The sequence below is a fragment of the Watersipora subatra genome, chromosome 2 (genome assembly GCF_963576615.1).
Source record: "Watersipora subatra chromosome 2, tzWatSuba1.1, whole genome shotgun sequence".
Lineage (NCBI taxonomy): Eukaryota > Metazoa > Bryozoa > Gymnolaemata > Cheilostomatida > Watersiporidae > Watersipora > Watersipora subatra.
The window spans coordinates 6,516,027-6,633,362 of record NC_088709.1 but is presented as its reverse complement, the minus strand read 5'-3'; the positions used below and the strand labels follow the sequence as shown (position 1 = coordinate 6,633,362).

Below are 117,336 nucleotides of genomic sequence, written 5' to 3'. Positions count from 1 at the left end.
ATTATAAACTTCAAAATTGGAGGAATCAATCATAGAAAGTGTATCAGCACCAGATAAAGAACACGCAGTGATGTTGTGCTACCCTAACTCTCCCCCCAGGGCTGATACTCCCCCCTAAAAGGCCCATTAGGTTCGGCCCAAAATCACGTTTTAGGGGGGGTTTTCAGACCATGGGGCACTGTCAGTAAATTTGCTACTTTAGGGGGTGTTTCCACAAGCAAGCCAGTAAAAGGGCCCATGCTCATTAAGGTTTTATTCAGCCAAAGTAATACCAAGAAATTGCACCGAAATTCCAGTCTTCATTTTAAAGCAGATTGCTGCTGTTTGCTTGCTAACAGGAAAAAAAGAGACAGTCGACACTGCATCATCTTAGCAACCCTTTAGCAATATATTCAGAAAGAATGATATGATGTTTATTTCATTGATATTTATTATGTTTATCATTGTAAATGAAAATGATGATCTGATGGTTGTTTGGAATCAGTTTTATTAACCCTTTTGCGGGCATAAGCGACATTTTGTCGTTTTGCGATACTAATGTTAGTGGGCAGAGCAACTATTATGTCGCCACACGAACGGTTTATATTAATTGATTTATGGTTAGCTAATTGTCTTTTTTTTGTTTAATATTTTTACCAATAGTAAACTACAATATGTTTGTCTCTGTTAGCAACAAAAAAATAAGCCGTTTGCAGAAGAAAAAAACGATCGTTTTTGCAATACTAAACAAACGAAAAATCCGAAATAAAAACGTATTTAAATAAAATTGAAAATTTTGTTTGTAGCTTTTTTTTCTTTATTAATGCATGAATCATATTGGATGTTTAGCGGGGCGTGGAACCTGGGCGCCCTCTAGGGAACTCCCAGTGTTTAGGGGGTGTATTTCAAATTGATCAACCAGGTGATTAGGGGTACAATATCCAAAATAAAATTGACCAACCAGGTGATTGGGGGTACAATATCCAAGTCTGGGCCTATCCAGGTGGGTGTTTTTTTCAGAGGATCAGCCCTGGGACTCTCCCTAACTTAGTTATGGTTAAAAAAATGTGTGTGTTTTTAAGTATAACCATAGTTAAAGTTAAAAATTTTTAGGCTCAGCCAATTCTCAAGGTATATTATAGCTCTATTTCATTGATTCAATTACACTAATGCCATTATAGTCGACATTCAGCGGCAATTCAGTATAAAATCAGCATACAGTACAATGCAGCGATGTAATGTTCATGTAACATGACAAGATTGTGATCCTAAATGGTTGTCTACAAACAAAAGCTAAAATCAGATTACAGCAAAACCAGTGGCAGTCAGCATTTGTACTAAAGGACAAAGGCATTGTTTTTTTATTATTTTCTTAACTTATTTATTACTACAGATGTGCTCATTTCTCATATCATATGCATGATTTTAAAGCCCTGTAGGCTGTAGGACCCCACTCGGAGCTTACAGCACCCCCAGGCCCCCAGCTGTTTTAACCGCCACCACGTAGCGGTGAAGTCGCGTTGCGACTCTTGGTCGCCTACATCAACTTATCTCAACTTCACAGTTATGGTTAAAAAAAGGTTAGCACTACATCACTGAGAACATGCCAAAAGGAAGTCGAAGCAATTAAACCTACCATCCACCATCACCAAGGAACCACCAGAGAAACATTAGAGATGAATCAAAAGAGTCACAAACAGATTTGCCACTCCTGTCAAAAACTACTTAGATATCAGGAGTAAGTACCGAGCTCCACCCTACATGTCAACACCACGTGCACCAGCTAAAAACTTCTGCAAACAAAATATCTTCACACTCCTGACAAAAAGCATTGAACCTTAACACTCAACTTACATCCACAGGCTAGCCATCCCACATGCCAGACATCTATAAAAGAGAACAGCTCCAATGACTCACATCTCTATCTCCATCCCTTTCTCTCTCTCTCTCTCTCTCTCTCTCTCTTCCTGAGGGTCTCTGTGGACGCTTTTTTTCTGCCTGCTGAGGAGCCTTTCCCCAACCCCTCTGGAGCCTCCCTCTCTGTGGCTCTGGAGCCTCTACCCTTTCTCTACCTAAGGAGCCTCTTTTGTCATCATCATCTGATCCTTGTTTACTTCACTATCTCAACTACCGAGCCTCTACATATAAGGACTGCCATAACTCTTATCTGAACATCAAAACTCGCAGCTGTATGGACCGAGCAAGCAAACGTGGACAACCGTTCGATTAAGGAGGTAACTTTTATTAGCTATTTTAACCTCTTGTTATTAATATTATTGTTTAGAATTTTGTTAGCTGTGTATTGTATTTGTTGGACTTACAGAATAAAGAATTAACTTTTACTCATAAATATCAGTATTGCTTACAACAGCCTAACACCTTCACTTGTACCTGAACTAGTAATAATCAAATTAGTTCCCACAAGCTAAGCAAAAGTGCACAGACTAAACATAGTCAAAATAGAATAATATGACAAGAAATTTCGACACTGATGTTGTGTGTGGGTTCGGATTAGTTATTCATAACATAATTTCTCCACATTCATACATAACAACAGCATAGCCTAAATTCTGATAGGTTTTGTATCTGCAACCAGTACTTGGTGTGTGTTTCTAAAAGAATTATATGTTGGTAATATGTGATATAATACTTTTCAATAAGGCACAGATGGCATTTTCTTTTATAGGTTTGAACAGGGTCTAGCATTCCGCTTAACTTTCCATTTAATCCTATAGCAGGGCAAAGACAATGTTCCAACTCTAAACCAGACATTTTTAAATGAATTAAAAGCTATAGTTCGGTGGCCAAAATCAGAAGACAGTTTTCTGACTTTCTGTATCAACCACCAGAGACTATAGAAATGAGGTTAGAGATTCTGTCTAGAAGCTACATGTAGTCTTATCGACAAACTCATGAGAAGTATTTCTTCACTTCTCCTGGTCTTACTAGTTCAGAGGCCCGCTTACGAGATCTTCGGTATCCATGGCTTAGAACTCCTCTAGGAAACTTTCACCACCCAAAAGAGCAACTCGCTGGAGCATTGAGATAATGCCCATACCCTCACTAAAATGAGAGTTCCACTGAACTGATGCTGCATACAGTTTGATAATGTTGCTTGCAGCTGCGAGTTCAACTGGAGTCTGTCGGGTAAGCTGGGCTAAATGGTCTGATTTCTTCTGCATAGAGTATGCATTTACTTCATACTCTTTGGCCTCAGCCTCCTTGAACCAGTCGACCTTTCGATCATCATTTGCATTTCGGGTATCCATTTCCAATTGCCTCCTTGCTAGCGATTGCGACACTACTCTTAACTTTGTTACCACTTGCCCTGGCCTTGGTGCCTGTAGCTTCTTTGCCGAATTTGTTACTGGCTTCACTCCCATCTCACTGATTGCAGTGGTACCAGTAACAGTGTTGGAAATCTCAGCTGAACATGACCAGGCCTTAAACACCTGTCATTCCTTGAAAACCTGGTTAGTGAGGTTTTTCTCTATCTCTTGAACACTTGCCAAACTTCTAGCACAGACTGAGTGGGCTTTCAGTTGTGTTCTGTTGATGACCCTTTTCCTTTCATGAACTTCTCTCTGAGACATAAGGACAGACCCAAGGTTATTTAGGAATAACTACACCTTATGAAGCACGCGTTTTCTTACCACCTTACCTTTTGCAACCGCTGTGTAGCTAGTGCTACAGGCAGGCATCTTTACCCTTATCTATGTTTTTGGAGCTAGTGTTAGCTCCTGTTTTCACAGTTCTCTCTCATCTTTTTCGAGTGAAGGCTGCTTTGCCTGTTTCACATCTAGACATCAAGGACTCTACTTTGCCAGAGTAGATGCACACCGTCACCTTACACTCTTTGTCTGGTCAGCTGCTGGGACCTTTATTTATGGACATCATCCGTAACATCACAACTTCATTAGCCCAGCATTAATGCAGATTGCATTCAAACAATCAATAGTATCAGCTGCTTTAACTCAGTTGTGCCCAAAAGTTTATTCTCAATACTTTGAAAACATAGGTGCGTGACAACCACATATCAAGTGGTCCTAACTGCCACAGTTATAACACTCATTTCTAGGTGAAAGTTCATAATTATTCACACTTAGAACACCAGTCATTTCTAACAGCACTAGAAGAGTGATTAAGATTCCTATATTGGATCTTCTGTTCATTTATAGGATACTTTTACATGTACCAAAGTTTCTTCTACTATTGCTACTATCTAATATTTTGTCTATTACATTGCCTCATTCATTAATTTCCACACCTTCATATAAATTTGAATGTGAACTGGGTCAGCAGCTAGCATCCCTTGTTCTATTTTTAGATTTATTGTGATCAAATTCTATTTTTGAAACACCAACCCTTCTAACTTTAACCTTAGTACATTTTTGTGAGACATCAAATTATCGTGCATGTTTTCTGACTGTAGAAATATCTGTTACATCTTTTCAGTTTAAATAAGTTCAATTTAAATCAGTTTGTTGCATTAATTGTTTATGCCATGAACCTTTTCTTAAGCTATTAAATGTAAAATAGCTAAAGCACGTTTTCTGTTAACATCATTTCACCAGAACTAATAAAACTCACACACCATTATCGACCCCAAATCTTATCACCTCACCTTCATCAAATTCATCATCCCATTGAACGCCAAACCAACCTGGAGAATTAACATGCATACAAGTGAGCACCCTACCGTATCGATAATACTACAAGATATCCTATAGGCGTTATACAAAACCTGCTGACAGATAAATATCAAGCGAGACGTTTTATGGCTGCCAGAAAGTGTCTGAAGATTTAGGATTAAGGAGTGACGCTTTGTGTCTAGAATCTTATAACAGGTAAAACTTACGAGTACTATTAAGAATTTGAGTGTTGGAATGGAAGTATGTAGACTTCTCTATTTAGAAAGTACAAGCTTTTGTAAATGACTTGGAAAGATGCTGCTTACTGCATTCTGAGACAGAAAGGATTCTATAGCCGGTGCATAACCAAGTAACCGAACCTTTTAAAAATATGATGAGCTTTCAGGGTGGTAAAAAGGTATATAATACAGTTAATAGGCCTCTAGACTAAGGATTTATTAGAGCTTCATTTCAAACTCACCGCTGGTTCAAAATTGAAGAAATAGATGAAAGGTATTAGCACAACCACCATGCGCTCTAGATCATTTCGGCTAACTAAAAAGCAAATAGATCAACACTTAGCTACTAGAATTCTAGGAGTTGAAAATCTGCTAAACTGGATGGAACAAATGTGTTAACAAAGGTTATAACTGCATTGAAAAATGAAAGAAAAAATACTTTTATCTCTTTGCAATAAAATGTTATCACAAAATTTCCACGACTGACTTTGGTGAGACAATTATCTAAAAGTTTGCAAACCTTTTTAACCATTATTTTTTACTAGTTTTATGATAAACAAAACTTAACTGAACAAGCTTTTTCTGTTTTTATCTCACGAGGCTCTGTTTGAATCTCTTTTTATGATTTTAAAGTGTCGATACAAACATAATCAAATCTTACATATGAATGAATAGTGACACCGAGCAAACCATTTATTCACAATACAGTTTTTGCGTTTGGCTGTTCCCAACAGCCAAATTTTGTTGTGGGGTGCTTAAGGTCATGTCAAAAGCTCCACAGGTATTTCTGGGACCACTAGAGATGTACAGTGGTGAAAGTTCAAAGAGTTGTAGTAATCTTTATATAAAGCAAGTTGGTGTTATTTAAACTATAGGTAAGACACAATGAAACTAATGCTGAGATGGTAAATGATATGCTACAATATGCTACAATGTTAACTGAACCATAACTATTATTCACTGTCTCACACAATAAAAGAATATAGAATAGAATGCAAGCAAAAGTCTTGGGCTGTTTTGGATGAATCTGTGTAAGTGCTAGCATGTGAAAGCACATGAGACGTTTTGCATCCAATTTTATCATTTTCTTGGAATTATGTAATTACACAGAGAAAACTATAATGTTAAACTACAACTTTCCATCACTTTTACTAACCATTCTTTTGGCATACGACGTAAAATTTCAGCAGCCACATACATGTACCATAAAATTGCCAATATATCCTTACATTACATTTTTATAAATAGATGTAAAAAAGTTAAAAATAATTTCAATTATCTCTAGTTCAAGTTGAGTAGCTTACACCAGATATTTTATCACTCATGGTACCAATGGACCTACACATTACTGAGTCTGCACTTTTATTTCCGCGCCTAAATAACCATGAACATTTTTTTTACTCAGTAGCACTTTATTAATTTAGTTTATAAATATAGTTTACGCCTTCATGACTAGTTTTTTTTACATAGGGTTATATAGGTTTATATGACTTATTTGTTTAATAATACATACTATTATTCGATGTTGTCTGTCTATCTGTTCACTTTTTCTGTCACAAAGCGATATTTATTCTCTGATAGGCACACTGATTCTGAGGCTTCGGAAGTTGACTGATTTGATCAGCCAATTAGATCAGATTTGATTAGCTGAATGTTATGGTTATGAGAGACATATTGGCGACATTGTTGTATAGAAATATCACCAAAACAACATACAAATAGGGTGTGAATCCAGATCACAAAATATACATGCAAAACGGACAAACAACAAGATGTCCAAGGTATCAAAAGATCCAATAATTAGAAAAGTCACAATAAGCAAATTAGAAACTCCCAAGCGGAAAGAACCCCTCACAGAAAATGAGTCGATCACCCTGCCAGAAAACCACCAAAGAAACATCGGAAATGAATCAGATGATTGCACATATGAAGATCTGACATCTTCTGCCAGACATGACTTAGATACCAGGAGTAAGTCACAAGCTCATCAATATCTTCACATGCCTAACATAAAGCAGTGAACCTACTGCCACAGGCTAACCTTCCCACATGCTAGAAAAGTGGGAAGGTTCTCTCTCTCTCCTTCTTTTCCTCTCTCTCTCTCTCTCCCTGTAGAGCTCTCTCTCCCTGTAGAACTCTCTCTCCCTGTAGAGCTCTCTCTTCTTTTCAAGGGCTTGTAGAGCTCTCCCTCTCTCTTCTTCCCAAGGGCCTGTAGAGCTCTCTCTCTTCTTCTTCTTCTCAAGGGCCTGTTGAGCTCTCTCTCTCTTCTTCTCAAAGGCCTGTAGAGCTCTCTCTCTCTCTCTTCTTCTTCTTCTCAAGGGCCTGTAGAGCTCTCTCTCTTCTTCTCAAGGGCCTGTAGAGCTCTCTCTCTTCTTCTCAAGGGCCTGTAGAGCTCTCTCTCTTCTTCTCAAGGGCCTGTAGAGCTCTCTCTCTCTCTCTTTTTCTCAAGGGCCTGTAGAGCTCTTTTCCGAAGGCCTGCTTAGGGGATCTCGCTTCTGCCTGCTTAGGAGTCTCTCTCTTTTTCCTGCCTATGGAGTTTCTTTCCTCACCACTTGCTGAAGCTTTCCACCTATGGACTGTTTTGATTCTGGTTTGACTGTTGAGAGTCACAGCTGTACAGAGCTGAGCAACGAACATATAGATGACAATTGAGTAAGGGTGTGACTTTTATTACCTATTTTAACCTTTTCGCATTTAATATTGTTTTAGTATTTTGTTAAATGTGTATTTTAATTGTTGGACTATAGAATAAAGAAGTAACTTTTACGGGTAAATGTCAGTACTGCTTACAATAACTTAACACCTTCACTAGTACCTGAACCAGTAATAATCAAATTAGTTCCCACAAGCTAAGCAAAAGTGCACAAACTAAACATAGTCAGAATGGCAAAGTAAATTCAACACAGATGTTGTGCGGATTTGGACTAGTTATGCATAACATAAATTTTCCATAACCACTCATAGCATTTCCGGTGGAGATACCGGGTTCCTACATTTTCACTACAACATTTTAGTCATCTCATTAATTGAATGTACATAATTTTGTGGCTGCGTGAAAATTGGCACATTTAAACAACTGCTAATGTAATACACAAATAATAGGTTTAGACATTTATCCCATTATCATTTCTGACAATTTAATATTGACTCAAAAATTACCTTTAACACATGTATATAATATATACTCTATATATAATATGTATATTCTACATATAATATGTATATTATATATATAATATGTATATTCTATATATAATATGTATATTCTATGTTTTACACGTTACTTTAGATATTCTTGTATGCGATTTTTTGAAGCATTTCTACTTGTCCTTCAGTTTCTGTAGCGACGGAAGCAAAATACAAAATATTTTCATAAGACCATTTGCTCTAACACAGGATGCTTCCAACATACAAATCTAATGTCAAAATAGATAAACCTCTTATGCGAAGGCTTGACCTGTCAGCATTGAATCAATATTTCCATACCAGCTGTGCACTAACATTTTACCCATATGCAGGTGCTGTGTTTCTGTGCTGCATATCTTAAACTCCTTTGACCAACGAGTTAAGTCCATGACCACATACTCCATATTTGTATAATAGAGAATTGCTCTGTGGAAATGATGATGCATACATAAAACGTGTAACACAGAAATCACAATAAAACATAAGAAATGACTCGGAAGGCAAAAGGTTGATGAAGTCCTATATTGGTAAAAATAAGGTAATATCAGTTGTTTTTAACTGCAGTTTCAGTTGTTTCTTATGACTCTGAAGGAAGTCAATATTCATATAAAAATATATAAGCAGTGACAACAGTGACAACAGTCAAGTTTGCTCAGAGATTGAGATATTTCTTGTTCTCTTCAAGTAATGCGTGATACATCTTAGCTCCGCAATACCTCCTCCAGTGCTTTCTGCATGGGAGGGTACACTTCAGTCACCCGACTTTTTAGTGAAACCTACAGGAAAAAGGCAAGGTTTACAAGACCGCGGTATAATAGTAGTTCAGGATATAAAATTCACAATGGAGTTGTTATCTCACAGAATATGCAACTAGGAATTGTTCGCTCATAGTCTAGCAACTCCTTTACAAAGTGACTTAGAATAGAATGATTGCGCGAGCAAGACCTTCCATACAATATAAAAATAACTAGAAAGATAAGCAAAGCGAGAGTTTTTCTAGTGGATGCATACTTTATCTATGAGAGATCTAATTAAATTCTATGAACAGACAAGATAGACATTAATGGCAACAGCAAAGCCGAGTCTTGAAAGGTGCAGACAACATATGCCTTATCACAATGCTCGTGAACTAATAGTTGCCATAGAGCACAGAAATATTTAACAAACATGTTGGTATATTCAAATATTGGTTACAAAAAATGGTGAGCCTCTGTTATATTCTGTACCAGCCGAATTCCCGGCGTTACACAAGTATTAAGACAGCTTATAAACGGTGGCAGGTAACATAGTTTTCTGCCATTTGCCATTAGCCTGGCAATTGGTATTGGCAATTAGTCACTGGCACATTGCCAAGGACTAATTTGAGTACGCTACTATTCGTATTGCGTTTTATTGATTTTAATCGTGAAGCATCCTGGCAGTCAGATCACCTCAAACATCCAAAGCGATCGTAAATAATAGAAAAATACCGACACTTTATGATAAAATCTACTGAAGTCTTGAGCAAGGTCATCTTTAAGCTAAGACAATGAATTATGAATGAATTCAATCGGTGAAGGGGAGAGGTCAAGTCAGCATTCAAAAAAATCTTTTATCATAAATTTTAAAAAATCAACAATAAAAAGCACAACAAGCAATGAACACATATTTATGAGTCAAACTCGCTGTAATAATTTCCTATACAACTGTGATCAGGACAGCCTCAATGATATAACAACTGGGTATTGTCTACCCTTGTCCATAATGCATTTCTTTAATTCTCATATTTTTCCTGCAAATTCACAAATCTAATGCGTGTGAATATGCAGCTTCACTTAAGATCGTGCTCTACCAGAAGTTATACAAGGAAGAATCTTACAGAATGAACGATTCAACCAGGTGAAAGTGTACTTTCCTGATATTATTTAAAACTGCAGAGGCATGCAAATCTGTCCGACTATGAAATACCACGGTAAGTTTGCACCTTGTCTGCTAGGTGATCAGGCAAGATGTAAAGGAGCAGGTACATGAGAGGCAGCTCTGCAGAGCAGTTGCTTTGTATTGACAAAATACAGAAGCTGGTCTTTACAGCGCTAATGGAAGTTCATGCGTAGGACTTCCTGTGTTTTAGCTCATTAATAAGCATTTGCGTAAAGTTGACAACAAACACGCCTCATACCTGAACAGTGCTATTGGACGGTTGGCATGTGACCTCTATGAGACACCAGATGCCATTGGATAATTTGACTGACTGATAGAGCATATCATGGCCATCGATGTTACGTTTGGCTACGGTGAAGATATTGAAGTTCTTCAGCTTCTCTTCCAGGAGTTCTACAATATATCCATCATGACTTCTACAATATATCCATCATGACTTCTATAATATATCCATCATGACTTCTATAATATATCCATCATGAGTTCTACAATATATCCATCATGACGTCTATAATATATCCATCATGACTTCTATAATATATCCATCATGAGTTCTACAATATATCCATCATGAGTTCTACAATATATCCATCATGACTTCTATAATATACCCATCATGATTTCTATAATATATCCATCATGAGTTCTACAATATATCCATCATGACTTCTATAATATATCCATCATTACTTCTATAATATATCCATCATGACTTCTATAATATATCCATCATGAGTTCTACAATATATCCATCATGACGTCTATAATATATCCATCATGACTTCTATAATATATCCATCATGAGTTCTACAATATATCCATCATGAGTTCTACAATATATCCATCATTACTTCTATAATATATCCATCATGACTTCTATAATATATCCATCATGACTTGTATAATATATCCATAATGACTTCTATAATATATTCATCTATATCCATATATACAAAGACAAAGCAGGTTTGTGTGTAGTTCACCGGTCCCCAGCGGAGATACAGCTACAGCAAAAGTACCTGGACTAGCGTTAATGCCAGACACGCTACTCTGGACCTCGTTGCTCGCAGGAATGTCTTTCCAGGTCGTCAAATAAGCCTTTTTCTCCATGAGTCCATCGTCAGCAAACAAGCACTGCATCGGGATTTGCGTTGCAAAGTAAAACACGTCCACATTATTTTTTATGGCGACCTGGAAAAAAAGTAGCCAACTTTCTTAAATGGCTGATATACAATAATCAGTAATCAATATACAATAATGCAAGTTATGAAAAAGTAGGTACTTTCAAGTATATCTGTCGATTCTCTTTAACCGTTGCTGAATGCTCCTAATAAACCTGGCCTTTCCTCTCACCTCCTTTAGCAGTAATCTGTTCAGATATTTAGAGTTAAATATTACTTTGCACCAACAATCTATAGTTAGATGAAGGCTAGGTCAAGGTAAGTAATTATATGGACCAGAAGACTTACAGTAAAAGGCACCTTAGAGTTTGCGACTACTAGCCAGCTGTAATCACTATTATATCTTATATAGGTCATCTTATATAGGTCATCTTATACACGTCATCTTATACACGTCATCTTATACACGTCATCTTATATACGTCATCTTATACACGTCATCTTATACACGTCATCTTATACACGTCATTTTATATACGTCATCTTATATACGTCATCTTATATACGTCATCTTATACACATCATCTTATATACGTCATCTTATACACGTCATCTTATATACGTCATCTTATACACGTCATCTTATACACGTCATCTTATACACGTCATTTTATATACGTCATCTTATATACGTCATTTTATATACGTCATCTTATACACGTCATCTTATATACGTCATCTTAAATACGTCATCTTATATACGTCATCTTATATACATCATCTTATATACGTCATCTTATATACGTCATCTTATATACGTCATCTTATATACGTCATCTTTAGCTAGTTTTTGCTTGAAAAACTGAATTTCAGAGCATAAATTGCTTAACCCGAATCTTTGAGTAAATGTAAACAAACAAGGCAAACATTTTGAGGGATTTGTTCATAAACTATAAACTAAACCCACAACTATTTCTTTTGCTTTCCGCTTTCCCTGTTGGAGTTTGCCAGAGATGGACATTCAAGTTAACACGCTTGCTAGAGTAAACCTTTAAAGCTCAACTCACGAACGAATCGAATTGAATCGATTCTCTGGTATCTTTTACTTACTGTAGAATTGAATTGACTCAATGCATCCTACCAGTAAAAATTGAATCGAATCAGCTCTTCACTGTCATCATAAACAGATTGATATGATTCTCTATTTGCAATAAGCAAAACGAGTTAAAATGCATCAATGCTTCTTTTTATTACTACTGTATATGTGATTATCACTGCGTTGACAAAAGCCATCATCGACAGTGTTATCCTAAAAAAACCGATCTGCTATTTGATGCTTGCTGATGCGAAGATATCAGTGCAGTCCAATGTTGCCAGCCGCACACGTTTCCACAAGAACTTAATATCACTGCGTATATTTTATTGGTCGATAATATGTATTAATAATAATATAGTATAGTACTTTGCCACACAAAAATTTAGCATGTTGGGTTATCATTTTGCCATAAAAACAAACCAGTTAGTTGTTCTTTCATTCAGAAATCGCAGAATGAAATCACGGTTTTAAACTTTTTTTATTTCCGATTTAAGATGGATGAAAAAGAAAATTGTAAACAGCGACCTAAATGTATTTTGGCTAGAGAAAATCTTCAACAAATGGTCCTAAAATGTTTCCAAAAACTCCATGTTTATATTACACAATGTGTGTCTGTGTTTTGATCAAACTGCAACAATGATAAGGTTGTTCTTTCGCAGCCGGTTTTACATAACTACAAAAATATTGAACATTCCTTTTGTTTGTCAAAGCATTGATTCTCATACAGTATGTTTTGCTGATACTAAACTGTAGTAAGAAACTCTAACTTTAACAGCAAAAATACCAAGTGTTTGACAGCAAAGAATATTCAGAATGACTCAATTCCATCCAAGCAAGCAATAAAATCCGTAGTGAATGATTTGCTATATTTGCTATACAAACAATCGAGGGACTGAGCTAATGCGTGTAGCTAAGTTAGTGATTGTTGTTTATTGCTATTTTGATAGATTGCTATAAGTCAATTTCAGGTAAGAATTGATATTGTATTTATTTTCTCTATTTGAGAGAGTAAAATTGAACCGATTTATTGAAATTAGGATAAAGAATTGAAATATGGTGTTTTGCAGATAATTGTGAATTGAATCGATGCTTACACGACGCATGATGCAAAAGAATAGAGCGTTACATTGTTAATCTTTCGATGAGAATTGAGCCGAGTCAATTTTAAACCCTTAAAAACATCTCCAACGTTGGCCACCTTATATGGTCTTCCTCCTGGTACAGGATGTATCGTAACCACCCTCTCATGAGATTTGGCAGTAGCGTGGCTATGGTTAGATGCCCCTCCTAACACCACCGATGGTCCTTAGTGTCGACTGGTACCACCGACCTACTGACTATAAGCCGGCACACTAACCATTGAACCACGGCTGCTTCCTAAGCTATAATCTCAATAATGAGATAAAAACTTCAACACTTATTAATCTAGCAAAGGAAAATACCAAAACTAACAGATAAATAATGTATATAAACGAAAAATAAACGAACTATCTAACATTACAGGAAACAGTTTCAAAGTTACAGTCTGAACCAGAGTATGTACATCTAGGGTGCCATTGTTAATGCGGAGTGGTTATAGAGTACACTGACCTGTAGGTTGGTGATAGGGTTCATCCTCTGCACAGTGCCTGTGGTATGGAGTGGTAGACTAGCGGTACAAGTGCTGCCTGCTGATATCGGGTTAACTTTAAGGGCACTTGCTGGTACCAAACCGAAACTGAAACAAACAATTGTGAGTAACTCTATCACTTTGACGAATGGCAGCAAGTAGTGTGAACCATACCCAACTCATTCATTACACTCATCGTACACCTACAAAGCATCAGCAGTCAACTTGAGAGGTCACACAAGTAACATATGATTCATAAAAGCGAGGGCAGACCATCGCGCAACATACTTTATGTTCATTTGAGTTAACCTTTGAGTTATCTGCAATTATGGAGAATTATGAAGTTGAAATGATCATGAATATAGGATGCTGCTCTTTTTACCTCCTACAATAAAGTCTCAGGCAATCTTATACATCCATCTTAAGCTTATATTGAGATTGGCAACAATCATCTCTGAGATTGCCATAGATAGTAGCGTAAGTAAAGAACTCAGCCTTAGTTCCTCTTGAATAAAAGCGCATCTACGTGTGATCAGTTATAGCATTGATGCACTTGCAGGCCTTACAAAGACATAAAAAAAACTTATATTTTAATAGTCTGCACAAAACACTTCTCATAATATGAAATTTGAAAGTTACAGTAGTCGTTACTATAATAAGAGCCGTGTTCGTCCGAAGCCATACTTAGAGGTTAGGAAACTAACTTAGAGGTTAGGAAACTAACTTAGAGGTTAGGAAAAAATGCATGGCACAGGAATGGAACTCCAGCTGAGCAGCAAGGCACACTAAAAACTGCGCAGCTCTACCCCCTCACTGCATTGTGGAATAATCATGCGCATACTTATTACACATGATGATCTCTCACGACGCACGGGCCAGCCTACGAGTCTAATATAAACCTAGAGAGAACAATCAGTTATGCACACATATGTTTAATTATCCTAGCATACACTAGACACAATGTCTGTAGTAAGGTTGTTACTGTGTGCACCAGATTGAGGCTAATAATTCAGCGTGAGATGGAATGAAGACACTTGTAGTTGGCATGCGTAGAGGCAAGGTCATTTAAAGGTGAGCAAATGTGAGTAGTCGTAGTTCACCTGTTTTTGTTGAACTGTATGGCAAACCCAGAGAGTTGTTGCATAGAGCTGTTCGAGAGAGTTAGTTCCATGCAGACCTGCCCATGCTTTCTCACAAATGAACCGCGAACCTCCAAACCCTTTCCTTTATCCGAAGCCAGCCATACCTATAACAATTGTTTATATTTTATGTATTTAGCTAATAAGATATTAACAGCAATTTAATGACCTAATTTAATGACCTAAAAACCCATAAAATATAAGTGTGAAAGAGAAGAGTGTGGTAGCTCCTCTGTCTAACATGGCTTCGTCTGCCAAATAAACACCTTTATAAAATAAAGTATAACGATTATTGATTAATTTTTCGGGAGTTGTGTGCACATGTGCATTTATCATAAATCTCCCAATCAATCGCTTCACTCTTGTTTGGTCGTGGGATAAAGTAGAACGATTATTGAAGACTACTGAATGACTAACCTGTTGGGTTGGTTCCTTCACCAAAGGTGTGGCTGGGGCGCTGCTCGCAGCTGGGGGCCCTCCAAACCCACCAAGCAAATCATCCAGACCGGAAGACATACTTGAGCTAGGTTGTGTATTGGTTGGGGCAGGGGTGATTCCTCCACCAAGCTACGATAAACAGATGTGCTATAATTCGCAGTTAGGTTCACGGGTAAAACAGCCGGTCTGAACTTAACCAGATGTAACATAAAATAGAATGATCGAGGTCTTACCAAGTCGCTCAGTCCACCTCCTAGAAGATCCACCGTGCTGCTACTTTGCTGATTAGGTGGTGCTGCAGCGGGTGCTGCTGATGGAATGGAAAGGCTGAGCAAGTCACCTATGAGAAGGTCACCTCCGACAGGAGTAGTAGGCGCAGGGTTAGCATTGGGTATTGGAGTAGTTACATCCTCTTCAGCTAGCTCACTGCAGTTGGCAGCGTAATAAGTTAACCTTGCATAACGCAGATGAACTCAAGTACATTAAAGGGCCTCATCAACAGACTGGTAAAAATACCCTTCATACAAAACTTATGATAGTTACACAAAAACTCACGATGATGGTTGCTGTGTGAGGGGTCGGGTGGGTCTGTATGCTGCTCCATCCACGAATGAGGACAGAGGCTTGTGATAGACTGAGGCCAGAGTTCCTATGTTACTAATCAGCTCGCTGAGCAGGTCAGACTCTATTGAATCTGTTCGCTCTGATATGACAGGTTTCTCTGCTAGTACCACTTCCTTGGCTGCCTGCGGGCTGGTTGACAGCAGCCTCCAGTAAATATAGCCTGGGAGAATGTATCAAGACTAAATTGTGCCATCATGAAAATTATCCATCAACCTATCCCTGTGATTAGAAGATATTGGTTACCCCTATACCTGGTATCTAAAGGTATAGATTACCTCTATATTAGTGGTAAGGAGATGTTGGTTATCCTTACACCTAGCATCTAAACGTATTGATTACCTTAGCCTGTCTTGACAAGCTGTTGTTTTTGCGTAGTTGTCCCCCCCCTGTCGAGTGGCGAGCAACAACGGCTTGTCACAAGACGTACTGCACCTGATGCATCAGCTGCACTTATAGGGAGTTGTTCTCTTCCGTCTACGCGGCTTGGCCGCGATGTTATGTCGGTCGCTCCATTGGTAATCATAACGGATTTCACGCAAAAATTTATGTAGAAAAAAAAACAAGATTACAACGTTTAACCAAAGACCAGTTTCTGTGATAAACTTTAGTAGAACTTAAGAATAAAATAAACTTAAAATAAAATCCATAAGAACAAATAAAACTGACTGATACAAAAATAGAAATAAAACTGACTGAGCGCACAAATAACGACATGTTTCGTCGCTGTTGTTGCCTAAGTTCTCAAATTCTAATAATGTTTACTGCAGAGAGGGTCGCCAGTTAAACGTTCTTATCTTAATTTTTCTACATAAATTTTTGCGTGAAATCCGTTATGATTACCAATGGAGCGACCAGAATAACATCGCAGCCAAGCCGCATAGACGGAAGAGAACAACTCCTTATAAGTGCAGCTGATGCATCAGGTGCAGTACGTCTTGTGACAAGCTGTTGTTGCTCGCCGCTCGACGGGGGGACAACTACGCAAAACAACAGCTTGTCAAGACAGGCTATGATTACCTCTATCCCTGTGAATATGGACTACCCCTATACCTGGTATTCGAAAGTGTAAATAGCTTTCATCCCTGTGATAAAGATGATATAAATTACCCCTATAATTGTTATTTGAAGGCATAGATTACTTCTACCTGTATGATGATGAAATATAAATTACCCTTACACTTGTTATCTAAAGGTATAGATTACCTCTGTCTCTTAGATCAGGATTTTCTGACTCTTGAGTTGACATGCTGAGCACCTGTTGCACCAAGTCCTGACCATCAGATGGTTTCGTGAGAAACAGTTTCACTATAGCCGTCAGAATCTGCAGCTGAACCTGCAACATCATCAGCAACTCAAAATAGATGTTTCAAAACCAGCCATTCACCTATTTAATGGTTTAATAAAGTTGGCTAATAATAACAAGCCCAAAATAATCTCACTGAATATTTGGGTGGCAAATGAGAAGCCCTACCTGAGAGTTTTCATCATGGAATGAATCTAAAAATGTCTCGAGAAGTTCTGCTGCATTGTCAATCCTTTCAGCATACTCTCCTATGATCCATATAATGCTTGCCCTAGCCTCAGGTTCATCCAATGTATCGAGACACTCACACAAGGTCCCTATCACCGACTCGTACTTGTTTGGGTATTTTCGGAATATATCCTGAGTAGAAAAACAACATACATGTAATTGATGGCATTCAACGAGCTGTTGATCCTTGAGACTGCAAAGTCATGCGATCCGCACGCGTTTTGGCAGAAACCAAATCAGACAATCCTTGTTACCACAAACATACTGTTCTCCATGGAGTTATGTACAGAACACTATGTATTTGTTACTAATAGAGAGGTGAATGAAACCATAACACTTTTTTTCAAATTTGATGCTGTGCAGTTTTATTTTCAAGTGGGGAATGAAGAAATGAGACCTAACCCATCATAAACCCACCATCAAAATTCTTCAACAATATTGCAATTCAAAAGATATCAAACAGAATATGGCTAATATCAGCAGAACTATCTCATAGTAACTCAAAAACAGTTTGATTTCCAATAAAACTTAAAGTCAATACACATTAATACAGCTGCCCTATTGTTCTTTCTGCAATTCCCATCAAGTATGTGGTATGAATAAATACATAAGGAAGAAAATCCTACCTTTATCACGACGATAGCCTCCTGAACAACATAGTTGACCTTTGTCTGAATAAGGTCAAGCAGCGTGCTTACGCATCGTTCCGCTGCCACATCGACTTTAATAGCGCAGCGTCCTATCGCCCTCACAGACCTTCTGACAAAGTCTACATCCACTTCTGTAGCATACCTGCAGAGATGAGAGGATGCTCAGACCAAACACTCAATTAAAGACCTTATCAGTTGTATTATGTAATAGGCTACTGAGCTTCTTGTTTCAACTGGAGCTGATGAACTGAAATCTATGAAAATATATAAAAATCGCACGATTATACCAAAATTTTCTTATCAAACGCTCATGGAAACAATCCATAGGTTTATTAATGCATTTACATGTATGTCTGGTCACCAATTCTTTAAGATCGACTGGTGACATAGAACTGAACTGACATTCACCAGCTATTGTTCACCTTAATCTCTCAACCTGAGTGTTTGCTAGTGAGTCATCTATAGTAAGCTACAAGTTATAGTTTGTCGTTGATCAACTGTGGAAAAAATACATAGTTGATTCCTTTAAAAAATGGGGGGTTGCTTGCTTTCATAAGCCAGCAGTGATCTTGGCCTGGCACACTGGCACCTATACCTACAAATCTAGTTCATTCCTAGACTTGCTTCATAATATGTTATGAGGGAATAATATGTCATGTTCATAATATGCTAAAGCTGCCATAAATTAGATAGAATATTCTCATTAGAATACACTGTAATTCATTCACCTTGTTCAACGACTCAAAAACCTACAATAACTCCATAATAAATACTGCAGATAAATGCTCATTACAATTAAGCAAATACATAAGACGTAAAAACATAAATATTTTTTCACTTTTTTCACTTCATCTCAGAGAAAAGCTGCACAGAGGCAGCACTAGAGAGGCTCGGCATAACCTGCTATGACTTGAACTAGGTCAACTTCAGACTAACTTATCTTATCTGGTTTTATGTCTATATTGCTTTATTTTTATATTGTTTCATGTTTATATTGTTTCAAGTCTATATTGTTTCATGTTTTCTTTTCAATTTTTACATTCAGCCTTATCACTTTCATTTATTTAAGAGTTTCCTTCCCATAATGCCATCTGGCAGGCTCATTCCAAAACTGTGATGAGTCCTTGCCCCTGAGCGATGTAAGTTAAAAATTACGTGGACATACAGTCATAAACTTTCTTGAATTATGTACATGTATATATTAAGATTATGCATGTTTAGACAATATTTGAATAAGGATACTAAAGTACTTATTTGAAAATTCTGCAACAAAAACCTTCAAATGCAGAGTTCAAGGTCAGTACAAGGTCAGAGCAGTGGTTTAATGAAAGAAGAAAAGCAAAGATAATGGACTCACTCCTTGAGCTCAGCAAGCGTCTGGCTGATATTAGACTGATTGGTGAGACGAATCATAATGTCAAGTTTCTCCAACTTCACATAGATCGGGTCATTGTATTTGACAAAAAATACTTTCAGCTCGTGCTTGAGGATATCAGGTCTGAAAAAGGCCAGTTGCATGTGCTGATAACTCTTACCGATCCACCTATAAACTGGCTTCATCAACTACCAGCAGAATACACACTGATTAAAGGATAAACTGTCAAAACTTACAGAACAAGCAGAAAACATGGTGGCTGCACTTCACTACACAAATCATTAGTCTACCCACCGTCTCTGTATAATCAATGCTATATTCCTGAGAGCTATGTACTGAATCTCTGGCTCGGCGGATAGCAAAGTCACGAGTGGAGCAGACAACTTCTTCACGAGGTTAGTAACGAAGTCTGATGACTCGGGCAGGACATCCAGGAGCCTCATGATAACCTGGAAAAGAAATACCCAAGCCATTACATTCAGAATAATGAGTACGAGTAGCTCTTTGATTTCTTTTTAATTTGAATTGTCCAGGTGACAAAAGATAATTTTCAAAACACACTTCTACAAACTTGCCAACATGGATCAAGGGCAGTTCAGCATGGCACTCAATTCTATGGTAGTTAGAGAAAATAGTGTATTACCTAAGGTAATAAAAACTACCCTAACCAACTCATGCTTGCCTAAAGTGACAGTACAAACTAACTTCACTAATCGCTGAATACACTCTGGTGACCTTGCCTAAGGTGACAGTACAAGCTAACATCACTAACCGCTGAATACACTCTGGTGACCTTGCCTAAGGTGACAGTACAAGCTAACATCACTAACCGCTGAATACACTCTGGTGACCTTGCCTAAGGTGACAGTACAAGCTAACATCACTAACCGCTGAATACACTCTGGTGACCTTGCCTAAGGTGACAGTACAAACTAACATCACTAATCGCTGAATACACTCTGGTGACCTTGCCTAAGGTGACAGTACAAGCTAACATCACTAACCGCTGAATACACCCTGGTGACCTTGCCTAAGGTAACAGTACAAGCTAACATCACTAACCGCTGAATACACCCTGGTGACCTTGCCTAAGGTAACAGTACAAGCTAACATCACTAACCACTGAATACACCCTGGTGACCTTGCCTAAGGCAAAACCAGAAACTACTCCTAACCTCATCGATTCGATTGACCTTGCAAAAGATGACACCCAGAACCCCCTACCCTCACCAACTCAACTTTTGGTCATACGATCCATCTTGTTATAAAATACTTAAGTAAAGCTGTGTAAACTTTTACAAAAATCAGCTTTACGTTGAGGGTTAACTTTGGCTATACAATGTAAAATTCAAAATAATATCAAAAATTAGGAACATAATTTCAAGTTTCTGTAAGAACTTTGTTTCTGTTTTCTGTCTCCTTCATAGAAAAACACATATGATACCTAAAACAGCAATTAGTGTACAATTAGAGTGTACAATCACGGTGTACAATCATGGTGTACAATTACAGTGTACAATCACGGTGTATAATTACAGTGAACAATTACGGTGTACAATTATAGTATACAATTACGGTGTACAATTACTGTGTACATATACGGTGTACAATTACGGTGTAAAATTAAAGCATACAATCACAGCGTATAATTATGACGTGTGGTCTCATCGTACAATTGAGCACAAACAAAGAATAAATCCTCTCCAAACGCAGAAGTCTCCAAAGGTTGGGATAAATATTACAGATCCAGTAGCCATCTTTTTAACTATGATAGAGTGAGACAAGTTCCATAAACTAGCACACAATAATCTATAAGTAGCTGAATGCTGACCTTGACTGCAGAGAGAACAACGGCAGCATTGGCATGAGCCAGTCTGGGAGTTACTCGCTCTATGATGCTCTGAGCATCCCTTTCATCCTTTGGATGGTATCCAGCCACACAGTCTAATATGAAGACTTGTCCCCACCTGCGCACAAAGTAACGATACGTCGACATCTAGCTTAACAATCCTAGGTGAGAGTCAACCAGGTATAGTGCTCCCTATATAATATGCTGGTTGAAAAGCAGCACCAATAAACAGAAGGCTGTTATGCCCACTAGAACTGCATAATGCATGGATAGACAGCTAGGAACACACACAGAGTAAGAGTTATCCACTCACTCGGTGCACTCGTTTAGAGCAGTCAACAATTTATTAATCATAGTCTGAGAAAAGGACAGCAGGTCATGGGCTTTCGAAGAGGAAGCCTTGATTTCAGATATAGCAGCAACTGCATTGGCCACAACCATTGGGTTGCTGTCTGACAGCAGGTCCTGTAAGAGATACGAACTAGGTTGGTGGCAGCGACACAGCCGTTTGTAATGATATCTGATAATTCTCCTAAACTCACAAAATGATGAAGATACCAGCAACTGTAAATATGTGTGTATATATATATATATATATACGTATATATATATTAAATCACGTATATATATATACAGTCAAACATGGATAACTCGTCCACGGATAGCTCGAACACATGGTTAATTCGAACGGTTTCTTTGGTCCGTTCCCACGTAATGATAAATTGCTATAGATAACTCGAACTCAACACTGTTAATTCGAACTGTTTTTTTGCCCAACGGCTACCGAAACGGTTGTTATCGCTTTAGAAAATCACTTTATTCAAAGCCATAGAGGTAAACCTCATCTTTTCGTAATTCATAAGCGTTGTTATTACCACCATCGGCAAAATAATTTTGTCAGCGACTTTTCTAAAGGTTTGGTCAAATTTGATTTATACTGCTATACGATTAATAGCACGGGCTTGCCGGGTCACGCGCGCAAGGATTTTCGCCACGCACATACAAAACAAAAACAGCATGTTGTTTTGTTTTAACTGAACGGAGTGTTGCTCTTAACGAATCCCAGGTAAAGTAAGGGATTTTTCTTTGGTAACTTTTTCTTGAAGTTGCATAAACTTCAAGAAAAATCGGCAAAATTGATCGTGGGTAAAACGCTCAAAAGAAAAAGATGTCTTTTCTTTTGAGCATTTCAACAACGATCAAGTTTTGCCAATGTCAATCTAAAAAAACGTCCTGGCAATAACATCACCTCAAACAACAAACCAATCTCAAGTGATAGAAAAATCTCTATACTTTTTGATAAAAACGTTTTAAACTTTACATTAGAAGCATTTAATTTGAAACAAGCCATTTGTGCTTTTGATTTATATTATAGTTTGCATATGTACATGTATCTACTAATAAATAAGTAAATACATGGACTTGTGACAGTGCTCTGATAACTTGAACGCTCTGATAATTCGAACACTTTTGCTCGGTCCCGTGAAGTTCGAGTTATCCATGTTTGACTGTATATATATACGTATATATATACGTGATTTAATGCTATAAAATAATGAATGCAGAAAAGAAACAGTAGTTCTACTCAGTTCAAACACAAGAGAGACTGTGTTGCGCTAATAAGATATATTCTCATATCTTTTTAACATAAGGAGTACCTCAATTATGACACTTGATATTAAACGGGTTGGCAGTAAATTTCACACCAAACTGATGGTACTCGTGTCAACTTGTACAAAAAATATGCTTTATCAATATCTAAAACTGTATTGTATAGACAGAACAGCTAAATGCCTAGCGAGTACAGAAAGATTTCTTATCAGACTGGCTATATGACTAGCTTGTACTGTCAGAATGCTCCCATGGTCATCTAGTAAAACTCATTAAAGCACAATAATTACATAATTTTTTTATTGTGCATTTCAATACATCAGAGTCTTGGCTTTCGAGTGAGCTATTGTTTGCCATGGTGAGACAGACATTGGTTGATGTTTATAGGATTTCCCCAGAGCTCTACCGCAGAAATGTTTACTGGCATAGGCTCGGAAATTGTGACGTCACAATTTTCATATGCGGTGTTGTGTGCTCTTACCACCCATTTTATTGCTTACTGCTTATATTTATCAACTACGATAATGACGCTAGTGTCAGGCAAAGATAGGACAACTCCAGCGAACCAATGAAGATGACAAAGGAATCAGTGTCATTAGTTCTCCATGTACAGATTATTTTTATGATAAATAACTCAGATTCCAAGCACCATACTATGTTTTTCCGATGATATTATGCACTAGCCCTCTCATTTTATTGTGATGTTGAGGGTCGCGACTGAGACTAATTAGTTTCAAGCATTGCATGATCTCGCGAAAGTGCGATTGACATATAGTCCTAGGGCCACGCAACCCGCAGGTCACAATTTAATCGATGTGATTTCATTACCTTTATCAACTACAGTACATTTATTGAAGCTTAATTAATTAACCCAGAACATGTGTTTGTATTGGTTGGCGTTAGCACGATCCCGGGCATTGTTGATTATCTAGAATCCTAGTTTATTATTAGCGCTCTCTGGGTTAACAGCACCGATTGTTACAGAAAAGTGCAGCCTCAATAGCAGCGAAAGGGATTGACGACCTAAGGCTAAATAATAATTGTGACATCACATTTTGGGAACCTGAACCAAGTGTGTTTTTTTGCAGGACATACTTTTGACACCCCGTTTTTCATAGTTCTATTATTCTTTGTGTATTGAATATAGGCTCATTCGAAAGCCAAGACTCTGATGTATTGAAATATATAATAAAAAAATTATGTAATTTATGTGCTTTAACAAATTGGAGCACCTGCATATCTAGTCACAACACCTCTGAACCTAGTTGAACTATTTCTGTGACAAATCAGAGTACCTGCATATCTAGTCACAACCCATCCAAGTTCAGTTAAGCTATCTCTGTGACAAACCAGAGTACCTGCATATCTAGTCACAAGCCAGCATTCAAGTGTTGAGTTAGCTATGCGAATGCCAACTGAGAGTAGTTAATAATATATGTAAACAGTAACTTACAATAGCAGAACAATGCCTTTTAATAATGTACCAGGCTTCGGGTAACTGCTGAAATTTCAACTAACCTGAAGAAGCTCAAGGAAGCCCTGTTCCTCCACAAGATCAGAGTTGATATCATGCAGCTTTGCAACGCTGACAGCTGCAGTTTTCCTCACATAGGGATCTTCATCCTGCGAGTACAACCAGGTGTGAATTAGTTTAATTTTTTTAATTGAACATGCTGACTATGTCAAGGTGAGTGTGTGTCGGAGAAAAATAAAAGTTCTGTTTGGGTATTAAAGAATAGCTGAGACTTAGATTAGGTTACCATGTCCTATCGACAATTTGCCTCATCAACCAACTCGCCGCATCAACCAACTCGCCGCATCAATAACTCACCACATCAGTAACTCGCCTCATCAACAACCCGCCTCATCAACAACTCAACTCGTCAACAACTCGCATCTCCAACAAGTTGCCTTGTCAACAACTCACTTCAACAACAACTCGGATCAGGCCTCATCAACAACACATCGTATTAACAAATCATCTGAAGAGTGTTCCCTTGCCCAGACAGCGGTTCCCAATGTTGTGTGTGTGTATTGTGTGTATTTTATGTCATCAATTAGTAAAAATATAACATTAAGCAAAATAAAGATATAGTTATAATATTGATTAAGTTAAAAAAAATAAATGAAAGCTTAGTTCGTACTCGTTAAGGCATGATGAGGCCCACCCCACGTGCGCAGTAGCGCTGCAGCTAGTCGAGGCGCTGGGCCCATAGCAATTGGTAAACTCAAACAGCAGGTCTGAATTAATCAAGGCTTAGCAAATGGCTTTTAACATCAACTCTAAAACTAGTAAACGCAAAGGTTTTGTGTAGGTCTACTGGAAGACTGTTCTATTGGAACAGTCTTTCAGAAGAAGACTTTTTCAATAGTTTTTGTTAGCATTGTTCACGATAGAGTTTTTGTGAACAGTGCTAACAAAAACTCACTAGAGTGTCTATAGCTAACCACACTTAGCAAGACCCTTAGAAAGGTGAGAAGGGAGAATAGAAAATAGACATAATAAATGAGGTCTACTGCGCATAGCTTAAGGTAGCATACAACCTTCAGGCATTTCTTCAGAGGTTCTGCAAAGTAGTCCGTAGTTTCATCAACTCTAATGCAGCCCATGGTCCTTACCGCAAGAGCTCGGATTAACGGGTTAGGATGTCTTGTGTCCTAGAAAAAACGGAAATCTGTGAAATCTCCAACAGCAGATACCAGGTCATTTATACCTACACCAATTCTCACTTCTTTCATCATAGTACATTTTATTTTGGACTCACCTTGTCAAATGTATTCACAGCCATCAGTGTAAGCAGTCCAGGTTGGCTCTTGGCATAGTTTATCAAGTAAAGATAAACTAGCTTCTTAAGTTCAAGGTCATCTGTCTGACCGCAGTTGACTACATCGGGGAAAAGCTGGCTGTTAAAAGAAAATGAGGTGAGAAACCAGTTGTAATTGTAGAAATGTTGTCTTTTTACTACGAGTTGGCCACTTAAAGCTAATATAAAATGCTTGATGGGCGAATCAAATGGTCCCTTAGAGCAATGAATTGAAGCATTCCTACAATACATGATCACAGAGATGAGAGATACCATGTGGAATTATAAGCTGGGGCAAAACGGTATGTAAAATATCTACACAATAATATGTATCATTGACGTGAATCATATGCTGATATAAATGCAAAAAGAAGCTACCTTCAGCATAACAAGAGTAAAATGATAATACACGCAGACTGGCAAAATGTATGGCATATCAATGATGAGAAATAATTAAACCAAACATGAATATGGATATAGTAATTGTAAAACCATAAAATTTTATAATTTCAAATGCTATATATAGACCCAAAAATTGTATAAACTCAGTTGGTCTGTATGGTTTAGCGGTTCGTCGTAGTATGATATTGCCATATGAAAAGTTGAAATTCTGCACCAATTGCCAACACCGGTGCTAGTGGATTGTTTACACACCTCACATCCTTGCCAACAGTCATGCTAGCAATGACCTTCTTAATAGCATCCTTTTTCAAGTCTCGCTTCTCACTATTAAGTTCGGCCTTGAGCTCAAACAGTTCCCCTGAAGCAGACCAAATCACATGAAGCCACTTAATTTTAATGTTTCGACAAGCTAGCGGTGTCAACTAAGTTCATTTAATGGATTTGTCAATTCCAATCGCCAAACATATATTGTCAGCAGTCTGGCAAAAGCTAAAAATTGTACCTGTATATATTTTGACAAATTTTGTAGACCGGATTGATTCATTGAAATGAATTGGAAAGCTGACTACTAAACTAACCTTTTTTGGTGGTAGTGAAGTACTTGGAGTCTGTCATATCTGCTGTAAATCCTTTTGTCTATCAATAAATTACATTGTTTTAGAATTGAAACCTCTAATTTTTTTAATAATATTGGTTCAAAACTAATGAGCCAGTTATATTGTTTGACAACAATATAACCTGTCATAACAATGTTTGACCAAAGTAACTTTCGCATACAAGCCTACGTAGCCATATAATATATGAAGTTTATTGCAAGCGAAAATCTAACATACCGCAAAACCTCTATTTGAATGCCACCTTTATTTGAATGCCGCCTCCAATTGACCGCCACTATAGGAGAACGTTTAAAAATAGAATGCCACCCTTTAATTGAATGCCACTTCTATTTGACCACCACTTTAACATTTTTTAATCATTAAGAACCCATAATAGGAAGTGATTAGTAGAAAAATGTCCACAAAATGGTGCTAATAATGACTCGGTTACATCATTAACAATCAATTTTCTCATGATTGCTGTTTGTATCAAAGTTTAATTTGCAACTCAAAAGCCTACAGTTTTTTCTTTAAAACTTTGAAGGCAACGCCATAGAACTAATTAATAACTGTATCACACTAATAGTAGTTCCTAGTTTAACGCAGTCTTGATACTTTGACATGTATGAAAAACAGTTTACAATTACAATGGAATTTGCACAACTTGTACAACATGTGCTTATCCCGCATGCGGCTTAAAGTTCATCCTAATCTTTACAGAAGTTTTCTAAATAGCAACACTTACAAATTTTGCTCAGCTTAAAATATTGTTTGGACACTAATATCGAGCAGTCCAGCGGTGCAGAAGAGAAGTTCAGTTCAGCAAACAGTGTGGAAGGCATTGAACAGCCAGAAGAATATGAAATGGTTCCATACAAAAGCCACAAACAATGTCAATCAATCATTGCAAATATTTTTGTTTCACAATTGTTAATTTTTGTTTCTGCATGTATTATAATTATGGTTTGTTTATGTTACTTGTTCTTGAGTATATGTTTGCAGCATTTGAACGAGTAGTATTGTATAGCTTATAAATGTTCATAGCATATTATTTGATAGCATCATTGTGTTTATCTAAACTTAGCTTACAATGGATCAGCGCTCATAACTCCTCTATTGTATATAAAAAGCCAAATTTGGCTGCAAACTGTAGCAAACAGATCAATGAGTGCAATGAGCTTTAACGCAACATCGTCAAATATAGTTATGAAATAAAAATTTATTTAAATTTAGAATGAAAAAAAATTGAAAGTTCTAACAAATTGCAACAAAGGATATAGGTCCAACACATCATAGGTAGGTTAATATCAAGCAATAGATACGAACTCGTAGAGGTTTTTTTTAGCTTCCCGATGTATATTTATTTAGAGATCTACAGCAAATTCGACGTAAGTCATAGAAAATTTATTGTATCCAAAAGGGGTAATGTCACACCACTCAAAGAAGAAGCAAAATATAGGTGACATTCACTTCGCGCGAAAATGGATTAAATTAAACTTCCCAAAATTCTGACGAGCTACTTGAAAAATACAACGCCACCCTCCATTTAAACATTACCTTAAATTATAAAACACCACTCATGAGGAAGGGTAGAAAAATAGAGCGGTAGGCGAGTTAAATAGAGGTTTTATAGTAGATGTCAACAGGGGTTCATTTACATGCAGCCTACGTGAAACTTGTAATTTCTAAATACTCTTGCACATGTTGGAATGAAGGAGTATCTATACATAATTATTGTGGGATACATTGTTTATAACACACTTTGATATTTTCTACCACATCAGTGGGTGTGTCTCAAAAATATGCGAATCAATGGCAAGATCTTATGCTACAGATAGCCGACCTAACTCATCATTATTTCCTGGCGATAAATTAGCTTTACAAGCTTTGGTAAGCCACACAGAATAACTTGAATGCTACTTAGCAGCATGCAACAACCACAAAAATTAAGAAACTTTCCACATGCAACAACAAGGGCAGATATATCCTTTAACATACTAGAGTTTGTCCTCTGCAACTATGGCCATGACTACCTGAAACTAGCTCGCAAGAGGTTATTTCTTTTACCAGATTGTCTGCTGCAAAACTGATCAGCGAGAGCGCACAACCTTGAGTTACTCTGGTTCAATGGATTTGGATATACAATAGATGCAATTTATAATAATTACTGTTCACCAATCCTTGTTCAGACATATTAGTTGATGTTCAATAAACACAACTTTGTAGATAGAGTGAGCCATAGAATGAACATGCACAATGTCTGGCAAAACCTGCTATAAGTGAGATCCGGATAGATTCTGCTAGCTATACATTGCCATTGTGTATTAAACTACCACAAAATCAAAGCACATTTTTATAGCAATGTTCCATATAGAACTCATAAAGTAAAAGCAGTGTAGAGATACTCTTTTTAATCATGCTCTAATCCTTGTGCTATTGTTTTTATGTACATTAACCAAGACAGAAAATAAAATATGCCCAAAGTTCTCCAGTATGACTTCAGTACATTGCTACTTAATAACATTCCTGAGGTCAACATAAGCATCAAATTCTCCTGCACTATCATCTAAGTCTCTTAAGGAATGAAACCTAAAATGTGTTTGCATTAAAAAACTGTCATTATAAGATTTTTGATGTTTAAAAGAAGTTGCTATATTTTATAACATAAGACTACGTTCTTTAAAGTTCTTTCTAAGGATCATCTTTGCGAGGTTGTACATTGAAAATAGTGCCTAAAAATGTTGCAATGTTTTTAAAGAAAACTTTGTCAATAGCTGCTATTATTTTTACGTAGCTTAATTTTGTCTTCATATGCAATCTTTGCCTCTGAGAACAAGCTCCCAAGGTCCACAAACAATCTAAGAACTTATTTTACAGAGTCATCCTTGCTTAAAAATGTTGACAATAAAACTCAAGGAGATTCTCAAACTCAAGGAGAAACTCAATATTCCATAATGTCACAAGTAGTGAGGCAGAGAAAGTTTGAACAACCTTTCCTAGAGAACTGTTATGGCCAAAAGGTTTGAACAGCAACAAAGAGACACCAAGTCTGGCTGGCATGAAGATGAGTGATTAAAACGCAAACTTTAAAGTTTACACTAACGTCTTTAACAATCAGCATAGTACGTTTTATACCAGTGTCGACCCAGTGTCAAAACGTTTTCAATTATACTAGGCTTATCTTGTCCACTTTAGAAATCAGTGCATACAACTGTTATGGTCCTAAAGCTAGACTAGTAAATATTTGTAGTGCTCTCGATTGTATAACGATTCCTGGGAAAAGTAAGCATATATTCAGTAGTTCGTTTGCAAACGCAGTTTAAGCACTTGGAAAATGTATTAAACGTCATCAAGTAACAACGATTTATAAAATAAATGAGCTGGTAATCTAACAAGATTTCGAGATAAAAAGAAAGTTACGGATATAACGGATTGCATTCGCTTTCATATACCGGGCCGCAAGGATTTTCTTTGGTTTAGTTAGGAATTTGGGTTTATAGACCTTCACACGTCCTTCGCCATCTTTGGTAGGCGGAATAAAAATACAGAGTTATCTCCTTTATGCTGTAGGTCTCGCAAGTAGTCACAACTCCAACATTCAACAATCTGCGGCAATCCTAATATATGCGCAAGGCGCTTCCTCAGCTTGTCCTAAAAATAATTCAACGCACTTGATTTTATATTCTACTAAATATTCTGTCAATTCCTTCACTCAATTTTTCAAACATCTGTTTTTAAGCATAGTTTCAATAGTTTTCAAAGTTTAAAAATTTTTGTGTTTCACTCTTTTAGTGATTGTGTTGTGGTTTGCTAATAGGTGGGAATATGCCAGTGTACAATTATTGTTGTATAGAAGTATTAGCAAAAGCAAATAGCGTAATGGAGAAACGACTAAACACCGGAGACATATGCAATAATACAATGAACAAGACACCTAATACATTAGAGGACCAGCAATGAAGACATTCATAATATACTCATTTACAAGCAGCCTAGAAACCTCCTGTGTAAGTACATGTAGCTCATGAGAAAAGAGACATCCATTGACAAACCAGAAAACCATTAAAAGATATCAGACCTGTACCAAGCACGATCAAGCCAACTGGAGTTAGTCATCATTTCCAATCATTACACGCCCATGATATACTTAAGATAAGTTCACTCAATTGCTAACGCTCTGAAATGTAAAAAACAGAACCTGAGCGCCTAAACACCTTTTTACAGGCTAATAGAAACACCTATAAAAGAGAACAGCTCCAACGATTCAGCGTCTGTTTATCTACCAGATCGATCCATCTATCTCTCCTTCTCAAGAACCTGCTGAGGCTCCCTCTGCTTGCTGAGGCACGTTCCTCTGCCTACGGAGCCTCCCGCTCTCATCTTTCTGCTTCTGGAGCCTCTATCCTTTTCCCACTTATGAAGCCTCCTTTTCTATCAGCAGCTGATTCCAAGCCGGTATTCCCTAGTTGCAAGTTGGGGAGGCAAATGTTAGGCGACTAGTTATGAACGCCTGGGGTTTTGGGGCGGTGTAAGCCCCCAATGGGGTTGGGGGCAGCGCATCGAAGCTCTGGACCTTTTAAGCATCAACAACCCTCAAACTATGCATAAATGCAATCAATTGTAAGCATCAAAATCTACATAAATATATTATTTATGGTTCATGGTAGGCAAAACCTTTTCTTTATTCAACGAATGATATAAAACTCATGACACTACAGACTTCTGTAAGGTACATTGACAGAACAAGAGATATTACTCTTTTATTGCAATAGCTCTTGTTCTGTCAATGTGTTCATGGCAGAAATTTTTCATAACTGATTCTGCATCTATTTTAACATCATCATATATGTGTAATATTAGAAGCTTCTTTAGACGAGCCTGCGCCATAGTGTTCCTCATCGATGTTTTGATTCTACGTTGATTAAATTTTATGTAATAAGGAAAATGCAAGTTTGGGGTCTTCTTCACACCCCCACTATAAGTGAGAAAGTTCAGTTTCCAAATCTTAACCAAGTCTCACAAGATCACTCATTTGGCGAGATCACACAGAGACAATATAGAGCGCTAGTTGCTAGTAAATTAGTTGGAGATTTTAAGCGAATGAGCTTAGACTGCAATTCTAAGTACTTAGCCGCCAAAAATCACTAAAAAGTTGGGGCGGCTCAGCCGAGCAGCCGCTCTAGGGAATTCTCTGGCTGATTCTTCCCTACTTCCCTATCTCAACTACCGAGCCTCTATATGTAAGGACTGCCATGACTCTCATCTGATTGTCGAAACTCGCAGCCATATGGACTGAACGAGCAAACATAGACAACCGTTTGAGTAAGGGTGTAACTTTTGTTAGCTATCTTAACTTTTTATCATTAATATTATTGTTTAGAATTTGGTTAGTTATGTATTTCATTGTTTGACTTATAGAATAAAGAATTAACTTTGACTGGTAAATATCAGTATTGCTTACAATAGTTCAACACCTTCACTCGTACCTGAACCAGTAATAATCAAATTATTTTCCACAAGCTAAGCAAAAGTACACAAACTGAACATAGTCAAAATAGAATGTAATGACAAAGAAAATTCAACACTGATGTTGTGTGTGGATTCGGATTAGTTATGCATAACATAATTTCTCCACATGCACCCACAACACAATTATAATTAAAGATAGGCATGCAGAAGAGGCAAATATAGTAGGTAGCAATAAAGCCAACTATAATGGTCATGTTTAGTTTTATCCGCATCAATCATAAACAATCTGTAACAAGTTATATGAAAAAATACTTATTTAGATATTTTATCAATTATTAGCCTTGAAAGTAGTGATGCAGGGAGTTATTGCCTCAATGCACAATAACATGGCTAATCAAGGAGCTAGATTTCAAATCCAGCAATCAAGCAAGCCCTAAGGTCAGCTATCCCAGATTATCCAACAAATGCCATTTTAGTGCAACTCTAAATTTAACGATACGTCTTATCTCTCTGAGATAACAGAATGGCTGGTCCTGGCCTCAGACATCTGGTATGAGACCTGTCTCTGGCCACAAGTTGACATAGCGGCAGGTTTATGTAAAGAGTTTAGATTGTCGAGTAAGATAGTTTGGTACAAGTTGACATTCAAGGTGAAAAGAATACATAATCTGCATGAGCTAAGAGTATGCGGTATGGACTAGGATTATGATTGTTATGTTGTCACAACAGGCATGGAAACTGTATATTTCGGCATAATTCGATGCAATTGCAGTTTTTATCCCAACTGATCTATGGCTAACTAAAAAACATAAGATTACTCTAATGACAGCTTTAGCACCCCTGTGTCACTGAACAGTGTTTCAGACTTCAAAGATTTTGAGAAAACTTCTTAAAGAGACCAAACGAACATAATAGTCACAAACAAGAGCCAAGCTTGTCTTTGAATTTCCATTTCTCAATCTTTTAATGCTTTGGACTGTCAGTTACAAAATGCTGAGTTTGCAAGAATTTTACACCATTCACTATAAAAGCATATGAAGTACCCATATACATACAAGTGGTACTAGTTGTGGCAGTTATAGGCTTTGAACCGCAGAAGATGAAGCCTTGTCTCACTTAGCCCTGTTTCTAACTAATATCAACCTAAATTTTATAAGCAAACCTTTTTGTTAGGTTTCCTTCTGAAAGGCTTTGGGACAACAATCCTACAAACACTTGAATCGATCTGCTGAGTCACAGCAAGACATGCGCAACATACAAAAGAGACCTAGCCTTAAAAGTATGTAAATACTTGGCCCAGCTGGTTACATTTCAATTAATCTACCCTTGCTTAAGCCGGCTGTTGTTCGGTCAATAAAACAAAATCTTTATTGAAAAATGGTTCTAAAAACTTTTCCTGGCCATCTGCTGAGCAAACAAAACTAGAAAGACACCGACTACTCAGGTCGTTGACAAGAACTGTAACACAGCGGTCTCGGAGTGATCTTATGTAAGCACCAGTCAGAGATACCCAGAAATTTAATATCAATAATTACAATAGGATATAAACACAATTTGCTTATGCAATGTAAACGCAAATAAATGATTATATTTTACAAATATATTACTGTATCCAAACAACTTGACATGCATAGAAAATATGAAAAATGCTGAGAGTATCAACAGCGGTAACATGAAAAGCTAAATATGAATAACAGACACTAAAAGTTGCAATGTGGTAAGATTGTTTTGCAAGCAAACACGGCCGACCCCCTAGATTAAAATCAACACAAAATGCTTTCAGCTACTAGAAGAAAATGGAATAATTATAACAATATGAAAAAGATATAACATAGTAAGTTAAAATACAGATGCTCAAGCGTAGACTAGAAATATTACTACTATTAGTTATAAAAACAATTTTAACTTTTGAAACCGAGACTGTGTTGTCTTAATAAAAAACCTTCTGATATCTTTTAAAACAAAGAGTACCTCGATTATCATTCTCAGCTGATATGAAATAGAGTGGCCTTAGTTAAATCACTGTTGCTAACATACAAGGCACTTGGCAATGAACAATTACAAACATATTTTATCTCATCCGAAGCTGTACATACATATCGAAGTTATAGCCTTTGCAAGTAGGTCTAGCGTGAAAGAACTCACGACTCTAACCACTGAATGAAGGCATGTTTACTGTAACATTCTATGCTAAGGGCCTTAGAACAGCCTTTTGGCTACTCCACTAATTGTTAATATATGTAAGAACAATGGCCTTATCAAACTCCCGCAGAGGCGCTTGACCATTCAAAGTTATTAGCGTAAATCGTTCAGACGTAATGAATTACATTTAATTAGAGCTAGTGTGGAATTATATATAAGCGATCTCTAATCGGCTATGCAATTGTTGCTTATGAGTCAAACCAGTGAACTCATGCCCTTGTGTCCCAGCTAACACTTAACAGGTGCTATCAGGTGCTCTCTAAAATAACAAGGCTGTATGGATCCATATGTCCACGAGACACGAATGGTAACCATAAGCAGTATGGTTTTGGAAAAGATGAGGATAGACTGTTGCTAATATAGTGTGAACTCTTGGTTGTCTGCTGACATAGTGTGAACTCTTGGTTGTCTGCTCACATAGTGTGAACTCTTGGTTGTCTGCTGAATGTCAAAAATTAGGCCTACTCTGAGTTTTGACTAGCGGAAGCATACCATTCCTTCTATTGGTAACTGACGACCGCCTTGAGTTTGTACCTTCATTGGTGAGTGAATCAGACCGGGATGTTTTAAGGTGTGGTACTACTATGGACCTTTTCCGAGACATAGAGGGTGCTGTGCCAATACTGCTGACTATGCTGTTACACCTCATAGCTAGCTCTTTGTTAAGTGGCAGGGGTTTGGCTGCTGCTCTGTACGAGTTGCTAAACCGTGTCTCGTAGTGATTCCACAGCGCGGTTATTTGCTCTTTCCATGCTTGCAGCTTCGGTTTTCCTTCGGGTGCAGTTGATCGCCTTTTTAAAATGTGCTGTGAGTCTTTCGCGTGAAAATAGTCAACAGCTGTTGTTTCAAACACATATTTAGGATCGTTTCTGAGGTCGAAATTTTTTGCAACCGTTATTTCGACCGCCTCTTGTTTTGGTTTTTCAGACTCAGCTTCTTTTTTGATCTTTCGTATTTTTCTGCTACTCGGTCTTGATCTTGTATTCTGTTGCGCTAAAATGTTGAGGCGTTCAACAGCTTCCTGGCGAAGTTGACTAGCTGGTTTCTTGTCAGTATCAAGTAGAGTGATATCCGCCCCGTATTCGATAAGTAAGTCTCCGCAGTCTATTTGGTTTGCTCGGAAAGCCTGGTGCAACGGGGTGAGTCCCATTTTGTTAATCGGATTCAGAGTAAGTTTATATTTGAGAACTAATTGGGTCAGCATTTTAACGATCTCTTTATTGCCGAGTGATGCAGCGTAATGCAATGAAGTGTTGCCTTTCTTACATCGCGAATGAACGTCGCAATCGAGTGCTGCAAGATATACGGACACCAATTCATACCTTTGATTGATACAGGCGTGGTGGAGTGCGTTGAATCCTTGTCTGTCGCATTTGGATATTCTAGCTTCATGCTCTAGAAGCAGTCGGGATAGTCCAACAGACCAGCGAGTATCCGTTACAAAGGAACACAGAATCAGTGGCGTTCGACCAGAACTGTCTCTTTCGTTTACATCCGCCCCTTTGTCGATGAGAAATCTCACTTGATGAAAGTGTCCGTTATTTATGGCTGTGTGTATCACGTTGTCGGTCGCCATATCGAGCTAGTGTATACTCTCAGAAGAGCTATTCTGAAATACCAGCAAATGTCAAGAGTAAATTCTTTGCTCTTGTCTTATCATTTTAATAAAATATTAAACACGGCAGCTGACTTAAAAGGCGAGAGAGGTTGAACTGATACAGAGATAAATGGTTGCTAAGCCAGTGCAGTCAAAAGTCAATATCGTTATCCTTAACCAGTGCAGAAAACCAATCTTTAAAAGTTACCAACTATTATAAACTTTATTCAACATTCCGTCTAAACAAAATGTAACCAAGTGAAACGGAAGGGGTTACAATGCCATCAATTAACAAAATTTCTCAATTACTCAATTACATTTCCTTACCTTTCCTTTGCTTTTATTGATTCAGCTTAAACAGTTTTAATTCCTTTAGAAAATACGCATGCCATCATCGATGCTCAGGAAGATAAGTACGCAGCATCATCGATGTCATGCCAATCTCGCATTAAATATTAACTGTGTTGGTTGACACCACGTTCTTATAGGTTTGGATACATTAGCACGTTGACAGGTGGGCGGGACAGCGTAAGAATGGTTGGGAAATCAAGTGACAAATTCAATTTGTATTATACCCATTGTGTATGGCTTTACTGCTTTATGGTTGTTGCTGCATTTACACCTATACATCCTTACTTCCTTAACACTACCAGCTATTCAGAAAGCAAGACAAGAACAGTGTTAACAGGTGTGTATCAGCAACAGTAAATGAAGGTCAAATCATAGTAGAAATAACATGGAGTAAGAGTGGAGGCAGAATGAAGTACAGAACAGAACCAGTGGAGTGAAAGTCGAGTGAAAGTAGAGTAAGAGTGAAGTGAAGATGTAGTATGAGTAGAGTAAAGGTGGAGTGAGAGGAGATTAAGAGTGAACTTGGAACAGAGTAAAAGGGGAATGGTATGAGGTTTCAGCAGGGGTCAAGCAAAACTAGATTCATTAGTGAAATGGAGCACTTCAGGAGCATTCAGGAGCATAAAGGTAAAGTAGGACCCAAATAAAATGGATTCGGTAAATGGATTACATTGAACAGGTTTCTGAATGCAACCAGGATTTTGCTGAACAAAACTCATAGTTAGTACATATAGTCATTATCTAGCAACCTCTAGTAACAGGAAAGAGAGAGAGAGAGAGAGAGAGAGAGAGAGAGAGATGTTATTCCATCTTAAATATGGTTCGGTGTGGTAAAGTAAAACAGATGTCGGTTGATTTGTTATCAGCTACCCACAACACAATCTCTGATCCTATGTATTTTTTCTCACACACAAGTCATGTCAAACTAGTAACTCGCGAGTGATGCAAATAAATGTCCGCAAAATCGAAAAGGTCTCTCAAAGCGGTGAGATATCAGGCTGTTGCTAGGATACCGTTTGCGTGAGAGACAAGATTAAAGACAAGAGGCAGACCTGTATGCAAACACTCGTTGCTTTCATGCTGCTTATGCTTGCGTTCACAACTATAATATTTGTACAGCCTTTAATGAAAATGTCACTTCAGGTTTCAACAAGAAAAGCTTTGTTTACAAAACTCACCGCTCTCTCGCTTTGTGTAAATCAGTTTTAATACAAAGTGGGAAGCAAACATTAAAATATTACGAGGTTGCATACAGAGTGTTTGTGCAGTAGTATCAGAATGTTGTGGTCCAATGTCAAAATATAATATCGTGAGAGTAGACTTGGTAAAGTCTACATTAGGGCCATAGTGCTTTGTCATGGGTGGAAATGGAGAAATTATGTTATGCATAACTAATCCGAATCTACGCACACAACATCAGTGTTGAATTTGCTTTGTTATTTCATTCTATTTTGACTATGTTCAGTTTGTATACTTTTGCTTTGCTTGTGGGAACTAATTTGATTATTACTGGTTCAGGTACAAGTGAAGGTGTTAAGCAATTGTAAGCAATGCTGATATTTACAAGTAAAAAGTACTCTTTTATTCTATAACTCCAACAATTAAATACACAACTAACAAAACTCTAAACAATAATGTTTATGACAAAAGGTTAAAATAGAAAGTTACACCCTTAATTGAACGGTCATATATGTTTGCTCGCTCTGTCCATACGGCTGCGAGTTTCAACAGTCGAACAAGAGTCATGGCAGTCCTTATATATGGGAGCTCGGTAGTTGAGATAGGGAAGTAGACAAGGGTCAGCTGATGGTGAAGAAGGAGGTTTCATAGGTAGAGGAAAAATAGAGGCTCCAGAGGTAGAGGGAAGAAAGAGGGAGGATCTAGAGGCAGAGGAACGCACCTCAGCAGACAGAAGGAGCCTCAGCAAGGCCTTGAAAAAGAGAGAGAGAGAGATAAATAGATTGATAGGTAGACAGACGCTGAGTCATTGAAGCTGTTCTTTTTTTATAGATGTTTCTGTTAGCCTGTAAAAAAGTGTTTAGGAGCTCAGGTTCTGTTCTTTATGTTGCAGAGGGTTAGCAATTGGGTGAACTTGTCTTAAGTACGTCATGGGAGTGAAATGATTGGGAATGATGACCAACTCCAATTGTCTTGGTCGTGTCTAGTACGGGTCTGATATCTTATAATAGTTTTTTTGCATGTCAATTGATGTCTCTTTCCTTACAGGCTACTTCCACCAGAGGTTTTTAAGCTGCTTCAGATGAGTATATGATGACTGTTTTTATTGCTGGTCCTCTAATGTATTAGATGCCATGTTCATTGTAATATTGCATATGTCTCCAGTGTTTAGACGTTTCTCCATTCCGCTATCTTCTTTTGCTAATACTTTTATACAACAGCTCTATAGAGTAATGTATATACTATATACCATCAAATGTTGTGTTATGTACAACTTGATCAACTTAGTTGAAATGGAATGAAATAACAAAAATGTTTTACAGATCATATTACCAACATAGCAAAGAACTAATAGATAGCTGGTATGGCTATTAAAACATTGAATGCTTATTATAGGTAGTAAGTAATCTAATAGTTTATTCTACCAATGATATACAACCCACCATGGGGGCTGTATATCATTGATTCTACCCTAAAATAAAGTAGGCTAGTTCTATTGCAAATTGTTAGGTATAGTATAAAATATTTGGATAGTTTCTGTTTTTATCTATTTTCCAATTTTTTTTATATTTTGATCCTGTTCCATAATAAGCTATTTAAGTATTAAATTTTGTTTTTGAAATATGAAACAGTTTAGCGACAACTATGAGACAAAAAATAATTACCGTACTGTATTTATAAGTGTATGGCAGAGTTGTCTGCCCGATACCAGTACAAACCTCTGATGATAACTAGCGTGGTTTACTAATAGCGCAAGCACTTTTGTTTGATTCAAATGCTGCAGACGTCTCGACTGGTCAGAATTGAAAACAATGCTATTCAGTACCACGTGCCTTAAAGCAAGGATGAGCGAAAGCGTTCACTAAAGTACTGCATTCGTTTCTGTAGGCTTGTCAACTTTAATACGTCAAATAGGTTGCTTCATTGTGGTAGCTGCAAGTAGTGATATTTTTACTTTTTAAAACATATTATATACCTATACACTAATCAATTTCTCTTTTACTTGTAGTTTTTGATCGATTTTCCAAACAAGCAATAATTAGTCACCAACCGTAGGGTAGTAATCTTTTTGAACGGTAGATTTGGGATAACACGAAGAAAGTTAGGTGAGCCAACTTTTTAGCCTACATTCGTCATGTTATAGATACTAAATTAGAAACATTCAAAACGTAGCCAACAAAACACTTTTTTTCAAAATAGTGGTACCGTCATGCTGCATTTAATTGTTATTGTAGTGAATTTTTGCGCTTGCCTCTCGCTAATATAGCGACTTACGGCCCTTGCAATCACTACTAAGTTGGTTCTGGTTACAAGTTGTCTTATAGCGAATGAGTATTAGCTCTCATGCACAACTGTAATTGTTGCAAGCAAGATGACTGGTGAATGACGAGTATGGCTCTTTATTACGCAAGCTAAAGCTGCACAGAGATGAATTAATGTTCAAATAATCCACGAATGTCCATATATAGTACTCCACAAATGTCCATATATAGTCCCGTCGCTTGTAGACAGTATCTGGTGCTCTGTACTCTTTGTTCTTATGTTTCATAAGCGTATCTTCCTCATTACTTATTCTTACCCATTCTGGTCTACAATGCTTTACATATCCTTATATACAGTGTTCTGTGATAGTCCATTGGCTTTCCATGAAAGCTGGCTTGCATATTACTATGCTAATCCCAAAACAGCTTGATGCATGTGGCTATTAGAAATAGTTGAGTTTAGCAAATCCATCACATTATTAAGGGCTCATTGCTCTGCCTAGCCCTCTTTCTAGACTTTCAAAAAATCGTTCGTTGAGCTCAACTGATTGCACAAGCGAGTAGATTAATATAATTGTGAACCCAAACACTTTAGTAAGTTAGGTCTATTATTGGAAAAACATGTATGACGTTATTATGAGCAATCTTTATTGTGGTAATCAATATTCATATTTAACAACACGTTTTCTACACGATACCACAGCAATTTAGCTAAAAATCAGTGTACAAAAAAACTAATGAGTGGTCTACTAACCATTGATATTGGTTAGTAGAGAAAATACTTATACAGTTTTTAGTAAGTGGCATAAAACTTAATTTTAATCTGGCGTAATGTCAAACATGAACTGTTTCTATTCTTCTGTTGTGCATATAAATAACATTAGCAAAGGCCAATGATAAAGTCGACTTATTGAAATTACAATTAGATAACTGACTATCCAATTAATTAATAACAAAATGGAAAGCTATGGACCAGGCATTGTTTGCTTTTTGTTGGAAGATTTTGTAAGAAAATTATATAAAATATCTTAATATTCATTATGAAAGGGAATCCTATTGGTAACTAGCTATTGACATGTTGTTATTGTACCTAACGTATTACTAAAAGGTCCAAGTCTGTTTTTGTTGTTGTTAGTCAATATGAGCGTAATATCGCGAATGCTATTATTCCAAAGTCGATAAGGTTTAATGCTTTTTAAGTTTTTATACTGTTTTTATCCGACTTGTTTAAAAGTTGCAAAATTGTAAAATACGCAGATTATCCATTTTAGCTGTTATTGTTTTAAGTTGTTTATATAAAAACAGATCATTTGTGCTATAAAAGCCTACATTTATATGAAATACTACATTACTATGAAATACTTTTCTTATCATGGTTTATGGTTTGAAAGCTGTAAGCCTAGCTGAGATTATTAGGGCAATTATTGTGTAGTATTGTGTTCAAGTCTTTGCATATAAATTGCAATGGTTTTTTGTATAAATAGTATATTGGTTATAGTATATATATATAATATAGTTGGTATATTTTATAGGTATAGTAGGGTAGAACACACGTAGGCCGTATATAAGATATGCATGGATAAAATTATAGTAATATATTCTGGCAGTATCAAAGTTCATAAGATGACGAATCTTATAAAATAAACGTAGGTTAGATGATATTTTATTTAAAATGAATGAGATGTGGTCCAGCCATGATAAATGGTCGTTGATGATGAAGCCAAGTAGTTCAGAAGTAGATTGTTTTGTTAGAGTACTGTCAAATATAGAAATTGTCAGAGGGAAATTCAATGGTGGATTTACTAAGATATAGTGAGATTTTTAGATGTTAAGAGACATCATCATTAATTTGAAAGCACAATCTTAGTTTAGCTTTGGTCTAATCATATTGTCAAAAGACGTTCTATCATTCACTGTTACCATCCTTGGAATTTTGCTCTTGACAGTGACCTATGCCTCATACATTTACGAAAACTCAGGCATTAACATACATGCCTTGAAAGTTAGTCTGCAACCCATATTTCCTGCCATCTTTGCAATGGCCTGGTAACCAGAGGTTAAAAACATGACATGCTATATAGATTTATACACGGATATTATTATTTTTAAATAGCGCAGAATCTCTGTGATAGATTATACTGCTCTGATCAAGGGCTGTGATGTAATTGTGATAAGCGGGGGGGGGGGGGGGGAAAGCTTTCCTCAGTGGGAAGCGACTTATGTGCAATCTACTAAGCGAGCGGATTTAAAAAGAACTCATGTCATCAGGTGATGACTAAAATTGATTCATTAGCATTCTCAAATCTTCCACCGAATGATCAAGTGCCTTTGTTGTACTTCACTTATCAATGTCTTGCATGGCAAATAAAACAGTGTTTTACTGTGTAGACTGCTCTGGCAGCTTGTAAATGAAACAAGCGTTGGATAGGCCTATTTATTCATTTATGTGAAAGAGTAGCATTGTTCAAGCAGGAACTGCAAAAACTAAGACTAATCAAAGGAAGCTAGTATGATAACGCTATTTGGTTGATAGTTTGTTGATAGTTAGATATAAACTTATTGGCTGAATAGCCAATTTACATATCTTGATGTTTTCTAGCATCTGATAAGATGCTCAGAGTCATCCATTTACAAAGATCTGTGGTATAACTTATAAGTGGGCCATTTAGTAAAATTACCATCTTTCAATACCACATTGACACGTCAATTAATTTTTGACAATATAACCATGTTTGTTCCTGTATGACCTATGTTATGGGGATCTATTGGAAGAATTTTTTTATAATCCCATGAAGCTGCTTGTGTAAACTCATTTGGCAGCATCACGAATATCATGCTTTGCACTCTTATAGGTGAAGCATATTACAATTTAGTTTTTAATATGGTACGTAGTAAGAATGCAGGTGCTCTAAGGCAATATGCTGCGCTTTCCATTTCCTAGATTACCACCTGAATAAAGGTTAACTTTTTAATTGTGTCGATATCATCCTTGTACATGTGTGTAAAGGTTATCCCGACAAGTTCACGCACCAGATTTTTAAATGTTAAATTTTTTTTATGTTTAAAAGCGTTTTATATTTCTACATTGCAATCTAAAGTTGTTCTATACGATGCGCCACAAACAATGGCCTTTAAAAACATGACCATCATGATATATCAATTATATGGGACTAATTCTTTCAGTTTCATAAAATTTGTAGTTCTGTTTTAACAATGGTGAAGAAAAGGCAGCCTGATTTGGATGTGGGGCATTCTGGAAAAACAAATCTTGTTTCCTTAGGCAGTAAGTCATCAAAGGTAAGCGCTAAAGAATAAGTACAACTTGCAAGCAAGTAGGAACTGAGACTAAACTTGGGGTGTTGAGCTTTTTCAAATATTTCTGCAGCTATGCTATAGGACCAGCCTTAGATATAAACGGCAATGACACCAGGCAGCTACCAAAATTGTCTAAACAATTCAATGACAAGCTTATCCTTATACAGTGAAACCTCAGTTCTCGAACATAATCCGTTCCAGAAGGTTGTTCGAAAATCGAGTTGTTCGAGATCCGAAACAATTTTTCCCATTAGAATTAATGTATGTAAATTTCACTCTGTTCCAAGCCGAGAAAACAATATTGGACAAGTATTTTTTTAACATTTTACACCAAAAACTGTACTGTATACTGCATACTATAACTAAAAACGGGTAGATATAGATCGTGTTTAATTTTACATAAAAAAATTGTTCTATTTATGATGATGATGAAAAAAAGAAAACAAAAAGTTAACATTTCGTATATTTTGCTCTTAAAACATCGAAAACATTAAATGTTAAGATACAATACCAAGAATTGCAGAAATTGATAATAAAACAGCGAAAATGCAACAGATCAGTTACATCAAAAATTGTGTGAAAAAGAAAATGCGATAGTTTACGAGGTTTTACGATAATACATATGATCGATTTCGCCATTCCAAGCTGCTTAGTCAACACAGATACACGCACACCATATTCATATGTAGCTATCAATTCCTTTTGAAACATAGTATTTTTGCGAACAATGTTCCGCTTTTCCTCAGCGTCTTCCTTCGTTTTTCGAGCCATGATAACAAATGTTTCCATGTTGTTTTTGGAGCTGTTCTGAACGTTTAATTCCAATGCGCATGCTCTGGTTTGGTCGAGAGCCGAATTTATGTTCGAGATCGAGACGGACAAACCTCAAATTTTTTGGTTGAAAACGGAGTTGGTCGTGAACCGAAACATTCGAGAACCGAGGTTCCACTGTACCACAATATATAACACACTTATTATACACACTTGTGTTAAGTTATAACAATAAGTTATACCACTGTACCACAATATATAACACACTTATTATACACACTTGTTATAAGTTATAACAATAAGTTATAACACACTTGTTATAAGTGTGTATAACAAGCTGTAAGCTTGTTATACACACTTATAACAAGCTGTAGTAAGCGGCATAAAACGTAATTTTAATCTGGTGTAATTTCCAAATGGAACGGTTTCTAGTTGTCCGTTGTGCATATATTGTACATAACATTAGCGCAGGTCAATGATACACTCGACTTACTGAAATTATAGTTAGATAACCGACTATCCAATTGATTAATAACAAAATAGAAAGTTATGAATCAGGCATTGTTTGCTTTTTTCTGAAGATTTCGTAAAAAATTTATATAAGTTGTCTTAATAATCATCATGAAATAGCAAGGTGATGAAAATAATCATCACCTTGCTATTGTACCTAATGTATTGGTAAAAGGTCCAAGTCTGTTTTGTTGTTGTTAGTCAATATGAGCAATATATCGCGAATGCCATAATTCTTATTAATTCCTTTATAATTCCAAAGGTAAGGTAATTCCAAAGTTGATAAGGTTTAATGTTCAAGTTTTTATGTTGTTTTTATCCGACTTGTTTAAAAGTTGCAAAAGTATAAAATATGCAGATTATCCATTTTAGCTGCTTTTGTTCATATGAAAACAAATAATTTGTGCTATAAAAGCATACATTTATATGAAATACTAGACAAATGCCCGGCATTGTCCGGGTAATAAAAGTCTGCACAGAAAATTTATTCTTATTTAACATATAACAAGTTACCATTCTAACTTTCCAACTTCATATCATGAGAAAAGTGTTTTGTGAAATAAATTATGAAAAAAAATAAAACAACTGTAAAGGTTTTCAAACTTTGTCAAACAACTGTAACTTTCAAACTTCATATCATTCATGAGGAAAATGTTTTGTGCAGGTCAAATAAATTAAGAAACAACATAAAGCAACTATAAATATGTTTAAACGTAAATGTGAAATAATTAGCAAGTAATAGCTAAATATAGTCTGTTTTGCTACGATTACAATAAAAGATGATTCAGTGATGATACAATTAATACGAACTAATAAAGCAAAATAAAAACCTTGAATATGTAGAATTATTATCGTACTTTTTGGACTATTAACCGCACCCTTATATAAGTCGCATCTGCTTTGTTTTATGATAATGAACAATCTGCTATGATGATAAAACAATACATAGGCCGCACCTTCTGTATAGGCCGCAGAACTCATGACAGTGCTTTTTAACACGGCAGCAACTTGGCTGGTTAAAACAGAACAGCGCCATTAGGCACTGTTCCGTCTTAACCGATGCTTTTTACCCTAGTGCCTAATGGAACAGTACTGTTAGGCATCCTTTCATTTTTTCTTTCACCGCTAGAAGCGCACTAACCGGAGATTTCGGTTAATGAGCCCTAGTAGTGAAAGAAAAAACCACAGAATAGCCGCACCCTTATATAAGCTGCATGGCTCAAAACAGAAAAGGTAGCAGCTAATAGTCCGAAAAGTACGGTAATTACAATTCTTGCATAGAAGCGTGTGTATAAAAGAAGTTACTGTTTCAGCAGAGGCTATCCCTCAAAACTTTGAATACGATGATACTGGCACCTCTCAATACCGGTACCTCTCGATACTGGTACCTCTCAATACTGGTACCTCTCGATACCGGTACCTCTCGATACTGGCACCTCTCGATACTGGTACCTCTCAATACCGGTACCTCTCAATACTGGTACCTCTCGATACCGGTACCTCTCGATACTGGTACCTCTCAATACCGGTACCTCTCGATACTGGTACCTCTCGATACTGGTACCTCTCAATACCGGTACAAATGTACAAGTGAGATATTGTGCAGTCTTTGTCTGTCCAAACGGGGAGAGAATGTAGAGACTATTCCTACTTGAGATAATACCATTACCAATTATATTAGCCTTTACCAATTTAGCAATTGAACTTTACGAAAACCAGAAATAGAAGTTCATGAAAAAAAGCGTCGTGTTAATAGAGTTTCAATTAATACGTCATTTAGCGTGTGCTATCGAAAACAAGGTATACGGTGTGTAATAAGAGCAATAGAATTGAAGAACAGCGTAGCTTGGTGGTTAAATGTACAGTTCAAAATTTGTGGTTGTGATCTTTGTGGGTTCAAATCCAGCAAAATGTGAGCTTTCAATTCCGAGATTTTAATAGCAATAGTCGGACATACCAAAGTACACACGCACACACGCACACACGCACACACACACACACGCTTTGGGATTTATGTATATAGATTGTAGAGGCAGCAGTGGAAATGAGAAGTTGTCAACTCTTGTACACATCACATTCAAGACAAACTAAGAGGGGCAAATCTGTATTGAGTTGTAACATAAATTCAAACAATAAACAGTCATTACTCTGTTAATTTTGTAAAATTCTCACATCACCTTGTTTGGAGGCATATTTCATCAGTATTTGAGCTAAAAACAGGTGCAGTCCTGTTTATGATAATAACTTCAATAATGGCCATAGGCTCCAAGTTTCTTTTCCAAACTGCATAACAGATGGCAGTGAGCTTAAGAATGTTTTGAATCTGTACTCTACACTGTTCATGGCTCTTTTAAAAATAGTTAAAATGCAAGATTGAAATTTGTCATAACTTTCATAATGCAAGAAAACTCAAACCTAAACACACTTGAGTGTAAAGCTCTGACGTTTCTTTTTCTATGCCTTATATATTATCAAAGCATGTACAATTACAATACAATCGCGTCTAATAAATGGGCTAGAATTGATGTTAGGGGGATAGTTAGGACTATTTAAAGATTTGTTTCAATGTTGAAAGGTTGTTGGTTGATGGAATATAGTTTTTCGACCAACTCTTCATTATTCTTATACTATAAAGGTTAGTTAGGTTTTTTACTTTTTTCTGCACTGCGGCTAAAATTAAGATTTTTTTTGACTGCCTGGTGCATATGCAAACATGCGGACATAGCCTCAGACAAGGAGAGTTGTTAAGAAAGTTTGTTATGAGAAAAGGCAGGAAAGTTAGTGTCTACCAAATTTCTATGAAACCCAGTAACACAGGCAACTACTCAGCTTGACATAGGTTCACTCAGGATATCATGACCTTGTGGTTACCAGCTTGACATAGGTTTACTCAGGATATCATGATCTTGTGGTTACCAGCTTGACATAGGTTCCCTCAGGTTATCATGATCTTGTGGTTACCAGCTTGACATAGGTTCACTTAGGATATCATGATCTTGTGGTTACCAACTACTCAACTTGACATAGGTTCACTTAGGATATCATGATCTTGTGGTTACCAACTACTCAACTTGACATAGGTTCACTTAGGATATCATGATCTTGTGGTTACCAGCTTGACATAGGTTCACTTAGGATATCATGATCTTGTGGTTACCAGCTTGACATAGGTTCACTTAGGATATCATGATCTTGTGGTTACCAGCTTGACATAGGTTCACTTAGGATATCATGATCTTGTGGTTACCAGCTTGACACAGGTTCACTTAGGATATCATGATCTTGTGGTTATCAGCTTGACATAGGTTCACTTAGGATATCATGATCTTGTGGTTACCAGCCTGATATAGGTTCACTTAGGATATCATGATCTTGTGGTTACCAGCTTGACATAGGTTCACTTAGGATATCATGGTCTTGTGGTTACCAGCCTGACATAGGTTCACTCAAGATATCATGATCTTGTGGTTACCGTCTGTTGGAATGAATATTGAAGGGTGCCAGTCGACGAGGAACTTCTTTGTTTGATCTCGTTGAAAAAAACAGACTTTCAAAAAGAAATGAGAAACTCGCCTCTGCCAAGTCACCAGATGTAAGCTCGGTGGCTACGAGGTCTTATAATCAAGATGTCTCAGCTCCCATTCAAAAGTCTAGCAACATTCAGGGTGACTCTGACAGGAAGGAGGAGAGCAACTCTCAGCGTGACCTCAAAAAGAGGAAACGGTTTCTTTTACTCAAAGAAAAACGTAAAACAAAACCCAATTCAGAGTGTGACGATGAAAAGAGCAGTTCTGCTCTGCAAAAAGAGACTAAATCTAAGGTAAAGAAGGCAGTCCGTGCTAAAAAATCTTTTAAAGAATTTGAACCTGGTTTAAAAAAGTTTGCTTTGAAATCTGCATCAAAAAGGGCTAAGAATACAAAGGACTATGAAGTCAGAAATGACTTTTTCTCTATTCCTAAAAATGATGCACCGCTCAGGAATCATTCGACTAAAAACACTGTACTTTTTGCTGAAAAAACACCAGGTGTTCCAGACTTGTTAGATAACCAGTTGTTGTCTAGCCCGCCAAAGAAGGTCAAGTGGCAAGCTACAGAAAGGGACGTTCCCAGTTATGTCTCCTTTGATGACTTACCAACTCCTGTTAGGACCCACGTGTCAAACCGATCAGATATACAAATGGTGCTTCAAAACCTTGCCAGTCATAGTAGCTCATTGGGAAACAGTTGCGTTTTAGAAGATGAAAGTGATTCGCGGGGAACACAGGCTCTGTGGACAGTGGCAAGTAACTCTTGGGTAGTTGCCTTCTCACAGAGAATTGAGTTAAGAGGCTTTGTCACTGTTACTTCCCTCACTAAGCTAGGTGAGTTTGCTTCACAAATATTTCTCTTAGCCTTTAACTTAGGAGTGCAGGCTGTATATATAATCATTTTCTTTTATAGGGGTTATTGATATACATGGCCACAGGCTGGGTCACAAAGACAGTGTGAAGATATTTGCTCCACCTGGTTACCACCATGGAGTTCTTGAGAACCACTTTACAGACGGCGAGCATGAAGGTATCTAGCATTTGCATAGCTATATAGTTTTCATTTATCTAACATATGTATAGCTATATAGCTTGCATTTATCCAACACATGTATAGCTATATAGCTTTCCTTTATCTAGCATTTGCATAGCTATATAGCTTTCCTTTATCTAGCATTTGCATAGCTACGTATATAGCTTTCTTTCATCTAACATATGTGTAGCTATATAGCTTTCCTTTATCTAGCATGCACATAGCTGTATAACATATTTTAATCTAGCACATGTATAGCTATATAACATTCCCTTATCTAGATGCAATTAGCTCTATAGCTTTCCTTTATTTATCGCATGCATAGCTGTATAGCTTTCCTGTATCTAGTGAGTACATAGCTACATTCAAAGTTCATCTGTATGAGTTTATATATGACAAAGTCTATTAGACTTGTCCTCTGGTATATAACAATGAGTGGTGTGTTGTGATTCATTCGTATGCACTGATACAGTTTCCAAACAGCACAATCAATTATTTTGAATGCTTATGTACACTGACCTACATGTAATTGTAATAACCAGCAGCCACTCATTTGCACTGCAAAAACATCTCAAAAGACATTTCTGAAAAATTAAATATTGTAAGATTTAAGAATTGAGATCTGGATCCGCCATCAAACATCAGAAAGTAATCCAAACATCAGGCCCGTATTCCCTGGGGCGGCTGGCCGGCTGAGCTGTCCCAACTTTTTAGGAATTTTTGGCGGCTAAGTACAGTCAATCTCGGATAACTCGTCCTTGGATAAAATGTAAAATTCTGTCACGAACACATAGTTAACTCGAACGGATTTGTTTGGTCCGTTCCCACGCAATGATAAATTGCTTTAGATAACTCGACCTCAACATCATTAATTCGAACAGTTATTTGCCCAATGGCTACGGAAACGGTTTTTATCACTTTATTCCAAGCCATAGAGATACACGTCAACTTTTAATAGTTCTTAGACGTCATTATTATCATCGGCAAAATATTCTTGTTAACGATTTTTATAAAGGTTTGCAAAAGGTAAAAATTTAACAAACATTCGCTTGGCAATGGCCCGACGAAAGCGTGCAAACCTTCAGATAAACTTAGAATAAAATCGGCAAAATTTATCTTTGATAAAATGCTCAAAAGAAAAAGATGTCTTTTTTCTGAGCGTTTTAACTGCAGTCAAGTTTAGCCTATTTTAATCTGAAAACGTCCTGGCAGTTACATCACCTAAAAAAAACAAATCTCAAATAATAGAAAAATTGTTTATACTTTCCGATAAAAAATTTTAAAACTTTACACGAGATGCCCGGTTGAGGCCCTACATGAAAGAAACCTGTTGGGGGGCTTACACTGCCCCCTCCAAACCCCCAGATGCTCATAACTAGTCGCCTAACATTAGCCGTCCCAACTTGCAACTAGGGAATACAGGCCTACCAAACATGAATTGTTAAAGTCTCCTATGTGCTGTATTAGATATCGGATATTTGCTGTATTAGATATCGAATATGTGCGGTATCAGATCGGTCGTTCTCTATGATTGTTAGATAAAACATTTGATATTCACTTAACCTCTCTCTAGTTGAACAATCATTACTTATCAAAAAGTTGAACGATCATTACTTATCAAAAGTGATTGTCGCAAGTTTTTCTTCCACAGTGACTTTACATTGGTAGTTATTAACATAGCTGAAGATAACCATTTACAGAGAGCCTCTCAAAAGCAGAGTTGGGAGCTCAGCTGCCATTTGTTGCACCAAGGATACTTCAGGAGATTCACACATTCTGTGGGGAACACAAGGATTGTGCCCTGTTGCTATTTTATCAGTTTGAGAGCACACAACTTCAAACTTGTTTAGATATGCTGGGCCCAACAAAGGTATTTTCTTACTGTATAAATATTCACCAATCAGAACTGTGTTCTATCCACCGCTGGAGCACTGTTTGCTCTTCATGAATATATTGTCTAAAGAGCAATATATAGTAACTTTAACTCTTTTCCTACCTAATTAATTCTTTTTACTGGAAGATTCATGTACAGTGCACCTTCAGGATTCGATTACCCTGATATACGATTGTTTCACCTTACGAAGTGGAATATGATGATTTTTTTACTTCGCCATACGAATCTTATTTCACCATACGAATTCAACAAAATTTTCGTCTGATTTCAAATTTGGCTGTCGGTGTGCTTATTATGTACGTCAAAATAGCAAGAACGTCGACTGTTTGCTGAAAACATTTTCACAACGCCTCAAAAAGACATGATGATCGGTTTCTCTCAATTCTGCAATTCTTGTATGTAAAACAGTAATATGTTTTCTTCAAAACTAGTAGCAAAGTTGGAGTTGCAATTTCTTCAAACAGAAAGTCAGTGGTCAAACAACTTCTCTTGACCTGCTAACAAAACTCCGCTTCATTACTAAAACAGCATTGTTCGGGCTTTCTTTCTGAATTAGTTTGAGAAAGGTTTTAATGAGATCAGCTAAAATTTTATTAAAAACGAAACCAGAAAATAATAGGTGGTAAAGTTTTAGTGATAAAAAGTTGAAATAGTTAAAAATACATAGTAAAACTTAGCTTCAAGTGTGTGTTTAGTAAGCTAAACTTATTTGAAGTGAATTAAAAGTTTATGTTATACATACATGTATGTCTGTCTTGAAGGTAAGAACTCTCTACAGTGCGTACTGCGCATAGTACATTGCAACGTTACATTTTATTGCAGATCATAACCAATAAATATACTAAAGTTACTGTAGGTAACTATAGTTACTAAGGTTAACATACTAATTATTAATATGTACAGTACTTGTATAAAATTTTGATTATTTTTACCAGGGGATGCTTGCGTTATATAATTACTGTGGTTTCTATACCCCTCCGAACAATTTTTTTACCATACGATGCCAACCCTGAAACAGATAAAATCGTATCCTGAGGGTGCACTGTAATCAAATATTTGGTGAAACTTAATATTTGATAATGGCACATATAAGTTGTCATAACTGTTGAACCACCCGAGCTATGAAAATGGTTTTGTTATCAGATAGATCAACATCAAATTTTACATCAGCTGATGCTACAGAAACAAGTCTGCAAACTTACTGCAGAATGAGCTCGTACATTTTTTCAGCTGCTGTCTACTAGCGTGAGTGACCAGTTGAGTATGATCTGAGTCAGAAGGGTTATGGCTATTACTACAGTTTTTGTCATTATCTTTATTCTTAATAATAAACTCATCATTGTTCCTAGGACTATTATGCCATAGATAATCACCAGAAGTCAATTGATCTGCCATTTGTGAAGTTTTAATGGTGGGCAAAGGTAATCTGTAGTCATTGCCAAGAGGAAATTCCAATAAAAAATTAACGTTTTTACAAAACGAAACTAAGCTCAGTCTGGGCTGTAAACAGGTTTTTCAATGCTCAACGCATGCAGAAAATTGTTCTCTTCCATTATGGACAGATACATAGTACATAGGCTAATAATTCATTAAAGCACATAAATTACATAATTTTTTTATTGTATATTTCAATACATCAGAGTCTTGGCTTTCGAATAAGCTATTGTTTGCCATGGTGAGACAGACATTGGTTGGTGTTTATAGGATTCCCCCAGAGCTCTACCGCGAAAAAGTTTACTGGCGTAGTCTCGAAAATTGTGACATCACAATTCTCATATTCGTTGTTGTGTGCTCTTACTGCTTATTTATCCACTACGATAATGACGCTAGTGGCAGGCAAAGGTAGGACAACTCCAGAGAACGAGTGAAGATGACAAAGGAATCAGTGTCATTAGTTCTCCATGTACATATTATTTCTATGATAAGTACCTCAGACTCCAAGAACCATACTATATTTTCCCGATGATATTATGCACTAGCTCTTTATTTTTAATGGGATGTTGCGGGTGACGACTGAGACTAATTAATTTCAAGCATTGCGTGATCTCGCGAAAGTGCGATTGACGTTTAGTCCTAGGGCCACGCAACCACAGGTCATAATTTAATCGATGTGATTTCATTACCTTTATGAACGACAGTACATTTATTGAAGCTGAAGCATAATTAATTAACCCAGAACATGTGTTTGTATCGGTCGGGGTTAGCACGATCGCAGGCATTATCGATTATCTAGAATCTTAGTTTATTATTAGCGCTCTCCGGGTTTAACAGCACTGATTGTCACAGAAAAATGCAGCCTCAATGGCAGCGAAATGGATCGACGACCTAAGGCTAAATGAGAATTAGGTCGTCACATTTTGAGTACCTGAATGAACCAAGCATTTTTTTTTTGCAGGGCGTACTTTTGACACCCCGTTTTTCATAGTTCTATTATTCTTTGTGTATTGAATATAGGCTCATTCGAAAGCCAAGACTGATGTATTGAAATATATAATAAAAAATTATGTAATTTATGTGCTTTAACCACGCACTAATCAGAAATGTTGTGATTTGTGATTTATTTTCATCAACAAAATTAGTTGAGCAAAAAAAAAAAGCTGGAGGAGTGACGAAGCCCATAATACGCATTAGCATAGCTAGTCGTGGCGTTGGGCTTGTTGTCATCGGTTTTATTCACATGTTAAAAGATACAACCTGAGTTCTCTCTTGAAACTGGCCACCTTCTCTATACCTTCAATAGACTTAGGGAGTTGATTCCAAAAAATGGCTTGTTGGAAATCCACCATGCGATGGCCTGTACAGGAAGAAGATTGTGGGAGATTTAGACAGGAGTTTGAGAATGGGATTTGATGTATTGTGCGAGGGATGTAATTACAATGAAATTCTTGATGGGCTAAAAGTATAATGCGATATGAATATAGTGAACTGATAGGTAGTATGGATGATGATTTGAAAAGAGGTTTGTTCATATGAAGTTAACTAGGGCTGCACCGTGTGGCTTTTGGCCATACACAAACACTGTACCGAGCATCTCTACGAAGCTCATAACGTGCAAACAATTAAGATAATAAAAACATTTTAATAGTATTGATATGCGGCTAGAAAGGCAATTTGGTGTATTGTATTTTTTCCTTAATGGAAAATTGGATTAAAAGGCATACTTGCAATAACTGGCCTATTTTGATAACTTGGCATATACGTGTATTGTCATGCACATAGAATAGGTGTTTCAGCAGTGTTCAGATTATGTTAAGCATACATAAAACAGTCAGATAAGTTAATCATGTTTTATCAATTTGTTTAAATACAGACCAATGTTGTGACGACTCCATTCATTACAATAATGGATCGACAGTTTTATAATTTTTTCTCAAGTAATATCAGTGACATAGTATTTTTTTGACAAAGTTTATATTGTAACAACAGTGGGGTAGAACAGGTAGTTCAGCATTATTATCAAACAGCCAAGGAGAGTTCAGTCTTGATTCAGTAAAGAATTCATCTGATATCATTCTGATGTGTACCTGATGGCCTTGATTGTAACTCTCTGTAATCAAGTGTCTCCTTAGAAAAGCCATTTTGGTGTCTTTACATACTCACATTATGCACATGCAAATGAAAATGGAAGCACACACTTTGCAAAGACACCTATTCCAGAATGTATCGAATGTTACCTTCATGGAAGAAGAAAATGCAGTCGGTGGCTGTTTCTATAGTTGCGAGCCCTGTTGATGCCACGTGGTGATTCGGATATAATGTGCACCGAATTAGGTTAGCTTCTAAAAATGAAGGCTATTATGTCTGCTATATGTGAGGAACTTGGGCTATTATTTCTGCTTTACCTGAAGTAACTTAGGCTATTATGTCTGCTTTACGTGGAGGAACTTAGGCTATTATGTCTGCTTTATGTGGAGGAACTGAGGCTATTATGTCTGTTTTACGTGGAGGAACTTAGGCTATTATGTCTACTTTATGTGGAGGAACTTAGGCTATTGTGTCTGCTTTACGTGTAGGAACTTGGGCTATTATGTCTGCTTTATGTGGAGGAACTTAGGCTATTATGTCTGCTTTATGTGGAGGAACTGAGGCTATTATGTCTGTTTTACGTGGAGGAACTTAGGCTATTATGTCTGCTTTATGTGGAGGAACTGAGGCTATTATGTCTGTTTTACGTGGAGGAACTTAGGCTATTATTTCTGCTTTACCTGAAGTAACTTAGGCTATTATGTCTGCTTTACGTGGAGGAACTTAGGCTATTATGTCTGCTTTATGTGGAGGAACTGAGGCTATTATGTCTGTTTTACGTGGAGGAACTTAGGCTATTATGTCTACTTTATGTGGAGGAACTTAGGCTATTGTGTCTGCTTTACGTGTAGGAACTTGGGCTATTATGTCTGCTTTATGTGGAGGAACTTAGGCTATTATGTCTGTTTTACGTGGAGGAACTTAGGGTACTCAGATTTTAAGTTTTACATGTCCAGTTTTACATTTCAGTAGTTACGATATTTGAAATGTTTTGCAGTAACTCTTGCTTACACCTTAGGTGATGCCTGGTTATATTAGCCTCAGGCCCAGGCTGCTCATATCGGACTGCTATGTAGCCCCTCGGTATACTGCTAGAACACTCCAGGCTATACAGCATATCGCTGAAAGCCATAAACCAGGTAAATATTGGCAGGTGCAATAAGTGGTTATCTTCTATCATTTCATGGAGTTTGTCTCCTGAGAAATTGGTATTACTGATTTTCATAATTTTTCAAAATTTCCTGTTTTGAGAATGCATCAAACTTCTATATAGCAGTAAATGTATATAATAGTAAATATATATATATATAAAAATTGTTTCCTCACCCAGGTTAACCCATACGGGTGGTAATTTCTGCTCCAACTCGGGTTTCCTACCAGAGACCTGGGAGTTTGAGCACTCGCCTCAAGATCTTAGCTGTTCCCAATAGCGCGCTTTTCTGCAACTCACCTGAGTTGATTGCTGTTGGTATTTGGGCAAGCCACATTTTATGCGCTGGTGTTATTGCGCCCAGTGCCCCAATGACTACTGGAATTACAGTTGTTCTTACATCCCAGCATTTTTCAATCTCTTCTCCAAGAGGGAGATATTTCTCTACCTTTTCTTTGCTGGCTATATTGTAGTCATTGGGTACAGCTACCCAATGACTACAATATAGCCAGCAATATATATATAGATATATCATGGTAAATATGACTGTTTCCTTAGATTCCCCTCTCAGAGTCGTTGTGTGTGGAGACAAGAACCTCGGCAAGTCGACACTAATAAAGTTTATCATCAACAGGCTTCTCTCCTTGTGAGTATCTACAGTTTCCCATAGACCAGTTGTAATCCGTGTTATCACTATAATCTGTCAGCGTTCCTGTACTCTTTGTTACAGATGTCAGGATGGTGTAACACATCTGGAATGTGATCCTAGTCAATGTGAGTTCTCTCCCTCCGGATGTCTCACCCTTCAAACCGTCAAGGATCCTCTACTAGGTATGTATTCATCCATCTAAATTTGTGTACATATTAGTTGACACCAGTATGTATTTGTAAATACTAATCCTGGCTCCCTAGTTTCCGCAGAGAATGTAAGAAAATGCGCCAGAACTAAAGTCTTATAGGTCTCACATCCTGACAAAGCAGAGGCGAACTATGCCATAAGATAACCTTGTTAAACGTTTTTTTTGAAGTCCTTGAACTGTTTGGGTAGTGTTAATCTGTGATGGCCTGCTCGTAGCCTACAGACTCATTAGTCATGGTTTAATACGCTTTAGTTTAAAACCCTAGTTTAAATTAGTTCTTGCATTTACGGTTGCAAGGATATCTCATATTAAATAGCTACAGGTGAAGTATGCAGTCCTATAATAGGGAGGATTTGCTATGATGTAGGCTCTGAAATTTAATCAACAGTTTCACTAGAGCTAGTAGAAGAACTTAAGTGTGTACAAAATTTTCCGGATCAATATTCTGAATAGTTATGTTGCAGTTTACTTGACTGCCATATTTGTATTGCTGGTTCTGCTGCCAACCTCTCTGCACGCTTTGCTCGCTCAAGCTTGTCTGCCATTTCAACATTCAGGTCCCCCTTGGACTCACATTCCTGACAGAGTGGATAACTCCCAATTGTATGGTGCTCTCAGCGCTGATATAGATCCAGAGAAGTATGTCAGGTGCATGCGGAAGCTCGTAGCCGATTACATGTCTCAGGATACCAGTAGGCCTCTTATAGTCAACACCATGGGCTGGAAACAAGGTGGGCTGTTGAGATCTTCTACCAGGATGGTGCACTTTTAAAGAACCGCTCAATTGGTCGGTTTCTGATTAAAGTCATGGTTTTTATTAGGCCTCGGTTTAGAGTTTCTCGCTGCCACAATAGCCGAGGTGAAGCCGAGCCATGTGATACAACTTTCTACTGACAACAGCTCCTACCGGAACTTTGACCCTTTCTCTGTCCTCACCCTTGCTTCTCATGATCTTTACCTTCCCCAACATTCTCGACTCAAGGTGAGCTCATGTCTTCCCTCGTGTCTGCCTTCGTGCTCTCGAGTAGACAGTCAGTTGTCTGTAATTTAACACCTTTTAGTGCCATTCAGCTTAATGCTGTTATAAATGGATTCGTGTTCTGTGTGCTGTTTCATTGCTTTTTGTTCATCATTCCAATTGGTTTGAAGCCTGACTCACACTGAATGTCGTTTGAATGCACGGAAATTGATAGGCATTGAGTGTAAAAATTTGAGTAATATTTCACATAAGTAATTTGTTCACATATGATGAATAATGCAACTGTGAGCATTTGGCTTAGTTAACTTTCCAGATCCTATCGACTACTGCGAACTTTCGCCGTATCTCTGTGGACAAAGCTACACTGTATTACACTGTATTACACTGTATTACACTGTATTTGCTAATTTATAATAAGTTTCACACATTCTGAAAACTTTAAAATTTATTTACAAGATGCTAAGGATATTTTAGCAATATAGTTTGTCATAAAGTTCATAATAGGAAAACTGCTGATTATGCGAAACAATTGAAAGGCAAATGCATCTGACAAGTTAATGCTTTACGTCAATGACAAACATACATTTTACATTTGAAAACGGTCTCCTTGTTTTAGGTCTCCTGTCTGAGTGCAATGAGTAAGGGCCGCACTTACCATTTATGTCATGTCAAGATAAATTCTGGTCTAAAACAAAATTAGTAATTCTGCAAAAATCAGTTGCCATGATGATATTTAATCAAGGAAACTTTATGTTGCTCCAGTTGTTGGCGACTGAGTCTAGATGTGTGCTAAAAATAGGCAGTCATAAGCAAACCATGTTTGCAAGCAATTGAACACAACTTCTCAAAGCCATGAATGGCAACATAATATGAAAGAGATTCAGATGGCAACCAGGATGAGCTAAGCTTTACTTTCTAGGTATTGTCTCCAATCAGGATCGCCGTACCTAATTGCGTAAAGTAAAATATTGATGGCTTCCTCGGTATCATCTACCGAATGCTTAACAGATACATTTTTTGTGTAAAGTCGTTGGTTACTATATGTTAACAGAAGGTCTCTTCATTGTGCATGGTTACTATATGTTAACAGAAGGTCTCTTCATTGTGCATGGTTACTATATGTTAACAGAAGGTCTCTTCATTGTGCATGGTTACTATATGTTAACAGAAGGTCTCTTCATTGTGCATGGTTACTATATGTTAACAGAAGATCTCTTCATTGTGCATGGTTACTATATGTTAATAGAAGATCTCTTCATTGTGCATGGTGATCATCATTTAAAATCTATGATAAGATTTCTACTAGTCAGGCTGTCAATGTGTGAAGCAAGAATAAAGATTGGCTGACAGTTGATCCCCTCATTTATAAATGTATAATCTGTTAGCTTGACCTCATTTTATCTCTAGTTATCTCTGGCCATGTAAAACTGTTGGCAATAGCGTGCCATAGCTACAATGTGGTCTGCCTAATATTGTAATATTATATAATAATATATTATACGTTTAATTTTACTATGAGCTTGCCTGACTTCTATCCTTTCTTTCTGTTACAGCTATTGAAAGATCTTGACTATGAGCTCATACAATTGGCTATGCCTCACTACAGCAGACTTGAGTAAGGAGTTATTCTCTCCCTCTCTATACTGAATCATCACTCCTCGTTTGCCTATATGCAGTACTCACTAGAATCCTATGTCTGGTTTGGAATATCGGGAAAAAAATTTTTGTTGCGTAACAATGGTTTGCTTCTATATGTATAGTTATTTTATATCTCAATTTCATATTGTCTAGTTATGTGTGCTGAGGCATGTTCCTGCATGACTTGTCACCATGCTTCTTGCAGTAGTATATGCAATGTATCTACATGTACCTGACTACGTGCTACTCTACTGGTAGTATATACAGCGTATCTACTCGACATGTTTGCGCTGATAGTGAGTTCACCTCTGAAACAAGTGGTTGCTGTACTTGTTATTATCTATGCTTGCGTTATCCTAGTTCCTATCTGATACCCTGTTCACCTTTTCAGCTTCGACTCGGAGGTGCTCCCCCCAACGCTGTCTAGAGATTTGGCAACCACTGCGTATATGTTCAGATCTAGCCTCCCCAACCAAAAAGTCATAAATGATATTTTGCCATACAGCATAAACATGTCTGAAATAGCCTTGGATCTCAGTTCAGATTCCCTACCTTCACATCTGCTCTCCGATGCAGCAAGAATGCAAATGGTCATTCTTTGCGAAGCCAAGGAGCAGCTGGTTAGTCTCCATCTCTATTGAACCCCTCAGGAAGAATATGATATTATAGACCAGCAGCAAGCCTGGCATTGCCCTTAGCTGTGATAAGCTGCTGCCTTCTGCGAAAATTATTTTTTGAAAAATAATTATTTTTTTAAATAATAATTTTTTTTTGAAAAAGCAGTTGGCATAAATCTTATTCAGTTGACATACTTAAATGAGACAATTAGCTCCTTACCAGCTCAATGTTGCATTTCGTGACTCGGAGTTCAGGAATTCTTTGTTATCATCCGAAGCTAGCCTTCACCCTTGTCTCCTTTACTATTGTTACCTCCTATCATGCCAGGAAATGATTACACCTCACTAGTGGGTAAACCACTAAAAAATTTCCTTCAATGCCTTGCATGAATGAGTCACTACTATATTTTAGATACGGGCTCGGGACGATGGAGGATTTCAGGAGTTACCACCTTCTGCTGACCTCAATGTTGTTGGGTATGGACTGGTTAGAGCTATAGACTCCACTCATCAGCGGGTTTACATCACTACACCCCTATCCGCATCAGAGCTAGTGAGGACTAATGTATTGTACAAACTGCATGGGACGATAACTCCGGAATTCTGGTTTTACCAGCAGCTGTGCCAGGTAGGGATGATTTCTCATCTTTATGACACAAGCTGTAGTTCAATCAGTATTTCCTGAAGAATTTGCTCCATGCTTTTATTAATGTTTCAGGTAAAGGATGCTCACGGGCTACCTTACCTGAGCTATAGGAAGTCTGGAGCTGGATTTACTGCAACGGCTGATGCGCGCTACAGGTTCCGCAAGAGCAACAAGAACTGAAATATAAAATAGATGCTAGTGAAAGAAGCATGCTGTACCTGTTCGCTAGCGTTGCTGGTTCTACGCGTTTGGTTGATTTCTGTCTGTTGACAAATATAGCTGATCTTGTAAACTAATCGGCACCATTTTAAAAAGAAATATATTTTGTGATTGGTTTAAAGTCATTTCTTGGTAGTAATATTTACTACTCCAGTCAAAATATGTGAGTTTTTCAAAAGCTTACTGGCGTACTGTTACAAAATGGTGATGAGTACAAACGCTACTAAGGCTCATCTACAGATAATTGTAATAATTTATTTATTATCTTAGATCTCAAATAAATATCGGATATGTAAATAGATTGTTCCCGACCAAATCAACTGTATCGAAGTGTGTCTAAATTTTAAAATGGAATAGATGAAGCTGTTGTGCTAGAACAGTGCTGGCATAATAAATTCTCATATAAAATATGTTCTTGCCAGCCCTATTCTTTTCGCCCAACTACAGTAAGTATATGCTATCTGACTTCTTGAGTGCCTTAGATTACTTTTATCACTCTCCTAACTGGTTTCAGTAATGGCTTTAGCTGATATACGTGCATATATAGGTTGGCAGGGTTGTATTAATGGAGTTGTTTACAATCTTGACAGCTATTTCACATAGTGTCAGGAGATCTGCACTGTCATTATTTCAGGTACATCAAACATACCGTCACTATTAAATCTATTAGCTGTATTCTACGCTTGAGTAGTGAGACTGAATGAGAAGCTTGCATGGTCCATAAACAGTTGCTTTCCGAGCTATAAAGATTAACCAGTCTATGTGAACCTGGTACACTATGTATCAGTCTGGGATAATGCTGACTGAAATATACATGTATCTGCTGTTGCTATAAACTTAACCAATATTGCGTTCGAAGATGGCTGGAAACATGTGAAGATAATATCTGCATCCAATCAATGATTTTCAATGTAAGTATTTAGCTTCGGTTTGTTGTGAGCGTATCTATAGAGATTGACTATAAGCCTTATAGAACTTTTAATAGAAGTTTTAATAACAGCAGCGAATTTGAGAGGCGTTGATGTTCATGTCATGAATCTAGTTTGCTTTTTGCGTTACAATTTATTTAGATAAGTGGTAAGAATAAGTCACTTGATGTATTTATTCTGCTGGCAGCCTTGTTGCAGTTGTGCATCAGTAGGTGTTGCTGTTGAGCCAATGATAATATTTGCATAGAGACTAGACTATAATATGCAGCATCCGATGAGATCTGACATAAAACAGATCTTTCCGTTTCATTTTTTCTAATACATATTGTAGCCATTGTTGATGAGAAGCATTTATAATTTTTTGTCTGCGACATATTACAGTAAACAATCAAATGTTTTCAAGGATGAACACGCAACTATGTGTACAAGTGGCTCTGAGATTTGTTTACTGTCTTGTATATAATATGAGATAATGTTTGTCCATTGTAATTTGCACGGAGCCAGGATTCTGTATTTAAAAACTGCATTAGCTCAAAAGCTTCCCCTTTCATGTCAAGCACAATATTCAGTTTGGAATACGGTAGCTTGATAGGGACGAGACGAGGTGTTATACTAAAGACAGGTTGCAATTGTGCTGTAAGGCATGAGGTCATACCAATAGTCGTAGTGAATGTGATGTACACTCATCCACAGCTACAAACTCTGTTTGTACAAACTCTTATTCTATAGTAATACAACTCAGGTAATCCTGTTGCTAAGACTCCAGCTATCAAGCCATAAGTTCATAAGCTCTTGGCTAGAAGAACGCATCAGTCCCCATTTTATATGCCTAGTGTATATATTTTGTGCCGGAAGGTCAGGAATTGTCTGAAGTTATACTCTTGATCTTTTAACTTTGCGCTGAGAACCGCTCTGATCTTCCTGAGTTACAAGCACTTTAGAGGTACGTTTAACTTACCGCCTTTCTTACAAATAACAGAAGCTACCCTCGTTGTTTATTATTATTCTTGAAGTTGGGTTTTTCTAATTACACATTTGACAAATCATTTGGAGGCTTCAAAACCAAGTTACTTTAATCTGATTACAAGAAAGCTTGCATGGCTATTAATAAACAATTACTTACTTGCAAAAACGTTGGTTTTGTATGCTTTTCTTATTGCCCTAGAACACCATGCATTCCAAAAGGTGGTTTGAAGTTTTTTATAATTTGAAGAATTGGAAAGTTTTTGCTGACAATGTTGCAGACTTATAGAGTGGTACGCAGAATTATGGCAAGCCCTTTGTAAATTGTTGGCCAATAGCATCTCTTGTCTCATATCTCATCTCAAACTACGCTAATTCGTTACATCTATATATTATTTTGAAGCTAAATGTATAATCTTTTCATTTAATTTGGTGAAAGTATTTGTTTCATTGTTTACAAAAAGTTAAAGAGCTTAATTTGCTTCTAATCTCTAAACTCACTGTAAACTTTTCACTCGCTTAATCACTCGACACGGAGTCTTTGAAGTGTTCTAATCTGCTCCATATTGTACAAAATGTTGAATGCATGTAAGAAATTTATCAACAGTGCAAAACTATCTCAAATCCATCTCAACAATGACCAGTTTGCTATAAAATTCGGCTCACAATGACCGGCGAAATCATTTTAAGGTTCTATCACAACATGAGGTTGACTGATGAGAAAAGAGCCGTAATCATTCACCTTCACCAGCAAGGGAAATCAAACAAGCGGATTGCTAAGGAGGTTCAATGTTCCATGAAACCCCAGCTGGCACTGTCAACAGATGGGAGTCGATAGGCAAGACAGATGGTTGTAAAGTCAGAGAAAGAAAACGTAAAAGCTCTACCAGATACGACTGTAGTTTGGTGCGGTTTTCACTTTCTGACAGAAAGAAAACCAGCACTGACCTGCGACGAAAATGGAGAGAGTCTACTGGAATAGAAGCCTCATCATCATTAGTGAGGAGAAAACTGATTGAAAATGGATTGAAAGGATGTAAGGCAAGACGAAAGCCAGTGCTGTCAGAAAAGCAGAGGAAGAAACGTTTGGCATGGGCCAAGATTCATCGGTCATGAACCGAAGAACAGTGGCATAAAGTACTTTTTAGTGACAAAAACTTTTCATTCGTGGCAAAAAGTGGGCGTGAAAATTAGCAAGCGCAAACCTACTAGCAAAAGAGAACTGATTGAAGATATTATTAAAGCCTGGCATCACATAGTGACACCTGGACAAACTCGAAAGCTTGTTGACAGCATGCCAAGGCGCTGTCATCAGAAATAAAGGCTGGCCAGCAAAGTACTAGACCTCAATTTTAAACCCAAAGGTCCTTTTCAGGGCCACCATCACTTGTACAATGAGTTCAGTTTGTAACTTTTGATCAATTGAGCAATGTTCAATGCTAAACCAATTTGAGCACTTTCACTATAGCGACAAGTTTTCCATCATTAGAAATATATTTTTTTAGTTATAAAAAAGCAGTTGAAATGTGCCCGAGTTCAAATGCATCTTTGAATTGTCCACAAATATCTGAGCAAAATAATGTATGACAATGCTTAGTTTTTTTTATTTTAAGCATAAAAGTTACCAATGAAACATGACACTTGTCATAATGTGCAGGGGGTTGCACTAATTTTGCACAGCACTGTAAATTGCTAGGGTATTGCGCTGTCAACCGACAGAGCTGCCGATCTATAAACCAGTTTTGCTACCTACTTGTGTGTTGTCAATCTTGTAGATACAGTCAACAAGACTCATCCGGCAAACTGCTCAAATCCATCAAGGTCTTTTATCCAACCTAAAATGTAAGCTTTTCAATAGTACATATTGTAAGTAGCGCTGTCAACATTGTATAACAGAGCAATGGGTCACCTAACAGCTGTCCGCTGCCATTTTAAAACTGCAAATGCCTAACAATCTTTGACATATACTTTTTAATGACAGATTTTATATTATATATAATCACTTTAATACTGCATTTTTCATTTAACACTCTGATTATTTTTTTGGCACTCTGAAGTCTGGTCTGGTATATACAAGCAGGTCTGCATATACCAGACCCGCTTGTACATACCTGACCTGCCACCCTAGACTGTAGTAACCACTTTTTATCAACTGTGAAAACACTCACCTGTAGAATAGCACAATTCCTTTTACACTGAATATTATTTTGATGCTTTAAGCTTGTAGGAAACAATAAAATAACTGAAATCAAGTAGTGATTTTTTAGAGGTATCCAAGGCAACATAATTACTGTAGTACGCAGAAGCTGATAGAGTGCGTATGTCTTTGAATAAAAAGTAAAAACAAGCAGGTTTTATGTCAAACTCTTGTTTCTCATGAGAAGAAACTTTCTAGCTAGGTCTATTTCTAAGCCGTCCTTACCAAGAACTTTAGTCAGTGTGTCATTAAAAACTATTGACCTGGCAGAAAGCATTTTTCATTTCTCAGCTGGTTTGAAATACCCTCAATATTTCTGCGGTATTTTAAAACTAGTAGTGTGATCGTTTTAAAACTTTGAAATTATACACATACTTATCATGCACAGAGTGGCTGAGGTTTCATAAGTCCACCTGAAATAGGAGAGTAACATGAAACTACTCTGCCAAGTTTGTTCCGGTGTAGGATCTGACGAAAAAACAACTCCTTACATTATCTCGGACCCAGGCTTAAAATTGTTAATTACAGCTGCATTACTTATTCAGATAATATATTACTTATCCAGATAGTATATTACATATCCAGATAACATATTACTTATCCAGATAATATATTATTTATCCAGATAATATATTACTTATCCAGATAATGTATTACTTATCCAGATAATATATTACTTATCCAGATAATATATTACTTATCCAGATAATATATTATGTATGCTGCTGAAAAGGGTGAGAAACTCATGCAACAAGTCGTGGCAAAGTTGTCTGCTCAATAAACCAAAAGAACATAACTGCCAACTACATACTAGTACAATTGCTGTCCAATATGCCGTTTCATCTGTGGCATGCATTACTTTCTAATGCAGCGAAAAAAAAATTCAAATTTCTCCTCAACTTTTACAAGCAGAAATTAAACAGAAATTTCAGTTTTATCATTGACACACATAAAGAGCACAAAGAACGGGCTCCTTGTTCTTCAAATGCTCGAATGCTAATTATTTCATTAGCAATTAGTTTTAGCCCGAATGTTACTTAGATTTATTAAGTATATATGGGCTGATACAGTGCCAAACAGCATCTAATTGCCATTCTCAGACTATAAGCGCCTGATAAGCGCAAACATTTCATTGTTTTTGGAACTATGCTGGACCAAGCCCGACATAAACTGGATATTCTTCGTTTAGAGAAGGTTTATGTATTCTGTCGGTACAATAAGTGCTAAACATACTTAAGGAGATATATTGAACGAGATTGTCACCTTACCAGACAATCTTCTTCAATATTTACTCAGTTTATAAAATAAGAGATAGACTATAATATATTTTATAAACTGTTGTATATACAAGTTTTATTGCTATAAATATTATTAACAAGAACACAAGTTGTGTACTCTACACTTGTGTGTTAGTAATCAAGAGCAAGCCGGGCATGAGAAGGGATACATTAAGGCTAGATATAAATCACAAGGCTTATCTAAAAACTATTGCGCTGATATTTGATGTTGACCCTGAGCTTCTCCTCAGGTCACCCTCTTATCTATTTAAACTAAGTCGGCTTATGATTCCTCTAATGATGCATTAGAAACAGAGAGCTCTTATATGTGGAATGCTAGGAAATCCCTTCCACGCTTCTTACCCATACCACAAGTGCTTGATTATTCCTCCAGTCCTGTCTTTTCTAAACTAAGAATGATTTTCTCTAAGGTATTTGTAGCCTGAGTATTAGGAACTAAGTTGTCAAGCTTATCCCAAATGTCTAATGGAAATCTTAAGCTATGTTAGATATTCAGATGGTAGTGATCAATGATAAATATATTCTTTATTCTTATGAACCGAATACCTGATACCACAAGTAGCAAAATTCTGGAATATAAATCGAAGTGGGAACAATAGGATGAAATAGCTAATATAAAATACTCTCGTAGATGCAAACAGCCAACGTGACCTTGAGCTCATACGGCTACGAGCCCTCACTGTTAACAGAGACGGGGCCTCCCTTAACAGTGAAGGCTCGTCGACGTAACTGTTAACAGAGGTCCTGTCTCTGTTAACAGTGGCGTAACTGTTAACAGACGCAGGGCCTCTGTTAACAGTGAAGGCTCGTCAACGTAACTGTTAACAGAGGTTCTGTCTCTGTTACAAGCCTAATGTAATTGTATCTGTTCTCTTTTATAGTTGTCTCTGTTAACCTGTGAGAAGGTATTCAGGTGCTCAGGTTTAATATTTCATGTTGTAAAAAGCCGGTGTTTTAATTTATTTCGTCTTGCCTACGTCAAAAGCGGAATGAGTCGGGCGTGAGAAGATCATTTTAGCGTAAGTTCTCGGCTAGAATTCATAGAAATATACTGGCTGGAATTGTTGACTCACTTCTGGTATCTAGGTTGTGTCTGGAAGAGGACGATAGTTTTACACGGGCAATTGTGTCTTCTGGTGGCTCCTTGATCTGCTGGCGAGTTGGCATGACTGTGCATGTGAAACTTGACCAAATGTTATACGGCTTGTTACACGTTAAATGTTACACGTTTTGAAATAGACTAATGTGGATTTTAAAGTTTAAAGCATTGTATAGAAAGGGCGCAATTAGACCCAGTATGGCACCCGCATATTTTTTGTAATATTACTCTGTTTTGCTGTGACCTCTGACCTATGCTATGTGCTGACTAAAAACATGCCAGTAAATTTGCTGCTCAAAATAGAGCCGTTTATAGTTAGTTTTAGAACTAGTTTTTAAAATACATTTTAATAAAGTTGGATATTTTTTCGTAGCTACAATTCACTACATAATAAACGGATTGTGTACATCCTTCGATTATCTTCCGTGTCGGTATCCAGTTTCCCTGATACATGTATCTCCTACAACAGGGCCAACTGGTCATTCATGAATCATTGGCTATCGTAGTAAACATATGCCAAGTGGGCGGGGCTTAGGGTGCAGAAGGAACTGTTGGTTGCTGATTGTAAACAATTGTTACATACTGCCCAGGGCTGGTTCAATAGAGATCTTCACTATCACTTCTGTACCATCGACCAGCAAGAGTTCTCCAGGAGATCATGCGCTTGGCAGGGTGAACTCAGCCTTTGAGAAGACAGAGATTACTTCAGGTTTGTTACAAGTACGTTGTTCATTTGTAGGACAAATGCTGTGTAAAGTTGAATGTACAAATATTAAATAGCTCTTTGGTGCAGAGATGATGTATACTAGGAAAGTGTGTGACCCTCATGCTCGACTACAGTTGAATCTTGTGTGCTCTAATGCCTGAAAGAAAGAATATTTAATATACAAATGATATAAAATAATCAAATTATTTGATTTATGATTTGATTGATGATAATTGAACTTAGTGGTAGCTGTTTGAACTGCAATTAATTCCTATCAGTATATATTTCTTCAGAAGTTTAACTCTTTCGTAAAAGAGTTATTTTGAAATGAGCCAGAACCTTTCGTCCGTGTAAATATTTACTGATTCAAATAGACACTCTAATCCATGATGTTACATTTGAAAACAAAAACAGTTTGAGTGACAGTATGGGACTAGAGAGTAAACCGTATTCAATGATGAGGAGTTGTCTAAAATCGCATAGAGACTGTCGATGCTTCCTATTTATGATGGCCGTTCAAGTATCTACAGGCTACTAGAGCACTAAAATTACTGAAGCAGCAAACCAAACTGTGGAATTGCAAAAATTAATAGAATTAGACAATGGGTAGGTGAGTGAATACAGTTTTTAAGTTGAGTTTGTTGAAGGCTATGAAACGACATTACGTACTGTTCTATGTGTTTATAAGTTGCAAACCAATGAGAGTACTTGTTATACTGGGTATAGAGCTGGCTATAAAACGAATAAAAAAGATTTTGATTAAAATAAATGCAAATATGTAACAATTTGTCTCTTGCACTAATTTGTAGTTAGCGTGTTAGCAAGTCTTCTGACAAACAGAATTGCGTGTCAAATCGAAAGTGAAGAGGATGCCAGATACTTATAGTACTTTGAAATTATTGAGTTGCGAATAGTCCTTAGCTTTAGTAGTATTTTAGTTCGAAGGGCCTAAGCACCAAGCCTCTGTTAGAAGAATATTTGGAAAAAAGCTATTAAATTCAATGCATTTAATTTTTATTTGAGGTTTGTTTTCAAATGATCCTTTGACCATTTGAAAAATTTTATGCAACTATTTTATAATGTCTATCAGCACCTACAATGTTTGCTATGAACCATGAAGAGCCAACAGTCTAATTTTTATGGTCAAACTCAGTTCCTAATGTCTTTGGCTCAGTCTACTGAGTCTACATTTGCTGCCTTTGCGCTCTGAGGCCTTGTTTGGCTCGTTGCCAGCATTTGACAGCAGTAAAGAGTAAATTTTCAATGTTGGATGCTGGCAAGTGGTTAAGAAATGCAGGTGAGCCTGGATGGAAGAAGCTGAGCGTGTATTTGTATAGCATCTCTGCTATCTATAGAGAAGGCTAGACACTTCTGCTGTGATTAACTTGAAAAGAGATAGTACCGCCTTGGGCTTATCAGACATGTCTGTAGTGTACACATATATAGTCATACGCCAGTACTTGACCGTATGCATATATATTTCGTTTTAACAACAAGCAAGAAATTTATATGCCAATACATATCTGTTATAAGCGTGAGGGTGTAACAAAGAAGTACATGTATTTTTACTAATGTTTCTGTTTTCCGTGTTATGCTGATTGTTTATCATTCGATTGGAAAACCCCTGATAGGCTAGACATTCTTATAACTTTACTGGTTTTTCATATGTCAAATGGAAAAAAGAGGATACATATTAAAGAGATAGTGTGGTGCAATAGGGATGATTGATGTCAGTAATTGTCTGTTTGCATCAAACCGTGTAAATATGTTTACAATCTGCAATTGCCCGTTAGCTGACACGGCATGAATTCCTAGAGAGCAGCCCTGGCCTAGCGACCTAGAACGCCTGACCTTCGAACAGCGAGTTGGGTTCAATTCCCAAAAACCGGTGGTGTCACCAGTGGTGACAGGGATGGCATCCAACCATTAATGGCTCTCTGTAACTGGGCTTGTCTCAAGTCATTGAGGTTCCCCTGCCAGTGGACTCGCACATGTCCAGCTAAGATCATAGAGCTATTGCTTGTGTAACAGGCTCTAAAAACATGCACACTCTACTTTAAGCCAAGCAAACATACTACTTGATCTTTGAGGAATTGCTGACACCTACATGTAGATGGTCTAGCGCTCCTTGTTGCTGGTTACTGTCAGCACTGAATTCAAGTATTATTAATTTTATACCAGCCATTACTTAATATAAATTATATCTACCATACCTTGTTGCTGCTAAGAACAGAGTTGGTGGAGGGCTAGTCACGCACTAACCATGTAAGTTTCTCCTAACAGGAACAGACCCCGACATGGCACAAGTTAATGGCCTCCTGAATAAGCCGCCGGATGATGACAATCCCTCCGATGAAGACGTGAATGAAAAACTAGATACCGAGGTCGTGCCAGAAAGAGAAACTTGGGGAAGCAAAGCTGATTTTCTCCTCAGCATCATCGGCTTTGCTGTTGACTTGGCCAATGTCTGGAGGTTCCCCTACCTCTGCTACAAGAATGGTGGAGGTAGAGTTGAGAGAATACTTTGTGACCTTCATATACTACCAAAAGCATTGAACTGGTTTTTATGTGAATTACTTTTGTATGCAAATACTTATACACTTATGACCAGAAAAAATAATATGGTTGTGCTTCTTTATGTCAACGATATTTATATGACAAGTTTTACAGGTGCTTTCCTCATACCTTATTTGATGATGGCAATACTAGGTGCCATCCCTCTGCTCTTCATGGAACTCTTACTTGGACAATACCACAAGCAAGGAGCCATCAGCCTTTGGAAAATTGTACCCATATTCAAAGGCAAGCTCACTGTTCTAAGACAGCTAATTTCTGACAAAGTTTAAATTTTACTGACCAAAATTCCAGAAAAACTGTTCTTTCAATCATATTTGATCAGTACTTAAGAAACCAGACTATAATGATACATTTTTTTGTTAAACGGTGATGAAATTAGCACAAGAATTTAACATGCTCAAACAGTGCAGTTTGGGTAATTGGACAACTCTTCTGGCCAGAACTCTTGGCATCAATAAGACAGATTGGCCCAATAACTAATGTTCCATATGCTGACCTCATAATACAGCTGCGTTGTGTACATGCATGTAGGTACATACATACACTGCAATGTGTATGCTATGTTGACTAGTGTGTTGCATTTAATGTGTGGTCTACATAAAGCTGAATCGTGCATACATTAATAGTCAGGCGGCTGGTGATTTGAAATACATTCAGCAAGACAGCAAGTGCATCCCCACTTTCGGTATCGAATCTAAGCTGCATTTAGAGTAATTGTAATTTTTCTCATGCTCAAACTGGACTGGCTACGCAATAAAACTTGTGCTGTTGTGGTTTGATAAGACCAATAGGTGTTTTGTGAAGTTTTTCTATGTATCGGTGATTTGTTTTATGGTCCATTGAAAAACACTTAGCGCTCAGAAGAAGGCTAATTTAGAAGTTATTAGGATTTGTCACTATACTATTACATGACAGCTGAAACGAATATCCCCAAGCATTACATGTATTGGACAGTGCTCCCTATGTGAAAATCTTAACTGACAAAATAATACTATTGGCAGGGCAGCTTAAAAAGGAGCTGCATCAAAAAGTTATAGGTATGGAGTCAGCAGGTATATCTTACCTTCTCAGCTTATTGGACGCCCGTGGTCAAGTTGTAATACATTCCCTATGCCCTTACATGACCCGCAGGTGCATAACGTTGGTACCACACGCAACCACTCAAACAAAGCACACACACAATTCTATTTTTTGTCTAAGTTATGTTGTTTGCAGTAATTATAGATGTCTAAAAAAACTCTAAGACCCCAGTTTGAATGCATAACTGAGCAGATGCTTTATGAGATGAAATTTGACCAAGCGATCCAGTAATGTATTTTTTGTATAATCGGCTTTACGAGTCCCAAGAATAGCTCAAACCCTGGCGCTCAGAATGCTTCTTACAGAAAGTTCCTATCATTTGAACTTGGCGCAAGACGCAGTTCAATAAGCTGTACTTGAGAGTCTTCAGTTTTATACATCCTTCACATGTTATATTAAATGCTGCCTACACATTCATAAAATTGACAGCAATTAGTATAAAGACTCTGCATAGTAGCAAATTTAGACAGAAAGTTCCTAGTAATGAGCAGGGTAAGGTTTTTTTCGGTCATTTTACCGTTTTCATTATCAACATGCTGCTTATACAGACAGCAGACTGATTAATTCAAGATGGCTGCTTAGCACTTGCGTTGTAGTTCCTTGAGTACTTGAGATGCGTCTTTATAAAAATGTCAAGTGTTTTTAATGCATAATTAGTGGACAATATTAAATTATAATGCGTCATGCATGTTGTGGTACATAATTACATGTCAACTCAACACTTTGATACACGTTCTACTCGCGTCAGAACGCCGTCTTCCATCTCTTGATCAACTTCAAGTGCTGTCGAAGTACTGTCGAAGTGCTGTCACAAGTGCTGCCTATTAAGTCAGCCTTTTACAGCCTCATACTTTGACGATCCTTGTTTAAATTGATTAAACTGCAGTTTAAAGTTTAACAAACCTGTTACTATCTTCCTAAACTGAACCGCAGTCACCCTCCTTAACTCTGCCCTCACCTCCTCCTACACACTCAAATATTTGAGATCATTTTTTCAATTATGAGTTTGAGCCAATTGCTAACAGGAAAAAAGCTATTTTAATAGAGTGAGAAAATTATGGTTTTAGCTTGTTGCCCACGTAGTATTTTTCAAAGAGTTAGTTAATACGTAAAGATCTCTTCTTGCTCTCTGACACCGACTCGAAAATTCTACTTGTCAAAGATCTTATACCCGTGGGTATAGCTAGGAGAAGACAATTAATTACAAACTAATTAGAGTCAATTACAGCAGCAGATGCGTAGATAGTCAGCATGAAAATAGCGTATGGATTTCTCAAAGTGCCAATTTTGATTTTTATTTGTTTAGGGTTAATGTCTTGCTTCCACCATTTTGATTTGTAACATTTGCTGTGAAACCCATATGAATACACATACTTTGCTGCACGAGGAGAGTTTTGATGAATACAAGTGATAGCTGCCAACTTTTCACTGATTTACATAGCTGAGACTATTGTGAATTGCACCACGAAGGCAATAGCAAAGATGGTTGATGATTGCTTGCAGCTATGATATGATCTGATAGTTTGCCATCCAATTTGAAAACCCATGATAGGCTAAAGATTCTCACAATTTTAATGTTTTCTTTACATGTCAAATAAAATTGAAAAGGTACACCATGAACTGGTAGTGTGGTACAATATATAGATGATACATGCAGAGGATAAATATTGCCAGTGATAATTTATTTCTGTAATGTAGAACAGGTGCTGTTTTATTTTTGTTAACATTCAGTAGCAACTCTATGAAATAAAATAAAATACAAGTATTCCGTAACTCGCTAACAGCGGTACAGTGTAAAAATAATCAAAATAAATATAGAAACGAGCCACTCTTTGATTGACTATTATTGTTGGCTGTTACAGGTGTAGGCTGGACTATAGTGACGGTTTCCTTCACCGTCTCTTTTTATTACAACACGATCATAGCCTGGTCTCTTTATTACTTCTTCGCTTCATTTACTCTCAACTTGCCATACATCTCGTGTGACAACGAGTGGAACACATGCCTCTGCTGGACTGGAGATAAAACTGATGGTAATACGACAGACATAGCCGACAGTAAAGCGTATAAGCTAGGTTGCTATAATGACAGCTCCGAGATAGAGAACAGGGGGCTACTAGTACACCCGAGTACAGAGTTCTTTGAGTGAGTAATAATGGTAGTAGGAGTAGTTAGTAGCATTAGTGGTAGTGGTGGTAGGGGAGTAGTGGTGGTAGTGGTTGAGTGGTAGTGGTGGTAGGGGAGTAGAGGTGGTAGTGGTTGAGTGGTAGTGGTGGTAGGGGAGTAGAGGTGGTAGTGGTTGAGTGGTAGTGGTGGTAGGGGAGTAGAGGTGGTAGTGGTTGAGTGGTAGTGGTGGTAGGGGAGTAGAGGTGGTAGTAGTTGAGTGGTAGTGGTGGTAGGGGAGTAGAGGTGGTAGTGGTTGAGTGGTAGTGGTGGTAGGGGAGTAGAGGTGGTAGGGGAGTAGAGGTGGTAGTGGTTGAGTGGTAGTGGTGGTAGGGGAGTAGAGATGGTAGTGGTTGAGTGGTAGCGGTGGTAGGGGAGTAGTGGTGGTACAGAAGTAGTAGTAGTAGTAGTAGTAGTAGTGGTAATATTAGCCATCTAACCTGGTCTGCTCTTGTTCCTGCAACTAATAAAACTCTCTACATTTAATTCAGCAGTTTTGTATATCATTTGTGGAAAATCTACACAATTAGCAAAAGAAAAACTTGACAAGTACATACCTGTTTGTTCCATTAGTAGGGTACATACCTGTTTGTTCCTTTAGTGGGGTACATACCTGTTTGTTCCTTTAGTGGGGTACATACCTGTTTGTTCCTTTAGTGGGGTATTTGCCTGTTTGTTCCTTTAGTGGGGTATTTGCCTGTTTGTTCCTTTAGTGGGGTACATACCTGTTTGTTCCTTTAGTGGGGTACATACCTGTTTGTTCCTTTAGTGGGGTACATACCTGTTTGTTCCTTTAGTGGGGTATTTGCCTGTTTGTACCCCACTAAAGACTTTGCTATTTGGAAACTGATTATCCATATAACTCATGACCAAAAAGCACGCTGGAGATCAGCTTCAGGAATGACAGTCTGGGAACAAAAATTGTATTGTAGGCGGGGTATGCTCAAGATTGACAAAAGCTCGGGTTTCAGTGACCTTGGAGTTCCGACTTGGGACGTAACACTCTGCCTTCTTCTCGCCTACACCATCATCTACTTTTCCATATTTAAAAGCGTCAAATTCTCTGGCAAAGTGAGTGCAGGTTTTTGATTCGGTACGCTGCCCCAAAGCAGCTGGCTAGCCTTAGGTCTTATTGCTTTGCGCTAAGTAAGACTGCAAGGAATTGCTAGAGCCGTGGATTTATATAGACATATATTACAAGTTTTGACACTTATGATAGTACTAGCTGTGCTATCCGGCATTGCCCGGGTAATAAAAAGGTCTGAACTGAAAATTTATTTGTGTTTAACATATAACAACATTTCCCATGCTAACTTTCCAACTTCATATAATGAGAATGGAGAGAAGTGTTTTGTGTAGTTGAAATAAATTAAGAGAAAAATAAAAACAACTGTAAAGGTTTTAAAACTTTGCCAAACAACTGTACCTTTCAAACTGTTTGCCTGGCACATTGCCAATAGAAAATTCCAGTAAGCTGCTAGGCTTCTAATGACGGTACTCCATGACGTTGCATCAGCATTGTTGTCCCGCTACAGTTATTCTGCTAATAGCTATAGACGGAATGCAGACAAACATACAGACACACTTTGATAAATATATATATATATAGATGAACTAATCTAAACAATGCATGCTTTCGAGGTTGTAACCATCATTATATTATTAAACTAAAAGTGTGAAACATTCATTAACATAGTTTCATAGCTGAGCTTTACATAATGAGCTACAGGCTACAAAAAGCTATTTGAACTTGAGGCCAAGTAGTTGATCATTCATCACAAGAATAAATTTTAAACAGATTATTATGCTGATGTGTCAGTTGAACATTATATGCCACCACCTGGCAAGTGTCTACATCTGTCAATAGGTACCAATAACATGAGAGATACACAATTGTGCGGTGTGGTAGCATTAATATGCAGTGAAAATATCATCAGTAAGCTCGGGGCATGTATATCCAGAAGCAGATTGTAAAATCTAAACATTTAATGTACTAAACAAAAAATTTGTACATTATAAAAACCCTAAACCTTTTTCATACCATTTCATTATCACATCGATTTCTTGTGATCTTTCTTGCAGGTCGTATATGTCACAGCTGTGGTGCCTTACGTAATTCTCTTAATATTGTTCATAAGAGGCCTGTTTCTCGACGGAGCCATCATGGGCCTCAAATACTTCGTCAAACCAGATCTGACTCGTTTGCAAGACCCAACTGTAAGAAACACTATCACGTTGTGACATTTTTTGGCTCTTAAAATGATGTTTAGCATAGTATATGCAATTGCACTGGCACCCTTCATGGCATTCTATAAATGCCTTGGCTAATAACACCCAAAGAAGTTAGAGGAAGAAAAATTCTTTGGCGGTTGTTCAGCTAAAAGGTTGAATTTTGACGGTTGTTCAATAAAAGTGGAGCGTTATGATAGTATTTATAAAGTACCACTGCACGACTGTTTTGGCAAAATAGGATTTGTCGATACGCCCGTCAATAAATTTCATGCTTTACTTAGAAGCAGAAACACTTTCCTCTAGACTACTAGATTTACCGAGCTTGTACGAGTATCTATGATGACTAAGTGGTGAGCTCATCCTATGGTTTTTGTGCTCAACCTACCCTCTGTCACTGTTTAGATTGTTTGTTCAGATATACCATGGCTTATAGCATAGCACGTATTTTTTCGGGTTGGTCAGTTAGCGCTCTTATCATAACCTAGTAACTCCATATAAATAAATACTGCTTTTGATCTGAACATGCCGATGTCTCTAGGTTTGGATTGATGCTGCCATGCAAGTATTCTACTCAGTTGGAGCAGGCTTCGGAGTCCACCTCGCAATGGCCTCTTACAACAAGTTCGACAACAACTGCTATCTAGATTCAATAGTCACCGCCTCTGTCAACAGTCTCACCAGCATCTTCTCTGGATGCACCGTCTTTGTTTACCTTGGATACATGTCTGTAACTATGGGCAAACCTATAGAAAAAGTGGCCTCTGATGGTTAGTATACTCTTCAGCCTAAATTGTTAGTTAGGAGTTGTCTACTCGCTGTCTACATACTGCCTTGATCAATAGTAAATACATAAACTCCGAAAGATGCACGTAGTAGGGGAGGGTGGTTAACAACAAGTTATTTTCAACCGCGTTATTGAAGAGTTCGTGAAGAACAACTGTATGAAAAATTGAACCAATAAAAATAAGAAATATTGAACGCTTGCGAGGCACAAAGTAGGTATACAAGTATTAAAGACCACATTATATTGCAAACATAAATATCCCATCGCTTCTTTCGATGGCATCAACCAGGTTTAAAAGAAAACTTAGTGATTATGTTTCAAAGGCCAGTATAATTAGGGTGGTTTTTGTTAATACTATAAACGTAGTAACAATTAATTTCAGAACACATTTCTAAAATTTCAAGGCGTAAATGCTTATAGAACATGATCTTACTGCACCGATATTCCAGGAATCAGTAGACATTGGAGATTTAGAACTTTTGCCAGGCTGGTGTCAAATTAATCTTAATGTTGAATAATTCGAGTTACGTAGGAATTTGTTTGACTGTCTCCTCGAGGAAATGTCATTCACATTGAAGGCTTCAGCTATCAAACACTGATTGACGCTGATGGATATTTGTAACAGATTTTGTGTCAATGCTGTCAAGTTGCTTTTGAGCAATTAACTAGAATGATGTATCAGATATTGTAAAAATTGGGTTACTCGTGTGTAAAGTGCAGGACAGGGAGAGCCTAATTAACTGGAATACTGGCAGTTTCTTACATTGTAAAAAACCATAACAAAAAATTAAAAACAAATCTATTTGATGTATGAATTGCAATGTATGTATGTAAAGATTGATTTAATACCACTATCACAAGAAATTGTATGACACCCAGCTTGCTAGTTAGTAAATAATTTTAGAAAAATGATCTTTTGGAATTATTGATTTTGAAGTGCTCTAAAACAGATAAAGTACGGAGTGACTCGCCCCATGAGAAAAAGGAGATGCTCTCTGTTGCTCTTTAGGTTAGGAGACATTTTTGTTGACACTCGTATGCAGCTTCTCACTGAGAATCACAGTCGAAGGACTAGACATTATTTGCTGAATCACAGTTGAAGGACTAGACATTTATTTGTTAAATTATAATAACCTTACTTTAAAATGGGCTAAAACATATTAAACTCGAAAGCAAAATCTTTAAAGCAGAGATAGTTGTATTGTTCAAAGTGGTCACTAAAGATTCTACAGTAATGTGAGCCATGGATGATTTGTATAGTGCTAGGTTCAGCCACTGTGTCAAAGATGCAGACTGAACCAGAAAATCTTCATTTAACCTCGAGGCATCGCAAACTCCACTAGTCAAGTGAACAACCAAATGGTGGGATTGGTCTTTCCCAATTTCGTGCAAAGAATTTTTTCCTTTCTGTGCCATGTGTTTTAGGGCCTAGCTTAGTGTTTGAAGTTTACCCACAAGCTATCGCGACTCTGCCAGCACCTACGCTATGGGCTCTCCTCTTCTTCTTTATGCTCATCTTGCTAGGAATGGACAGTTCTGTAAGTATGTCTCAATAACGGCAGCAATTGATTACAAATGATAGCATGAAAGGCACACGCTTTGACATCTTTATTTCATTTGATTTACAACCCAGTTTGCTTGGGCAAATAAGTAATATCTGTATATTTTTAAAACAATACAAACATGGGCCAATTTAAATATGAGTCGTTAGCAAGAGGGATGAAATATGTTATGACTGTATACATTATTTACACAAGGTAATTAACAGTAGCTCTGAAACCATATGTTGCCGTGTTGTAGCATTAGCTTGTTAAAGGTCAAGTGTGCTATTGCGTTCCATTCCGTAGATGGGTGGCCTCGAGTCAGTTGGAACTGGCATTATTGACGAGTTTGGAGCAACGCTCAAGAAGTACCGGTTCCACAGAGAGTTCTTCATGCTTGGAATTGTCTTAACATCACTGCTTTTCTCTCTTGCTAGCGTCACGCAGGTATTTCTCAGCCAATGGCTCCAAGCCATTTATTGCTCCTATTCATAACGCTCACAAATTGGCATGCAGGAAACACTACCTTTTGGATTGTAGTTTAGACAAACCCAGTTTATTTGGAATGCTTGAGGCCAGTGGCGCATCGTCTATAGCCCACAGCTCAAAGAGTTCTAGAAACTACATATTGCAATTATAATTCCGCCATTACCACTAAAAAGTGATAAATCAGGTTTTGTAAAACATTGTCACTTTTTTGGCAGGGAGGCTTCTTTGTCTTCAGGCTCCTCGATTCTTTTGCTGCAGGGACGTCTCTTCTCCTTGTTGTGTTCTTTGAGGCTGTTGCCGTCGGGTGGTTTTATGGTGAGTAGTAGCATTGCTACTTGACAGTTTCTTCCTGACCTACTAAGATAGCTGTATAGGGTCGAGTATAAGTACACGCTTTGAACTCTGTGAATTGCCTACGTTTACTGGTAGTCACACTGTACACCGTATATTTCAGTTAGCTAGTTGGCCCTTTCTCAAAGAAGATGAGACAAAATCATAATATGACAAACACAAGTCTTCCATTAAATTACATTGTAAATAAAATTGTAAAATCGGAACCCCATACCATTTGGGATGCTGACTATTAAAAATGTATTATTTAAATAAACCTTGCATAAATAACCAGCAAGTGCAAATTTCATTATTAATGTGAATAAACAGATGCCGCCTTTTTTGCTGACTTAATGATATAAGAATAATGGCAAATGGCATCTCTGTAAAAGTATAGTGTTAAATGTTAGAGTATTGACATACCTAAATCCATAGAGTTAAATGTTAGGGTATTGACATACCTAAATCCATAGAGTTAAATGTTAGGATATTGATATACCTAAATCCATAGAGTTAAATGTTAGGGTATTGACATACCTAAATCCATAGAGTTAACTGTTAGGGTATTGACATACCTAAATCCATGGAGTTAACTGTTAGATATTGACATACCTAAATCCATAGAGTTAACTGTTAGGGTATTGACATACCTAAATCCATAGAGTTAACTGTTAGGGTATTGACATACCTAAATCCATAGAGTTAAATGTTAGAGTATTGACATACCTAAATCCATAGAGTTAAATGTTAGAGTATTGACATACCTAAATCTATAGAGTTAACTGTTAGGGTATTGACATACCTAAATCCATAGAGTTAAATGTTCGGGTATTGACATACCTAAATCCATGGAGTTTAATGTTAGAGTATTGAAATACCTAAATCCATAGAGTTAACTGTTAGGGTATTGACATACCTAAATCCATAGAGTTAAATGTTCGGGTATTGACATACCTAAATCCATGGAGTTTAATGTTAGAGTATTGAAATACCTAAATCTACAGTTAAGTGTTAGGATATTGACATACCTAAATCCATGGAGTTAAATGTTAGAGTATTGACGTACCAAAATCCATAGAGTTCAATTTTAATGTAATGATATACCTAGGTCCATAGAATTGAATGGCAGAGTCTGGTCTGTGATGCTATACTCAATACCGACTGTGATAGCTTTTTTAGGGATGTGTAGGCATCCAACATCATTGTCTCAATGGACTGTTTATTTTACAGACATTGTAACTACATGTAAATAATGTTTAATTGGTCTATATTCAGGTCTGGACCAATTTTCACGAGATGCAAAACTTATGCTTGGTTTCACCCCTGGAATATACTGGAGAATATGCTGGAAGTTCATCAGCCCAGTCTTTTTAATGGTAAATATTGTTTGTCAACATGTCTATGTGTTTATGTTAGTATATGGACTAGCTAGGCTAACATTCACTAAATATATGAACAGAAAGTTTCATGTTTGCACGTGTTTACAGATGAACTATGGTATTTTCTTTGTATAAAATTGTATAATTATATTTGTAAGCATATTCATGTGTAGGCCAAGTTGACCTCCATGTACAGTTTATGTATGAGCAAGTCTAGTCTAAGTGTATGTCCTAGTATAATCCAAATGTACACCATTACGCAAAAGAGCTCTATACATATTTTACCTGACACATAAATATATCATAATAATAAGGTAAGTCAGTACTTATGTATGAAAACAGGGAGCTTAGCTTCAGTGATTTCACAAGAATGGATGCTCAGGAAAACTGTCACAGATTAGATAGATTTGCTATATACACAAGCTCTAAAGTATGTTTATTTATGGGATTGCCATCCTTTATGAAGATAAAAAAAACTGGACAGTGATTGGACATTCTTTACTACATATATAAGAAATCAAACGTTTGATTGGCTAGTCACTCTTCCTCACCTAACCTTTAGTCAATGCAAACTCCAGACTAGACAGTCAGATGTTTCTTATCTATTTCACAGGGAATCGTAATAGCCAGCTTCGTAGTCTATGAACCTCTTGAAGTAACATTATCCACAGGGACGTACAAGTTCCCAACCTGGGGAAACATGATAGGATGGAGCTTGGTTTTCTTAGCTGTCTTATGGGTGCCTGCAGTAGCTACCTACACATTATTTTTTAAATATGCCCATATTAAAAGTTGGAAGACAAGGTGGGCTCTAGCCATTTCTCCAGAGAGTGAACATAGCTATATCACTGGAGGAAGGCAACCTCAACGCTTTAAGGTAACGTACAGATTACATCATTACAGTCAACAGCATGCTACCTTTGCATTATTCCTTGATTGCCGATGTACATTTAGATCACAATCCTTGGTTGCCGAGGATTAAACGGAGAGAGAAATGATTGTTATGATTGGCACCGGTCCAGCTGCCGTATTATACGGGTATGTTAGGATATGCAAGGTAGTTTTGTAACATTTCCCTAGTGAAATAAGGCATTTAGGGAAGTTGTCTAATCTCTGAAAAATTATTGCTCCATGCAACTCTGCAATGTTTGACATAAAAGCAGGGCGATAGAACTATGATAGATACATGGTGTGCAACAACCAATAGTGTGTCAGGTATCCATAAGCTCTTTTTAAAAGAAATTGTTCTTGACTTTCCTAGATTCACGGCCACTAAACATTTTTAATACAGATGACTAGAAGTGCAAGTCCCCAGTAGTGCAAATCCTATGACTTGGATACCTTCTGCTTACAGTTACAACATTGGATAAGCCTAGGATACAAGAGTTCTCTACCCCTTGCAAACTACCAAACTGATGGAGAAGCTGCTATAAATATGGTAAACAAGGAGCACGCCTGAAGCATTTGAAACAAATTCCCTCTCCCCTTTTCTCACTCTGCTATATCCAAAGCAATGCAATGTACAGTGTGAATTGAGCCGGGGTGACTATAGCAAGATCCATGATTATCTATGATCAAATTGGTCCACAAAATGATACAGAAGATCGGTAGAGACAAACGTCCTATCATCATATTCTCAGTCAAATCGGCAGCTAGTTTTGCCAGAAAGGAGATGACGACGTCTATCTGTTCTTACTAAGCCTTCTGTTGTCCATTAGCATTTCTTTTCAATTAACTTACGGTGTCTAGAGCAATATCTATTTAATATGCTTATTCATGGATGTACAAATATTCTACATGATGTCATTTCCTGGAGTTGTGGGTCTTTCAAACTCCTGCATCAACAATTCTGTGCCATTCAATGTTGTAAAATAAGGACTTTACCTCTGCAAGTGTATATACTAGTCTAGTTGCACCAAATATCTATTGCATTGAGTATTTTTGTATTAAGAATTATTTAATTGACAAACAAGAAATAAACCTCTGATGCAAAGCCAAAGATGAACAAGAATCTGTAATGTAAGATGTAATCCCCACTTGAATGAGCTAACAATCCATAGCCTGTAGACCACAACGGCGGTCAGCTACTTTCATCTCTGAATTGGTCTGCCATTGGCTAAAATTGTTGTGCACAATCTTTCACTGACAAGTTGGAGAGATATGTCGCCAAAACAGCTCAACTCTACCAAAGAATGAATAATTAGTAGCGACACTAGCCTTTATAACTAACATCCATAAAGTCAACAGTGGTGCCTCGTGTGAAGGAATGAATTGCCTGCGGTGATTTGGGAGAGTACACCAATTAGCAAGGTGCAAATTGAGTTTTTATTCCACGAAAACATCAGTCATCTACTAGGAGTGGATATAAAAATATGGATAAGGCATAGCCACTAGGTAAAATGTATTAATAAGTGCTACTTCATCACTTAGCTGTACGTCTCGTTCTTTTATTCCATGAGAAATTGGCTCCATAGGATTTGGGTCTAACATATTTAGTAGCCGGCTGCTCTATGTGGTACCCCCAACCTATGAAGAGAAAACCACAGCTTATTATACCATGGTTACACTCCCTAACACGGAGCCATACATTTATAACCTGGAACTAGAAAGATATGGACCTGAGATTGATTTTGTATCAGGTCACATCCTACGCTATGAGTTTGTAAGACTCCAGTAACATACACTTATGTTTCCATGGTGCGCAGTACTGCGATGCAGCCCCTCCGAAGTCGAGGGGATTGTACGTTTCCATGCTGCGCAGTGGTTTTCAGCAAATTAGCCAGATAAGAGAAATTGTTTAAATCGAATTGCCTGATGGAGAAATAGAATCGATCACGGATACCGAACGTCAGAAACGGTCTTTTTATGCTTCTGTCGTCATTATACTTTTATTTACAATACACATTCACAAGGTTTTACAAACCTTAACACAAATTTTACGAAGCAATATATTTTTAACAAGTATTTTTAAGTAATATATTATTTAAAAGTTAATTTAGGACTTGTCACCTTTTTTTCGAAAAGTGTTGGCATCGATAACAAAGTCTAGGAAAGTAATCCCCTCATCATCCTCGTGGGTGCAGACCATAATTAAATTTAGGTGAAAGATGATTGGAAGAATAGAAAAAAAAACAAGATTAGCGGGATAACCTTTGTACTAGTTTATGGCTCTCGAAGAATCCGTCTCCACGGCATGAAAGCTAGGCGCAGCCACTGCGCAATCGCTGTTTCCTTGATGCGAATTTGCACTGGCTTCGCACTGATCAGTGCGCAGTGACTTCAGTGCGAAGACGCCGGTTCCATGATTCGGAGATAGCGCAACTCCGAAGCACTGTGCATCATGGAAATATAGTGATACACTATTGTTAAAGAAGGTCACTCAGCTTTGTGGCAATTCTGAAGGATGAATAAAATATGGAAGACTTTAGAATGTCACAAGTAATAAAATTAAAGATACAAATTTCAGCATTTCCCAGGATAGCTCACCAAGACAGCATGGCTAATGCTAGTTTTACTGTACGCTAGTCAACTCATATCTTACTATACGCTAGTCAACTCATATCTTACTATTCACTAGTCAACTCATATCATACTATACACTAGTCAACTCATATCATACTATACACTAGTCAACTCATATCATACTATACACTAGTCAACTCATATCTTACTATACACTAGTCAACTCATATCATACTATACACTAGTCAACTCATATCTTACTATACACTAGTCAACTCATATCATACTATACACTAGTCAACTCATATCTTACTATACACTAGTCAACTCATATCATACTATACACTAGTCAACTCATATCTTACTATACACTAGTCAACTCATATCATACTATACACTAGTCAACTCATATCTTACTATACACTAGTCAACTCATATCTTACTATACACTAGTCAACTCATATCATACTATACACTAGTCAACTCATATCTTACTATTCACTAGTCAACTCATATCATACTATACACTAGTCAACTCATATCATACTATACACTAGTCAACTCATATCTTACTATACACTAGTCAACTCATATCTTACTATTCACTAGTCAACTCATATCATACTATACACTAGTCAACTCATATCATACTATACACTAGTCAACTCATATCATACTATACACTAGTCAACTCATATCTTACTATACACTAGTCAACTCATATCATACTATACACTAGTCAACTCATATCTTACTATACACTAGTCAACTCATATCATACTATACACTAGTCAACTCATATCATACTATACACTAGTCAACTCATATCATACTATACACTAGTCAACTCATATCTTACTATACACTAGTCAACTCATATCATACTATACACTAGTCAACTCATATCTTACTATACACTAGTCAACTCATATCATACTATACACTAGTCAACTCATATCTTACTATACACTAGTCAACTCATATCTTACTATACACTAGTCAACTCATATCATACTATACACTAGTCAACTCATATCTTACTATTCACTAGTCAACTCATATCATACTATACACTAGTCAACTCATATCATACTATACACTAGTCAACTCATATCTTACTATACACTAGTCAACTCATATCTTACTATTCACTAGTCAACTCATATCATACTATACACTAGTCAACTCATATCTTACTATACACTAGTCAACTCATATCATACTATACACTAGTCAACTCATATCTTACTATACGCTAGTCAACTCATATCTTACTATACACTAGTCAACTCATATCATACTATACACTAGTCAACTCATATCTTACTATACACTAGTCAACTCATATCTTACTATACACTAGTCAACTCATATCTTACTATACACTAGTCAACTCATATCTTACTATACACTAGTCAACTCATATCTTACTATACACTAGTCAACTCATATCATACTATACACTAGTCAACTCATATCTTACTATACGCTAGTCAACTCATATCATACTATACACTAGTCAACTCATATCATACTATACACTAGTCAACTCATATCATACTATACACTAGTCAACTCATATCTTACTATACACTAGTCAACTCATATCATACTATACACTAGTCAACTCATATCATACTATACACTAGTCAACTCATATCTTACTATACACTAGTCAACTCATATCATACTATACACTAGTCAACTCATATCTTACTATACACTAGTCAACTCATATCTTACTGGAAAAGTAAGATTCAAGTTACTAACTAGCTTAAGATTTAATAAAATATTATGCATTTCATGACCAAGCTTAACACTATAATAGCCCTACACCATCTGTTCTTTTTTATACTATTGTACCTTCCAAAACCTGAACAGGCATTTAAACAAAACAGCCTGCGGTGACAGCACCGCAGGCTATTAGCGGCGAAATGGGAACCTACGCGCCGGGTACCGCCGGTAGTTGCCAGCGGCATCGCAATAGTTTAGTGCTGTTCAAATTTCGCAAAAGGCCGCAGGCAAAACCTTCGAGTAATGCACTGTACAAGTGAAGGTCACCATTATAGAAATGGCATGGGGAGCGAACATTTTATTTGTTTCCGTGATTATGTTTAGCGATGCAGCTTATATGTGAACAGATGCCGCCGAGCCTAGCGTTGCAAGCGTTTTGCTGCGCAATTTACCGCCGAAGTCTCGCAATCGATATGGGAATCAGGCTTTAGTGATGCGCATACAATATTTACTACAACATAAGCAAGTAGTAAGAATCTAGATTCTTACAAGTTGACAATAAATTTTAAATAACATATAGAGAATGTACCACTCTTCACATACGTATATAGATTGTATTGCACTTTTTACATACCATACTTTTCGACTATTAGCCGCTACTTTTTTCTAACGATTTGAGCCATGCGGCTTATATAAGGTGCGGCTATTCTGTAGCTTTTTCTTTCACCGCTAGGGCGCATTAACCAGAATCTCCGGTTAGTGCGCCTCTAGGGGTGAAAGAAAATACGAAACAATGCCTAATGATACTGTTCTGTTAGGCACTAGGTTAAGAAGCGTCAGTTAATACGAAACAGTGCCGTTAGGCACTGTTCCGTTTTAAACAGCAAAGTTGCTACTGCGTTAAAAAGCACCGTCCTGAGTTCTACGGTCTATACAATGGTGCGGCTTATGTATTGTTTTATTATCGATTTTTGGAAAATAAAGCAGATGCGGCTTATATAGGGGTGCGGTTTATAGTCCGAAAAGTATGGTATGTATATAGACTAGTGGAATGCCCGCCATTGCCCGGGTATTAAAATCAGCTTATAAACAATGAGAGGTAATGTAGTTGCCTACCCCTTGCTATTAGCCTGGCACATTGCCAATGGCTAATTTGAGTAAGCTTACTAATAAGAGTAAGTCTACTTGCTCTCACGAAAGAACAAGCATAAAATAATGTTGCGCTGTAACGGAGAACGGTAGCGTATTTTCACCCACAGTGACGTATATCTCCCAATAAATCCATCAATCTCGCGTAGCTAAATTAGTAAGGCATTTGCCAGATGAATGGGAGGTTACGAGATCAAATCTTCTGCAATACAAATTCTTCATTCCAATATTTTAATAACTATAGCTTGTCATATTGAATTAAACACAGACTTTGAGATTTATATAGACTGTATTGCACTCTTTACATATGTATATAGACTTTACCGCACACTTTTCATATGTAGACTGTACCACACTCTATATAAAACGAGAAAATCTGAGTTGTTATGACAACAATGCCCATATTAAACCAATCCACAAGCAGCAAGAGATTGTCACTTTAGCGAGGTCATTAAGTGCCCTACAGCTGATACTGGTAATTAGTCACTATGTGATGTTTATACTTACCATTCTTCTCACAGAATGCTGCCGCTGATTCAGGACTTGGAAAATCCACACTCATATTAGAGAGGGGGTCACCTCTACAACACGGACACATTAGGGCTTGTATTTTACATCACTGTATTGTAGAATTTTAACATTTGAAATAATTTTGTTCTAGAATAAATGGTGCTTTCACAGACAGTAGCAAAGTGTGTTCCAACACACAGGCCTGGACCTGCTGTCAAGCCAATGCGAGTTAAAAGTAAATTGATTTGGAAGTCCAAATATGGCTATGCTAGTGTGGTCTGACTTTGCGCCTTCACACTCTGTTTGACATCTCTCAACAGGTCTCTCATGAACCCTACATGATGACACATATTTTGCAACTGCTGGCCTTCCCAGACACCTCTTAACGTCATATCACTCTTATTTACTCACGTCGATGCCCAGCCCATCAACTGATTCTCCCATCTCTCCCTTACATCAAACTCTATCTTCCACTTGTGTATCTGGTTGGTACCAGACTGCGCAGCTGTCCGTGCTGGCATGAATATTCGAACATGCCTCTTACTAATATGTTCCTCTGGCACTCCAGACAACTGCTTCACAGACATCTACAGTTGAGTGATTGATGATAAAAGGAAAAAAATTATCAACAGATGCTATAAGGTTGGCCCATTCCCACTATTCTCGTTCAGCAATGTCAACCCTTTTATTCCATTATCCATACTTCTATACCATAACAATGCCAAAAACAAGACCATTTGCTATTAGTATGAACTGGTTTAGACAGCTTCAGGCAGGCGCTCTTTGCCAAACAAAATAAAAAAATGAACAAAAACACAGCTTAACAAAGCTCTAACATGAACAGGCAGCTACAAATACATGCGCTTCAGAGTAAACCTACTGGCTCGTCAACAGTTATAGTAGTGAGGTCAGCTTCTGGAACCTTCTCCCAAAGTGATAAACCTGCATTATTGTTCACATCATCGATGTTCTTTTTGTGAAGCCTCAGAGATGTTGATAATGGCCTGCAAAAACCATCCATACCGAAAAATATTTAAAGGAGTTTAGAAAAATTGAAGTTACTTATCCTTTATGGGTGACAACTCCCAATGGGTGACAACTCTACTTTATTATACCATGAATTCAGTCAGAACTGTTAGAGCCTATGTAAGGTTTTTTTTAAATGATAAAGCATTGTGAACTTCCTGTTTAGCAAGAGAGCCTAATGGCAGCGTAATATTCTGCTACTCAGCAATGCTGCATATAGTAACAACAGTATTGGTTACTGTGGGTTGTGCGAACTCAGACATGCTTTTTAAGCATAAACGCTCCGATATGTCAACAACACAAATCTTTGTAAAACATGCTAGAACCACGAAAAAATGCTAAAATTCTGAAAAGATACAATTATAAAAGGAGTTAATTTCTTCAAGCTGGTAGTAAATAGGTTTCGACAGGAGAGGGTAACAATGCTGCTGAAGAAGAGGCAGCACAGATTAGGAGAGTGTAATAAAGACCATATGAGAGACTTTATACCTATACTTGTCAAATCATAGTAGCCATAGTGGAGCGGATTATGCAATGACCATAATAGACAACAATATTTAGTATACCGCTATGGGTTATGTAAAATAATATTACAGGCAAGAAGAAACCTTAACACGTGTTAAGAAACGATAAAACGATATTGCACGATAGGTGTCAACTTTGTATGGGACGATTTCATTTTGGGGCGTTTTGTAGGTCGATTCTGTAATCGGGTATATCCACATTTTTGATATCATGTCAAGACGATAAATATCTGTGTTTAATTGGCCAAACCAATATCGGTTATCACCGGCTTTCATGACTCAATATCAGTACATTTCCGTTGTATTTTTGTTTTTGGTGAAACGTCACCATAATCTATATCGAGAGAGCATAACTCCAAAGTTTTGATACTGGATGATATCGATAGCTCACAGGGCCGATATATTGTTTCGGCACTTTCTGCCAAAACTTCTGGTACTAGTATGAATCTATATATATATTTCTCAAAGTTGGTCGTATGTCATCTGTAGGTGCATCCAGCTATAGCGCATCTGATTATTTTACCGATGCGGCCACGCGTTACGATGACCCTGTTAAGAAATATTTTTTGTTAGGTTTGATTACTATATGTGGGGTCAAAGCCAATTCTTCTCACATGGGCAATTATATTGTCTCCGTATCTTCGCATTCAAAGTTTTGATGGATAGCTTCTGGAGAAACAGTAACCTTTTTTATACACACACACTTCTATGCAAGAATTGTTATTATTAATTTTACATATTCAGGATTTTTATTTAGTTTTATCAGTTTGTATTAATTGTATCATTACTAAATCAGTTTTTGTTGTAATCAGAAGGAAACACTCAATTTAGCTATCACTTGCTAATTATTTCACAGTTACATCTAAATCTTTTTATAGTTGTTTTATTTTTTTTAATTTATTTGCCCTGTACAAAATTTTCCTCCTGATATGAAGTAAATTTTCTGTACAAGAACTTTTTATTACCTGTGCAACGCCGGGCATCCAGCTAGTTTATACTATAGTAAGAACAGTGTCCGCCGTCCGTCTGTCCAAAGCCATGCCAAGAGCGTACGGAATAAAATTGCCTCTCATGAGAATTTAACTCGGGTACAGCGCACCCTCAGGATTCGATCACCCCGATATATGATTTTTTCACTTTATGAAGTGGAACATGATGATTTTTTCTCTTCACCTTACAAATCTTATTTAACTGAACGAATTCGACAAAATTTTCGCCCAAGTTCAAATTTGGCAGTCAGTGTGCTTATCACGTATGTCAAAATAACATAGATACCGAAATGCTGTTCACTGAAAATATTTTCACAATGCCTGAAAGAGACATGATAACCGTGTTCTCCCAGTTCAGCAATTTTTGTGTATAAAATGGAAATATTTTCCCTTTAAAAACTAGTAGCAAAGTTGGAGTTGCGATCCCTTCCAAAAAACGGGTCAGTGGTCAGACAACTTTCTTTAACCTGGTAACAAAAATAATTTCATTACGAAAACGGCATCGTTCGAGCTTTCTTGCCGAATTATTTTGAACAAGGTTTTAAACAGGTTCGCTAAAGGTTATGGTGACAGCAAAAACAGAAACTGATAAGTGGTAAGTGGTAAAATTTAAGTGATAAAAAGTTGAAATTCAGTAAAATAGTTAAAAATACATACTAAAACTTAGCTTCAAATGAGTGTGTTTAGTAAGCTAAACTTATTTGAGGTGAATTCAGAGTTTATGTTTCACGTACGTCTGTCTTGAAGGTAAAAACTTCCTACCATACTTGCTTCATACGGTACATTATGATGTTACATTTTATTGCAGATCATAATCATTAAATACATTAACTACAATAAAGTTACTATACGTAATTATAGTTACTAAGGTTAACATACTATTTTATTACTAAATTTTATTATGTACAGCAATTATAGAAAATCTTGAGGGTTTTTACCAGGGAATGTTTGCATTTTATATTTACTATGGTTTCTATACCACTACGTATGATTTTTCACCATACGATGCAAACCTTGGAACAGGGTTTGCATCATATCGTATCCTGAAGGTGCACTGTACTCCGATTTACAATCCGGCACTCCAACTACTACACCAACCTATCATATCTGAACTTCAATGAAAGTTATCTGCAAGCATTGAGCCAATAAAAAATATGCTAACAACCTGAGTGAGATTTCGCTTTGCAAAATCTTATTTTTTATCCAAATTAATTGTTAGAAATGACCAGTCGCGCTAGACGCATTGTAGCTATGAATATTTTACTAATTTTAGGCCTATGGACTTTGGGTGATTGTTATTGAACAATAATACTATTAAAAGTTATTATTTATAGTTTATCAGTAATAATGATGCCCTAAACTGTGATAATATTGATAAATCGTCCGACTCGGACATACTCAGTTTTTTGAAAAGTGGCCAAATAAGTGTTTGTTTTATTATTCTGCTACGCATTTTCAAGACATCAAAAAATGTAAAATTTTATGATTAAGGTGATATAAAAATACTTTTTATAGAGTGCGTGGTTCAAAAGTTATGACTATTTATGCGCGCCCCCTGACAAATATTCAGTTTTGTCGAACATTATGATATTATAATTATGACTCAATAAAGAAATTACTTTGTAGCAAAAAAGATAATTATGAACATACTGAATACTCATGACAATCTCTCCCAGTGCATGAGACTGCCGAATGTACTAATAATAATAACGGCATGTGATTCCCAATATTCCCATGCAGATACAGATACGACTTGCAGATATACTTGTGAGATTACAACACCGTTGAAGCGCGAGGAGACAATTATAAAAGTGAGTACCTAATGTGGAAATTATTATGCTCTATAAGTTTATGTACAAACCTGAAAAAAATCAGATGACTTGAAAATTTAAGCACAGGTTAGCAATTCTGATGAATGAACTCTAGATTACATGAAAAAAAAAACTAGACATGATAATTCAAAATAGAGGTTAAAAACATCTAACTGTAGGAAAAGAATATGCAGGAGAGAGGATTCACCATCAACTAGATTCTTTACGTTTAACTTACTTTCGCAGCAAATGCTAGCAAAAAGCAAAAATTAAATTTAAAACCTCGTTGGTAATGACTTGCACTTATTAAAACGCAAGTGTGAATATGCAAAAAGGCTTTCATCCTAAATTGAATTCTGTCAACTACCAATTGTTCATTGCATTCAAACAGGTCTTGTGCTAAAAAGGTTAATTATAGCACCTGATGACTGCTGCTTTGCAAAATAACTTGTAGCACAAAGTAACATTGATTTCAGTTTCCACCTGACTACACATGTATATATATTTTGTAGCTTCTCCTTTCACTGGACACATGTATATATATTTTGTAGCTTCTCCGTTCACTGGTTAAATTGTTTACAGAAACATTTATTTATTATTACATTATTATTCATTGTTTATAGAAATAAGTTAAATTCCTAACTTGTAAAGAGCAACCTGCTTATCTTACTGAAACTATTTTCTGTTAAAATTTCCTAAAAGAATAAGATTAGAATGTCTAACTATATAAGTATGTATATAGCTATACAATCAAACTACAAGTGTAAGCAATTAAGATTTTCAAGTGTCATCACATGTTCAACTCAAAACCAACTGATGATGTAAAACATCAAGTTTAAAACACTATGAATAAACTTTGGTTGTCATACTAAATCATGATGAAACCATGAGCAGCTTATAGAAGTAAACACGTATGCACAAAATTATTGATTGATAACGACTATGCATATAAATTCATACAAATACATTTATATGCAGAAACATTAACCATTAAAATTTTTAGAAAAGCTAATACCTCGCCTTCTCTTAGATTTTGCACTTTCAACTCTTAAGCATGATAGATTGTCAGAGACAATCACTTAGTGTGTACAAACGTAAGCTAAAACAATCACAAGGCTGTGATCAAGGTAAATGCATTGGAACTATTGTTAGTAGATCATCGAAAAAGTTAATTTACAGTGTAGCCTACATTTTAGTGCTGAAGCAATGTCTTTGCAATGGGCGTTGAGTTATAGACTAAATGCATATGATTACCTCAGCCAACCAGTTATAATTCTTAGCTTTTGGCAAAAGAAGAGCTTCATAAAAATATGTTGTGACTGCAAATGAAATTACTATATATTACAATTATCACACAGGCTTTTTATATCATTAATGCTTTAGCTTATTCAATTAAGTTTGCTGATATAATTGGCAATGCGTAATATTGGCAATAATGATCAGTATACACAACTTTGATGCACACATGCGATCAATAGCCAACAAGCAACATATGAAGCGTTAGCATAGCTAAAGAATAAAATGAACTCAGTAGTTCGTGTGAAAACATAACACCTGTAATCATTTATACGCATGGCTTCATTCGCAATATGAACCAGTTGAAAACTTGTTCCTATCAGTTTCCAAACCATTTCACTCTCGAATGCAGTCCTGATGAGCTAAGCCTGCTCACTGATTATTCAAAAAGGACATGCCCTCGTACAAACTCGTCTTATCAATTGAAAACTCATATTTTTGTTGTTTTGTTCGAACAATCCGACTTTATCACAATAATAATTTAAATGGTGTTTACCTTGCAGCAATGCCTACGCAGTAGGATTTATTACAAAACTTTGAAAAACTTCTCGCCAATGCCATTTTACATCAACAACTCGTAATGATGCGAGACGAAACCCTCAACTAGCAAACTTCATAGAAAATACCCCGGTAGCGAGAGGAAATTAGCACCCCAAATGAGAACGCGCGCGGGAGGTAGGAATAATGGGTTGTTGGGTTTACCCGCGAGCGCCAAGTACGCCGAGCGTACTTATTCTAATTTCGTAGCTAATTTCCTCTCGCTCGTTATCGCGTTCTAAACTACACGTTCTAAACTCGTACACTAAACTTGCATCTTCGCTATCTTGGAGAAAAGATTCTTTCAGCAAGCTTGAATCAGACACCTATCATACCATGAGCACTGACCACACATATCATTGTGAAAAACCAGCAGCCAGTCACCAAGAAGTGGAAGTATCAGAATGGGACAGCATTTGTAAAGTAAGGCATGACATGAACTGAAAACAAGACTCAAGAGACTGTCCTGTGTGGTCTGTCTGTCAGTTCTTTTATCTTCAGTTAAGTTAGGGGAAGAGTAGAGCAGAGATAAAATAATTTGATTTTTAATTTTGTATATAACTACATTGTAACAAAATCAATCACGAACTACTTGCTCTACTTGCACTTTGTGTTATCTAACTGAATACTGAACTCGATTTTGCTTGCTCATACCAAAGACAAGCCAAAGAAAACCTTTTCTCATACAATTGCTTCACAGAATAAATATCATGCCTGCCAAGCATATATTATGAATCAGTCTTTTAAGTCAAGCCTACTCTGTCCAAATTATATGAGGCGCTTCATAAATGAGCTCATCTTTTAGAAGTACTTCGCTTTAATATGACACCTGGTTGTCAAAATCTCCCAAAATTCATGCATTTCATTTGCCCCATTACATTATTTTGGGGGAGGTTGGTGGGCATTTGCCGCCAGCTACTCACTACATTGGTCAAACTACTAATGACGAAGCAACTATACAGTTTATCTTTGCTATCAATCATGGTCTGAGTATGATTGTGATGTGTTCACCAATGAAGGTATTTGATGATACTTTTTGTTCTTAGAATATCCTACCTGAAGGTTTTGCCTACCACCTTCTAAAGCACGAGATGGTCCGAATAACCTCCAAGACGACCTTTGTCTTCTCTGTGAAGGAACTAAAATCAAAATCCGATATCTTGGCTTGGAAGGCCTCGTTTCAGGCAAACAACAGATGGCGCACAAAGGAAATCAGGAAGCCTACAGAAAGACTCCTGTTTCGTGTAAGTTATCACAAGTATAATAGGAATGAAAATACTCTAGTGTTGTTAAACCAGGTTTATCACCAGCCTGCAATGTATAACCAGAATCGCTGGTTGTGACTCAAAAACAGATTCAATCGTTTTCTAACCTCACCACACTCGAAAGACACAAGTCGGGCACAAGACCCGAGTCCGACACACTATACAGTTGTGAAAGAAGAACCTCAAGGGCATTGGATTGGTGCAAGTATAGTATACACTGTCATGTTTGTACTCTGTGGATCTAATATATTACGTACCTTTTTCAGCTTAGAGCTGTTTGTCAGCATCAAACACAGTATCAAAACAAGCATAGCTGCAAAAATAAGCAGAAGAGGAAGCGAAAATATTCCAACATAAAAAACACTGGATGTCCAGCCACGCTCACAATAAATTTAAAGTCAAAGGGAAACATGTAAGTTAGAATATAGCGAGTCTCTCTTATCAATTGCTTTAGGATTTATACATTTTGAGGTAATGCCTGTATTTCAAACCAAAATCGGTTATCAAAATCAATCGGTAACATAACAATTAAATAAAACATTGTTACCCCTGATTCTATGCCTCTAAAAGGATTTTGTAACTTGTTAAGCGACTGTTGGACTGAATTCATCAGATTAGTTAATAGAAATAAATATTTTCTGTTTCAAGGGGATCTAGTGAAGCAGTGGTTAAGCTCAATTTGGCCCACAACCACCAAACAGCTTCTGCTGCTTCATATGGAAAGAATCGCGTCTCTGAAGAAACCACTAGAGCACTAGAACAGCTTTTTGTTGATGGACATTCTCCGATCTCAGCTTTAAGTCATTTGAAAATGACTGTGGAAGAGGATGTTGTCAAACTTGCGGACAGGTCAATCATCCCATCATCCAAGTTCTGCTCAAGGTATATAATTTGTGTGAAGGAAAGGCCAGTTGAACATTGTTTATACGCTCCGCGTACATTGTCTGACCTACAAATTATTTGATAACCATTCAAATTGCTAGCAATTCTCATATTTTGCTTTTTAGACTTTATAACAAACTGAAAAAAATCAAATATGGTGAATTTCAAAAGACAACCGCAGAGATGAGAGAGGCTCTACAAATAAAATTGGAGAATGAGGATGTCAAGTTTTCGACAGGTCTAACAGAGAGCGGCCAAATGGTTGTTTCTCTGATAACTCCACTGATGGAGCGCTCACACAATTTAAGGTCAGCTTCTAAACATTACTGTGACTCTACATAGGTATAGTCTATGTACAGCATGCACTTACTAGATAGGATATAGGATTTAGTGACCCCAACCACTGACCCCAACCACTGATTATATTCCTCTATTAATTGTCATTCAGTGTCATTTATTGTTATTTATCATTTAAATGCGCCTTTATGTTCAAACTGGCAGTGAAAATAACATACATGGCACATAATCTGTTGCAGAGAGTCTGCAGAGATAGTGTTTTTAGATGCCAGTGGTGGAATGGACGGTCACCAGACCCGCCTCTTTCTACTTCTAACCCATTGCCATGGAGGAGGTGTCCCTTTAGGTATGAATAAAATTTAAATACAATGTAATTCTTCATTCACTAATAACAACCTGATTTGATGTTTTTGTTGTTCAAGACAATGCATGCTATAGTTGCAAAAAGCCATGAAGGTTTTGAAATGCTAGAACATCGAAAAACCCAAACTAAACATATTGTGATTTTATTGCAGGTGCATTTCTGACCACAAGTGAAAGTGAAGATGCCATCACCATGGGATTAGACCAGATCAAACAGCTTGCTGACAGTTCTGGCTTCTATAACAGAGGTTTTTCATTATTATTTTTTTGAAGATAATTCATCTGAAACTATAATTCATTGAATGTTGGTACTCGAAAAAACAATGTAGGCTGAGAGACACGTGAAAAAAATCCCCACTCTGTTTAGTGGTTAATGAGTGAACTTGGTAGTACCCAGAACAATGCATTTCACAAATCACATAAAAACTTCTCTTGGCAATCAGTGTTTTGATGACAAGGAACCCATCTCTGCCCTTCTTCGTGTTTGGTATGATCAACACCCATCGTTCAACAATTTTAGGCCTAGTTGGACCAACGTTGTTTATGGTTGATGACTCAAAGGCAGAACATGCGGCCATTAACACTGTGTTTCCAGAAAGTCGAGTGCTGCTTTGCACATTCCACATACAGCAAGCGGTGTGGAGATGGCTGTGGAACAGCCACAACAGGATCCACTTGAGAGATCGTAACACATGCATGGAACTGTTTCGTAGGCTTCTCTACAGCGATAGTGAATCTGAATACATGGAAATGTAAGTATAATTTATAATGCTATGTATTTGATATTTGTATTATTCAGAAAGCAATTTTCAAATACCTACTGATATTTTGGAGCGAGAAATGGAGCAGCAATGATTACCCTGTGTTATGGATAATGAAAATAATAAAAGCAGAATATCAGCACCAATCCTTGGTGTTGTTATGTATATGTTAGTGTTTATTTGGTGTAATTTTAGCCTAACTATTATTCCCCAAACCCCAGGAGGGTTGATGACTAATAGTTAGGCTAGGTGTAATTCTTTGTAATTTATCTGGCATACTTTAAATGTATATTTGATGATTTGAAACGCAGCTATTAACAACTTCCTTAATGATTTATAGCTATGAGAGTGACCATTCGTGTCTGGCAAAATATCCAAATTATGCCAATTATCTTGGCGTGTTACATGGCAGGCGAAGTCTTTGGGCTTTGTGCTTCCGCCAGAGCAGTCTCACAAGAGGTGGCTATTAAAAGAAGCTTGTTGCATGCAATCCACTGTTCACTGTTCCTTGCTTCTGCTCTTCACCTTCTTAGCTTTTTAGGTGTATCCATGGGCTATGGTCAATTGAATGTGGTGTTGCATTGCATGTCATACATATAGTGTATACCACAAAGTTCAATGCTTGGCATGAGTCTGCAATTGATATTATGTATGAGAAGAAATCGCATGGAATGTTATTGTCCTTTCATTTGTCTAGTTTATACTCATTTAAGCACCAATTGTATGGCCTTTTAGCTTTATTATATATTGCCTCTTGTATGATTTTATGTGGGCCTGTGCTACCAAATTATTTATTTTATACTTAACATCTATGTTCGATCTTTAAGGTAACAACACCAACAATTTTGTGGAGGCAGCGTTCAGACTCCTCAAGGACACAGTTCTTCATCGAGCTAGAGCGTTCAACTGTGTCCATTTGACGGAGTATCTGATCACAAAATTTGAGAATTCAATTTGTAACAGACTTCTTGATATTGCCCATGGCAGGACAGAGCTTAGACACAGAAGGAAACGACCTGCAACTTCATCAGCAACAATAAAGCATGTGAGTAGCATGTGGTACATGAGGTGGATTAGTTCAATTTATGTTATTGGACGTAATTTTAGAGTAGGGTAAGTTGAGTTACAGGGGAGATGTCTTGTGTCGGATTTCTTGATATTCCCATTAAGCGTTCCTCAAGTATAGTAAGTTCTGCTGCAATAATGACCTTACGGTTTTTTATGTATATATAACTTACTTGGTCTTTGCAGAAGGTTGGTGACCAGTATGAGGTGGTCATAGGGAAGACCAAGAGACTCGTCCAAGCTGATCTAGGTTTGTGTAGCTGCACTTATGGAAACACAGGAAACCTGTGTAAGCACCTGTGGGCTGTGATGGAGAGTGCATTTGAATGTGGAACAAATGCACACCACTATAAGCCACTCCAGCACCAAAGGGAGGTTTTGTTTTGGCTTTCAACAGGTAATACCATAGGACTAATTACTGTTTAAAATGATAATAAGTCAACTAGTTTGCTTAGCCTTGTTAGATGTAAAGTTTGACTATTCACAGTGAACTCTCATAAAACATTCTAAACTATTGTACAGGTCAGAAAGCACAGAAAGGCTGGTTGGAGCCGCTCCACCACAATACTTGTATAAATAATAAAACGATTAGTACAGAAAGAGAAGTAGAAGAACATCTTGAATACGAAGAGATTGTTAAAAGGTACTGGCCTAGTATTAACCATCTTCGCTTCGTAAAATGGAGTGGTCATGTATGACTAACAAAAGTCAGCCATAAAGCTTACTATTACTAAAGATTGGAATTTTTTGAGACGAAGAATTCATTCGAACCACTTGCAGTACGAAAGTATAAATAATCTTTTTCAACTAGAACCTACTTGTGTTATACAATATAAAGTTTGGTCATATGTGGGCATGATTACTCAAACACTAAAATTCATTAGGTAGCTGGATATGTTACATTTTGTGAACAATTCATTTGTTTTTATCATTTTAGCGAGAACAGTTATTCAGAAGTGGATGTGATACCAAAGGTTTCTGAACTACAGCGCCAGAAATGGTAGGCCACGAGACAAGGCACATGATCATCATATTTATACATGTTTTTCATTTATAAGCTATTTTGTCACACATGCCTGTTATGACATGTCAGCAATCATCATCGCATAACATACCTGATGTATATTATTTGCCACTGTGGTGATTGATTTGATAAAATCATGTCAGAAGCCCCTTGTCCTATGTTCTCTGTTCAACAAACTTACCACCTTCTGCTTCTTGCTTCATTACTCCAGTGGTGTGTTTACTCTCCTGCTCAGTTTATTCAGTAATGATTTTTGCTTCTCAAATGATTGTACATTTTATGATTCATGCCGAAGTACATACTCTGTGTGAACAATGATGATTCAATAGTTGAAAGACAAGATTACATAACACTGGGAGATATTACTGTTTATAATATGCACATCATGTACATATTATTGAGTTTTTTAAAGGCAAGCAGCTATTGATGCATTCCACAAGGACATGTCGGATAAACTCGAAAACTACTATGAGGCGGCTATGTATGGTCCGGCCTTTGAGACCTTCATCGAACGGTGGAAGGCCCGTACAGCGAGTCAGAAAATCACTCTCCTGAACACACCATTGTCTTTAGGAGAAGGATACAGTTTTACGCAAAAGAGGTGAATTTTAGGGTGAATTGGCAGGGTGTAGTATTGCCATAGTTTAGATAACAAGTCAGTCAGTTATACATTAATGTACAAGCATGCCTCACATGGTATTAAATGTTGATAGCCGTTTGATACATGCCTAACTATTAGGCCCACCCCCCAGCGGTTTTGGGACTAATAGTTTGGCTGGTGTCAGACACTCCTCATCAGATATTCTGGATAAAGTTTTGTGATTAATCACAGTATCATCAGATTTGTACCATGTAAGACATAACGAAAAACATATTTCACATGAAAAAGAACAAATATCATAATAATTACAGGACTAAAATTGGAGTGCAGCCTTCAGCAGTGGCCAGAAGAAAAAGGCCACTCGGCACAACAACGAGCCAACATGGAGGTTCTCGTAGGAAGGCTGCTGAACATGCCTATGGGAAGGAAACCAAGAAGAACCAACCTGCCCCACACAGTTTATTATTCTGTGTGGAAAGAACCATTTCTTTAGGCAAAACTCACTCCAAGAAATGATACCGGTATGTTTATAGGTATAGAATAGTCTATGGCTGTGACTTGCGCTTTTAATTAACTGTACTCACCAGAATTTATAAATGATGATGTCTTATGAATGATAATGGTTTCTTCTTTACACGTCCAAAGCTCTGTGAGAATATCAGCAGGCCATGCATTTTTATTCGCAGCTGTCCGATCCACATGTTTGAATGGAACATAGGTGTAAAATATTATAAATCTAAAAAACCATCTCCTTAAATCTTTTATCATTTAATCAATTTTATTGATCAGTTTTAGGAATTACTTTTCATTATTGTTGATAAGATGCATGTGAGTACATCTCAAGTCTCATTTGTTAGTTAACACTTTTGTATACTTTCTGTTAGTAACACTTTCTTTTGTTATTATTGTAGTAAATCTTATGACACACTGAATGATGATCAGTTGCCAGTGGCTCAAGAAGATACCATTACTACATCAGAAAATGTTCCAGCATCTCCCATATATGACATGGAAGCTCACCCCTTTGCATTATTTTGTTTTATTATTTTAGGTGTGTTAGGCGTAAGACTTCATCCTCGTACAGTCTGAATAGCATCTTACTGAGTATTTCCAAATAAGGTTTTTATATATTAAAACTTATTGAAAGAATACAATGAACATTCTGGATATACATTGTAAGTGTTTTCAAACTTTATCTCACATTTTATCCCCTAATCCACCACATCATAAAGCAGACGTGATTCCTGGATGAGGCTCAAACATGAGTCTTTTTAATGGCTAACACCAGACATTGTTAGTCAAACTCTAATTTATGCTGTAGCAATAGTGAGGATTAAAACGCTTTTGGGATTTGTAAAAAGATATAAAGACACAGCCTGGCCAATTGTCCTACTTATATTTATTGAGACAGCTTGATCAAACTGAGCCTCTTGATGATTTGATGCCTGCATTTGTGCCAAGAATTGTCTATGTACATGTAGATCACAGCTGACTTGATTTGATCAAGAATTATTGGTTTGATATTGTTACATACTATTACAACTGATCTGTTTCAAAAGTCACATGATGAAATGCGGATGTGTAAGTGAGTTGTGGCATGTAAAAATTCTGCACCAGTTGTATAGCAGCAGTGCTATTCATCACTGTAAATAATTCCTTATTAGATCAGCCAAGCCAAAGGCGTTTTTATAGCTTACCACCCAAAGTGAGAGACTCTCACTGAGAGTATAAGTTCACTCCATTCAATGGTACACACACAAAAACTGAATTAACTTTTGTTCTCGGCGTTGAGGAAAAGATGATCAGTTCCCAAAATTTACATAATCTGCAGCGACATTGCATTTTTCTATAAACAACTGCTCAATCATGAACTGAAGTTTGGAAGACAGCGTACCAAATATCAACAAAGCTACTTCCTCGTTTTGATCAGAGCCGTATAGTTTCAGAGTTCCATGGCCAGCGGAAGCATATATGGGAGCTCTATTTTTTATAAAAGTTATAATGGAGAGGCCGCAACATTAACCAACACATATTACTCTCATTGGCAGTTGCTTTAAAGTTGATTGTTGTATCATACACCATTTGAAAGAGGACAACATTTTCTAGAAGAAACTACCTTTTTTGTAAAAAAATAAAATCTATGCAAAAAAGTGAGATGTTGAGAGCGAGGTAAGAATATTCCATTAGAGATCAGTATGTCGATCGGGTTTGTTTGGAAACAGCATTTTTGTTTCCGGTTCTTGATGCTGGACTCAGAAGCTATACGGCAGGGGTGCCCAAATACTTTTGCTGGAGGGCCAAACAGGTAACCAGGCCTTATCAGGAGGGCCAGGCATGAATACAGCTGTATATATGTAAATGTATGTGCATTTTAAGTAATGTGTAAGTAAACATGAACATAAACATGAAATGTATGTGCATTTTAAGTAATGTGTAAGTAAACATGAACATATACATGAATTGTATGTGTATTTTAAGTAATGTGTAAGTATACATGAACATAAACATGAAAGTAACAAGGTGTAACATAATAACATATGTAGGTTTATTCTCAACAAAATCTACTGTGCAGAAGAAGTATATGTAATGTTAATGAGACACATGGAAGCAAGTTTGCTTTGCAGCTATTGCTGCAATATCTGGTTTATCTTTGGTTACTGCTACAGATAAGAGCTTTTGAGTGTGTTCCTCTGTCAGTACACTCCGATACCTACTTTTTATAAATGTCAGCTTTGAAAACATTGATTCACACAAGTAGGTTGTACCAAAGAAAGTAGGTAAGTGCACTGCCATTTTGCATAGCATAGGATACTTCTCCTGGACAGCAGGTTGTGTTCGGAACCCTACAATAGTTTGCTCAGCAAATTGAGCTTTAGCCAGTATATCTGCCTTTAAATCACACAGCTCTAATTCTGCCACACCTCTCGGAACATGAGGAAAGTTATCAACTTGGGTTTTCCAAAGCTGATGTGCCTGAAATGGGCACGCAACCAGTTCAATAATGCCATTGATACTATCAAAGGCAGCAAAGCGACGCTCCATCTCTGAAGAAACATCAATGAGAAAAGCGCATGCTGCTGTAAGGTCCACGACATCATCACGACCATTCTCAAATTCTCTGATGATTGGAAAGTGGTTCATATCACTGTTTATGTCCTCGTAAAAACAGTGGAGTTTGTCTTTAAAAGATGTTACTGCCTGCCAGAGTTCTACCACATTACGACCTTCACCCTGCAATTTCAAATTTAGGTCATTCAGATAGGCCAAAATGTCTGTCAGAAAAGCCATGTCTCTCAGTGAATGCTCCGATCTGAGAATCTCTAAAAATCGTTCTGCTGCATCTCCTCCAATCTCACTAAAAACCTGCTCAATATGCTGTCTTACAGTCCATACCCTTTGCAAAGCTATACCCTTACTCAGCCATCTGCAAATATACATTAAAGTACATTGTATATTAAAAATAATTCACAACATTCACAACTTTGCTGTCCTTTTTTACCTTTTCATAATGTAATGAAAATAAGTATGTCAAATATAATTCAAAAATAGCAGTATGGTACTAGCCTGACGTTGTTGTGTACTAACAAATCATCATACTGAGAATCAGACTCCTGGAGAAATTTTAGCCGCATAGTATACGGCTCTGGTTGTGATAATGTCATATATCGCGGCACAATCGCGCTTTCTTGACTTCTCTCACGAGAGTTTTTGGGGTGCTAATTTCCTCTCGCACCCCGGTAATTAGGTAGTGACGTCGGTTAACTAAAGCCGTAGTTGCTTCTATGACATAGACTTAGATATAATGTACCCTTGAAAAATCCCGAAGGTTATTAACAAAAGCGAGGAAAACTAAAGATTTTTATTTTATGTCAACCCTGAGCCCATTCGTTCGTAAAAGTAACCCGAACCACTGACAACTTGTGACGGCGTAGGCGCGTGATTGTAAAATTCAACAGTATGCTCCGATTTTTGAGTATGCTCATTTTTTGATAATCTCATAGTCATTTAGCATGAAAAATACACACTTTTTACTAGAGTGCTACAAGCGCTATAAATGAATTTTTAATACTTGCAATGATGGTATAGCAATTTTGTTTGAACTCTTAAAATTGCTAGAACTTTTGGCGTAGAACTTTACCGATGATGATGCAGTTACTTGACATTTCTTTATTACATTGACAAACACCGGCACCAACACTGTGGAATCTGGAAACATAAAATTATTATGATAAGTACTAAATACAAACAGCAATATTATGTAATGGGTAATTAGTACTAATAATAAGCGCAGGCCTGCCAACCCTGGAGTGGGGAAAGGAATGAGAGTCTATTTTGGGGGCAATGAAAACGTGAGGATTTGATAAGTGGGGTAAATTTTCATAGCGGATAAAACACCACAGCGAAAGATAATACCTATAACTGCTTATGGAAACCGCATGTCGTGGAGGTTATTGATAGATGAGAATGCCACAAATAGGTTTATACATAGTTGTTTATTAGTAGTAAGTATCTGATTACTACTTGAAGATTGTGGCAAAAACAGGTTTGCCTGGTGTAATATGTTGGTTATAAGTTGTTCAAGTAAGGAATATTGCTTGGAGAATTGAAACGCAGTTTATTGTTCGCAGGTCTAGACCAGAAGAGAAAGTTTCAGTACAAGACACGTAGTTATGATCAAAGCTGATAAAGCTAACACATTATATTATAATTAGAGCCACGTGATTAGTAGAGTTAGAAGGCGTGGATGCATAGAATATACATAGAATGTTACATCCTTCCCCTAGTCGCGATATCAAACTGGTTTAACAACTGCACGCCCTGATCTAGTCACTGTCACAGGAGTGTCAGTTGCGACGGCGGAGTCGGCGGGTGCCGAGCGAGCTGGCGAGTCACCTGGCTTGTCATCTGAAGTGGTAGACATAGTAGGTGGTGGCGAAACCACAGTATCAGCGAGATCAGGAGTCGGTACGTGTAGCAGGTGGCGACGGTTACGTCTGTATGTTTTGCCGTTCTGCACAACATACGATTGGGGGTTGGCTGTTCCGACAATAGTGGCGGTGGTGTCACAGCTTTTGTCGGTCTGCATACACACGGTATCACCTGGTGTGAGTGTCGGGAGTGTAACAGCAGAGTGATCAGCGTATGATTTCTGACGAGCACGCTCTTGTGACAGCTTATGTTGTACTGCCTCAGAGTCCATGATTGTGGGTCGTAGGAGCGTCTCGGCTGTCGGTATCGGTGTGCGAGTTCGGCGAGATATGTTTCTCTGAGCTGGTGAGCCCATATCCTTTCTTGGTGTGTTGCGTTGGTTAAGTAGAGCCATGTAGATGTCTCCACCCTCCTTGAACGTCTTCTCAAGCAGGCGTTTGGCTGTCTGAACAGATTTCTCTGCCAGACCATTGCTGGATGCGTGGTAGGGGCTAGATCTTACGTGTTCGATATTCCACGCTTGCATAAACTTTCTGAACTCCTCTGAGCTGTACGGCTGACCACAATCTGATATTAGAGTCACTGGTCTACCAAATCTTGTGAAATGGGCTTTCAGTTTCTTAATCACAGTCGCTGCAGAGGTGTCACGAAGTGTGTCGATTTCATACCAGCCTGAGTATGAGTCTACAGTCACCAAATACGTAATCGATCTCCAGTAGAACATGTCAGTGGCTACGATGCTCCACGGTTGCGACGGTACAGGATACGATAGTAATGGTTCTCTCGGCTGGTGATTTCTGGATGTCTGGCATATACTGCAGAGAGCTAGTGCTTTGTCGATGTCACTACTCATGCCTGGCCAGAATACAATGTCGTTGGCCCGTCGTTTGGTTGCTTCGATGCCAATATGTCCTCGATGGAGCTGCTAGATATAGCCGTCTTTAAGCGATTGAGGTACGATAGCACGCTCACCTCTGTAGACTACACCATTCTCAACAGCGAGTTCATCACGAAATGCAAAATACGGCTTGATATCTTCGGCTACACTGGCCTCCTTTCTGGGCCATCCAGCCAGTATGAGTTCACTTATCTTACTGAGTACGGGATCACTGGTTGTGGCTTGCTGTAGCTCGAGATACTTCTGGTGGGTTATCGGTGTTACGGCAAGTACGTCAAAGTCTATGTGTTCGTTATTGTTATTGTCCGGTAGATAGGCGCGAGACATTGTATCAGCGAGGTATAGTGTCTTGCCCTTCTTGTATATGATGTTTAGACGAAATGGCTTCAGCTGTAGTAACATACTCTGAAGTCTCTTAGGCGCTGCGGATAACGGCTTATTCATAATCGATACGAGCGGCTGATGGTCGGTTTCTACGGTAAAGTCTCTGAATACATAGTCTCTGAATCGGTTGCAGGCGAATCTTACGGCCAGCAGTTCTTTTTCTATCTGAGAGTAGCGTTTCTCGGTATCCGTCATAGCTCGAGAAGCGAAACTGACGACTCTGTTGTCCTGAAGACAGGCTGCCCCCAGCCCAGATTGCCTCGTCATACCTTACCAAACGTGGTAAGGTATGACGAGCTCTCTTCTAGTGGTATATGGTTAAAAGCTTCTTTCGCGTCAACTACCGTAAAATGCTTAGCTCCAGGTATGTTTGCTGCTACCTGTTCGATTGTCTTAAGTGGGTAATGAGGTCGTTTGATAGCCTTGTTCAGGTCACCCGGGTCGATACAGATACATACGCCGTTACTGCCCTTCTTGGCGGTTACTACGAGTGCGGATACCCAGTCGGTAGGTTCGGTTACCTTGGTGATAATCCCGTGATCCTCTAGTCGGTTTAGAGCTGCTTCTACTTTGTCACGTAGAGGCGCTGGTACGGAGCGGACAGGTCGAATGACTAGTGCTACTTCCGGATCTATCGTTATCTTGTAGTTACATGGCAGTGTACCTAGTTTGCCATCAAATAACTCTGGATAGTCTTCTAGTAGCTTGGCTGGAGCCTGCGGCTTATGCTCTACTTCGAATACCTCCTGACTAAGTGTTACAAGTCCTAATCGTATACTATCACTAAGTCCTAGTAGGCATCTGGCGTCACTATCGACTACTTCAAATCGCAATTTCGCCTGAGGGTGCGGTATAACTACGGATCCTACTGTTGCTGTCTGAGCACCTCCAAAGCCTAGTAGCGTACTAGTACGTGATCGGTCGATTTTACTGTGTAGTCCTATACGGCGTACTTGATCGAGCGAGATTACATTTACTTTTGCACCTGTGTCAATCTTAACCTCTAGCATGGTGTCATTGACAGTAAAATGAGTTCGTATATCTCCACGATTGTTACATGGCAGTGATACTGTTTCGATGCGGAACTCTTTGTGATACGATTCTGTGAGTTCATCTACAGTTTCTGGTTGCTTTGCACCTGACCTGCACAGTTTTGCATAGTGATTGAGTTTACCACAATTGTTACATTTGCGACCATACGCTGGACACTGTTTCGGTGGGTGCCGTTTCCCACAGTTACGGCATGACGAAGTGCTATGACTACTTGCAGTTCTAGGTCGCGTTGACGATTTAGCGTGATTATTACTACAGTTAGTGTTACTGTTACTCAGGTGTTGCGTGTACGATTTGCGTTTTACTACGTCTACGATCGGTTTACTGAACTCGGCTGCGTTCTGCTCTGAAGACTCGTATATCTGACAAGTTTGTATAGCTTTGGCTAGTGTTAGGTCACTGTTTCTGAGTAGTTGCTTACGTACATTATCATTACGAATACCGGATACAATTCTGTCACGTAACAACTCATCTTGCAAGTCTCCAAAATCACATTGCGCAGCTTTAGTTCTAATGTCTGCTAAGAAAGTTTGGAACGGCTCACCTTCCTTTTGGCTGCGTGCATTAAATTGATGGCGTTCTAGAATGACATTGGTGATCGACCTGCAGATCTCTCTGAACTTCCGCTTTAAAGTTGCTACCTGCTCCCTTGTTTCTTGAGGTACAGCTAAAATCCCATGCTCCGCATCTTCTGTTATAGCTTCATTGTACGTGAATGACCGTTCTCTCTCTATCGCTTCTGGCCCTGCTAAGTTAAGCAGCATATACGCCCTGGCAGCCTCTGGTTTGTCATTATATATGGCATTGACATAAATGTCATATTCTTGCTCAAATATCCTCCAGTTTTCAGACACATTTCCCTCGAACAATAGCGGCTGTGGCCTCCTCAGTCAAACTCATGGGACAATATCAGCTTCTTTTTTAGAACTGCTTTCAAATCAGTTGTAAGTCAGCATTAAATAACAAATTTAATTTCTTGTATGTAGAATATGTTTGAGATTTTGTTTTATTGGTTCACAGAATCACAAACTACATTGTATACACTTTAAACAAGAAACTTTATTATGAACTATTGAAGATATTGTGGCTTTCGGAGTTAGGTAATATCGTAATTTGTGCCGAAGTCACATTCAAAGGTAATGCTGCCAAGTGTTCTGGATGTTTGAGGACCTTTGAAGAAAGGATCAGGCAATACCTGTATCACTTGCTCCATCTCTACAAGCTTCTCATCCTTGCTAGTTGGTAGTTTGAACGTTGACCTTTCAGTCTTTTTATAGAAATCTACGAGGACCTCAAACTCAGTCACTTCCAGCACCTTACCAACAAAGCAGACTGATCGACACTTTCCATCAAACTTCACAAGGACATAGTTTCCCTTTTCAATGACATTGGGCTCTACTGGTGTATCAACTTTGGTTGTAGACATAATTAACTCTTCCATATCTCCTTCACTATCTGACTCATCATTCAGTGGAACAACGTCTTCAGCGTCATCATCAGATGACTCTGAGTCTTGCACTCTCTTGCACTTCCTGGTATATAATGGTCTCTTTGCCGGAGAAGATGATAGGGTGCCAACAGATGTTGACGCCTTCATTACCAGAGTGGTGTTGCTGTCAAAATTGTAGCTGCACCAGATCGACTTTTCCGACGAGGAGTGCTGTTGGTTGCTTTCTTGGGTAATTTGAATGTCTGGACTTGGGGAGTTGCCTCGTGTTGCCCTAGAAGTGTCATAGATGGTAGCAAACAGTCCTTTGTAAAAAATTTCAGCATTCTTTGGGAAGATTCCTGTAGCTCGAAAGCGGCTTGCAATGTTGTCTTTTGACATTGCTTTGTTGTAGGCAAAGCCTGCCAACTCGGCCACTTCATATATAGTCACTGCCTTCCCAACATTTGAAGTCATCCAGTAATTTCCTCGGCTAAACTTTCTTATATACTCTGACCATGGTGATACTCCTACATGCACAAAAAATTACTGTGTTCCATGCAGCCCATCCGGGGTCATTACATAAATATACATATTGGAGAATGTCTGTGAAATAGTGGGGCAATATGCACCGGCTGGTGCATATTGCCCCACAATGACTATTTGCCAAAAGACATTTGTTGTGCAAAATGTAGCTAAAAACAGTAAAATGTTTAATGTTGTAATGAAAGCTTACACTATAAAGTATACCTCACAAAAATATGGAGTACTACACACTCACCTTAATAGTGCTAGCTTGTTGTGAAGAGATGCCTTTAGATTTACTTTGGAGGTCCAAAATTAGTTTTTCTCTCTTTTAAACATGTGCTTTGCTGATTGACAGGAAATAAAAGTATTACCCAGTAAGCATCAGTCATGTGATCAACATATGTTATGATTCCAATAAATCCAAGCATTTTTACAAAAAGGGGACGATTCATAATGCCCCACGGTGCATATTGCCCCACTCTCCCCTACAATACTGTATAATAATGTTAAATGAAGTTTGTAAGAACATATCAGCTTCTTTAATGGCTAGCAAAATCAGACTGGCTAGGGTGAATGCAGATAAAAAATATCTATAGGGCAAAACAAAGATATTTATTCAGTTGTTACTCTTGAATTGGTCCCACCAGACTTGGAACCATACTCCGGTTCAATGACAGTATGGGCTACCTGGAAGGAACACGACAATAACGAAATCAGCAGCAATAAAAAGGGAGGTCAGCAAAACAGCTCTAGTTTAAACAACAGGAAACTGGTTTGATCACCACATGTGTGTTTTAGTGCCTAAATGAATATACAAACATATGAAATCATTTCTTTGTCAGGTAAATGATTCTATGAGAGAGAGAGTCTATGTGCAGCATACGTCTGTTGTACTCTATCAGTGCCGATTCAGTGATTAGACTCAGAAAACAGTAAGATTATATTGAGAACAGCTCCGGAGTTTGGTTGCTTAAAATGAAGCGCTACATAAAAGAAAGCTCATCACCCAATCTCGCATAATGCGGGATCTCCTATAACAAATGACAAAAGTTGAAGTTGTCCAACTAATATAAAAAGTACATAATTTCAACAATGTCTACAATTGTCCTAAAAGTATACAAATCTTTACACTGTCACCAAAAATTTAAAACCCTAATTAAATTTGTTAGTATTTTTTCAAGCTTTTTATTATTTTGAGTTATACATGTCTAATATATTCCGTGCTACTATAACCATTAGATTATTGTATTCTGAATAAACTGGAATGCATATGTTCACATTAACTGAATCAATTTTTGGATTGGTCTTTGTCAGATTTACTTGTACCTTGCTAACTTCTTGGTCCCTTTCATGCCTTTTGAGAGTTGTGGTTTCCATACCTTTGACCTTTCTTATTTAGGGTCGGTACTGTCAAGTTCCTTGTTGATTTTCCGTCTCTAATGTCAGGCTCCTCAAGGAAGTCAGGACCAGGAAACCACATTGAGTCCTGCAATTTGCTACAGCTCATCCCTCATGAAGCACTATCTGCCGGGTTTTCATTGCTGCCCACATGATGCCATTGACTTGTGTCTGATGTCATCTTTATTTCTTGAATCCGATTGGCTACTTAAATGTGAAACTTCTCATGTTCATTGGCCAAGTATGCCAGCACAAATTTCGAGTCCGTCCAAAAGTGCTCAGCATCAATTGCTATGTCTAGCTCCTTGCAAAATATTGCACCCAAATGAGTCGCTATGACGGCACTTTGGAGCTGCAGTTTGGGTACTGTCATGATTCCTTTGCTAGGCACTACACGAGATTTAGCTAGCAATAGACAAGTGTGAACATTACCACTGTCATCTACACAACGCAGATACGAGCAAGCACCCATGCCGTCCATACTTGTATCACAAAAGTGATGCAATTCAGAGAGCTTTCTTTTCCTCAAGTTACTGGGTCTGATGCACCTGGGAACTTGTTCTTCATCTAGAGACTTCAGGTCTTCAGTCCAGTTTTTCCAAAGCTCTTGCGTGTCCTCTCCTATCACTTCATCCCAGCCATATCCGGCTTTGTTGATTTGTTGCAGGATATTCTTTCCTGTTAAGGTGTAAGGAGCCAAGAATCCTAGTGGGTCTAAAATTTGGCTTATCATAGACCGTATGCCCCGTCTTGTGGGATATTTTTGTTTTATGACCTTTCATGTTGTACTTCAGCGTGTCCTTCTCAATAAACCACTCCAGGCCAAGCATTCGATGAATAGGTAATGATTCATTTAAGAGATGTCCATCAGTCACTGGCCTCTCAGACTCTGGAATATCATCCAGCACTTCCTTTTTTGATTGACAAGATCTTGTGGAGTCCGAGGTTACAAAGAGGTTCACAAAGAGTTCTAGCATCAGAGATGCTTCTTAGCATCGAAAGTTGTTGCAACACTTGTTATGCTGTCATCCACATATAAGTTTTGCTGAATAAAATTGGCTGCTGTGAGAGAGTAGTTTCTGTTGTCTTTGTAGACAGTCGGCGGCCACAGCAAGTGATAAAGTTGCACCAAAGAGGTGCACTGTCATTAGAGGTGCACTGTCATTCTATACTCTTTATTGTTACCACATTCATCAATCCAAAGGAAGCGCAGAAAGTCGCGATCTTCCTTGTTGACATAGAAGTTATAGAAGATTTTTTCTATACCGCAAGCAATAGCTACCTGCTCTTTTCTAAAGCTCAACAAAATCCTAAGCATGTTGTTTGTCAAGTCAGGTCCTGGCAAGAAATGGTCATTCAGCGACGCACCTCCAAATGATGCACTGAAGTCAAATACAACACACAACTTTTTTTGTGGGTGGCTGAACGCAAAGTAAGGTACATACTACACTTGTCTTTTTGATGGTTTACTCTTTATGGGTTCTGCATGACCTCTTTTTAGAAGGACACTCATAAAGATTAATTCTCCTTGAATGCGCTATCAGCATCCATTTTCTTTTTTGAAGTTTGGAGTCTTTCTTCAGCTTGCAGGCGATTGTTGGGCAGAGATGGCCTTCTACAAAAGGGAAGAAGCCCTTCGAAGTGCCCAGAATTATTGACATGAAGGTCTTTCTCCATTATCTTAAGAAATATAAATTCATCTTGAGAAAGGAGGTTTGCTCATTTTGATCATTAAAAAAAAGCAAGCGAGTTGCTTTTGCCTTCATCGTGGTTTTGTGACACTTGTCATCACTTTTGGTTGCACCGAAGACAGACCAGCCTAGCTGGTTTGCTTGGCAAATGACTGACTTGTTTTGCCAACCACGGTTTTCAGAGGAGCAAATGCCTCTGGACAATTAGCTCCTATCAACATCCCTACCTGTATGTCCAATGAAGGAGGTAACTTGTGTGCATGACTCCCAAGTGAAGATATTCTGCAACATTGATGCAGTTGGGAATTTGCCTAATTGCACATGTTAACCTATCCCACTTATATGCTTCCAGACTGGTTGTGTCAGACTGATTATATCTTCATCTTGTAATATCTTGATATTTTCTGATCAAAACTGTGTTTTCTCCGTGTAGTGTGTCCATAGTCACTGTTTCCTTGGTAAACCTTGGGCTGATGGCCTTTGCAGTAATGCTCGTAATGTATGATGAGTCACAATGGATATCTAACATAGCATATACAAGAATTTTCTTGATGGGTTTAGGCTTACTTGAGAAATGAACTGGTACCAAAATACTTAGAATCTTTTCCTTGGTGTCTGTAGCTTTGACATTGAGAGTTTTAGCTGTAGCTGTCTGAGATTTATTGTCAGGCTTTTTTGTTCCGTGGCTTCGCCATTTTCAGTATCGACTGAAGCCTTTTTTGTGTCACATGACTTGGCTGTCCACTCTGTGTCATCATCATGTAGTAATGTTGGATGCCTCTTTTTACATTTTTGGCAAGTTGCTCTTTTTTGAGTCTATCGATTGGTGCTTTTTATGTAAGCACCCCTAGCAAAGACGATTTTTCAGTCAAAGACAGTCACCTTTTAATTGTTCATCTTGCTCAACTGAAGCCATTCTGAGGTTGGATGTGTCTTGTTACAGCATCTGCAGCTTTCGATTGGAGCTAAAGTAGTGGCAAACGTTTTGACACTTCCAGAACCAGTAGCATATTTTGGCTTTATTTCCTTGCTTTGATTGATACTCAGCTGCATTAATAGCTCATCTGGTACTTCAGCATGGTCAACAACAAAACTGGTGAATTTGGAGAAGGTGGGGTACGACTGCTCATAATTTCTCTTATCTTTTACCTTTCTGGCCCAGAGATGTATTAGCCAATCAGGCAGTTTAGATGCTAGCTTTTCGTTCTCCTGACTGAGACTGAGTGATTGTAGTTCTGGGATATCTTTCATTGCAGAGTTGACAGGAAGTAAAAATCTGCTGATCTTTGTAGAGCAGTTGCATCATGAGCGGGTGCTTTAGGCCATAAGTCAAGCTTAATTCTCAGTCCTGTTGACATGCTTGCTGTCAAATCTGTGTCTCAGTTCCTTTCTGGCATTTGCATATGCCTGCACTGTGTTAGTGATAAAATGGCCACTGATAGCTTCTTTTGCTTTGCTTTTGATAAATCTTTTGAGGAAACGGAGAGGCTCTACCCCAGTCAATCCCTTTGAGTCCACAAATGCATCGAAAGCCCGGGTACTCCGAGCGTTGCAATAGGTAACGGTGAGAAGAAAGAGAGAAGGGTATATTACAAAAAAGCACACCCTCTCATTCAGTTTTAAAAATGCTCCCAATTGAAAATATACCTCAATTCCCCTCAATACCCGCATTCCAACCTCACGCCTATATATATACAGTCAAACATGGATAACTCGAACTTCACGGGACCGAGCGAAAGTGTTCGAATTATCAGAGCGTTCAAGTTATCAGAGCACTGTCACAAGTCCATGTATTTACTTATTTATTAGTAGATACATGTACATATACAAACTATAATATAAATCAAAAGCACAAATGGCTTGTTTCAAATTAAATGCTTCTAATGTAAAGTTTAAAACCGTTTTATCAAAAAGTATAGAGATTTTTCTATCACTTGAGATTGGTTTGTTGTTTGAGGTGATGTTATTGCCAGGACGTTTTTTAGATCGACATTGGCAAAACTTGATCGTTGTGGAAATGCTCAAAAGAAAAGACATCTTTTTCTTTTGAGCGTTTTACCCACGATCAATTTTGCCGATTTTTCTTGAAGTTTATGCAGAGATTACCTCACTTTACCTAGGATTCGTTAAGAGCAACACTCCGAGGCATTTCAATTAGAAGTTTTACGAGGTTTTATGGTACATTGTATATCACTCACGCTTTTTGAATGGATACTTATTGAATGTACACACGTATTCTGTGTTTAGGTCAAACGATGAATAGTTTTTTTTAGCTAAGACAACGTATACATTTAATCACAACAATTTTTAAGACGTTTTAAACATTCAACATTCCGACGTTGATTCAACACGGAATCAACGTCGGAAAATTATTCATCGTTTGACCGAAACACAGAATACATGTACGTTCAATAAGTATCCATTCAAAAAGCGTGAGTGATACAGTGATATACAATGTACCCTAAAACTTCTAATTGAACTGCCTCGGAGTGTTGCTCTTAACGAATACCACTTTCCTTGCTTCCGAAGGGCGATCGCTAAGCAGATGTTTAGTATAAATCAAATTTCACCAAACCTTTAGAAAAGTCATTGACAAAAATATTTTGCCGATGGTGGTAATAACGACGCTTATGAATTACGAAAAGTTGAGGTTTACCTCTATGGCTTGTAATAAAGTGATTTTCTAAAGCGATAACAACCGTTTCGGTAGCCGTTGGGCAAAAAACAGTTCGAGTTAACAGTGTTGAGTTCGAGTTATCTACAGCAATTTATCATTACGTGGGAACGGCCCAAAGAAACCGTTTGAATTAACCATGTGTTCGAGCTATCCGTGGGCGAGGTATCCATGTTTGACTGTATATATAAAAGATAGCATAGTCGTTATACATAAAGCAAGCATAACTCTATGGACACAGCATCCCTTCAAGACTTTAAATGGTACATAGATCATAAAACAAAAGGTAATTACTTGAGTGCTCACAATAAAACAAGACAAGTACACCAGAGCAGTGTGTAACTAATACATGTGGAAATCGTCAAACCTTGAGGGCCGCTTATGAACATGAGAACTACACCTACGACTGGAAAGGCCATCTTCTATAACAACACTAGACTAGGATTGCTTGCTTGGCACCTGTGTTACGCTTTCATCTATTTGTTGGCTGGTGTCAGAAAAACTTGGAGATGTAAGCTGCTTTGCAAAAGATGCATATCTTTGAACCAAATAATCTTCTGGCCACGCACAAACCATATCAGAACTTTGAAGCCCAACAACTGTGTGCTCTTCTTGCCCATAGTTAGTAACTAACTTGTCCTGCCTCATAGCCACTTTATCTCCTACTCCAAACCCAGTTTCTCTAGTGCCCCTATCAGCATAGATTTTTATTTATTTTTTGTATTGACCATCACAATCCTGTCTATACCACAAACAACAGCACTGTACATGGGTAACTTAGTTCTCATTTCCTCTCTAAACATCAAAAGAAAAAAGTCATTCCTGTTGCTGAATGAGGTGTCGACTTGTAAGCAATAGCATGTTTATGCACAGCTCTCAATATATTTGCCATTTTCCTTCGCAACTTTGAGAATCTTCAAAAAAGTTCAGTACGTGCGTTCAACTTCCTCGTTGGTTTGGGGCCACAAAGATGTGGTGAATACCCATTGCACCCCACACTGCCTCAATTATCCTTGAAATTCGCCTAACACAAACTAAGGATCATTATCTGAACAAAGCAACTCTGGATATTCGTACAGTGAAAACACATTTTCTGAAAAGGAACAATTTTTTCTGCCTTAGTATTCTTCAGAGAAGAACATTCAAAAGTTTTACTAGAATGATCGACTGAAACCAGAACAGAACGGCCATCTGGTAAATGACCTAATAAATCAGTGGCACAAAACTTCCTAGACCATTAGGCATTTGGGTGGGAGTGATTGGTACAGGAGGATCACTATTGCTACTAACTGACAAGAAACGCACTGTGCACAGAACAATTCAGCCTCCGTATCAACACCGGGCCACTAGAGTTTCAGACGCAATGTTGTTTTGTTCTCACAATTTCTTGGTGCCCTTCATAAGCTAAAGAAATAACTCTGTGTCGTAATGACACCAGAACAAAAGAGAATTACATATTTTGCAACTACTGAGCTTATTGCGAGCAGCTTTTAGTGCAGAAGAAATCTGATGCCAATCACCAGTTTGAAGTGCTGAATTGATATTAGGCTGTGGGCCGAGCAGGCAAAGCAGCTCTAGAAAGGAAATTCCGTTTGCACCCCCTTTCAGTGGCAATTTCTGCAGTGATTTAGACTAATTTGTGGATGAAAAATTCAAAACTGAAGAGTTGCCACAGCTGCCAAAATTAGATAACGATTATCTTTTAGTATTTATTTCCCCTGTCAATCAAATTCCTTCTATGGAAGCATCGAATTTGCAACTTTTTCTCATAATTATTTAGCAGTGGTTTAGGATGTTGGTGGTGAAATAAAAATTCATCTATCTATGCGCTAACATTCCATATCCCACGATTGTTACGCGTACATGTATATCCACATGTAACATATATACATGTACATATACACATACATGTATATATAGACATATATACACTATATACATATATATACACGTGTATAATTGTGACAGGTTGTGTCATTTTCAATACAAACGAGGTCAGATCACAAAATTGTTTTTTAGCTCTATGTAATAGAAAAAATTCTCAGCTTTTCAAAACTGTTTTCGGAATTGAAATCGAAGCAACTTAACCTGAGATACAAGTTTTTATCGATGAAAGTGTTGGTCAATATGGTCGACACCACAAATTGAGAAATTCGTCTTTAAAGTTGATGAATTGGATTTTAAACAGTATTATTTGTTGACGTTTTGGAATGTCATAGCAACCGCACGCTACAGACATTATATTTTCATGAATGTCGAGATCTATAGGGAAGAGAACATGGCGAACGATATGAAATGGGTCCCAATGATGTTACTTCAACTCGAATACATAAAACAGTGAGGTCAAGGTCACATGTTGTGTTGTTGGAAAGGAACACATTGATACACAGTAAAGGAGTTACTACCAAATTGTGTTGCACATTAAATTGATTATTTTGAGCATAAAATGGATGCAAATGTATAAGTGCTAGAATAATAACCCAATGCGCTCACAGAACTTTTACTGAGATGAATGAGTTAGCGTCTTTAGGGTAGACGATCCAGGCTTTTGAGCCCGGGGGGATGATTTGAGATCAATGTTACCTGTTTAGTAGGTAAATTAGGTTCAAGTTAAAGCAAGTTAAAATTGATTAAAATATCAAAATAACATGAATATAATAATATAGTATATATAAAAAATAAACTAAAAACACTGGTTCTACTGTCTATGATTGACGTTTACGTTTTCGTATCGGGGCGATAGAGCTAG

The 117,336-nt window shown here is 37.5% G+C and overlaps 7 protein-coding genes across 7 annotated transcripts; 3 read left to right on the top strand and 4 right to left on the bottom strand.

Moving 5' to 3' along the window:
- Nucleotides 1-8,425: 8,425 nt before the first annotated feature.
- Nucleotides 8,426-29,928, bottom strand: LOC137387604 (AP-1 complex subunit beta-1-like). Its single transcript, XM_068074070.1, has 21 exons — nt 29,792-29,928; nt 26,783-26,840; nt 26,457-26,562; nt 25,764-25,902; nt 25,543-25,656; nt 24,517-24,621; nt 21,701-21,852; nt 21,370-21,505; nt 19,833-19,987; nt 19,521-19,661; nt 18,140-18,305; nt 17,454-17,645; nt 17,186-17,315; nt 15,914-16,142; nt 15,592-15,784; nt 15,338-15,487; nt 14,882-15,027; nt 13,763-13,889; nt 10,975-11,146; nt 10,194-10,348; nt 8,426-8,811 (listed from the first exon to the last, which is right to left on the bottom strand). Exons 1-21 carry the CDS (start codon nt 29,858-29,860, stop codon nt 8,737-8,739), a joined length of 2,910 nt encoding a protein of 969 aa, XP_067930171.1. The 5' UTR covers nt 29,861-29,928; the 3' UTR covers nt 8,426-8,736.
- A 4,991-nt stretch (nt 29,929-34,919) lies between these two features.
- Nucleotides 34,920-36,047, bottom strand: LOC137387900 (E3 ubiquitin-protein ligase MIB2-like). The gene has a single exon (XM_068074413.1). The coding sequence runs from the start codon at nt 36,045-36,047 to the stop codon at nt 34,920-34,922; it is 1,128 nt and encodes a 375-aa protein (XP_067930514.1).
- Nucleotides 36,048-39,423: 3,376 nt separating this feature from the next.
- LOC137387414 (polynucleotide 5'-hydroxyl-kinase NOL9-like) lies at nt 39,424-60,620 on the top strand. Its single transcript, XM_068073833.1, has 14 exons — nt 39,424-39,464; nt 43,060-43,156; nt 47,952-48,816; nt 48,896-49,012; nt 50,716-50,885; nt 55,453-55,573; nt 56,143-56,230; nt 56,315-56,415; nt 57,002-57,175; nt 57,266-57,426; nt 58,977-59,038; nt 59,453-59,681; nt 60,091-60,306; nt 60,397-60,620. Exons 2-14 carry the CDS (start codon nt 43,073-43,075, stop codon nt 60,502-60,504), a joined length of 2,496 nt encoding a protein of 831 aa, XP_067929934.1. The 5' UTR covers nt 39,424-39,464; nt 43,060-43,072; the 3' UTR covers nt 60,505-60,620.
- Nucleotides 60,621-61,426: 806 nt separating this feature from the next.
- LOC137388776 (sodium-dependent dopamine transporter-like) lies at nt 61,427-82,309 on the top strand. The gene is made up of 15 exons (XM_068075226.1): nt 61,427-61,454; nt 64,211-64,277; nt 67,620-67,738; nt 70,019-70,240; nt 70,406-70,537; nt 73,255-73,537; nt 74,488-74,626; nt 75,638-75,772; nt 76,326-76,554; nt 77,997-78,109; nt 78,419-78,559; nt 78,817-78,916; nt 80,207-80,307; nt 80,924-81,187; nt 81,665-82,309. Coding segments are annotated over exons 2-15 (2,085 nt in total). The 5' UTR covers nt 61,427-61,454; nt 64,211-64,275; the 3' UTR covers nt 81,770-82,309.
- A 285-nt stretch (nt 82,310-82,594) lies between these two features.
- On the bottom strand, nt 82,595-93,437 carry LOC137388777 (NADH dehydrogenase [ubiquinone] iron-sulfur protein 4, mitochondrial-like). The gene is made up of 5 exons (XM_068075227.1): nt 93,308-93,437; nt 88,046-88,169; nt 87,577-87,752; nt 87,163-87,236; nt 82,595-82,836 (listed from the first exon to the last, which is right to left on the bottom strand). The coding sequence occupies exons 1-5, from the start codon at nt 93,370-93,372 to the stop codon at nt 82,733-82,735; spliced, it is 543 nt and encodes a 180-aa protein (XP_067931328.1). The 5' UTR covers nt 93,373-93,437; the 3' UTR covers nt 82,595-82,732.
- A 260-nt stretch (nt 93,438-93,697) lies between these two features.
- On the top strand, nt 93,698-100,982 carry LOC137387436 (uncharacterized). Its single transcript, XM_068073860.1, has 16 exons — nt 93,698-93,771; nt 94,395-94,592; nt 94,880-95,025; nt 95,262-95,495; nt 95,621-95,803; nt 96,032-96,138; nt 96,308-96,403; nt 96,676-96,907; nt 97,257-97,375; nt 97,744-97,961; nt 98,168-98,378; nt 98,504-98,624; nt 98,919-98,981; nt 99,418-99,606; nt 99,918-100,127; nt 100,518-100,982. Exons 2-15 carry the CDS (start codon nt 94,440-94,442, stop codon nt 100,120-100,122), a joined length of 2,277 nt encoding a protein of 758 aa, XP_067929961.1. The 5' UTR covers nt 93,698-93,771; nt 94,395-94,439; the 3' UTR covers nt 100,123-100,127; nt 100,518-100,982.
- Nucleotides 100,983-102,195: 1,213 nt separating this feature from the next.
- On the bottom strand, nt 102,196-103,238 carry LOC137387899 (general transcription factor II-I repeat domain-containing protein 2B-like). Its single transcript, XM_068074411.1, has 2 exons — nt 103,192-103,238; nt 102,196-103,030 (listed from the first exon to the last, which is right to left on the bottom strand). Exons 1-2 carry the CDS (start codon nt 103,236-103,238, stop codon nt 102,196-102,198), a joined length of 882 nt encoding a protein of 293 aa, XP_067930512.1.
- Between the last annotated feature and the right edge of the window lie 14,098 nt (nt 103,239-117,336).

Bases quoted from the DNA above. Each gene is read 5' to 3' on its own strand.
- LOC137387436 (XM_068073860.1), top strand. From the start codon at position 94,440: ATGGTCCGAATAACCTCCAAGACGACCTTTGTCTTCTCTGTGAAGGAA. The intron at 95,804-96,031 runs GTCAGCTTCTAA...AATCTGTTGCAG, and splicing joins GAGCGCTCACACAATTTAAG to AGAGTCTGCAGAGATAGTGT. The intron at 96,404-96,675 runs GTTTTTCATTAT...CAACAATTTTAG, and splicing joins TTCTGGCTTCTATAACAGAG to GCCTAGTTGGACCAACGTTG.
- LOC137388776 (XM_068075226.1), top strand. The intron at 67,739-70,018 runs GTTTGTTACAAG...TTCTCCTAACAG, and splicing joins GAAGACAGAGATTACTTCAG to GAACAGACCCCGACATGGCA. The intron at 78,560-78,816 runs GTATTTCTCAGC...CTTTTTTGGCAG, and splicing joins CTCTTGCTAGCGTCACGCAG to GGAGGCTTCTTTGTCTTCAG.
- LOC137387900 (XM_068074413.1), bottom strand. From the start codon at position 36,047: ATGGCGACCGACAACGTGATACACACAGCCATAAATAACGGACACTTT.
- LOC137387899 (XM_068074411.1), bottom strand. From the start codon at position 103,238: ATGCGGCTAAAATTTCTCCAGGAGTCTGATTCTCAGTATGATGATTT. The intron at 103,031-103,191 runs GTTAGTACACAA...GTATATTTGCAG, and splicing joins GATTCTCAGTATGATGATTT to ATGGCTGAGTAAGGGTATAG.
- LOC137387414 (XM_068073833.1), top strand. From the start codon at position 43,073: ATGGTGAAGAAAAGGCAGCCTGATTTGGATGTGGGGCATTCTGGAAAA. The intron at 43,157-47,951 runs GTAAGCGCTAAA...TGAATATTGAAG, and splicing joins TAGGCAGTAAGTCATCAAAG to GGTGCCAGTCGACGAGGAAC. The intron at 49,013-50,715 runs GTATCTAGCATT...AACCATTTACAG, and splicing joins TACAGACGGCGAGCATGAAG to AGAGCCTCTCAAAAGCAGAG.
- LOC137387604 (XM_068074070.1), bottom strand. From the start codon at position 29,860: ATGCCAGCCAGACTTGGTGTCTCTTTGTTGCTGTTCAAACCTTTTGGC. The intron at 25,903-26,456 runs GTGTGTAAACAA...TTCTTTTAACAG, and splicing joins ACTGTTGGCAAGGATGTGAG to CCAGCTTTTCCCCGATGTAG. The intron at 18,306-19,520 runs GTGAGTCCATTA...TCATCTCTGCAG, and splicing joins ACGCTTGCTGAGCTCAAGGA to GTATGCTACAGAAGTGGATG.
- LOC137388777 (XM_068075227.1), bottom strand. From the start codon at position 93,372: ATGGCATTGGCGAGAAGTTTTTCAAAGTTTTGTAATAAATCCTACTGC. The intron at 88,170-93,307 runs GTAAACACCATT...TGGTTTTTGCAG, and splicing joins TGCGTAGGCATTGCTGCAAG to GCCATTATCAACATCTCTGA. The intron at 87,753-88,045 runs GTAGGTTTACTC...ACTCAACTGTAG, and splicing joins CTATAACTGTTGACGAGCCA to ATGTCTGTGAAGCAGTTGTC.